General features: G+C 59.0%; 10 protein-coding genes and 1 long non-coding RNA gene across 20 annotated transcripts in view; 4 read left to right on the top strand and 7 right to left on the bottom strand.

The window, feature by feature from the left end:
* Positions 1 to 1,735: 1,735 nt before the first annotated feature.
* On the top strand, positions 1,736 to 12,558 carry ENG (endoglin). Its single transcript, XM_037399935.1, has 15 exons — positions 1,736 to 1,864; positions 5,707 to 5,864; positions 7,987 to 8,121; positions 8,681 to 8,843; positions 9,035 to 9,191; positions 9,374 to 9,506; positions 9,728 to 9,902; positions 9,987 to 10,126; positions 10,232 to 10,369; positions 10,683 to 10,727; positions 10,842 to 10,952; positions 11,042 to 11,287; positions 11,474 to 11,537; positions 11,624 to 11,725; positions 12,164 to 12,558. Exons 1-15 carry the CDS (start codon positions 1,807 to 1,809, stop codon positions 12,280 to 12,282), a joined length of 1,944 nt encoding a protein of 647 aa, XP_037255832.1. The 5' UTR covers positions 1,736 to 1,806; the 3' UTR covers positions 12,283 to 12,558.
* Positions 12,559 to 12,655: 97 nt separating this feature from the next.
* Positions 12,656 to 19,094, bottom strand: FPGS (folylpolyglutamate synthase). Of its 5 annotated transcripts, none has more exons than XM_037399929.1 (15): positions 17,509 to 17,837; positions 16,401 to 16,541; positions 16,230 to 16,283; positions 16,066 to 16,130; positions 15,866 to 15,980; positions 15,677 to 15,754; positions 15,330 to 15,391; positions 15,126 to 15,228; positions 14,933 to 15,010; positions 14,712 to 14,859; positions 14,535 to 14,633; positions 14,186 to 14,336; positions 14,024 to 14,099; positions 13,667 to 13,733; positions 12,656 to 13,566 (listed from the first exon to the last, which is right to left on the bottom strand). In XM_037399929.1, exons 1-15 carry the CDS (start codon positions 17,731 to 17,733, stop codon positions 13,157 to 13,159), a joined length of 1,872 nt encoding a protein of 623 aa, XP_037255826.1. In that variant the 5' UTR covers positions 17,734 to 17,837; the 3' UTR covers positions 12,656 to 13,156. The 5 variants fall into 5 exon arrangements, with proteins under 5 accessions (XP_037255826.1, XP_037255829.1, XP_037255830.1 ...); XM_037399933.1 differs by lacking the exon at positions 17,509 to 17,837 and adding an exon at positions 18,238 to 19,094 and having other exon boundaries at positions 13,157 to 13,566; XM_037399934.1 differs by lacking the exon at positions 17,509 to 17,837 and adding an exon at positions 18,238 to 19,094 and having other exon boundaries at positions 13,157 to 13,566; positions 16,401 to 16,529.
* Positions 19,095 to 19,225: 131 nt separating this feature from the next.
* CDK9 (cyclin dependent kinase 9) lies at positions 19,226 to 25,457 on the bottom strand. Of its 2 annotated transcripts, XM_037399942.1 has the most exons (7): positions 25,301 to 25,457; positions 24,755 to 24,836; positions 23,758 to 23,848; positions 21,678 to 21,844; positions 21,305 to 21,476; positions 21,080 to 21,228; positions 19,226 to 19,880 (listed from the first exon to the last, which is right to left on the bottom strand). In XM_037399942.1, the coding sequence occupies exons 1-7, from the start codon at positions 25,390 to 25,392 to the stop codon at positions 19,515 to 19,517; spliced, it is 1,119 nt and encodes a 372-aa protein (XP_037255839.1). In that variant the 5' UTR covers positions 25,393 to 25,457; the 3' UTR covers positions 19,226 to 19,514. The 2 variants fall into 2 exon arrangements, with proteins under 2 accessions (XP_037255839.1, XP_037255840.1); XM_037399943.1 differs by lacking the exons at positions 24,755 to 24,836; positions 25,301 to 25,457 and adding an exon at positions 24,040 to 24,280.
* Positions 25,458 to 26,574: 1,117 nt separating this feature from the next.
* On the top strand, positions 26,575 to 51,083 carry SH2D3C (SH2 domain containing 3C). 3 transcript variants are annotated; one of them, XM_037400870.1, is made up of 12 exons: positions 26,575 to 26,664; positions 28,784 to 29,426; positions 33,990 to 34,029; positions 44,259 to 44,387; positions 44,649 to 45,097; positions 46,750 to 46,874; positions 47,242 to 47,819; positions 48,069 to 48,184; positions 48,347 to 48,518; positions 49,265 to 49,376; positions 50,035 to 50,241; positions 50,378 to 51,083. In XM_037400870.1, exons 1-12 carry the CDS (start codon positions 26,625 to 26,627, stop codon positions 50,551 to 50,553), a joined length of 2,787 nt encoding a protein of 928 aa, XP_037256767.1. In that variant the 5' UTR covers positions 26,575 to 26,624; the 3' UTR covers positions 50,554 to 51,083. The 3 variants fall into 3 exon arrangements, with proteins under 3 accessions (XP_037256767.1, XP_037256768.1, XP_037256769.1); XM_037400871.1 differs by lacking the exons at positions 26,575 to 26,664; positions 28,784 to 29,426 and adding an exon at positions 30,463 to 30,581; XM_037400872.1 differs by lacking the exons at positions 26,575 to 26,664; positions 28,784 to 29,426; positions 33,990 to 34,029 and adding an exon at positions 37,805 to 37,991.
* A 288-nt stretch (positions 51,084 to 51,371) lies between these two features.
* Positions 51,372 to 55,860, top strand: TOR2A (torsin family 2 member A). Its single transcript, XM_037400738.1, has 5 exons — positions 51,372 to 51,526; positions 51,693 to 51,958; positions 53,077 to 53,252; positions 53,600 to 53,727; positions 54,313 to 55,860. Exons 1-5 carry the CDS (start codon positions 51,379 to 51,381, stop codon positions 54,555 to 54,557), a joined length of 963 nt encoding a protein of 320 aa, XP_037256635.1. The 5' UTR covers positions 51,372 to 51,378; the 3' UTR covers positions 54,558 to 55,860.
* Positions 54,958 to 58,987, bottom strand: LOC119153829. 2 transcript variants are annotated; one of them, XR_005106236.1, is made up of 4 exons: positions 58,718 to 58,987; positions 56,809 to 56,936; positions 56,566 to 56,620; positions 54,958 to 56,475 (listed from the first exon to the last, which is right to left on the bottom strand). It is a non-coding gene; the product is annotated as an uncharacterized LOC119153829 (long non-coding RNA). The 2 variants fall into 2 exon arrangements; XR_005106237.1 differs by having other exon boundaries at positions 56,809 to 56,932.
* A 1,338-nt stretch (positions 58,988 to 60,325) lies between these two features.
* PTRH1 (peptidyl-tRNA hydrolase 1 homolog) lies at positions 60,326 to 63,080 on the top strand. The gene is made up of 5 exons (XM_037401359.1): positions 60,326 to 60,448; positions 61,082 to 61,301; positions 61,447 to 61,546; positions 62,177 to 62,222; positions 62,661 to 63,080. The coding sequence occupies exons 1-5, from the start codon at positions 60,383 to 60,385 to the stop codon at positions 62,850 to 62,852; spliced, it is 624 nt and encodes a 207-aa protein (XP_037257256.1). The 5' UTR covers positions 60,326 to 60,382; the 3' UTR covers positions 62,853 to 63,080.
* Positions 63,081 to 64,793: 1,713 nt separating this feature from the next.
* CERCAM (cerebral endothelial cell adhesion molecule) lies at positions 64,794 to 71,221 on the bottom strand. The gene is made up of 13 exons (XM_037401449.1): positions 71,037 to 71,221; positions 69,347 to 69,457; positions 69,013 to 69,130; positions 68,800 to 68,934; positions 68,512 to 68,716; positions 68,327 to 68,446; positions 68,100 to 68,176; positions 67,811 to 67,917; positions 67,567 to 67,699; positions 67,281 to 67,408; positions 67,000 to 67,203; positions 65,775 to 66,011; positions 64,794 to 65,161 (listed from the first exon to the last, which is right to left on the bottom strand). The coding sequence occupies exons 1-12, from the start codon at positions 71,219 to 71,221 to the stop codon at positions 65,777 to 65,779; spliced, it is 1,758 nt and encodes a 585-aa protein (XP_037257346.1). The 3' UTR covers positions 64,794 to 65,161; positions 65,775 to 65,776.
* Positions 71,222 to 78,326: 7,105 nt separating this feature from the next.
* LOC119153537 (small proline-rich protein 2D-like) lies at positions 78,327 to 81,616 on the bottom strand. The gene is made up of 2 exons (XM_037400133.1): positions 81,517 to 81,616; positions 78,327 to 78,586 (listed from the first exon to the last, which is right to left on the bottom strand). Exons 1-2 carry the CDS (start codon positions 81,614 to 81,616, stop codon positions 78,327 to 78,329), a joined length of 360 nt encoding a protein of 119 aa, XP_037256030.1.
* Positions 81,617 to 84,076: 2,460 nt separating this feature from the next.
* Positions 84,077 to 101,186, bottom strand: URM1 (ubiquitin related modifier 1). The gene is made up of 5 exons (XM_037400356.1): positions 101,099 to 101,186; positions 98,339 to 98,409; positions 86,126 to 86,207; positions 85,054 to 85,102; positions 84,077 to 84,332 (listed from the first exon to the last, which is right to left on the bottom strand). The coding sequence occupies exons 1-5, from the start codon at positions 101,131 to 101,133 to the stop codon at positions 84,264 to 84,266; spliced, it is 306 nt and encodes a 101-aa protein (XP_037256253.1). The 5' UTR covers positions 101,134 to 101,186; the 3' UTR covers positions 84,077 to 84,263.
* Positions 101,187 to 108,541: 7,355 nt separating this feature from the next.
* Positions 108,542 to 113,819, bottom strand: part of SLC27A4 (solute carrier family 27 member 4) — a 10,183-nt gene continuing 4,905 nt past the window's right edge. For both annotated transcript variants that reach the window (XM_037401169.1, XM_037401171.1), the window contains 9 exons: positions 113,569 to 113,638; positions 113,368 to 113,459; positions 112,737 to 112,846; positions 112,104 to 112,313; positions 111,729 to 111,855; positions 111,413 to 111,550; positions 111,093 to 111,257; positions 110,485 to 110,631; positions 108,542 to 110,232 (listed from right to left, as the gene is read on the bottom strand). In XM_037401169.1, coding sequence (XP_037257066.1) covers positions 110,075 to 110,232; positions 110,485 to 110,631; positions 111,093 to 111,257; positions 111,413 to 111,550; positions 111,729 to 111,855; positions 112,104 to 112,313; positions 112,737 to 112,846; positions 113,368 to 113,459; positions 113,569 to 113,638 — 1,217 coding nt within the window. In that variant the 3' untranslated portion in view covers positions 108,542 to 110,074. The remainder of the gene's footprint in view (positions 110,233 to 110,484; positions 110,632 to 111,092; positions 111,258 to 111,412; positions 111,551 to 111,728; positions 111,856 to 112,103; positions 112,314 to 112,736; positions 112,847 to 113,367; positions 113,460 to 113,568; positions 113,639 to 113,819) is intronic.

Raw genomic sequence — 113,819 nt, 5'->3', positions numbered from 1 at the left:
CTCCCCCCCCCGGCTTCCAGACTGCTGGGAGCTGGGAACAGAGCCAGGGGACTGGGGGCAGGCAGCACTGGGGGCAGCCGAGGTCGCGGGGCCAGAGCAGAGGAAGGAAGCGAGTGGAGAAGAAAACAAAAATCCCTAAGAAGAAAACCCACACCCGTCAGCCCCGTGCCAGGGGGTAAAGGAGCCAGCGGCAGAGTACGGGGGGCAGGCGGCGGGGCAGGAAGGATGCGGCCAGGGTGCTGTCAGCACAGCTGAGCCGGGTCTGGGGCTGGTGGGTGTTTGCCTCGTGCCGGGGTTTTGGGATGCTATAGCCTAAAGCTGTGCAGCGGGGAGGGGGGCAACCTTTGTGTCTCCATCCCTCTTTGGGTGTGCTGTCAGTGTGCCTCAGTTTCCCCAGGTGGTGAGCAGGGCACGGGGTGGGGAGGGGGGACCCTGCAGCGCCCAGCAGGCCCAGGCACTCTGCCTTCCTCCCCAGCATGGCCCCTGGGTGCTTGCTGAGGGGGTTTTAGATGCTTTTGCTCTGGCTGGAAAGCCTGAGGCTACCCTGTAAGCTGCAGCAGGATGGGGGGAAGATGCTGTACTGGGGCTCAGTGGGGTGCATGGGGCTACCTGTGCGGCCACCCCCCATCCATAGCCACCCTCCTGATTGTCACCCTCCAGCCACCAGCATCCCAGGGTTTGAGGGCTTCTTGCTCATCGCCCTGCAGTGTCACCGGGGGGAGAGGGGTGTGGGAGGGCCAGGGGTGCCTGTGCCTCGTCCCGGTCCCCACCCCTGTCCCCATCCCCGGGTGAGCACCTGTCCCCGCGGTCCCCAGGAGATGGCAGTGCTCTGTCATGGGAGATGTCTGCTGCTCACCCCAGGTCACGGACATCTCCGGGGACATCCTGGCTGGTGGGGACAAGCCTCACAGGCTTCCCTGGCAGGACATAGTGCTGTCCCCCTACCGCCGCCATGGCTTGGAGTGGAGACCACCCCTTTGCCTCTCCCGGCACCGGGCTCCCAGCTGCACCATTAGCTGCGTGAGGGCTCTCACCTGGGGCAGCAGCTGCTGGCACTTGTGGGAGGGATGGGGCAGGGCTGCAGAAGGGGCTCCCTGGTGCCCCCGGCCACCCCCTGACTCCCACCTCGGTGGTGCTTCGCTGTGACCTCTTGCCCAGGCAGCCCTGTCTCAGGGGACCCCCAGAGACCTGCCAGGCAGAGATGTCCGGGCAGCCCCTGGCCAAGGGTACAGGCAGCAGTGCTGGGGACCCTCCCCCTGCCCCCTGGCCCCGGGTGGGCAGCCAGGGCCACGGGCAGTCACCGGCCAGGGACACCGTGACCCTGTTGGGGTGCGGGCTGAATATCGGGGCAGCCCCTGTCCCCACCGCCGGGAGCAGCCCCCCTCGCTGTGCGGGTCAGGCTGTGCTGCAGCAGTATGCAGGGGTGTATTTTGGTGGGGGGCTCACCCCACTTGAGTCCCTGTGTGTCCCACCCCTCCGCTCACCAGGGAGGGGTCCTTGGGATGCTAGTGCCCCCCCTCCGCTGCTTGGGGCTCTTCCAACGCACCCCTCCGGAGGCGATGCCCCGCTCCGCGATGCGGGGAAACTGAGGCATGGTGCCTGCCGCGGGGGGTCGCTCCTCTTCCCCCACCCCCCCGTGGCGGGAGGCTGCCCCCCCGCCGCCGGCACGGCCTCAGCGCCGCCAGCGGCATTTCCTCCCGGCGCGGAGCCGCGCCGCCCGCGGGCCCTCCCCCGGCGGGCTCGGTTTCCTGCCGCCGCCGCCGCCCGGCACTCGGCGCTGGCTCCCGGGGAGCGGCCGCAGCGGAGATGGGCCCCCGCGCCGCCCCGCTCCTGCCCCTGCTGCTGGCCCTGTTTGGCCGCCCAGGTGAGTGGGGCCGGGGGGCACCGGCGACACGCACCCCCTTCTTGGGATGGGACCCCTGGACGGGACCTCTGGGGTGGCAGCGGCGGTGGGACCCGCCGGTGGCTCCGGGCGGGGGGGGTTCCGCGTTCTGGGAGGCAGCGGGTCTGTGTCCGAAGGGGTCCCGGCGGTGGCGCCCCCGGGAGAGAAGGTTCTGGGGGAGGCAGCCGCGGCGGTGGGGAGGGACGAAGTCCCCAGCGCAGCCCCGCCGCTCCCGGGACCCCCGACAGCCCGGCTGCGCCACCGGGCGGGGGGTGGCCGGGCCGCCCTTGCTGTGCCCCGACCGAGGCAGCGGCACCGGTGCCCTGGCGTGGCCCCGGGCGTCCGGCCGGGGGCTCGGGCGGGAGAAGCCCCGTAAAGCCCATGGGGTCGGAGTGGGGGGCTCGTCCACTGCCGGAGCGGTGGGACAGGGGAGCACCAAACCACCCCAAGGTCCCTGCGAAGCCACAGGGAGCATTTCAAGCGGTGACATGCCCGGGGACACCCGGGCTGGGTGGAGGGCACAGAGCCGGGGGGGGGCGGGAACATGACCCCCCAGTGGGGGGAGAGGGAGCTGGGAAAGCGGCAGCAGTCTGTGGGGGCTGGGGCTGGCGGCGCTGCGTGTCCCTCCTGGCCTCCGCGAGGGCCATCGCCGGTGGGTGCTGCTGGGGTGTCCCCGCCGGAGGCTCAGCACCCACTCCCTGCGTGCCGTCCCCCCTGGCAGCACCCGGTGTCTGTGCCGGGCAGCCCCTGTCCCGTGAGGCTGTGCCGCGTGGGCCCCATCCTGCGCAGATGGGCAGTAAGCTCTGTGTGGCTGTGCGGTGCGGAGCCATCCTTTAGCTGTGCTGTAAGGTCCATGTCCCCTGTAGCTGTGCCGTACAGACCCTGTCCGATGGCTGTGCCATGCAGTCCCCATCCTTCATATATGTGCAGTAAGCTCTGTGTCCTATGTAGCTGCGTGAGATAGTCCCCATCCTATAGCTGTACCATATGGTCTGCATCTTATGTAGATGTGCCATAAGAGGCCCTGTCCTCCCTATCTGTGATGTATAGGCCCTATACCACATAGCTCTGCCATCTGGTCCCCATCCCACACAGCTGTGCAATGTCATTTCTGTCCTATGCAGCTGTGCCATACAGTCAGTGTCCTTTGTATTTGTCCTGGATGGTCTCCATCCTATATGGCTGTGCCATATAGTCCCTGCGCTAACATGGCTGTGCTCTATTTGCTGAGCACTGTGTAGCTATGCTGTATGGTCCCATCCTGAGTAGCTGTGTCATATGGTCCCTGTCCTGTTTAGCTGTGCTATATGGCCCCTATCCTACGTAGTTGTGCTATACAGTCCCCATACTGCATAGCTATAGCATACTGTCCCTGTGCTACGTAGCCGTTTGATGCAGTCCTTGTCTTAACTGTGCTATACAGTCCCTAGCCTACGTAGCCATGCCATACGGTCCCTGTCCTATGTAACTGAGCTGTACAGTCCCTGTCATATGTGGCTGTGCCTGTATGGTCCCTGTCCTGCGTAGCTCTGCTGTATAGACTGTGTCCTGTTTATCTCTGCCATACCATCCCATATCTATGCAGCTGTGCTATATGGTCACCCTCCTACCTAGCAGTGCCACACACACCGTTTCCTGTCTGATTGTCACCTCTCCTCAGCAGGGACCTGTAGGGCTGGGGGTGCCCACGGCAGGTCTGGTGTTGGGGGGCTCTCACAGCCACAGGAGGCTTCCAGAGGTGGGGGACTTTGTGCTCCCTCCAGCAGGGACTGGTGCTGTTCCCCACAGGGCAAGCACGCTGCTGGTCGTTCCTTCCTGTCCCTGAGCGAGCCTGCTCAGCACCTGGCTGACTTAGAGAGGGGCAGGAATGGCATGGCCTGGATCAGCCCCAAAACCTGGGTCCCATCCACCCTGTTATCTGAGCCTTGATGCCACCTCCGCATGGTCCAACAGCCAGCAGTGGCTTGGAGGGTGACAGTCCCCCCTGGGCTGCAGCGTGGGGTCCGTCCCCATTCCTGACCCAGGCTGAGACTGCCCAGCTCGTTACAAAAGTGCCGAGGCAGCACAGCCAGATGTCGGGATGCCAGAGTGGCACTGCCCGTCCCCCGGGGCATCCTGTGCTGCCACCCTGGCCCTGCATGCCCCAGCCCAGCACCCCTGGGCGTTGCTCTCTGCCCAGGGCCTTTGATCTGCTCCCAAAACCCTCAGGAATCACCCCTCCAGCCCCTGACCCAGGGGGGAGCTGCAGTGGAACTGTCCCCGCTCCCTGGTCTCAGCCATGCTGGAGCAAAGGAGAGGGCGGGCGGCTGGAAAAACATAAAGTGAATTTTCTTTCTTTCTTCCTTTTTATTTTTTTTTTCCCTTTCCTGGAGTACAAAAATAACAGCGCCCTTATCTGATCGCCCCGGCCCAGCTGAGCCCCCTTATCTGATCCTGACATAATACTGGAGCCCGCTGCCTTCCCCAGTGACCGATGGTGCCCAGCTGGCACTGCTGCCCCGTATCCCCTCACTGGCATCCCTGTCCCGTGCCGGGAGCGAGCCCGGCCATGGCTCCCTGGCCCTGCCTGACCCCGCAGGATGCTGCCAGAGGTGTGATGAGCTGCCCGGCCTCTGCCTGGCAATGGCAGGGGCCACACAGCCGTGCCCGGTGCCGTCCAGGCAGGAGCAGAGGGGAAGAGGGACGCAGCCTGTGGCGCCCAGATAAGCAGCTGTTTATCTTCCTCCTGATGCTGCCGGCCACGTGGCGGCCGCACCGGGGGGAGGAAGCGCTGGACAATAGGTGGGCCCATGGCAGCGTCACTGGGGGGGTCTGCACCATGCCACTGCAATGGTGAGACATGGGCCAGGGATGTCATGATGGACGTGACATGGTGTGAGTGACCCTTTGCCAGCTGCCGCATCCCAAAGCCTCATTGACCTGAGGCATCACGCCCTCCGGCCCCAGACCCCGCAGGGGCAGCTGGGTGGCCCTGGCACGGGGTCCAGTCACCTCCCAGCACAGCGGCTGGGGCCGCCAGGGATGAGAAAGTATGGGATGGGAAAGAACGAAGGGACGGAGCTCAGTGTCCACCTCCAGAGCAAACCCAGCACCCCAGGCACCAGCTCCCCATGGGAAGCCCCCAGCTGTGGCCATGGGGCTCCATCCTGCCCAGCCCCCTGCAAGGGAGCATCCACGGGTGCAAGCAAATCCCCAGGACACCTCCCGACACAGGAGCCAGCTTGACGGCAGCCCAGCCACAGCAGGGCTGCCTGGGGTGGAGGAAATGGCCGAGGCAAACGGGGATTTACAGGATCAGGCCTTCAAACGGCTGTTTGCACTCAGGATTTCCCTTGGCAGTTGCCCACCAGCCCTGTTCGCTCATGCACTGCACGGGGGGTTCAGGATGGGGCAAAGCTCACGCCTTGGCGCCCACGGAGGATGAGCTTTACAGCCATTTCCATACCTGAGCTTCCCGCTTTCCTGCGGGATGCTGGGGGGGGGGCTTCCGCCACCGCCTGAGCATTCGGGGCAGCCGGGTGCGAGTTTTGGCACGCAGCAGTGCCAAGCCGGGACAGTGGATTTTTCCAGCCCTGATCCAAGGGTCATTAACGTGATTGCAGCCGGGGGCTGACAGCAGCAGATGAGCCCTGAGCAAACACGTAGCAGATGGTCCCGCGGGTGCTGTGCCGGCAGCGGGGCTGTGGGGACGCCGTGCCGGGGGCGCGGGGGCAGTGCTGGGGCTGGTGTTGCAATGCAGCCTCCTCCCACGTCATGCACCTGCTATGTTGTGTCACCCCACATCCCTGCAGCGGGGACTGACAGTCTCTTTGTTTTCCACCCAGACCCTGGGAGAGCCGAGGGCTGTGACCTGCAGCCGGTGACACTCGAGCCGCCCATCACCCTCTTCTATGCCACCAGCACGGTTCCTTGGGGCTGTGTCAGCAGCAGCTCGCTGCATACCAGCCAAGAAGTCCATGTCCTCAGCGCTGAGTGGTCCAAGGTGAGTGAGCGGGGTCCCAGCACTGTCACCCCGGCACTGTTCCCACTGGGCAGGGTGTCCCAGAGCTCTTCCCTCTAACGAAGGAGACTGAGAGGACCTGGAGTAACCTTGTCCATGGCCCCTTCACCAAGCTTCCCCTCCCAGGGCAGCTGTGGGTGTCTCTGGCCCTGAAGAGGGTTTAAAGTCTTTAGAGGCAACTCCTCGAGCAGCCTGGGCTGCCGGGGCTGTCCCTGCCCTGGATGTCCCGGGAACCCGTATTTCCCTGGGGAGGTGTCCTGGTCCCGGCTCAGGAGTGGAACAGCCACGGGCATCCCATGGGGACTGCGCTGGGGAGGGATGGAGGGATAGAAGGATGAAGGGATGGAGGGAGGCACATCACTTGAAGGCGGCCAAGTGAGCAGAAGCCTGGCTGCCAGTGCTGGCACGCCCTGTCGAGGGGCGATAGGCGCATTGTGGGTGTCCCGGGCACCTTTTGGGCGAGGACGGGCACAGAGCCGCAGCGGGGCTGGCGCTGGTGCTGCTTGGCACCGTTGGGTGGGTTTGCACCAGCAGGTGGGTTTGCGCAGCCACTCTGCAGCGTGGTCCAGCTCCCCTTGTGCTAGCCAGGCCCCGGCAAACCTAGCACCCAATTCTGGTCCGGCGCCTGGCCGCCTGGCGCCACACTCCCCCCGCCACCTCCTCCCAGCTCTCCCAGTTCTGCTTTCCAGGAGGAGGTGGGACCTGGGCCAGAAGCCACTGTGGGAGGGTGGGTTTCACAAGGGCCCCTCTCCCCAGCCTGACATAGCGCTGGCACCCAGTGCATGGATAAGCGTCAAGGCCTGGGGTTGTCACTGGTGGTGGCAGGGGACACATTGATGTCACAGCTGCGGCATGGAGCCCTGTGGTGCACGGGGGGAGCTGGGCAGGGACGCGGCTCCACTTATAGAAGAATTACTGGAAGCCGCTTTCTATAAGCAGATCCCTATGATGCAAAAAAAAAAAAAAAAAAAAAAAAGAAGAAAAAGAAAAAAATAACCTGAAAGGCGGCAGCAGGGCAGCAGCGAGGCTCTTGCCACTCGTGTAGCCGAACAATGGAGCGCCACAAAACACGCGGCAGGAAAAACAGCCGCCAGCTCCTCCCTGACGCCCGGGGGCCACCCGGAGTCCCCGGCCACCCACGCTTGCCACGGGGCTGCGGCCAGGCTGGGATGCCCATGGCCCTGTCCCACCGGCCCTGTGCCCGGCACTGGCAGCTGCCTCCACCCACCCAGTCCCCGGCTGGTTCTCCCTGCCCGCTGCCTGGCTCAGCATTTTGCAAGTGGTGATTCAGATGGCAGTTGCCAAACTTAGTGCCCGATGATTTGGCTTCCCCATCTGGATTTCCAGCTGGAGGCTGCTAGGCAGTGCTGGCCGTGGAGGGTGGTGTGTGCCACTGCTGTGCCCCCAGCATCCAAGCGCACCAGTATGGCCAGTCTGGAGCCTGGAACAGCTGCACAGTGCTGAGGTGGGGCTGGGAAACCCACAGGGGGATGTCTCGGTGCCCTGGGTGGGGATGCCCCACTCTTCAGTGGGGGACACTCCGGTACCTACAGTGGAGATGCTCCAGTCCAGTTCTTGGTGTGGAGACACTCCAGCCCCAGTGCAAGGATGCCCTGGCTGCTGATGTAGGGATGCCCCAGTCCCCAGTCTGGGGACTGGCTGATCTCTGGTGTGGGGACACCCCAATACACAGTGGGGCGACATGCTGGTGCCCAGTGCTGAGGTTACCCAGTCCTTGACACAAGGATGCCCTGGTCCCCAAGGCGGGTGCCTAGACCCCAGTACAGGGATGCGCTGGACCTCAGTGTGGAGTTGCCACCATCTCTGGTGTGGGGATGCCCTGGCCCCTAGCTTGGGGGAGCCAGGGAGTGTTTGCCCCCCTGGTGTGGGTACACGTCCACATGGCATCTCTGCATTCCCCAGCCTGTCTCCTAAATGTGGCCACAGCTGCCTCCTGTGTGGTCTGTGCCCAGGGCCAGCCCGAGGGCAATCCATGCTGCCTCTGGCTCCAGGGGCAGGTAGCGTAGCCGGGGGGCAGCCAGGGAAGTGACAGCAAACAGGGCTTGGTGACCACGGTGGTGACACTCTTCCCTTTCACCTCCAGGCCCCTGCCTTCCCGCTGAAGGTGTCTGTCATGCCACAAGCTGGTGGCTGCAACCGGTCAGCAGTGCTCGTCCTCCTGTGCGCCCACTGCTCAGCCACTGTCACCTCCCTGTGCCCAGACCTGCGCATCCACACTGTGAGTGTTGTGGCCCTGCAGCCAGGAGCAACCCTGGGGGACAGCAGGGCTGGGGAGATCCCTGGAGATGTTATGGGAGGGTGTCCCTGGAAACAATGCTCATGGTGCCCTGGGGAGGAGGGGACGCGCCTGGCCGCTGCTGGCGGTGCTGAGCACGGGGCTGGCCAGGCAGGGAATGACGCACAGGGCTGGAAAAAGCTCCCGTTTCCTCCAGCCGGTGGGAGGAAGGTCAGGGATGGGGTTTGGCTCCAGCGAGCTGAGCCAGGGCCGGGAGCTTTGTTAGCAAAATAAACCTCCTGCTTTGTTTGTGGCTAATAATAAAGTGGGCCGAGCCCATGCTGCTGGCTGCCCACGCCGCTCCCAGCTTGTGGCCCCCAAAACCCCCATTCACCAGGGTGACCCTCAGCCATGGTGGGACTGGGGCTGCAGGGATGCCTGCCTGGCTTAGCTTTACACCCGCCATCCTTCGTGCTGGTGAAAGGCTTTCCCCATGGCAGCCTGCACTGGGGAGGGATGGGGTTGCCCCCCACCCTGGCTCAGGTTGTCACTCGCCCCACAGGATGCCCACCTCAGCCCAGGGACCACCACAGCACTGGGCGCAGAGCTGCCCATGGTCACCAGCGAGGAGCAGCTGCTGGCCTGGGCTCAGGACACCTATGGGGGCATCACAACTTACAGCAAGCTGCAGGACCCTCGCTGGGTCCAGCTCCGCCTGGGAGAAGGTGTGTGGGGCCAGGGGTTGGCACTGGGGGGCTGGGGTGGGCAGCAATACTCTTCCTGTTCCCAAAGGGTGACAACCTGCCAGGGCGAAGCATGGTCCAGGGGCAGATGCTTTGGGACCAATGTCCCTGGCCCCAAGCATCTCCCCACCTGCTGAGCCCGGTTTGGCTTTGGTGACCCCCTGCCTCCACAGATGCCAGAAGCCCCCCACACTGCATCCCCCAGGAGCACTTCAATGCCATGCTGTACCTCGAAACTGAGGTCTTCTTCCACAAGATGAAGGGCTGCTCACGTGGGGACACCCAAAGCACCAGGGCTGCCCACATCATCCACCTGCTGTCGGAGTCCAGGTACCGCACGGTGCTGGCAGCGGGTGCCCTGGGGTGTCAGTGGGGTGGCACAGGCAGTGGGGCATGCTTGGAGATGCTCAGGAAGGAGTTGGGGTGTCTCGTGGGACATCCCAAGGCAGGGCACAGGACCCACCGTTGCAGAATGCTGATGCTGGGGTGGGGGGAATCTCATGGTTTTGCAGCTCCCCCATCACTGAGGTGAACCTGACCCTGAGCTGTCCCGAGAGAGCCGTGAACAACCAGATCCTCATCCTGCAGAGCCGGACCAACCTCACCTGGTCACTCTCGGTCAACAACTGCTCCATCCAGTTCATAGTAGGGCTGAGCGTGATGTGTGTCCCCTTACCACCCCCACCAAGGGGGCTGCCAGATGCCAAAGAGATGCTGGTGGTATGGGGAGGGTGGCAGGAGGGCACCTGGGGACACTGGGTATGGGGAGATGGCAGCCCCCTTACTGCAAGCCACCCCTGCCCTGAGGATTCCCAACTGCCCCCATCCCTGCTCAGCCCCGCTGTGCTGACTCCCACCCCCTGTAGGTCTCTGGAAACTACAAGATCACATCCATGTCCCCGATGCTGCACCGCGGGGAGCACCTGCCCGACACGGAGCAGGGCCTTGTCACCAAAGCCTTTGAGAAGAACTACAGCGTCATCGCCTCCTTCTCCACCATCCCTCCCAGCGCCCGCATCAGTCTGGAGATCCAGGAGCACGGTGAGGCCCCCAGCACCTCAGGGATGGGTGTGATGGGGGTGTCCTGCTACCCCCACTCAGCCCCCCTGTCTCTCTATCCCACAGAGCCAGTCAAGAGGGTGCCCGAGACACCTGCCGCCCCGGCCCCCACTGCCTCACTGCCCTACTTGCTGCTGGTCATGCTTCGGCCTTGGAAGTGCACAGATGAAACCATGGAGATCATCATCGCCAGGTCCCACCTAGAGGTGAGGGTGTTCCCAGTGCCCACCAGCATCACCCATGGGGGTTCACATCCTGCTTGGGGTGGATGTCCCCAGCCAGTGGGTGACTGCCAGGTGCTCTTCTCCCAGCCCATCAAGGATGTGGTGAACATCACCCTGCGGGACATCAACTGCCAGGCAGAAAAAAACGCCACTCACTTCATGCTGAAAACCCCCCTCAGCCACTGCGGCACCCTGGTGGAGGACAGGGGCCTTGCCAACAATGAGGTGAGGCAGGAGGGGCTGGCTGGGGCACTGCCCCCAGCCCTGCTAGTGCCCTGTGGGGGCTTCAGTGATGCCCAGTGGGGCTTCTCTGCTAGAACCTCCTTGTTTTTGCATGGTTGGAAACATCCTGCTGCAGCCCAGGGCTGAGCCCTGCTGCTGCGCCTGGGTGCTGGTGGAGATGAGGGGGTGTGGGTGGGACCCCCATCCCATCCCATCCCATCCCATGGTAGGGGGGAACCCCGTGGTCCCAGTGGGGACAATAGACCCCCGCAGTGGGGACCACTTGGCTGACCCAACCTTCTCAACTTTCTTGCAGCTCATCCTCAACCTGGCCAAGGGCACAGTGCTCCAGAGCGTGCGGGTGAGAGCCGGGTTTCCCAGCGGGCCTGGGGTGGGACCATGGGTGCTGGTGTCACTGCCAGCTGGGTGCTGGGAGCTGGGGTGGTGGTGGCCTCAGTGCTGTGCCCACTTGCAGGTGGCCTTTGAGTGCATGATCCCACGGGAGCTCTTCCTGCGCCTCTTCCCCACCGCCGCCTTCGAGGCACCACAGACGGAGCTGGAGGTCAACAAGGAGGTCTTCGTGCAGGTACTGCCAACAGCTCGGTGCCTGGGCTGGGGCCATCCAGCTGTCCCTGGGCCAGAGACCCTAACCCTGTCCCCCTGCTCCCCCGGCAGGCGTCCATGCGGTGGGAGGACCACCCAGCTGACCTGCAGCTGAAGGAGTGCTGGCTGGTGGCACCAGGGCAGGAGCCGATGCTGCTGGTGCAGAGCGGGGAGGCACGCGGCACAGGGGTGGCCTTGCTGGAGGGCCCCCCCAGCAGCCACGGAAGGAAGGTCTGGCGCTTCCGCTTTACCTACGCCGTCCCCGAGGGTGGGCGCATCCCCTTCTCTGCCACCCTCAAGTGCAAGGCTGGCTTGCAGGTCAGTGTGACTAACTCCCCACCCCATGATGCCACCGTGCTGGTCCCCACCAGTGGCAGTGGCAGCCTGGCAGGTTTGTCCCAGCCCAACAGGGAGCAGCATCCCTGGTCCCCAGAGTGTTTGGGGGCTCCTAGCCCTGTCCCCCCACAGCTCTCCCTGCTCTCACCCCAACCTCCACCTCCACAGAACAACACCATCTTCGAGAAGGTACTGGAGGTGACAGTGAAGGATGGCTGGCGGCCGCCCAACAGTGAGTTTGGGGCAGGAGAGGAGGCTAGGGTGGGAAGGGGACCCCCGCTCCAGCAGGGCAGTGCTGACGGGCTCATCCTCCCACAGACCGTGGGCTAGGGCTGGCCACCGTCCTGGGCATCACCTTTGGCGCCTTCCTCATCGGGGCACTCCTCACTGCCGGGCTCTGGTACATCTACTCCCACACCCGTAAGTATCCACCACCCCTGCAGACCCCCACGGTGGGGTTGCGGGGGGGGGCACATGCATCTCCAGTACTGGGTTGCCCATGTCCGCACCTGGCTGAAGTCCCCAGGTGAGCCAGGGACCAGGCTGCTGCCATCTTCTGTATGGCCCTCCTGGAAATTCCACAGGGGAGTGACCCAACGGGGGGTGCCCATGGCTCCCCAGGGTCCCCCCTACTGCCCCGGGGTACCCCCTGCCCTCCCTCCTGCTCCTGGTACCACCATGGTCCCCTGTGCCCATGCCAACCAGGGGATGGTGGGGAGCGAGCCCAGAGGGCTTGTTCATGGGGGCTGCAAAGCCCAGCGGGCATGAGCCATGGCCACCACCAGCCACCCTGAGCTCGGTTCCCCTCGGTGTTTCTCCCTCCGGCGTTTCTCCCTCCGGCACCGCGACACGAGCCAGGTCCCACCTCCAAACTGCAGCCAGTTTCCAGCACGGTGCCGGCCTCGGAGAGCAGCAGCACCAACCACAGCATCGGCAGCACCCAGAGCACCCCCTGCTCCACCAGCAGCATGGCCTGACCCCCCCCAGCCCACCCGGTCCCCAACTGTCAGACTTGGGGACCCACCCCAGCCCCATTAAGCTGGTGTTTTGCCCCAAATCTCAGGCCGAGCCCGGAGGGGGCCTCCGTTACTCATTCAGTGAATGCTTTGGCCCCCCAAGGGCAGCCCACGCCGGGGGAGGGGGGCACCCAGCAACCCCCCTGGGGTCCCCTGCTGCTGGGCGCACCGGGGAGGCGGAGAGAGTACCTACCCCCAAAGCCTCCCCCAGGGCTCCCCCTCAAATGGGGGGGTGGGGGGTGGGCAAAAGTGGGTGCCCCCAGGACAAGACCCAGCACTTGGGGTGACCCCCTGCACCTCTCCTGGGTCCCCCCAAGAAGGCAGCGGGCACCACTAGGAGCAGCAAAATGTTTATTAAGGGGGGTGAGGCAGTGTGGGGCTGCTGGCTCCCCACGGGGTGATGGGCAGAAACCACACACACTCCCAGCTCCCCACCCAAGTTACAAACTATTAATAATAATAATAATAATAATAAAAATCTCCCCTATGTTAAATTAGTCCACACCTCGCTGTGGCTTGAGGCTCCCATCTACCGCCCCCTCAAAACTCCCTCTACGCCCCTGGGCGCCTGGACCCTGGCACAGCCTGGGGCAGCCCCCCCAGAGGCCAGGGCCCCCCCAGCCAGTCCCACCAACGTGGGCTGGGGGCAGGGAGCAGCTCCCCCATGGCCAGTGTCCCCCCTGCGGGGGGCACAGGCAAAAGGCACTGGGGTGAAAAGGGATGAGCCGGGAAGGGTCTGGGGGTCCCACGTGCCCCCCCCAGCCACCTCCGAGCACCATCTGGGGCAGAACCGGCGCTTCAAGTAAAAAGAGGTGCAAAGCCCTGCGCACCCCCGTTACTGGGAGAGCGCGGGGTCCAGCAGCCGAAGGACCCCCCCCACCAAGTGCAGGCTGCCGGTGACCAGGACGTGGATGGCGGCCGCCTCCCGCAGCAGCACAGCCCCTCTGCTGGCGGCGGGGTGGGGGTGAGCCCCCACGGCGGTGGGCGCTGCCAGCCAAGGGTCCCGGCCCTGTGCCACCCACCTCAGTGCCTGGGCCAGGCAGGGGAACACGAGGGCTGGGGAACTGAGGGGTCTCGGGGCTGGGGGGACCAGGAGCAGGGGTCCTCGGGCAGAGGCTGGCTGCAGGGGGGCTGGGAGCCAGGGGTCCTGCCCCTCCTTTTCCTCCAGCAGCCGGGTCCACGTCTGCTGGTTCTCCAGGCAGCGGGTCAGCGAGCTCTCCAGTGTCACGTTGAAGTTTTGCTGGTCTGGGAGAGATGGGGATGGGGGCCAGGGATTAGGGGGAGCCAGGGAGGGGTTGGGGATGAGGGGCGGGGCCGGGGGAGACCCCGGCTCCCCAGCACTCACCTGCATTGCTGGCCACGGGCACCTCCGTGAAGTTGGGGCAGAAGACAGCGTAGTCAAAGCAGCAGGGCTGTGGGGAGAGGAGGGGGGGTCAGCACTGGGGGAGCCCTCAGGACCCACCCACGGGATTGCCACCAGGACCAGTCCCACACTGGCAGGGTCACGGGGGGTTGGTCCAGGCAGGGGGTCATCCGATGTCCCCCCCTGCACCCAGAGCTGCAAGACCCTCGTGGGGGGCACAGAGGTGGGATACACCCAGGGACAGCAGGGTGGACAGACTGCACAGCATCAGCTCCTCCTCACGGCTCCCCCCACCTGCAGCGAAGCAGTGACCCCCTCCCATGACCTCCCAAACCTCACCAGAAGCAGTTTGAGCAGCGCTGCCATGTCCCGGTCCCCCGTGGCATTGAAGAGCAGCACACGCACCTCAGAGCCACTGCGGGGACAAAGGGTGGGTGGGCTGTGCCCCATGGGGAGCCCCAGCACCACCACTGTGCCCCCCCACTGTGTGTGTCCCCTTACTTGTGGGATTTGTCCTGGTTGAGGGCAGCCTGGTGGAACCAGCGGACACAAGCCTGGATGCTACTGGTGGTGTGGGCCCCGTCCAGGTACCATGTCACAGGGCCATGGGGCAGCACCTGGGTCCGGCCCAGCCACTCTGTGTCCCGCAGGCCTGGGGGGGCGGCACAGGGCATGGCTGGGATCCCCCTACACCCCCCCCCCAGCACCAGTACCTGCACAGGGCTCAAATGTGGGGCAGGCAGCCTGGCTGTGCCCCCCAACACAGGTGGCACCGGCTGGGGGATCAGCGTGGCCCCCCCTCCCCAAGCCCTGTGATGGGCTGGGGGGTCCCGGCAGGGCCATACCGCACCTTGGATCATGGCATCAGTGGGTCGAAAGGCAGGTGCCAGCGGCACCAGCCTCCCTGCCAGCTCGGCGCCTGGCAGCACCTCCTCCAGCTCCCCGAGACCTGGTGGGATGGGCACCCCACTGAGACCCCGAGGGCCATGGCGGGGTCCAGCCCTCCCACCCTCATCCACTTCCTTACCGTGGCAGCTGCGGCACTGCAGCCAGGTCCGTGCCAGCTGCAGGGCCAAGGCGGCATTGGAGCGCTGGTGGGCACCTGCCAGCCCCAGCTCCAGTGGCCGGTGGCCCACCTCGAAGTCATCCAGCTCCGGGCAGAGGTACAAGGGACACTGTGGGGAGAGGAGGCTGAGCCACCCGCTGTGGATACCCCCCATGCACATACCCCTGCGCCGCCCAACTCACCTCCCGCTCCTGGGCTCGGTCCCTCAGCACCTCCAGTGACCGCTCCGGCTGTGCCACAGTGAACGCCGGCACGCCGGGCTGCGAAGGACCATGGTGCTCAGGGCCATGGGGGCACCTGGGGCCACAGGGTGCTCAGGGCCATGGGCGAGCACACCCCCAAACCATAAGAAAAGGGAGGACCAGGTCTCCCTACCTTAAAAATGCCCCCCTTCTGCCAGGCAATCTTCTCCATGGTGTCCCCCAGGATGCTGGTGTGGTCGATGCCCAGGGAGGAGACCCCACACACTACCGGTGCCCTGAGGACACAGTATGGCAGTGGTCCCCCTGTTCCCCACCACGGGGACATTAGGCTGCCCTGGCAGTCCCAGGGGACAGGCTCAGTGCTGCTGGCTCCTACCTGATGATGTTAGTGCAGTCGTAGGCGCCGCCAATGCCAACCTCCACCAACGCCAGGTCCACCTGGGTACATGGGGACACTGGAGCCACCAAAAGAGCCACCAGCAGCATGTGTCCCCATGGGTTTGGAGAGGCAGGTGGGTCCCTGCCACTGCACCTCCAAGCCCATGCCTGCCTAAACACTCGCAGCAGGACCATCCCCTGGCACAGTATCCCCTGCTTATAGCCATGACAGCCCAGCCGATGCACGTTCAGCCCCGAGTGGGGGCTGGACCCCATGTCCCTCCCTCCCCGAGGTCCCCACCAACCTCACGTCCCCATCACAAGCTAGAAGCCACCACCACCCACCTTCTCCTGCAGGAAGGCATGGAAGGCCATGATGGTGAGGAAGCGGAAGTATGCCGGCATGTTGTCATGCGCTGGGTCCTGCCGGGCAGGGTGAGTGTCAGAGGGTGGCACTGGGCATTCCCAACCAGCACTGGGGCACATGGCCCAGGGGGGGTCCTCGAGGGAGGGAGCACCCCCCGCCAGCCCCACCTTGGTCTCCTCCAGGCGGTTGTAAACGAGCCAGAAGTACTTGCTGAACTGCTCCTTGCTGATGGGCTGCCCATTGATGCGGATCCGCTCACGCACCTGCACCAGGTGAGGGGAGCTGGGGGGGCAGAGCAGGAGAGGGGGGCACAGTCGGGCACAGTGCCACCAGCCCCCCCAAAGCCTCCTGACCCCCCCCCACTCACCTGTAAAAGCCCGTCTTCAGCCCGTAGTTGCGGAGGATGCACTCAGCGAAGGCGCACACTGAGCCCTGGGGAGACAGCAGCGTTAACCCCCCCATGCTGGGGCAAACAGAGCCAGAGAGGCTGGAGGCCCCCCCTTGCCCCCCAGCACTGCCCATCTGCCTCACCTTGCCCTTCGTCCCCGTGACATGGATGATGTTCAGTCGATCCAGGTCCTCGACCTGCCAGAGGTCACCCACCCTATAAGACCCCCAGGAGGCAGCCAGCACCGAGCATGGCGGCACCACTGCTGGGACGGGGTGGGGTGGGGTGTGGTGATGGGGGGACCCCCTCCTCACCTTCATCCCGGTCCGCTCCAAAAAGCCCTGCATGGCTTCCAGCTGGGCCTGGGGGTCGCCACGCTCCCGCTTCACCTGCTCCAGGTCGCTGGCATTGGTCTGCAGGGTGTTGAGGGTCCGGATGGTGTCCTGGAAAGATCCCTGGGGGCGGTCAGGATGGCGCCCATCACCACAGCCTCAGGGCTGGGCCCACAGCCCCAGGGGCCAGCCCAGCCCGATCCACCCCATAGGGTTTGGCTCCCGCAGCCGTGCCCGCTGGCTGCCGCCGTGGCCCCGCGGTGACACGCTGGCAGTGCCAGCACCTGTTTGGGGGACGCCGCGGGGACGGGCTCCTTCTGGGCAAGGGGAGCCACCCCTCCACCGGCGCCCCTTGGCCCCGCGGGGGGGCACAGGGCAGCCCAGCACCCGGCACCCACCCCTGCCCGGCGGGACAAGGCCACCCATGGGTGCGAGCGGGCGGCGCTCCAGTGCCAGCATGCCTGCCCGCCGGCTCTAACCGGGGCCGCAACCGCAGCAGCGGAGCTGCACCTGCACGGTGCATCTGGCACGGCCGCTGCCGGGGGCCACCGAGCCCCCCGGGCCCGCACGCTTGGCCCTACCGCAGTGGGACCTGGCGTGGGACAAGCCAGTGGCCCCGGTGCGGGGACCCCCCGAGCAGCCGGACCCCATCCAGGCAGCAGACCGGCACCGGTGGCGCATCCTGCCCTGGTGAGCGTGGGGCAGCTCCGGGGCTTCCGCACCGCCCCCGGCCCCGGGACCGCCGGCGCCCCCGCGGCGCCCGGCAGCCGCACGGGCTCGGGATGCCCGAGGCCCCGCCCGGGACGCGGCGCGGCTGCTGGCCGCGCTCCCGGGGCTGCCGCGGCGGACGGCGGTTCGCAGGGCGACCTTCGGGCACCGGCCGCCCCCGGCAGAAGGCACGGCGAGCGGCGGCCCCGGGACCCCCCCCCCCCACCCGGGAGCCCGCAGACCGCTGGCTCGGGAAGGGGCCGCCGCTGCCCTCCCACGCCCGGTACGGCGGGACACCCCCGGGTGACCCCAACCTCCCCGTGGCCCCCCCCGCGCCCCCGGCGCGAGGTCCCGCTCCCCGCCTGCTGCTGATCCGTGCTACCTGGTAATCCGTGGCGGGGGCGCGCGCAGGCCGCGTGCTGAACCGGCGCCCGGCAGCGGTCCGCACCGCTCCGCGCAACGCGCGCAGCCCCCGCGCCACCATCTCGCTGCCCCGTGCCGCGCCGCGCGCCTGCCGCCGGGAGCCCACGCCGGGACCGCCCCCGCCCCGCCCCCGCCGCCATCTTTGACACGGGCGGCTGGCCGCCACGTCGCGCGGGGACGCCATATTAGCGAGGGGCAGCAGCGGCCCGGGAGCCCCCTCACCGCCCGGGGCGGGCAGCCCCCGGCAGCCGGCGGGGCTCCCCGCAGCGCCAAGGCCGCCCCGGCCCCCCCCGCCGGGCGCAGCCCCCCCCCCCATCCCCAGCCGCCCCTGCTCAGCTACCGGCGCTGCCTCGTTCATCACCTGCTGCAGCGCTCATTGCACCGACCCACCCTCCGGTTACAGCGGGGGGGGGGCAGAGCCGGGACCCCGGGAGGGCAGCCCTGGAGAGCCGCGATGCCGCCCCCAGGCCCGGGCACCCGCCCTGGGCAGGCCGAAGGTGCCGTTTCACAGCTGCCCTCCGTGCTCAGGCAGAGGGACCGCAGCAGGTGCCAGCCCGCCCTTGGGGACAGCAGCGTGTTTATTCACAGCCGGCAGAAGTCATCTAGATTACTGCTTGCAACCAACTTCATTTTTCCCCAAGGAAACCAGGCTCCCCCCCAACCGGACGCTCTTACCAGAGAGATTTACCTCATACACGCCCTTGAACATGCTCCCTTCTTGTCCTGAGAACGGCCCTGCTCGCCACGGCTTCCTCACCCAGACCCTATGCTACTGACAGGGCTTTTGCCATTAACCCTGGTTAACAGACAACCTATCCAATGCCAAAGGTTATCACCCACCACATACTGTACACATCAGCTGTTTGAAAGTCCTGGGATCGATCCATGGGGCTCGCTGAGAAGACTGCCAGCTGCAGCAGACGGCCATGGAAGACAAAGAGTTCAGCCAACGGCCCGGGTGAAGGAGCGCAAGGATCACTCTGCTCCGCGTAACTCAGGCCTGGCGAGCTCTGGCAGGTGTGCGCACACCGTCCCAGTGCATCAGGCTGGTCGCTGCAGCCGGGGAAGGCGGCAGTCTTGCTCTAGGCTAGTGCAAAGAGCTCCAGGACAGAGGAGTGGACACGTGAGTGTTCGAAGAGTCACCCTGCTCCCACCACAGTGTTCCAAGCGCTGCCACGCCACTGTGAAATCCCTGCAGACAGCAGATCTCACCCCAGGCTAAGGCCAGCGCTCCCAGCTCCCTTCCCCATCCAAACTCCCGCCCCAGCCAGCGCCACGGGGAAAGCACACCGCAGCCTGGGTGTGTCTGACAAGACACCCAATTGCAGTTTGCCATGAAGAAAGCACGGACGCTGCAACCACGCGATTCCAACCATAAATCCTGGCTGTATGGAGCAACGGGCCTGGTGAGCACCTTTCGAGGCTCCAGCCCAAACGCCAGTGAGAGTCAGTCACACTGTCTAGAGAGACTCTGCCTTCCCCAGGACACTTCTGAGTCATCCTCCGCCAGTGCTTCAAAGGATACACTGTGCAGGAGCTACAACCACCCTGAAGAGCTGAAGGCAGCTCCCAGTAGGGCCGAGTTTGGTCCAGGGCAGCTACTCTCAGACCTCCCAGTCATGGCACTGTTTGCCAAGAGCCCCAGCACTAACAAAGCCACACTCTCCATCGCCAGGTCCATAACAATCGTTCTACAAGATTAACATAACCAGTACAGACTTCTGCTGGGGCGAGGCAGGGGGCAGGGGGAGGGTGTGGGAGTTCTGTAACAAAGCTGTAGGGAAACATCTGCAGGCTTGTAGGTGTCACCTTCTTGCCGCACGAGATGTCAGAGCCGAGTTAAAGCCAGCAGGCGCTTCGCCTTGAAGAAAGTCCTTTCCCAGACAGAAAGACCTTGCCAGGACATCCCCGCTGAACGCAGCCTGCGCACTAGCCCAGCTGGGACCCCGCTGGGGAAGCCCCCACTCAAAACACTCGGTCGAATTCAGTCTGGTTGGTGGCGGCCGGGTTCCTGCTCTGGTTAGCAGGCTGCTGGGGCATGTGCCCACCCCTCCTGCGTGGTGGGGCCAGGTACTCGAACATGGACTGGTTGTGGGTGGACAGCATGTTTTTGAGGTCTGAGGGCATGGGGTCGGACCAGAAGAAGTCGTGGTTCAGCGCATCATCGCTGTCGATCCGCTGGGCGGGATCCAGCACCAGCAGCTTGTCGATGAGGTCGAGTGCGTAGGGGTCTTTGACGTAGGCTTTCAGGCGATCCTTCACCTTGCGCTTCTGACCCTTGGGAAGATCCAGCTTCTGGTACAGCTCGTATTTATCCACATTTGGCCAAGCCTGGGAAGGGGCAGGAAAGCAGGGTTGGGAGGAAATAGTTACAGAGAGGACAAGCCATTTTTGATGCGAACACCCTCAGGCAAATTCGGGTGAGGTCTGCAGAGAGAACAGTGCTATTTTATAACCTCCAAACTGCCAGACCTTGTTCCCACAGCATGAGGGAGGCCCTAAAGGGTACGCTAAAGCCTGGAGACACGTGGACAAGTCGGGACGGAGTCCTGCTGGAATGGAAACAGCTTGCAGGATGCTCCAGGATTTCTGGTTCTCCCACGAAAGAGCTACAAGAGAGCAAGGCTCATGCCAGCTACAGCATCCAGAAAGGTAAAGCCACAAAACCGATTGCTAAGTAACAACCAGGATGTCTGTGGCTCCTTTTATCCTTAGGAAGCAAAGCCTGCTGCAGTCACCAGCACTTACCTCAACCCTGATCTGAGAGACCACCCCAGGTATTTACATACAAGAGAAAACACCTTCAATGTACGTACATAATGCATGCAGGACAGGCATCAGGCCTCTGCAGCTGCCTGCACAACACAACCCCTAGATCACAGCCCCGGCCAAGAGATCCCCCAGCTCAAGCCCCCACAAGAGGGCAGGACAAGCCGCCATTAAATAAGGAGCTGAGAAAGAGCTAACTGCTCCCACCAGAACTGAGCCGATGCCACGAGTGACAAGACAGAACTGAAGAGGCTTTTCAAGGTGACCAGTTCAAAGCACCAGAGGCAAACCTCTCAACACAAAACAAACAAACAAAAAAAAACCCCACCCTTCTTTAAGCAGAAATTCAAAGGGTGTTTATCTGTGAGACAACCCCCAAACACAGGCCAGAACAGATTCCTACATGCAATGTTCTGTTCTTTCACAGCTGGAGCAGCCAGCATCGTCTCTGTGCTCAAATACAAGGACACAACCCACCCCTGCCGAAGGGGGTCCGGGAGGCATGTTCACCCTTTTCTCCTCAGGAGGTTAACATGAGTCATGTGACAGCTGCAGTCTACACAGAGTAGCGAGGAAAGTGCAGTGCCCCACCGTGCACGCGGCTGCCGGGAGGCAAGCAGAGTTTGCCAGAGCTTCCCCAGCCTCCCTGCCAGCAGCGGGCATGGGAAGAGGCCCAGGAATGGCCGATCCCAGAACCTGCCCACACCACCGCCTCTCTCCTCCCTCCGCTCTCTGCAGCTCGCTCACGCTCACGCCCTCACCTCCGGTGTGATGGATCCGCAGAGCTGGCTGATGAGGGTGAGCTGGTGCTGCTCTGTGTTCCCTTGCATGATGGGGCTGCGGGTCCACATCTCTGCCATGATGCACCCTGCACCCCAGAGGTCAATGGGGGGACCATAGTCCCGCTCCCCTAAACAGAGATGTCGCGTTAGTCACCCAGGGGAACGAGAAGGACAGAGAAGCCGGCAGAGCCCATCACCTCCTACCTAGGAGCAGCTCTGGCGGCCGATACCACAGAGTCACCACCCGGTTGGTGTAGCGGTTTGGCTGGCTGTTCTTAGCCAGGCTGAAAGCTCGAGCCAGCCCAAAGTCTGCAAGCTTCAGCACTCCGTCCCGTGTGATCAGGACATTCGCAGCTTTCATGTCTCGATGCAAGATCTGTACAAGGACAGACGCCAAAAGGTTAAGCCGTTAAGGTACCCTCCCTGGGCGCCTGGTGCCAGCACCTCCTTGGTGCCAGCAGCTCCAGAGGTGGAGGACAAGCAAGGACTTCCCTCCAGCCTGTGCTAAGACACCCACTCCTTGGAAAGCCACAGAAAGCAGGGTGACCTCAGAGCACAGCACAGATCTGGCCGTTACCTTGTTCCTGTGGATGTAGTAAAGGCCGTTCAACAGCATCTGCATCACTTTCTTGATCTCTGAGAGCGTGAACTTGACATGGGCATTGCTGAGAAGGCCAGCCAGGTCGTGCTCGCAGAAGTCAAACACAAGGTAGATGCTGCCCTTGCAGCGGTTGTATGGAGAGGCTACGGGAGAAGCAAGGAGGGACCGTCAGTGAGGGACCCTTAACCCCAGCACAGCTCCTCCTGGCCTCCAGCCACCCTGCCGCTCATACATACAGCGCTCACTAGGCAAAACCTCAGGGCACAGGCACACAGAGAACCAGAAACAGCCTGCAGGCCCCAAGACCCACAACCAGCAACAGAAGAACAGAGGATGAGGAGCAGAGTCGTGAATGTGATCAGACAGGCAAGGCAAGGGCACGAAAATCTTTGAAAGCTTCGTTTTGTATTGCTCTGTGCGCATAACGGCTGTGGGGTTTCCTCCCTGCAAGCCACGGCTGGTAGGTGCACATACCACTAGCTGCCAGCCAAGCACTACCACCAATCGCGTCAGTGATAACGGAGACGCCCGCAAAGGCAGCCCCAGGAAAAATGCAGAAACGGAGAAAAATCTGTCTAACAGAGTATTAGAAAGCGGGGGTTTCTGCAGCCTCAAACATCATCTGTGAAAATGGGCTGCTCTGGATCAAAGGGATTTCAAACTCCAACTCCAATTGCAATTTAAAGTCACTAACAGGAAGCCTCAAATGAAGCAGTCTATTTCAATCTCGTTCCTAGAGCACACACGCAAAACATTGAAAAGAAAGCTGACTTTCATCAGCTGTAATCAGCAAAACTTGCCGATCAGCAGCTCCTACTGGACAATGACAGCTAAGCTCAGCCCTCACAGAAACGCACCACTCTGCCAGCCAGCAGGGTGCCGGCCATACGAGGTTTGCAATTCCTTACACACATATGGCCCCTACCACACCTTTCCCACCTAAAAAGAGAGGCGCTTAAAAGTTTGAGAACAGCACATGCAATATCTCTGCTTTACTGGAAACTGAGGTCAAAGTAGATCTGGGTGAAAACTGGAATTCAAACAAAACACAAACGACCGATATGGCTACAAAAATATTTACCTTGGGTACACCAGCCATGCAACCACCACAACTTGTTTCATCACACAGTGAATTCAAAACTAACTTGTCAGTGTTTCGACTCATACCTGTTCGGAGGACTATAATCTACATGCCGTAGAGGACTAGAGTAACTTCAAGTTCCTGGTCCTGGGCCAAACACTTCTACCAGTTCAGTGAACTTTTAAAAACACATCATCACCAGATACCTGCCACGTTCATTTTTATTTCATGGCAGTGACTGAATATAGAGAATGGCAGGCTTGAACATCAGCTGTCACTTTCAAAAGTATTTTTTACAATACAAATCCACAGAAGAGAAGGACGTATAAAAGCTACCAAGTGTTTTAAAACAACTTCACTGGAAACGGAGCCAGGCCAAGCGCACTGAGCGTGCCAGTCACGCAGCAGGGGCACACCACGTGAGGTAGAAGCGAGGAGGTGGAAGAGCAGCTCAGGGCCACCCCGAGTGGAGTCCCAGCTCTCACAGCACGAGCAGTCACTGCCATCCACAGCAAGCCAAGCAAGTCTCCAGCTGGAGCTGTTATCATCAGCACAGAGCTGCCACAAACCATCGCAAGCCAACCGAGAGGGACAGCTAGAGGTCCCGACAGGAGGGAACTGGCTGTGCACAGCTCCGGCCTCAAAACCCTCTGCTTCAAAGTCTCTCCAGCGTGGGTTTATCTCAAGCCTCTCAGGAGTTTTCCAATAGGGGCAGCATCCATTGCCACAGCACACCCATAGCCCAGCAGCACTGACCGCAGCTTTTTCCAGCCAAGGTGCAGCAACACCCTAACTCTGTAAGAAACTGTTTTCCAAGAGGAGCGTACCATCACCCCTCGCATCACAGGCGGGGACAGAGGCCTATGCTGAGCTAGAGGACCCCACTCCCAGCACAAAACACCAGCCCGCTCAGCAGAGAAGGAGGGCTGAAAAAAAAAGCTGGCAGCCAGCCCAAGAGAGAACCCCGCAAGCTACCTTTGGTCCTGCAGATTTCTATGAGGTTCACCACGTTCTCATGTTTGAGCAGCTGGAGGATTTTAATCTCTCGCAAGGCTGTGATGGGGAACTGGAAAGGAGAAAGAAAGGACGGGGATTAGGGCTGCGTGAGACCAGGCCACCCCTGCCTAGAGAACAGGAGACACGCGACCACGGCAGCTCGGCAGGGGACCTGCTTGAGCAGCACTGTCACAGGTCACTGAAGGCCGATCAGAGCTTTAAAATAAAACACCCACACCGGTACTGCGCACATTTCTTTACCATCAGGGCACCACTGCGGAGGGACATTCCTTCACAACAGAGTGGTTGTGTGGTGCTGAGGCAGGCATGCAGGCACCCCTCCCTCCTCTCCTCATCTTCCACATTTGTAATGGGACACGGTACGGCCTGGCTCAAGCTGCAGAGCAGCCTCCCCAGCTACTGCCTGCGCTGTTTAAGCTGTTACCTCGCTCCCCAGCTTCTCCCATCTCTTGCACACCCCTGAGCACATGCCCTTCACACACTACCCGGCTCCTCCACGAACAACAGCCAGCCAGCGGGGAGCCCTGCGCCTGGGGGGGGATGACAGGGTTTTGCACGGGAGGGAGGAGGAACGTGTGGGCAGCGCCACCTCCCAGCAGCTGTCCCATGCAGCCCGGGGACTGCACCACACTGCTGCCTTTGCAGCCAGAAAGGTGATAACAAGCCGTAGGCCCTGGCAAAGCCACAAGGCCCAACGTTATCATAGTATCAGCAGGAGAGGAAAAATGCCACAGGGCTGGGATCCTGTCCACACCCTTACAGGTTCAAGATACAGCATATTATAGCTGCAAATATTGTGAAACACATTTACTCTGTGAAAACACATCTATGCCGTCCCAAACATTAGCCTTCAACTACAAAGGGCCACCCCGCACCCCGCAGCCAGGCCTTGCCAAACACAGCCCAGCCACGTTCCGGCACTTACCCCCTATTTCTGCCATGCTGCTGCACTTACCCCCTCCTTCTCATTTTCCATCAACACTTTTTTCAGTGCTACTCTCTTGCCTGTCTGACGATGTTTGGCTTTGAAAACTTCCCTGTAAAACCAGAACGAAACCACTGAGCAGCGCAAGGCAGAAGGGACGCAGCCAGGTGCTCCTGACCGGGAACACCAGCAAACAAGACACAAAGACAAGACAACCGCTCTGTGCTGACCCGCCATCCGACCCAGCCACATCCCGTTCGCACCAAAGGCCCTCAGCAGCGGCCGAGCCAACCCAGCCCAGAAGCCCCACAAGGATTTTGGCCGAACCTGCACGTTTTGGGCGAAGGTGCAGGGCCCCGCCCCGCCCGTCTCCAGAGTGAACTCTGCTCTGCCAGAGCGGGGCGCCGGGCCGGGGAAAGGAGGGCTGAGGGGCCAGGCCGGCCCCCGCGGCCGGAGCGCTGGCCGAGGAAGGGAGACCCAAGCGGGGGGCGCCCGGGCCTGGGGCGGGCGGGCCGCGGGGCCGAGGGGGCCGGCCCCGGGCAGCAGGCCCGACGGCGGGGCGGGCCGGGCACTCACCCGAAGGTTCCCTGCCCGATCTTGGCGAGCTTCTCGTACTTAGAGACCTCATCGCAGAAGGGACACTCCACCATGTCGTACCGCTTGGCCATGGCTGCCGCGGCCGTCGCTACAGCACCGCGTTCCGCCCCTTCCGCGCGCGTCACAGCCCCTTCCGCAACAACGCGGCCCCGCGAGGCCTCCTGGGACTGGGCGGCGGCGGCTGCCTCGGGGCGCCTGGGCGGGCGGAGCTTGCCGCCGCCAGCCCCGCCCCCGCCGGCCCCGCCCCGCCGCAAGCCCCGCCCCGCCGCCAGCCCCGCCCCCGCCGGCCCCGCCCCGCCGCCAGCCCCGCCCCCGCCGCAGCAGCCCCCTGCCCCCCGCCGCACCGCCCGGGGCACCCACCGCCCCTGGTGCTGGTGGCCCTAAAGCACGTCACCGTGTCACCGTGTCTCCTGCGTGCTGAAACCCGCCAGGGATTCCACAGCCTTTCTGCTCCCTGGCTCCTGCACCCAGGGGCTGCGGCGAGGGGACCCCACAGCCAGGGCAGGACACGGGTCCCGGGGGGCACAGACGTGCCCGGTGGGGGCTGCCGTCCCCCCGGCGATGCCTGCGTCAGGGTGCAACGCGAGCATCTTGGCGTGGGGGTGTCTGAAACTGGTCCCCAAGGCGGGGGGCACGGGGGGGCCAAGGCCAGAGCAGCAGCGGAGATGGCTGCTGGCATCCCGGCCACGGCAGCCACCAGGTGCTGCCTGGGAATGGGGGACAGCACAGACACTGCAGCCTGCCAGGCCCAGGCCACCTGGTCCTGCGTGAAGACACTCCTTCCTCCAGGGCACCCCAAGGTCCCCCAGCACGAGGCAACAGCCAGCGGCAGGGGGCTCCTGCTGCCACTGATGCCGTCCGGCTGTCACCCCACGGGGCCGTGAGGGCAGCGGCTGAGCCCCAGATGTGCCTGGTGCTCCCCTGTCTGCAGGGCTGGCGCCGTCCTCTAAGGCTGGCACCCTGCTCTAGAGATGGCACCCTCACCCACAGGGCTGGCACCCACGTTCAGGGCTGGCACCCTCCTCTAGGGCTGGCACCCAGGGGGCTTTGGGTGTCAACATCTGCTGGCCATCCCCAGACAAGGTGGCCTCTAAGCCGCCAGGTGGGTGTGAGAGGACAAGCGGACTGGGAGGACTGGGGGACAGCGGGAGGGCGGGCTGGGGCAGATGACAGCGCTGAGGAGGAAATGCCAAGCGGGGCGATGAGTGGCTGGGGGGGGCAGGAAGGGAGGAGCAGGCAGGGAAGGGCTTCACAGTTATAAACTTGTCCCTCTTGGTCCCCACGGCCTCCGACCAGCACAACCATGGCCGAGGGCCAGAAACGAGGGGGCTTCAAGAAGTTCAGTAAGTGGCCGTGGGGTGGGATGGGGTGGGTTGACAATGGGGTGCTCACCTGGGCAGCCTAGCTGGGAGGGGGGATGCATGAGAGTGAGTGTGAGTGTGGGTGTGAGTGAGTGCTCACACGCTCCCCGGGTCACCCCCACTGGGGATGTCTGGAGCCAAAGCAGGCTCTGCTCTCATTAGGAAGCTCAATGCAGTGAGGGGCTTCGGAGTTTTCCATCCTCAGGGCTGGGGGTGAGCCCAGGTGCTGCTGCCTCGGGAGGTGAGTACCGGGACTGGGACCAGTCTGCTGCAGCCCAGCCCTGCACTGGGTTCCGGGATGCACCCAGGGGGAGGCACAATGGGGTTCAGGGGTCTTCAGTTCCCGAATCACATCCTTCAGGGTGCAAGGCTGAGGGTGAAAGTCAGTGCTGCAGACTGGGGGCTGCCAGTCCCCCCACCCCAGGGTGCTTTCGCAGCACAGCGGCCGGGTGGCACGGAGGAGCCGGGCTGCGAGCCTAGGAGCAGATTCCTGCCGGCTGCTCTTGGAGGAAGCACTCGGTACCCACAATGAGCGAGCTCTGCTCTTTCTCACAGACCTCAGGTTTCCCCCAGAGCCCCGGGAGGCGGCTGCAGTGGCCTTCACCCTGCTTCCCAGCACTGGGCTGCGGGAGCCAGCCTTTGCTGCTGCTCTCTGCATTCCTGCCGCGATGCTGGCGCCAGAGGGGGGCTGGTCCCTCCACTCCCCAGGGACCCCTCCATGGGCAAAACCCACGGCCTCATCTCAGCTGGGCTTTTCCTTTGTGGTGCAGAGTAGGAAGATGGGGAAAGTCCCCAGTATTGCCTTTCCCACCCTGCAGCAGCCCCAGCAGTGGCCGGCAGCAGCAGATGCTTGGACTCTGAGGGGATGTTTAACCCCAAGCAGTTTTGCCTTTAACTGCATCCAGGCCATGAGGTTTCTGCCACGCAGAAGGCCTTTCGGGCTGCTGCAGCCCCTTGCATGGTCCCTTTGCCCTGTCTGGCTGGGGGATGCCCAGCAGAGCCCATTATGGCAGCAGAAGGTGGGAGTCCAACGGTTGAGCAGCCCTCAGCCACCCAGTTCCTGATACAGCACGCTGCAGCGTGCGGCTTCCTGCCATGGCAAATTTGCTGTGCCTGGAGGGGAAGAACCTTTGCAATGCTCCAGGGCAGCAAAAACATTGCAAAACCCCCAGAGGCAGCTGGAGCACCAGGGCTTCCCTGCAGAGCTGCGGCCTCAACCTGCTGCACCCTGTGTGCTGTGCCAGCACCGACACGGGCCTGGAGCTGCACGGCATCCGCAGGCAGAGCTGAGCTGGGGCTGAGGTGTGAAATGCAAAGCCACCCGCCGGAGTTATAAATATGTCTCCGGTAAATGCTTTGCGCTCAGCACTCGCAGGTGGCAGCTGGGAGCCGCAGGGAGGCTGCGAGGTGCTGAGCACTCAGCTGAGGAAGTGGGGAGGTTGTCCCCTGCCCGCAGCCAGCACTGCCACGCCAGTGCTCTCAGGCTGCACACTGACAGTCGGTTCCTGCTCCACCGTGCCGGTGAGGGACATGCACATGTGAGCACATCACATGTGGCCGGGACCCCCGTCCCCTGGGCAGATGCGGTGTCCCCCCCATGCTCTCATCTGAGCAAGGGCAAGGGGTATGGCCTGTGGAGCAGCCCCAAGGCTATGGCGATGGGCACAACCACCAGCCCTGCCTGGAGTCCCCTGGGGGAAGCGGGGAGGCGGAGGATGGGAACAAGAGATATGAAATCTTTTCTGGCACTGCTTGCTCACCAGGGCTGGGCGTTTCTTCCTCCACCCCTACCACTGCAGTGGGGAAAGGCAACCGCTGGAGTTGCCAGGGCACAGGGGACGTTTGCTCCCTAAGGGACCGGGACAGACCTCCTGGGGTCCCAGCAGAGATGCCTCAAGCAGCATCACATACACCCCAGGCCACAGGGGTGTCATGCCGGGCTGGGACTGGAGATGCAGGGTGGAACTGGGCTGACACCAGGCTGCACTGCAGCACAGTGCCCTGTGCCCACCCCAAGCCTGGATCAGGGGCCCTGGGATCCCCCCATCATGACACTGTACCAGCAGTAACCCCACACTCCTCTCTCCTCTCTCTTTGCTAGAGTTTTTCAAGTTCAAAGGCTTCGGGAGCCTGAGCAGCATCCCCCGCTCCTTCACCCTCCGGCGCATGTCCGTGGCCCCCAGCTCTCCTGAGAGCCTGGGGCCAGGTCTCCCTCCTCCCCATGGCTTCCTGGAGGAGCCCTTTGACAGCACCCAGGATGATCTCAACACCATGCCCAAAAGCCCCGGCCCCTATGCCCGGTCATCGGACATGTACAGCCACATGGGCACCATGCCCAGGCTGAATGTGGGTAAGGCCGGGAAGAGCCTGGGAAAAGCCAAGAGCAGCCAGAGCTGCCGGGTGAAAGGGACCCCCAGCAATAAACCCCACCAGACAGCCCCGCTCCCCAACACCAAGATGTCCAGCGATGCTGACATGGGCACAGACTCACCCTCAGCCATGGGGCAAACAGAGCAGGAGGATGAAGAAGCTCAGCCTGTGGACACCCCAGGGGCAGCGGTGGCCAGGATGCACCAAGAGCCTGCAGGGAACGTCTCCTGCCCTGGGGCAGAGGCACCGAGCTCCAGCCTGGCTCCGAAGCCCAGCCAAACCCTGACCCCCAACACAGCAGTGGGAGCGGAGATCACATATAGGGATCTGCTGGAAAAGGGGCAAGACCATCCTGGCAAGAGCTCCCTGGACAGGTACAGCCCCACTGGGTTTACTCTGCCTTCCACTGGGACCCCCGTTCTACCCCTCTGGGGCAAGGGGAGGGGGTGGGACACACTGGGGGTCCCTGCAGTGCCCCCCACTCACCCGCAGTACCAGCGGGATGCACCTGGCTGGTGGGATGGCACAGACAGAGCGCTCTGTACCATGGCCAGGTCAGCTGCTCCATGGGAGCAAGGTTTCCTGTGGGATTTCTGCTCCCTCCCGTTTCCGGATCTCGCAGCCCTGCTCAGCTCCAGAATCCTTTTGTCCTGCCGGCGGCTCCATTCCTGCACTGGGATGCACTGCGGAGAGCTCAGATCTGCACCACTCCAGCCCCTTCCACCTCTCACTCTCCTCTTTTTCTCCCCCTCCCCGAGTGGCACTGCCTCTCTCAAGGCACAGGGGCAATCCCTGAAACCAGCCATCCCATCCCCATTTCCATCACCTGGCAGTAAACCCCTGAATCTGGGCACAACCACCCCACTTCGGGCATAAAACTCCTCCTTCAGGCCCCAGACCCACCCTCCGGGGGAACCTGGGGGCTCAGCCCTGTCAGATGAGGGGTTTGACCTCAGAATCAACAAGAGGGATTTTTACCCCCTGCCCATCACTTGGAGGTGTGGGCACGAGAGGCCAAATGCGCCCCAGCTCAGCAGCTGGGACTGGGGGCATGGGTGGAAGTGCTGACTCCAAGTTTCTCCCCAAAATAAGGTCCCACCGTCATCGCACCACTGCTTCCCTGGCCCGGTCCTCCTCTCTCGCCCTTGGGTAGCCCCTGACACACCAGTTCGCCCCGTGCCACCCTGGGGCCAAGGGGCTCCTTGTCCCGGCGCTGAGCACTCAGGAGGTCCGGGTGGCCCCGGCGGCCCCGGGAGCGGGCTGAGGAGGAGGAATTCGTGCCGGTGGTGGGAGCCGGGCTGTGCCGGCCACACATTCCTGCCGGCCTCAAAGGGGGGGCGGGAGGAGGGCTGGGACGGGAAGGAGGAGGGTCCGCCACCGCCTTGCGCGCCCCAAAGTCCCAACGCTCAGTGCGAGGCGGGAGAGCGCCTGGGAGAACTTCTCCCCATCCTGGAGCGAAGGCACTCACCCAGTCACGCAGGGCTGATGACAGCGGTGGGCAGGCGGTTTCCCACCCTGGGACAGGGCAGGTAAGAGGTCCCAGCCCCGTGGCCACCCCTCGTACCCTGGCACAGTGGGGGGGGACAGGAAGTGAGAGGCTGGGAAGGGGCTTTGCGTGGGGAGGGCACAAAGCTTCAACGCAGACGCTGCTGGAGCCGCCGCTCAGCCACCGAGGCCCCCGGCCCGTGGCAGCGTTTGCTCATGGAAAGACCGAGCGTGGCGGCAGCTGCCGAAACCGCAGTCAGAGCCGGCGCCAGGGCAGAGCGGCCAGGGGGCTGTGGCCGGCACTGGGGGCTGGAGGCTTGGGGGCTCAGGGGGCCGGTGGCACTGCCACATCCCTTGGTGAGCACAGAGCCTCAGCAGTGGCAGAGGGTCCCCACAGGGGGTGCCTGGGGCTCGCCCAGGCTCTCTGTTCCCCCAGAAATGACTTAGGTCCCAGGCCAGCACGGCTGGGAGCCAAGCAAACAGAGGAACTTGTGTGGGTTACCTGGGTGTCTGGGCTCTGGGGAGTGGGGACTTGGGGCCCCAAAAATCGAGGGCCAGATGCTCTTTTGCATCATTTGGGGCTGCCTTGATGATGGGTGTAGCCAGGGAAACTGAGGCACAGGAGTGACCAGAGCAGGACTTGGCACCAGGGGCATTTCTGCCCCTCCACGCTCCACTTAGAGCCCCTGCCACCACCCCTGGCTAGAGGAGCAGCCGTCACCACAGCCAGGCCCTGCTGTGGGGCGGACAGGCGGAAGCGGGACCGGGATAGTGCCGCGCCCCAGCCCTTCCTCCTGCACAGGCACATCCCTGGGGATGGGGACAGTGTGTTCCCGCCAGCCCATGGCAGAGGCCAGCACTGGCTGCCCAGTACAGGGGGCGCCTGTGCAGGGGGGTGCTGGGTGCCAGGAGGGACAAGCATGACCCTGGGGCACATTTTTGCTTGCCCCGCCTGGAGCATCCCTGGTAAGGACAGACTCCAAGGCAGGACGGACTAAGAACGCCCATCTAAAGGGGAGCTTTCCCAGGGATGCGCCCTGCAGGATCAGGCCCTCAAGGCAGGGGAACTGCGCTGCTGTGGGACAGGGAGCTGCGGAGATGCTCAGAGTGAGGCGGTGGCCGTGACTCCAGCAAGGACACGGTGACTAATGGGAGATGACCCGCAGGCAGGTCACAGAGCGGACGTGACTCGACTTCCTTCTGTGCGTGGCGTGCGCGCGGCACGGGAAATGCCGCTTCCCGCAGGTCGCGAGCAGGGCACTGCCCACAGCTGCCAGCACACACCTCTGCCAGCACTGCGAGCCAACACCTTGAAGGAGGAAGCTCTGCAGAGGGGGAAACTGAGGCACGAGGTGTCCAGACTTGGTTGCCCAGGGATACAGCCTGCACTGTTGTCTGAAGACAAGCAGACCCTGGGCTCCAAAGTGCGGCTGGACTCCCACAGCCACGCTGGCCTGTTCGCAGCAGCCAGCCTGGAGCCTGGCAGGTTTGTAAGTCACTGCGATGCCTTCCCAAGCACAAGAGGAGCAGCTACCCCACCGAAACCCCGCTCCCCGGTGCCACCGTGGTAGCGCCGGGTCCCAGCAGCTCAGCCGCAGCCGCGCTCCAAAGGCAGCCCTGGAATTTCTCCCAGGCACTCGGCTGCCCCCAGAAATGCCATTTCCTCCAGGAATGTGCAGAACCAGGGGGGCTGCGGCCCCAGCTGCAGCCTTCCCCGGCACGGGGGCCTCCCCTGCTCGGGCCCTCGCAGCATCTCCCAGCTGCTCCCATGCTCCCGGTTTCCTGCCCAGAGGCCCCCCGTCCTCCCGCCGGCTTTTCTCACGGCTCTGGCAGCACCAGGCAGCCCTCCGCGGCCGTGTGAAAGGCAAACAGGCTGCAGAGGCAGCGCCAGGGCGGGCAGGCAGCCCGCAGCCACCCAGGGGAGCCTGTGTCTGCCCCCCCTCCTCCACATGTTCCTCTCTTTTTTTCACCCCAAAAAAGTGTGGGCTTGATTTCCAGCCCCTTTTCCCCTTCCAAGGTGGACAGTGGGAGATGTGGTTTCAGCATTGTGGGCTTGGAGGAGTGTGCGTTGCCTGCTGCAGGTCTGGACACCCCGAGGGGCCCATACTGACCCTAGCAGGACCCACTGTAATGCCACGGGGGGGTGTCCGGCGGGACAAGGTCTGGCAGCAGTTGCCTCTGCTATCCCCACGTCCCTTTCAGCGACTGACTTCTGAGCTACCAGGCAGCATCCCCAACCTGGAGGGAGCCCACAGAGGAAGAATTTGGCTCTCCAGGGATGCCACCAGTGTGGCTTCCAGGAGGGGTTTGTGTGCAGGACCCGCAGCAGCTCCCAGTATGAGGCAGGGGTTTAGCTGTGGCTGTAGGAACTAGGTGGAGTGAGGTGGCTCCTAGCAGGGAAGGGACTTCCCAGGTCTGTGATGCCCTCGGATTTGGTAGTTCCGTAGTTGCCTGCCCTTGTGCTGGCAGCCTGCCACCCCAGGGCTCTCGCTGCCACCCCACGCTCAGGCAGGCAACCTCATCAAGCAGTGGGATGTCCGTGCTAAAGCTTGGCGCTGGGGAGGCAAGCAGCACTGGGTTCTGGTCAGAGAAGTCTGGACTATTGTACTTTATTCTGACAGGTGAGACCTCAGGGTTGCGCACCTCTGCTTGGGCTGTTACTCTCCCTTCGAATGCTCTGTTGTTCCCCTTGGACTCATCCATACAGACACATCTCTCGACCTACAAGAGCACAAAAAGCAGTAGCAGCATTGCTACATGCTCAGAAAAGAGCAGGGGCCGTCTGCATCCCCCATGAAACTATGGCAAAGAACCTTCCAGATCAGCTGTGTCTCAGGGTTGTTGGGCTGGTTGTCAGTAGGGCTAAGGGTGAACATGTCACTAAGGAGAATGGGAATTTCTATTGCCTGTATGCTGGGAGGACAAGTTTTGCAGTCTCACTCAGGATGTCGCCGTTCACCCCTGGCTTCACTGGGAGTTTGATTTCTGCAGGGTTGCACGAGGCCATAGAGAAACAGTCAGAAACACTTGTCTGGGCAACGTGTCCCAACAGCCACCTGCTGGGAATGCAGCTCTGCCAGGGAACAGGGCACGAGGCCACCCTCTTCAGCAGGCACCCTCCGGCACCGTGACCTGCGGGGACCCCAGCCTGGCCACGGGGTATCCGTGGCTCAGCTCACACGATCCCAAGGCGATCTGGGGAGAGATCCTCTAAAAAGGCCTCATTCTTCCCTGATCGCATTAGGGAGACTAAGCCCTGCACTGAGAGGGGGCAGGAACAGTGCTGGGGCCCTGGGAACCTCTCCCAAAACCATGGCCATGCTCTCAGCCCCATGGCAAGGAAAGGGGCACAGACTCTCGTTACCCACAGCTGTGTCTCCACTTCCTTTGACCTGACTGTCACGACTTACTGCCCTTTACTTACGTATTCTTATTTTTCCCCTTCCTTCTAGCCACCACGATGGCCTGGAGTCTGGCAGCGAATACGTGAAGGTAAGTCGCTGGGCACGATCACAGCCTGACCCGGCCAGGTGCCAGTGGCAGAGCGGGGCCTGGGGCTGGCCAGGTCCTACACCAGCGGGGTGCTCAGCTCTGCACTCCCCATCCCACCACCTCCTCCGGGCTCTCTCTTTAGCCCTGGAAGAAATTCCCTGCCAGAAATGGTGAGGCTGAGGGAGGCAGAGGAGACACAAACCCTACACAGTCCCCCTGATGCTGCTTCCACAGGAGCTCCTGCATTTCATGCTCCCTGTCACCTGTGAACGCTGCAGATGCAGGGGTAGCCTCTTCCCTCCACCCCCATGTAAAGAAACGGAAGGGTTTGAGCCACTTCTGTGGCTGTCACATGAAAGTCGGTGTAAATCTCTCCAAATCTCTTGCTTATCCTCCAGCAAACTATTAACATTCCTGAGGACTCTTCATGTCTGGCCAGAAATTCATTAGCCAGGCGCCTGGCTCCGGAGGAGAGCAGCCCTTTTGCAGGAGGCTGCTGGCATGATGGGAGCTGGGCAGGCGCAGGGGAACAGTGGCAGGGATGCTGTGTGGTTTGGGGATGGAGCACTGAAAACCTGCCTGGGTGGTCGCTGCCATGGGATGGACTTTGGGGAGTGTGTCTGAGAAGGCGCGGAGCCTCCCGAGTCCAGCCGCCCGATGGGGATGTGATGCTGCTGGGCAGATGGGATTGTTGAGTGACTTGAGGTGCCCAGCTTGGATGGTGTAAATAGCACAGAGCCCTGAACCTTCGTCTTTTGGACCTGGGGCTCTTGATGGTGGCTGTAGCCAGACATGGAAATGTGGGAACCCCCCGTGGTGGCACCAACCAGCAGGCTCGGGAGAGAGCTGGCTGGGCCCTGAACTCATCTGCTGCTCCTCACGGGGCTCACCCCTCTCAGGGTCCAGTCTTGGGGCTAATGAGGATCCTGCTTGCTGGGTTTGGCATCCAGGCGCTGGGGTCGGATGCAGCTTTATCACCTGTAGCAATCCCTGGAGTGGGATGTCTCTCCTCTCCTCTTCCTCTAGCCATGTGGGACTTGCTGAGCAGGAGCTCACCAGGCTGGAAGTGGGACATGTGCTGGGGCAACGAGGCCCTGATGGGAGTGTTAAGGCTCGAGCCGTGCTTCACAGGGTAGAGCCCTGGGGTGGGCTGCCTCGGGGTGCACAGGAAAGCTCCTGCTCATGCAGGCAAGTCCTGCGAAGGCAAGGAGGTGGTGAGGGGCAGAGCTGGATGGATGGGGGTGTTTTCCCTTGCACTGTCAGCACGTGCAGCCAGAGACGGGCACATGTTATGGCTCATGAGTTAATAGACTGAAACAACACAGGTGTGCAATAGATTTGGCTTTGCCTTTGGGGTTGAGTTCTTTTTGGTGAGCCAGAATTCCCTACTCTCCAGGCAGATCCCAGACATGAGTTATCTGGCCTTTATTTCTCACCTGTCCTTGTGGTGTCCAGGCACGGACCGTGGGCTGTGATTTATATGCCACTTCCCTTTGGTCACAGTAGCAACTGATGGCTGCAGTGACAGCAGCTATTTTAGTCAAATAAGTAATTATCTGCAGCGTGAGTGACCGGGATGATGGGGGCACTTTGGCTGATTGCAGGCACCGTGCCTGGTTGGAAGCCCGTGCAGCGTCTGGCCCCAGGGCCTGCAGGATTTCTGGTGGGTAGGTGACTGCTGGCTGCTGTGTCTGGGGGGGATATGAGCAGAGGGGAAACATCACTGAGGGGCAAGTGGAGGACAGATGGAAAGAAAAAGCCAGTGAAGAAGATTTGGGAGGAGGAAGAGGAGGCACTGCAAAGCCCTTGTGAGCAAAGGCTCATGGGCAGGTCTGCATCCAGATGTGCACCAAGGAACTGCCAAACATCAGTCCTTGAGCTCCAGCCACAAAGCAGCCAGGGCCAGCTCTCCCATCACTGAGCCTGCTGTGATTAGAGGTGCAACCAGGAGCTAGGGAGGGTCAGAAAGCCAGGATCAATAAGCACTTGGTAATTAACGTGCTTTAATAATAGCCTAAGGGTTGGTGTTTCCAAGCTGCCTGGGTGATCTGCACACCTGGCTCCATTCGTTAACGTCCCAGCCAGCCTAGCTTTGGCCCTTGTGCTGGTGAAGGAGCTGAGAGCAGTGTTATGCTTTGGGAAAGCTACAGCCCGTAAAGCTGTCGTGCATCCCTGCGAGAGCTCAGCTGGAGGTTTCCAGCTGTCCCCTGTGGAAAGACAGCACAGGCACAGCCGGGGACCATCACCCCGCAGCATCCGGTGGGGCTCCCGCGTGCTCCCTCGGCGAGAGCCTTGGAAGGAAACCCCGGAGCCCAGTGCAGAGGAGAAGCCTTGGCAGGAGGGCGATTCACTAACGGATGCTCTCCAAGCAGCACCTCCCTGCATGCTGCCACCTGGTCTGCCCCTCAGCCCCATGCAAGAGAGGAGGAGAGCCCGTGTGCCCATGGGACCCGTGAGCACCCACCACCCGTGTTCCCTGCCCGCCGGCTGCGTGCTGCCCCGCTGCATCCCGCACTCAGCCCCATCCTGCTGGAGAGCCGCACTGCTCCGCCATCCCTCCCTCCCCGGCAGACCAGGGCAGAGCAGGGCCTGGCGAGTGCCTCGAGCTCTCTTTGTTCTGCGCGGAGGAGCCGCTCAGGGGACCTGTATCTCATCGGCCCTGGCTGCTGCATCCCTGCCTGGGGATGCGAGGGGTTTGTTTGAATTAATTAGAGGGGAGGCTGCAGGGTTGGTGGCAGAAGGAATACCTCTGAGCTCATGGCATCATCCCCTCAGGCCGGGGCGCACCAGGAGGCGTGGGGGTCTTCGGGCCAGGGCTCACTTTGCGGGTGGGAGCGTAAAGCCCGCTGTTAGCAAAGCCCAGCCAGACGCAGGCTGTGCTGTGCAGGACAGACCCGGAGGGAGGCCGGTGTGGTGCGGGCAGGTGGGTGCAGAGCTCAGTGCTGGGGGACACCTGCCCGTCCCTGTGCGCAGGGCAGGTGCCAGCAGCGGGTTCGGGCAGGGATGTTGCGGTGGGTTTGTTGTGAGAGTCAGGGCTGGAGCAATGCTTTGAGTCATCGGCACTGCCTTGTGCATCCCATACGTGAAACCGTGGCCTTAATTAAACTGAAGGAGAGCCTTAATTAAACACAACTGAGAGACGGCCTACGCGGGAAGCAGGCAGCCGGCTCCCCGCTGTGTGAGGCAGGCACCGGCATGTCCCCCCCCAGAACGGCGTCACCGGGGTGGGTGAGAGGGGACGAGGCGGTCCCCATGTGCATCACTGGGGAGAGCAGGTGGATTTGGGGTGGGGAGATAAGGGGAGCTGGGTCCCCTCAGGGCTGCCTGATCCCCTCAGGGTGCCAGGCTCCCTCAGGGGTGCACACAGCCGGGGTGCTGGTTCTCCTCAGGGGTGTGGGGTCCCATCAGGGTGCGGGTCCCCTTGGGGCACGGGCAGCTGAGGTGCTGGTTCTCCTCAGGGGTGCCGGTTCCCCTTAGAGCAGCCGGGTCCTCTCAGAGTGCCGGGTGCCCTCAGGATGCCGGCTCCCCTCAGGGGTGCACAGTGCCGGGGTGCCGGGTCCCCTCAGAGGTGCCGGGTCCCCTCAGGGCACAGGCAGCCGGGGTGCGGGGTCCCCTCAGGGGTGCGGGTCCCCTCGGGGTGCCGGTCCCCCTGCCCAGGCGGGAGGCCGGCGCTGCCGGTTCCCCCGGGGCCACGGCGGCGGAGCGGGCGGCCCCGCGGGCCGGGCCGGGGCGGGCCGAGGCGGAGCTGCGGCGCCGGCGCCGCCCCCGCTGCCGACAAGGGATGAGGTAATTCGGGGAAGCGGCTGAAATTGAAGCCCGGCGGCGGCGGCGGTGCAGCCCGGGCCGGGCCGGGCCGGGGCAGCCCGGGGGCGCGCCGCGCCATGACGGAGCGGTGCAGCCTGTGGAGCGCCCTGTCAGCGGCCGCCTGCTGCTTCTACCGCGGCTCCTTCATGCAGGTGCAGGTGAGCGGGGGCGGCGGCGGGACGGAGCCGGCGGGTGCCGCCGGGCAGCGGCTCCGTGCGCCCGCACGCGTGGGGCAGGCGGCGGCAGCGCAGCGGGGAGGGGGAGCACCGGCGGCACGGCCCGGGCCCGGCCCCGCCGTCAGGGGGCTCCGGTCCCGGGCTGCAGCGCCGGGAAGCGGGGGCGAGCGGGGCTGCCTCCGCGGGGTCCCGCCAGGCAGCCCCGTGCCGCAGCGCTGCCCCGCTCCGCCGGGCCGGGGGGCGCCGTGCCCGCCTGGCCGGGGCGGCAGCGGGCGTGGGGTGAGCGGGGCAGAGCTCGGCCGGGGCCGCGACGGCAGTGCCGCTGGCTGCCCCCAGAGCAGCCCTGGACGGGCGGCGCAGGTCCCTGGAGGGGCCCTCACCGGCAGCAGAGCCCACGCAGGGCAGTTCCGCATCCCCCGGCAGACGGCATGTGCCTGGAGCATCACTGAGAGCACGGGAGGCAGCAAGCGGGGGGTGCAGAGCTGCTCGGCCGGGGGCTCTGCGTGAGCTGCGCCGCACCACACGGGTCTGACGGGTGGGAGAGAGCTGGGATCCATCTGTCACCTGTCCTGTGGTGCTTCCAGCACCGCCGCTGTCTGGGCAGGAGCCTAGGTGTCCTATTTTTGGACTCTGGCATTTGCGCAGGAGGAGCACAGTGCTAAGAATTGGTTCACTCGTTTACCAAGTTAGAGAGCAAAGGTGTTTCGGGTTGCAAGAGCCAAGCAGGCTCTGGTCTGAAGCAAGAGCTGTAGCATACCGCAAGTTGGAAGGCAGCTGGCAGCCAAGAGAGCTGGCAGTCTTATTCAGTACTCCTGCTGAGTGAGGTAGGTGCCGAGCTGTAGAGATTATGCTGGGTAAGACGGAGCCCAGAAGCAGCATTTCAAGTCTTGTCATGACTGCGGCTGATCTCAGTGCAAAGCCAGGGATTTTGATTGCTAGTGGAGGTGAAGAGGGAAAAGCAGAAGAGCTGCTCCCAGCTGTCCAGAGGCCACCGAGCAACACAGGGGGACGTGCCCTAGTGCAGCAGCCCTGGGGCTGCACATCACAGGGGCTGACTGGGTGCTGTCAGCAAGCTGCTGCCAGAACAAGGGAGAGACAGGTGGGCATCTGGCTCTCACGCAGGGATGTGAGAGGGGATGGAGGGCGCTCCATCCTGACCCAGAAAGAGTTAAAAGTGAAGCCTTAAGTGCTCACCTGGCTCCACCAGATCTTTCACCATCTATTTGTGTCCAAGTGTGCCCAGCAAACACACACTGAAGTCCCCATGAATGACTGGAGCGCTTCCAGCTGACAGCCGCATCCCTGCTCACCGCCAATGGCAGTGCACCCAGCCTGGGAAGCACTGACATCATTTCTGGCCAATAGCAGCTCTGAGAAGGGATGCAGCAGCAGCCGCTGCTGCCGTCTTGGAGTGAGATAAGTAATATATAGATGGATGGAAATGTGTGTATACACACACCCATCGCTGCACTGGATACCTGCTCCCCCAGGGCAGTGGTAGCAGTGCACTCCAGCACCCCACTGCAGAACCTGGGGCACTTGTCCCACCTTAGAGCACCCAGATGTTCCTGGCCGTCAACCCCAGCTGCACCCCACCCCTGCCAGCCAGACATAATTGCTCCAGAGCTGCCACAAAGGAGCACAGACAGGGGGAGATGAGACCCTGTGGGTAGCCAGGACTAGTCCTAGGAAGGGCTTTGAATGCCGAGACAAAGATCTTGAGCCAAGGTCTGCCTTCAGTGGGGACTCATGGAGATGCAGCATACCCGAGAGATGCCTTCGGTCACCCCTGGGCTGGACAGATGGGCTGGTGCCGTCTCAGAGGCCATTTAGATGCCCAGAGTCATTGCGAGACAGGACAGAGGAACAAATGATTTCCATGTGGAAAGATCAGTAGGATGGACTGGCTCACAGTGGGATACGCAAACTAAGAAGTCCATAACAACTTGAGGGTTGTCTGTGGTGGGATTTTCTTGGTGTGGTCACGTGGGATGGATGGACCATTGTTGGGTGGTACCTGGCAGCTGGCCTGGGGAGTGCAGCAGACCTGCACGAGGCAGGCCCGCAGACTGGTTCTTGGGTTCACTGTGATGCCGGCTGTCTCTCAGCCAGGATGTCTGCTCGGAAATACTTCACTGAAGTAGTCCATTGCCAGGTGCGGAGGAACCAGAGAAGACCCTTGCACGATTCTGGGGCTTTCCCCATACACCTGCTCCCAATGGCTTGTTACTCTGCTTCCTCCCACCTCTGCTTTCCAGCCCCGCAGCTGCTCTGGCAGCCAGAGCAGTGGTGGAAAACTCCAGGAGGGGCTGGGGTTTCCCTAGTGAGGGTCCCATGTCAGGGCGGGCAGCACAAGAGCAGGAGGGAGAGCACATGCGCTTGGTGCCCCGAGGTTAGTCAGATATTATCGGCAGAGGAGCCGGGTGGGGTGTGAGTACACCTTGCTCTCCAAGCTGACTTCATCCTCAGCTGTGACTCCTCCAGATCTGGGAGGGGAGAACAAGAAGGCAGACTGCAAATCGCTCCTGTTTCATAAGATTACCTTTGCAAGGAGAGAAAGCCAAATGCCAGCCTTTGAAGCTCTCCTTACAGCAGGCAGAGTGACAGTCACCATTTTACACGTACCACCCCAGCTGTCAGAAGCCTTCATCCCCCCCGCTCTTGCCCTTCCACTGCCAGTTCCAGCCCTTGCCCTTTGGCTGGGTCTGGAGGCGCTTCCTCCTCCAAGAAAGCAGCAGGGAGGATCAGGGAAGTGGGCAGGGATGGAGAGCCCCGGGAATTGCCTCCGCACGGGCGCTGCCTCCATCGCACAGCAGCACCAGAGGATTCCCCAGCCCCAGGACTTTGAAACAGCCCGTCAGGGAGCTGAATGTGATGGAGGAGCTCTCCTCTCTGCAGCCAAGCCAGCTTGGTTGCTTGGCTTGGCTGGTTGCTTGGCTGCTGGTTGGGATTCCTCAAGCAGAGCTTGGCATCATCTCTGGCAGCTCCTGAGCTGGTTTGTCTGGTGCGGCTGGTTCCGAGAACCACTCCAATCCCCATTTCTTCCTGCTCAGCTGGAAGAGGCCTTGGGGCTCTCTGTGCAGGAGGCCAGCACCACGTGCTTGAGCTAGGTGCTAGTGGAAGCCAAGGCTTTTCCTTGCACCCAGCCCACTAGTATGCAAGACCTCACGTTGGGCTGTACATCTTTTGATGTCCTCTTGGCGCAGCCAAGAGTGTCAAGCGGTGCCCTTTTCAGCGTGGTGCTCAGACATCCGCTTACATGCTCCTGACAGCGCTCGGCTGGCCTGCGCTGCCTTTCCATGCCGTGCCAGTGCCCGCGCCTCGGCGCTCGGCCAGCTGGCAGCCTGCGACCGGCTCCTCCGAGCCGTGCTGCTGAGCAGGGCAGAGGAAAGCCGGTTACTGCTGCAGGGCTCGGGGGCCACATGCATCCCCCGGGCACGTGGGTCCCTTGCACCCAGGGCTCGTGGTGCGCCCAGCTCCTGTGCAGAGAGGAGAGCAGCCAGGTGATCTTGGCAGCATCTAGCGTGTGTTGGAAGAGTGTGAGAGACACACAGCGAGGACCAGTCCTCAGAGCCACAGCACACCAAAGAAGAGGGCTCCCTGTGATCAGTCTGCTGCTGCCTCCCTGGCTATCGCAGCCACACAGTCACTCCAGGCAGTGGCATTTTGGTGGCCCTGCAAATTGGATGGGATCTCATTTCCCAGCCAAGGAGCTCAAGGGACAGTGCCCTCCGCATGGCTGGAGAAAGTGGCTCATGGCACCCTCTGCTCACAGCCAGCCTCCCTCCCTCATCTACAAGATGCAAAACCTCCCTTGCCTCTCCCAAACCGCCTGTTCTCTCCTGCTAGCTTAGCACCTGGCTCCTGGCACGGATGCCAGCCGGCTGCTGCCCAAATCCAGGCTTGGAGACACTGGGCACTGCTCAGCTGGGTTTGTGTTTGTTATTCTGCACATTTGCATGGGGAGGATTTGGGGGAAAACCCAGATGTACAACACTGAGCAGAACGGGCGCTAATCCCTGCTCCAGGGGTGGTGGCGGGAGCACCGGCTCTAAACTGCTCCCAGCTCGGCTCGGACAGCTTTAGCCTGCACAGACAGGAGAGGCTCCCAGGGGGTCCCTCCCTGCCCCAGAGTCTGGGGTACTAGCCATGCCGCGGGGTGGGTGCTGCAGCCAAGGGTCCCCTGCCACCGCTCCGGCTGAGCCAGGTCCGCTCGATGGCAGCGGATGGGTCGTCATGGAAACGGCATCTGCTCGGCCTCGGCCCCCCAGGAGGCAGCCAGACCTCAGCAGCACCCGTCGGCTACCATTTATTTTTAATAGGGTTCAGCGGTGCCGGGTGGCTTTGTCTCCACGAGGGCCCCAAATCAGCAGCCAGTACTCTGCTCCCCACAACCTTTGGTCAGGAGGGGGACAACCCACGTGCCTCCCAGTTCAGGTCCCCACTTGCTCCAGTGAGTGGGACCTTCTTCATGGGGAGAGTAAACCTGGTCAGATGAGCTCAAGTCTGAGTTCAGCCCGAAGTGTTTTCCAAGGATGCTTTCACTGCCCCAGCACCTTTTGACTCAATAGCAGTTGGGAAGGGAGGAACAGCGGCAGGTCCAGGCTGCTGAGGGCAAGCCCTGGAGGGCACAGTCCCTCACACGAGCCCTTTGCAGCCTCATTCCCCCTCCCCAGGCTGGAGCAGGGTCCCCAGGACAGCATCGCTGCCTGCTTTGGCTGCTGAATGCAGCCACCACGGGGGATGGAGCATCTCCCCCCAGGGAAGGGGGGGAACCTAGGGCTCAGGCTCCTGCTGAGGGACTCGGGGGGGTCCCAGGAGCACCCCAAGAGTGCTGGGTACAAGGCAGGAGAACAGCACAGTGCTCTACACCTCCCCTTGCCAGCAACTCCTAGAGGAGCAGAGGGAATCAGTAGGGCATGCAGAGGGTGAGGTGCTGGGCAAAGGGGTCAGCTCTGGGGCAGGTCCCCAGTGTGTCAATACGGAGCTGCAGCCCCCAGTGCTCTGGGGAACCAGCTGCTGTGCGAGGCCAGCCACGAGCACCAGCCTGCTCTGCCGGCAGTGCCGGAGCGCTGGCAGCAGCGGTTCAAGCCCGTGCCTGTCCTCCGACACGGCAGCAGCATCCTGCCCTAACAATGCCAAGGAGCTGGGCCAGCCTGCGGTGGCTCCCCATGCTGGCACTGCCACTGGTCATGGAGCCAGGCCACTGAGCCACCCCTGCTCATTGGAGCAGTGGAACAGGACACTGGTAGCCCTATCCAAGCTCCCTTATCCGTGGCAGTGGCACACACATCACCCTTGCAGGACAGCACATATCTGGGATGCAGGGGGAGCCGAGGATTCCTGGCTCCCAGGCCCTGCTCCACCAGGCAGCGCTGCCCAGGCAGCAGCGCTGGCACCACAGCAACCGACCGGAGGAACCGGCCTCGTGTGCACAGCGCACAGGAGCCTCGAGCCTGCGCTCACCTCCCCAAACAAGCACCGACTCCGCCATGCTGACAGCTTGGCATCCTCAGCTACCCTTTGGGAACGATGGGGCCAAGCAGCAGGCAGGGAGCACAGCAGGCTCAGCCAATGGGAGACATGACACCATCCCTTATCTCTCTGGGGGAAGGGAGGGGGCAAATTGCATCCTCCAGGCTCAGGTGCACCAGTGCTAGTAAAAGGGTAAAAGCTAATTTCAATGCAGAAGGTTCCCTTTACATTTGTCATTACTATTCATGCCACCATCAGGCTGAACACAGAGAGTTAACCCTTTGGAAGAGGGACCATGATGGCTGTTCCAAGGAGGAGTAATAATACAGGTTTCCTCCTGGAAGAGTGCTTCCCGCAGTGGTCCAGCCCAGGAGATGTGTGAGAGGCAGCTGGGGCAGGTTTTTCCTGCCCAACCACACTCAGCTCCGAGCTGAGGCAGAAAGGCAGCACGCTGGGGACAGGGTGGTCAGGTGTGATGGGGACATGCCACCAGGAGAGTCTCCAAGTGCTCCTGGTGGCAGGACCTGACTGTCAGCAGGCACGGCACGTTACCTCACCCACATCCTTTGCCACAAGCAGCAATCTTCATGCACAGCTTGAGTTACTTGTGCCTCAGGGACAGGTCTGCTGCTGGTGAGTGGCATCACCAGTGCCAATGACATGGAGGGTCCTGCAGTCCTCACATGAGGACCCTGACAGCCCACCCCAGGGTCAGGCCTCTGCTCCCAGGCCCTGCACCGCTACACCGGCTGATGCTCTCTTCTCCCCCTACAGTTCTCCAAGGAGAAATATATCCTTGACTCGTCACCAGAGAAGCTTCACAAGGAGCTGGAAGAGGAGCTGAAGCTGAGCAGCACTGACCTGCGCAGCCATGCTTGGTACCACGGCCGCATCCCTCGGGAGGTGAGGAGGGGAGGGTGGGTGGCTCTGGGCACCGTTTGCTTGGGCTGCTCAGGGAGAGCACCCCCAGCCTGTCCTCCTGACAAGTGCCTGGGAAAGGGCTTCATTAGCTCCAGTCTGCCTGGTTTTGCCATGGGAAATGCCCTTCTGCAGCTCAGAGCCAGAGGCAAGGGGAACAAGCCAGTGCCACTGTGGATCATCCACCCACGCCCCCCGGTCCATCCAGCATGGCTTTGCCTGAGCTGCTGCCCTGTCCCCTGTCAGGTGTCAGAGAGCCTTGTGCAGAGGAACGGCGACTTCCTCATCCGTGACTCGCTCACCAGCCTGGGCGACTATGTGCTGACATGCCGCTGGCGAAATGAGCCCCTCCACTTCAAGATCAACAAGGTGACAGTCAAGTCCAGCGAGGGCCATACACGTGTCCAGTACCTCTTTGAACAGGAGAGTTTTGACAATGTGCCTGCCCTGGTCCGCTTCTACGTGGGCAACCGCAAGGCCATCTCCGAGCAGAGCGGTGCCATTGTCTACTGCCCCATCAACCGCACCTTCCCCCTGCGCTACCTGGAAGCCAGCTACGGGCTGGCCAACGGGAAGCATGGGGGACCCCACAGCCCCACCACCCAGAAAGGGGGGCACATCAAGAGGAGGAGCATCACCATGACAGATGGCCTGACAGCAGACAAGATCACCAGGGCCGAGGGGTGCCCAACCAGGTGAGCACAGTGTCTGGTCCCAGCTCAGCCGGGCAGGGAGCCAGCCCCTGGGCAGGAGGCAGGGCCACACTCTGTCCCTGCTCCCTGGGGTGCAGGGTAGGTGTTTGGGATCAGGGATGGAAAGACAGAGCAGCAAAGGTATGGGGGGGAAAGAAGGTACCCAGCTGGAACTGGGGTTTTCTCCCAGGCTAGCTGCCAACCATGCTGAGCTACTGCAGCAGACACCCAGTGAGCAGACATGACTTTAGCATTGCAGGCCAGAAGCCAGAGAGTGTTTTACAATCACCCAGTCCAGGATTACCAACGTGTCGGGGCTTGTCAGAGGCAGGGATCCAAGCCTTCCCAAGCAGATGCAAGAGGAGAGCCAGTCCCAGCCACCAAGGGGGCATTTGTTGGTTTGCTTTTGAAGGGTCCTTTCAGTTTTAGAGCCCTTTCCATCCAGCTGGAGCATTTGCAAGGAGTAACAGAGCAGTGCTGAAAGCCTGATGGGCAGGAGACCAACAGCGCTGTACTGATGGGAGTCTGCACAGTCCCCAGATTACAGCCACCACATGGCTGAACTGCTCACATTAACCTTGGAGCAGTTGGGCTTCACCAGAGGTGGGGAAGATTTCCTTCACACAGCTTGCTTTCAGCAGCCCAATGCTGCCCAGAGCCCAGCAGGAAAGGCAGAGCCACATGTCCATCCTCACATGCAGCAGCTGAAGGGGGACCCATCTACTCCTGCCTCCCCAGCGGGACACAGCCTGTGATTGAACCACGCCACTTTCTCACCACCCCAACCTTCTCAGCCCAAGGGCAGGGTGAGAATGCACCAGCAGAAAACAGGCAACCAACTGTTATGGCAGGGAAAAGGAAAACACTCAGACTTCCAAACTGCAAGTTTTTAGAAGAAGAGCCCAGATCCATCAGTCTTTCCTCACCACTCACATTTTCCCCAAACCCCTGATCACTGCCACTGCTCTCCCAGCCTCCCCCCACCACAGAGGCACAGCACTTAAAACCAAACATGTCACAGCAGCCCAGAGCTCACCCGTGGCAGGGAGCACAGTGAGTTACCTGCCATGCCTCCTTGCAGCCCTCTCTGTGCTCAGGCCTCACCACAGCATCTTTTGCAACACCATTGACACATGGCACTTGCATCAGGCCACAGCCCCACCAGCCCAAGACCTCCTTCACTTGCTGCATAGCTCCTTGAGCCCACACGCTGCAGCTCACTGATGCAGCACCTGACTGCCCACTGGGCTCCAAGTCCAGCTTCCAGGCACTTTCCACCTCTCCCATGGAAATACAGTAACAACCCAGCATCAAATACCCCCTTGCAGCACAGCCCTAGAAAACTACCTCCCCCACAACTTCCTTGCCAGAGCACCATACCCAGCATCCCTCTACCACAACACCCAAACCCCCCACCCCAGGCAGGGCTGTCTCTGCTTTATATAGATGCTGACCCTTCTGCTCCCAGATGCCTGCAGGGACTGCCCACTCATTACTCCACCTGAGCTCATTACAGGTTCTGCTAATTATGGGTTGTTGTGGAAGGAGGCGTTGACCTGAGGGTGAAAGGGCAGAAAACTCTCATCCCAGCCCCTCTGCCCTTGCTGGGACCCTTGTCTGCAGGGACTAACCTGCCCTATCTTCCTCCTCCCCAGCGTGTCGTTGCCCCACCACAGAGACATCATTCGGAACTGTGCTGTCAGCGTGGACCAGATCCAAGACCTGCACTCCCCGATGTCCCCCATTTCTGAGAACCCAGCATCACCTGCCTACAGCACAGGTAGGCATCGCCCCTCCGTCCCACGGGGGGCAGTGGGGACATGGGTCAGGCTGGGCTTGGCATGGGTGTGATGCAGAGACCTGGGGAGGGGGATGGAGCTGGCTGTAAAGACAAGCTCCTGTGTTGCTCCCTGCTAATGAAACCCTGTCCAGCTCCTTGCATGGCAAAGAAAACTGTCCTGATGGAGGGCTTGAGCTGAGGACAGGACCTCAGCCACACCATCATGCAGCTGTCCTGGGACCGGCTGAGCCCATTCGGGCAGCTGGGCTTTCCCTGGGCTCTGCATCCCTGGGCTGCTGCATCTGTGGTCCCTACGCATGTACGTGTCTCCAGGCTCTGATAACAGGGTCTCCTTTGCTCCCTGCAGTTACACGGCTAAAGCCACATGCCTGCCAAGCAGCTGGGATTGCCCCAGCCTCTCCAGTCTTAAGAAGGTCCAGCGAGCCCCAGCTGTGTGCGGGGAACAACAGCAAACCTCTGCCAGACCCTGCCCACAGCACCCACTCAACTCCCTGCCACGGGTATGCCCGTGCCTCCCCCTCTCCCTCTGTGAACAGCTACAGCGACCCGGACACGGGGCATTACTGCCAGCTCCACCCCACCTCGCCCATCAGCAGGGACCGGCCAGCTCATGACACCAAGCAGCTGCCATCAAAGAGCTATGTGGAGAGACTAAAGGTGGAGGAAGGACAGAGAGGGACTGTGGAGAATGGTTCTGGGGAAGCAGAGGCAGGGCAGAGGCTGAAAGGAGAACTGGACTTCGTGGGCTTTGTGCCCCCCACCATGGAGACAACCTCCTGCTTCAACCCCACGGCCTTCCAGTCCCTGCTCATCCCCCTGGAGAACAAACCTCTGGAGATGGCTGTGCTCAAGAAGGTCAAAGAGCTGCTGGCAGAGGTGGATGTGAAGACGCTGGCCAAACACATCACCAAAGTGGACTGCCTGGTATGACCAGGGCCAGGCAGGAGGGATGGGTACCACTGCTCTCTGATTGCTCTGGGTTGGTGGGGGAGCGGAGCACCCCCGAGCATCAAGCATCGGGCACCCCTGAGCACTGAGGCATCCCTGCTGGGCTCTGCCACGCTGTGTCAGTGGGGGCAGGCAGAGACTGGGCTGGGGCAAGAGGCTGCCTGAGGACACTTCAGCCTCTCCTCAATTAACAAAGGTCTAATCAGCTCTTGCATTTCTTGCCAGGTTGCCCGGATATTAGGTGTGACGGTGGAGATGCAGCGGCTCATGGGGGTGAGCTCTGGCATGGAGCTGCTCACCCTGCCCCATGGCCACCAGCTCCGCCTTGACCTGCTGGAACGGTATGGCAAGGGGCAGTGGAGGCGAGCCCGGTGGGCCCCCTGCATGGCACAGGCTCCCCTGGTGTGTCCCCAGCTTGGCACGTGGGGGTCCACTGCACCTCCCGGGGTGGAGGAGCTTGGCCTCCCTGTGCTGACCCTGCCCTGCATCTCGCCCTGCGACAGGTTTCACACCATGTCCATCATGATCGCCGTGGACATCCTGGGCTGCACAGGCAGCACGGAGGAGCGGGCGGCCCTGCTCCACAAAACCATCCAGCTGGCCGCTGAGCTGAAGAGCACCATGGGGAACATGTTCAGTTTTGCAGCTGTGATGAACGCCCTGGAAATGACACAGGTACAGGGACGCTCCCTTCGTCCTTGTGGCCTAGGCTCATCCCCTTTGCCCAAAACACATCCCTCTCCCTGTGTCCTGCAGGCTCCCAACACCTGCTGTGGGGGGAGAAGGGGGAAAATGTCAAGGGCAGGAGTAGTGTGGCCACATCCGCTGGGGTGTAAGCAGGGAGGGGGAAGAGCCGTCCCCTCCACAGAGCAGACAGCCCAGTCCCGCTGGGATCCAATTGTTTTTCAGTGGTTGGGCTTTTTGTTTTGTGCTGGGCTGTGTTCCTGGGAGGAAATGAATCTGCCCTCCAGTACAATACAAATCAGTCTCAAGGCTGTGGCAGCAGCGTCTCCAGGCCACACTGCTCCCTTTGGAAGATGAAAGGAGATTAAAATTCAATTTTAAATCGAGCCCAGCTGGGAAGTCTTGCTTCCTGCCTGCACAAAGGAGGTGGAACGGCTGCCCCCTCCCTGTGTCTCATCTTCAAGGCTGCTGTAACACAGGGAAGCTGCTGTCCTGGGGCACAGGGAGGGGGGAAAAATCCTGAATCCAGCCTTGGTGCCAGGGATGTGCCGTCTCTGGCCGTGAGCATTGGTGGAGGACGCTGCTTTGGGGAGCCCCAGGCACTGCAGTGTGGGAGGCTGGGGGCCATGGCTGTGGGGCCAGGCTGTGCCCCTCTGGGAGCACCCTGCGAGCCTGGAGCTTGGTGCCCAGGGCCTGTGCTGCCCCTTGCACCCTCCATCTGCCCCGTCTACTTTCAGATCGCCCGGCTGGAGCAGACCTGGATGGTGCTGCGGCAGCGGCACACGGAGGGTGCGATTCTCTATGAGAAGAAGCTCAAACCGTTCCTGAAGGGACTGAATGAAGGGAAAGGTAACGGGACCAACTTCCCTTCTCTCTTGGCTGGTCCTTCCTGCTTCGTCTGGGCATGGCCTCGCGGGACAGGAATGCATTTGAGGGCTCCGACCCTCTCCCAGCCAGTGCCAAGAGCTTCCCCTCTGGCTGCTGAACAGCCCCAGCACCTGGCAGAGCCCGTTTGGCCTCAGCTGCCCCTTCCTTCCCAAAGAAGCATTTTATAACTAAATAAAACCAGTAGCTGAGCCAAACCCTCGCACTCGCATGGCGGTGTGTGCCAAGCTGAGGGGACAGGGCGGCCAGTTGGGGAGGATGGAAAGCCATGTCCCTCCGACATGCAACATTTGGAGCTCTGCAAACCTGCTCCCCATCGCAGCTCTGGGAAATGGGGACACAGCTCAGGCAGGGACGGCAGCATTCCCCTCCCAGAACAACCAGAAAACCCGGCTGGGAGGAGCTGGTGTTGAACAAGTCAGTGGCCCCGGGCACAGGGATCACAGAGCCAAGGCCACTGCTGTGCTACAGCTGAGCCTTAAAGCCTCTCCCAGGAGTTTGGTGGCAGCCTGGCTTCACGGGGCTGTGTGGCCATGTGAGCATTCTGTGGGGCTGGGGCAGGTGGGGAGGGGGATGCGAGGCCACAGGGACACATAGGATCCCATGTTGCCTCTCTCCGCAGAAGGGCCACCGCTGACGAACACTACCTTTCCCCACATCATGCCTCTTGTGACTCTTCTGGAGCGGGATGAGGCTCTGACTGACAGCCCTGAGCCCTGGGAGACCACCGACGATGGCGTGGAGGTGGTCATGGCCCACCTGGAGGCAGCACGGATGGTGGCCCACCACGGTGGGCTCTACCACACCAATGCTGAGGTGAAGCTGCAGGGTAAGCAGTGGGTATGGCAGGGCCCCTTTCCTTCTGCTGCATTCCCAGTGTGCTGCTCCAGCCCAGCACCAGACAGGGCAGCCCACGGGCACAGGGTCGCCCCCCATCCTGGGGAACTGACTCTCCCTCTCTGCAGGTTTCCAGGGCAGAGCAGAGCTGCTGGAGGTCTTCAGCACCGAGTTCCAGCTGCGGCTGCTCTGGGGCAGCCGTGGGGCCGAGAGCAGCCAGGCCGAGCGCTACGCAAAGTTTGACAAGGTCCTCACTGCCCTGTCCCACAAGCTGGAGCCGGCGGTGCGCTTCAGCGAGCTGTAACCCCCCTGGGTGCTTGGAGACCCCCCAGCTCCCACCACGCCCCCCACCAGTGGCTGTGGAGCAAGGGATGGGGCTGGCCACCCAGCACCAGGAGGAGAGATGGCCCCCAAGGGCGCTGGGGGACGGCTCAGAAACGTGGAGAGAAAGAGGAGGAAAAGCAGCCACCTCCCAGCTCCCCCCAACCTCCTCGGGGCACAGCAGGCCCAGGAGTCTGCACCACTGCCCTGAAGGATGGGGATGCTGCCTGGGCAGGCCAGCACCGGTGTCCGCCACCCAGCCCTGCCGAGGTCCGTGACTGCACTGTGCCCCTCGCCTCGCCCTTTGGTTTTGTTCCTTCTTCAGTTCTGTCCTGCCTGCGGCCGCTGGCTCCTGCTTGTAAATATGTTTTCAGGGTCACGTCTGGGTGTACAGACTTGCAGAGGACGGTTCTCGTTGTAAATAATTAGGCTCATTCGTTTCGTTTTGTAAATACATGTACATAAATCATGGGCTCGGTTCTTACATACAATAAAGTTTTATGCTGTCCCCCAGGGGCTGCCCTCGCTGTGGGTGTCATTTCAGGGGCTCCCGGTCCCCGGCAGAGCAGAGCCCGGGGAAGGGCTGGCGAGGGGAACCCCCGTGCTGGACCCCCGGCCCGCCGCGGTGGCGCAGTGACAGCAGGACACTGCCAGCCCTGCGCCGTGCGGCTGCCCTGCCCCCCCCGCCCGGGGGGACCGGGGTCACCGGGGTCCCCAAAGCGGTGGCGCCGGCACGGCCCCGCCCCCAGCCCATCGGCCCCGCCCTCCAGCGCGGGGCACGCCGGGAGCTGTAGTGCGGGCGGCTGCCATGGCCCCCGGAGCCGCGCTGGCCCCGGCCCCGGCCCTGGCGCTGCTGCTGGCGGCCGCCGCCCGCCTCGCCGCCGCCTCGGGCCTGTGGGCGCTGCGCTGCGGCTTCTCGGCGGACTGCGAGTGCGGCTTCGGGCCCGACTTGCGCGGTCAGCGGCGGCGGCGGGCCGGGGGGGGCGGCGGGCCGGGGGGCCGGGGGCGACGGGCCCGGGGGCGGCCCTGGGAAGGGGGGGTGGGCGGTAGGTGCGGGGGGCGGGCAGCGGGGCCGCAGCCCCCTGCCCGCCTTCTCCAAGCGCCGGCTTGGCTTTGCTGCAGGGCTGGAGTGTGACCTGGCCACGAACGTGGTGGGGCAGCCGCTGGTGAGGCAGCAGGTGGTGCCGGCGGTGCGGGAGTTCCTGCAGAACCCGCATCCAGCGAAACCGCTGGTGATGTCCTTCCACGGCTCGACGGGAACAGGCAAGACCTACGTGAGCTCCATGCTCGTCCGCTACCTCTTCCAGGGGGGGCTGCAGAGTCCCTACGTGCACCAGTTCTCGCCAATAGTGCACTTCCCCCACGCCGAGCGGCTGGAGCAGTACAAGGTAAGGGGCGCCTCACCTGCACTGCTTCACTGGGGTGGGGGTTTGGTCCCTTCCATCTCGATGGGACGTACACATCTCAACATCTCAGTACACATGCATTCAGGCTGCTCCCTGAAGTGCCGTAGGAATAAAAGCTCTTTGTTTTACCCTCAGACAGACGCGGCTGAACGAGTGGCTCCACGTGCTGGCTGAAAGATCCACTAGTAACTGTGATATACTCCTGCACTCAGTTATCACTTTCGTCTTCCCCACAGCAGTCCTTGCTCTCATTCCTTAAATATTTACACAGCCCTTTGAACACGCAAACAAAAGTGCTTTGCTTAGATGAAAGGCACTAAAATTTCCCATCGCTTTCCAAACAGCTTGATGGCTGTGAAAAATCTGTATATTACTAGACTGTAATCCCCTCCTCACAGAGCAAGGGGCTCCCGAACAGCAGCTCTAGACTCTTAACCATGCCACTCTGTCTTCTTAAAGCTGAGAAAGGGAAGAAATGAAATGCAAAGGTTAGCTGCCAAACCCTCAGCAGAGCCGGGAATCAGTGCACTGGACATTTGCTTTCTGCGTGTTTGGGGAGGGTATTTGTTGTGTCATTAGAAGAAATACTTCTGGGAAGGTATAAGAGTTAATATTTGCCCCCAGACAACATGAGTGGGTTTGTGTGGGTTGGCATCCGCGGTGAAGTAACTTCAGCCATAGTAAAGAACCAGAGCTCTCCTGGCTCGGCACAAGCATGTGATCTCGCACCCAGGACGGGGGCTGGCAAAAAGCACTCAGTAGCTGGGATCCGTGTAGATACACAGTGAAAGAGAAGAACATGGGGAACTCCAGGAGTGTGAATCCTGTTTCAGTTCGCCGCCTCCTTCTTTAAATCTGCAATAAAAGATCTACAGTGGGCTAATAAAGCCAGCAACAGCCACTGTGCAAGACCCAGAAGAAAGGAGGCCCCCCAGTGCTGGCTGTTCCTGCTCTGAGCGGGCAGTGCTGTGTGGGGACAAGCTGCTTTCAGCACCTTCAATGCTGAGCTGAGGCCTCTGCCTTTGCTCTGTGGCAGCTCAAACCTCCCTCGCCCCTCTTGGTATCTCGCTGCTTTACGGCTTGGTGGGTATTTTTCCTAGGAAAACCTGAAGCACTGGATCCAAGGGAACTTGACAAACTGTGGACGGTCAGCCTTTCTCTTTGAAGAGATGGACAAGATGCACCCGGGCCTGATCGATGTGATCATACCATTCCTAGGACCTTCATGGGTTGTGTACGGGACCAACTACCGCAAAGCAATCTTCATCTTCATAAGGTAAGACAGAGGCCCCTCTGTGGCATCATGGGGCCTTCCAGCACACTGCTTCTCATTTGAGTGGAGGTCATACAAGAGCACGCACTTGTTCTGCTTTTCCTTTGCTCAGCCTCTACAAACACCAAGAGATGCTATTTCATTGTGAATAGACAGACCTGTTAAATCTGAAAAAGTTCTCCCACCCCTTATTTGGGGTTATTTGGCTGCCTTTACAGGCATCATTTTAGGCCAGGCAGCTAGAGGTCCTGGCTTGCACTCGTGTGGGCTGGAGGGTGATAGGTGCCACGTCTGTCCTGCAACACCATTTTCCCAGATAGGTGCCAAATAAACATCTCATTCTTCTGCAGCAACGCAGGAGGGGAGCTGATCAACAAAATGACGCTGGATCTCTGGCACGCCCACAAGGACCGGGAAGAGATCAGCCTGCAGGACCTGGTACCGGCCATCTCCAAAGCTGTGTTTGAAAACCCTCAGAGTGAGTCCATGGAGCAGAGCCCGTCCTGCAGGGTCACAGCCCGGCAGAGGGAGCCAGGCCCGTTCCAGGCAGCCACCGACGCTGCCTGCCACCTCCCAGGCATCCAGAATGGGACAGGGGGTTTTGAGGGAAGGGAACTATGATCCCCTCAAGGTTTCCTGGCAAGGCGAAGAAATAGTCCAGCCTTCCCAGCCAGAAGACCTGTTGCCACATTTAGGAAAGTTCTTTGGAGATAAGGTGTATTCACAGCTGGGGGATGGCAAACAGCACAGCATGCTAACTGGAAAGGCACAGAGACATGCTGATCCCCGCTGCCTGTCTGGTTCTCCTTGCTTTGCCCTTGTCACAGGGAGCAGAGCTTAAATTCTGATTAGTCAAGCTAAATCCCCCCATTCCTAGAGAACAAATCTACCGGGAGCGAAGGGGGAGTGACAACTGATGGGTTCAGCTATCTCCTTATACAAAACTGGAACAAATCTGTCTTCAGCGAAGTATTTTGGCTTTGCACAAAGAAGCTCTTCTTGAATTCCAGGGACTGCAGAGATTCTCTGAAGGTAAAACCTGTCTCTTCCTTTGCTTTTGCAGGTGGATTCTGGAAATCTGGGATCATTAATGACAGTCTCATTGATTTTGTTGTGCCCTTCCTTCCACTGAAGCACCACCATGTAAAGCAGTGTGTCATCAGTGAACTTGTCCAGCAAGGCCTTGAAGTACGTCCAGGCATTGTCCAGGCAGTGGCTGACAGCATCCCCTACTTCCCAGAAGAGGAGAAAATATTCTCATCAACAGGCTGCAAAACAGTCACCTCTTGGATCAGTTTTTTCTTCTAGTCGCTGGCGAGGCCCTTGCTCAGATCCATAGGGGATGTACATGGAGCTGTAAAGCAGCAGAGCCCAGGGCTGGCAGGATGAGCACTGGGAGCTTTGTGTTCCCTCTCAGCAGCACCAGTGCTCTCCTGCTGAACTCGTCTCTCCAGCCCTGAGGAGGTGGCTGTGGGACCAAGTGCAAGTGATGTGATTTGAAGCACTTTACTGATTGACCCTTGGCCAGGTGAGGGTGGATATGGCCAGCCCAGCGCACCACCCGAACCATGACGACAGCTCTCCCCTCTCCAGGCAGCTGTCCAACTATGTGATATCCAACACATTAAGATTCTGAGCCCACAGAAGAATATTTCTTTCCTACAGCATTTTAACAGGGTTTTTTTAAGTCTTTTTAAGCGTGACTGTGCCCCAGCTCCTTGGTGCTGGCTTGTGAACACCTTCAACATTGCAGCAAAGTTATTTTCAAGGAAGTTTTAGGGCCAATTTCTTTCCAGCTTCCTTTCACTGCAAATAGGTGCTGGTAGGGACCAGCTTCACCATCAACAAGTGTAGGGGGGTGGGAGATGGCAATGGCTGATCTGCCAAAAACCCTTACCACCCCGGTCCATCTTTCCCCTAAGGTCCAAAAGATTTCCCTGGAGCAAACCAGGGAAACAACAACAAAAGACTTCTCACTTTGTTTACCAGCTACAAATCATTTCAGTCCTACCTCCAGGGGAGCCCATGGTGCCACTAACAGTTTTGAAAATTGCTTTTACTCAGTGACGATTTCTACAGCAGGCTGAGAACTTGGTGCTATGAGCTGTTGAGCCTCTTCTGCATCCTTCTGCTGGCCAGACCTTGCAGGCTTTGGCTGGACCAGTGTCTGTTGAGCTTCTGGGGAGTGTCATTTATGACAGGGGACCTGGGGACATTTTAGAGAAGATTAGTGCTCTACACCACCAGGCATAGGGTGCACAGCAACACTGGCCTTTGACCAGGTTTTAATCTCCTCTCTGCAGTCAGTTATGAGAGAACAGGTCAGAGGAACCTGAACTCTTAAGAACAAACTGCCTGAGGGATGGGTGCAGGGATTCTTCCCAGAGCTCCCAGTGCTCTGCTCAGGCCCTGTGCTGAAGTGAGCTTCCAGCACTTGGGACCGTTCCAGCACTGGGGCCAAAGCTTTGTGGACAGCAGTTTTAGATACCACTCAGATGCTGCCCAGGAGCTGGCCCACGGTTAGACCCAAAAATTCTGCCTCTTCCAAAAATGTTATGCATTTCTAATTGTGAAATAAATCTTTTATTAAATAAATGGTTGGGGAACCATCTTTACTTTGATTCCTGACTGCAGTTAGTATGGAAGGACTTGGAAGATTTGCAGTTGCATGCAGCTGCCTGATGCAATGGGACTTTGGGGATTTAGCATCATGGAGCCGATGTTCTCCAATGAGGTAACTGGAAACAAGACAGCGGCCTTTACCCAGGAAGGAGGCAAAACAGCAGTAGCTGGACCCAGCATCCTCTGCAGAGGAGCCAGCGTGGGTCCAGGAAGGCCACTGGGTCTCTCTGCCCTAGCAGCACTTTTCCCCCACTGCAGAGCACATCCCTGGGTCTCAAGGCCACGTGTCAGGGTGAGTGCAAGCACAGCAGGTGAGAGATGCATCACTTCCTTCCCAGGGACAGTCGCTCTGTGAACCTGCTTGGTGGCCCCACGCACATGGAGCTGAGAGCAGAGGCAAGGTGCCAGGTGGGTGCCATGGCAGACAAGCTGCTTCTGCAGCAGCTATTGCTGCCGCTCTGCATGTTGGCTGGGTGCGAGATGCAAGCCTGCAGACCCTGCCACGGCACCCCAGGATTGCTCACCCAAGTCGCTGTCCCTCATGTGCAGCGCTGCGCCCTCAGACACCTGTTCCTTCCAATGGTCCTCTAGTGCCATCGGCAGCCTGGGGACAAGTGCCAGTGCAAAGGCAATGCTACAGGCCTGCACCAACCCCCCAAAGCGATCCTTTATCTAGGAGGGCTGAGTGACATACCTGCTTGGAACAGGGTTCCAAGGCCAAGCACAGACATTCAGCAACCCACTGTCACCTTTTAGGAACAGAAAGGGCTAAAACCCAGTTTTGCCAGCATGAGCACTTCAGCAGTGAGCTCCAAAACATGCCACTGTGCTCCAGAGCAAATAAAACCCTCTCACTGAGTATCTGAGTAACCCCCACTCTTTGGGGCACGCAGCACTAGTGGGCTAACACCCAAGACAAACTACCCCCAGCACATACCTATTGCTGCTATCACAGCAGGCAACATCAGCTGAAATGGCGAGTTCTGGGTGGGCTCTGAAGCATTTTCTCCAAGGTGAAGGGCAAGGTGTCCTGTATCGCTCCTTGGGGCAGCACTGACAGTCTTTCTTGCAAAGCGGCAGCATACATGGGAAAGGATGTGCAGTGGTGACAAGGTGAGACCTGGATCTCCTCCATGGAAAAAACTGTTCCCCACAGTGAGCTCTGAGCACTGAGGCACAGAGTTTCCACCACCACAGCCAAATACCCACCTTGTGCTGCCAGCAAAGGCCCCGTCAGCCCCACCAGGACCTGTGCCAGCGGGGAGCCTGGGTTTCACCTCAAACCAAACCCAGATTAATCAAGCCATGCAGCTGCCCTGAGCGGTGCCATGCTGGGCGATGGCTGTGTGAAGATGTTCCCCTTACCACAGCCACACACAGGAGAGGGCTCCAGCCCTCAATTAGGGTCAAAGCAACAGGGAAATGAAAATAAGGAGGAAAGAGACCTGCCCAGTGGCTCTGGCACAAGGCTGTTTAAAGAGCCAGGCTATAACCCTCACTGCTTGGCTTGGACCCACACTCTGGCAGGACCCCTGACCCCAGTCCCTCATCCTTGATCAGCTGCTGGCCCCTGATGAAGAAATAAAACTCCAGGCTTGCCTCAAACTGCATGAGGGGTAGGCGCAGAGAGTGCAGTAGAGGCGACAAGCTGAGAACATCACCCATGGCCTGAGGAGGGCATCGGGGAGCAGCGCAGTACCTCGCTGTCCCTGGGGTCGAGCCACAGGCTTAGGGTGGGCACCCTCCCCAGGCACAGGCAGGCCCTGGCCCGGCACAGGTAGTACAGTGGTTTGTGGGGGCAGCCACGGAGAACTGAGCTTCTTCCTGCTGGTACTGCCTGCGAGGGGCCAGGAGCAAGCATGCTGGGCAGCCTGGGTCACCACCAGCCCTGGGGCAGCCTGCACCTTGCCACCAAATCCTGCTGTCCCTACTCACGCAGTGCTGCTGCAACCCATCTCTGCTCAGCACAGTCCCACGGGCTCAGCTCCAGCGCCTGCTGGTAATCTGCTAGTGCATAGGCCAGCTCCTGCAGGCGAAGGAACCCCTCTGCGCTGAGGCAGCGTCAGTGTCTCAGTTAAATGAGAGCGACTGGGGGCTGGCTGCCACCTCTGGGCTTTGTCTGGAGCTCTCCATGCCAGTAGGAAACATGCACCGCGCGTGTCCAGCCCACCCCTGCCACAAAGATTTCAGCATCATTAGCCAAAAGCTCTGAGCAATGCCGGGCAGGAGATACAGCCCAGTCTGGAAGAGAGCAGCCATTCCCAACCTCACAGGGAGGGAGCCAAACCACCAGTGGTAAATCCCAGCCCCTGGTGCCCTCCCCACTGCTGAAATACTCCAGGCAGGCACGACTGTGAACTGGGGTCAGGACCATGGGAGAACTCAGGGGCCCTATTGCCCATTTCAGTCGCTACTCCCCAAAGCACAGGGCCTTCCCCAGCACACACTCAATGCCTGAGTGCAGACACTGCTGTGTGACACCTCAGCCCTCACCCTGGGAACCCACTGTGATTCCCAGCCCAGCTGCTTGCCTCCTCTGTTGACACAGAGCCCCTTCTCCCTCCTCTCATCCTGCAGAACCTTGCCAAGGAGCAGCACAGCCTCATCAGATCAGCCCAGGCTGTAGCAGTGCACAGCACAGTTGTTGTAGGCAAGTGCCAGCTGCCACCAAGCCTCCAGGGCTGCTGGGCCCCCTGGAGCACCCAGCTCCCTTGCCCTGGCTAAGTCCTTGCAGGCTGCACTGAAGTTCTTGAGCCATTGGAGGAGAGTCCCCCGGGACACATGGACAGACACAGGAGAGCTCACAGGCCAATGGAGCCACCCAGCCACGGTGACCCTCTCACTACCTGAAGGTGAAGAATTTGGTGGCCAAGGGGTCACTCTCGACGGCAAAGCTTATCTTCTTGAGCAGGGTCCCACACGGGGCCTTGGCCTCCTGGACTTGTCTCAGCAGCCTCCACCTCAGGACCTGGGTGGCTCCATGCTGTGGCTCCAGCTCCAGAGCCTGTCAGATGTCCTGGTGACACAGGGCCAGATGCCTGGAGAAGCCAGGTAGCCTCAGAGCGTGGCCACTTCCCAGCACATCCCCAGTGCCAGGAGGGGCAGCAGGACCCCTCAGGGACGAAGCACACACAGATCAAGGTTCCTTGCATCCTCCTCCATGTCTCTGCTGAGCATCTGAGGGCACTCCGGGAACTTATTGAGAGCTGCAAGACACATAATGCTGTAAGAGGAGACGGGCAAGGCTGGAGGCAGCCCATGGCAGGGCCAGCCCAGCTGGACAGCCTAGCACTGCCCTGGCTTTATCTCCTGTGGCAAAACACCCTGTGGTGAGGCTGCAGCTCGGCTGCCTGTGTGAAGGCCTTCAGGGCCTTGCAGTAGAGCTCCTGGTCAAGCAGACATTGGTCCTGCAGGGAAGCCCTGTCTGCCTGGCCACAAGCTGGGTCTGCAGACAGGGGGAAGGGAGCAGTGGCTGACCTGCAGGTCAAGTACGAGCGCCAGATGAGCCAGGCTGGGCTGCTCCTGTGCAGGCACCAGTGTGAGCACCTTCCAGAAGTTCAGCAATGAAGTCACAGAGCTGGAGGAACACCTCTGCCCACTGCTCATACAGCTCTGCCTGCACCACCAAGATCCCTCAGCCCACCCTGGCCCAGCCCAGCCCTGGTCAAACTAACCCAGATCAGCCTGGCAAGAGACCAACAGCATCCTACAGCCATATGCCAGCACGAGAGGCAGACTTAAAGATGCTGCCTCCCTTCTCCGGCTCCCAGCCTGGTGTACCCCAGCCCTCTGGGGACCCTTCACCCTCTGTGAATCCAGGCTGATAGCTTTCAAAGAGCAGATGACGGCATCCTCCCACCAGCCATGGGAGAGGTCCAGCACCTTCTGCCAGCTGTGGAAAAGAGCTGCGAGTGAAGCCCGGTGCCATGCTACTGGACTGGGGGACTGTCACACAGCCCTGGAATGAAGCTCTGCTCTGCTGGCAGGGCCAGGAGCCACCCAGGGCTGGAGGGCAGCTGGGGGAAGGTGAGGGATCATGTATCCCCAAACCCAGCCATGCCTAAAGGCTAAGGATAGCGTTGAGCAGTAACATAACATAAAGCACGGGCCCGAAGACACTCTGCAGGGACCCCTCTCTCGGCCCTCCGCAGCGGTTCCCCCGGCACCGCCCGGCCAAGCGGCCGCCATCCCGTTCCGGCCTGAGGGGCCGCCCCCAGGCCGCGGCCCACAGTGCCCCCACAGGGGGCCCCCACAGCTCGCCCAGCTGCATGTCCCGCTCCCCGCCGCAGCCGCCCCTCCGCGCTGGCGCTGGGGGCTGGGCCGGCCGAGCCGCGGGCTTTTACCGCAGCGGCGGGTACGGCCCCGGCGAGGGCGGAGCGCGTTCAGCCCCACGCCACCGCCCCGGACCCGCCCGCTCGCAAGCAAGATGGCGGCGGGGGCGAGGCGAGGCGGCGCCGGGCCATTGGCGGCGCGCGGCCGTGACGTCCCGGGGGAAGGGAGCACGCGGCGCGATGCTGGCGGCGGAGCTGGCGGGGCGCGCGCGGCTGCTCGTCAGCCCGGGGGGGCCGCGCGTCATGGTGGGGCGGGGCCGGGGCCTCCGGGCGCAGAGGGGCGGGGGGAGGGGAGGGGATTGCGGGGCAGGGGGCGGGCGGGGGGATATGGGGCCTGAGGGGACCAGGCTGTGAGGGGGGCGGCGGGGAGAGCGGGGCCGGGGGGGACCGGGGCTGTGAGGGGGGCACCGGGGAGAGCGGGGCTGGGCCGGGGGGGGGGTCGGGGCGGCGAGGGGGGCACCGGGGAGATCGGGGCTGGGGGGGACCGCGGGTGTGGGGGGGGCACCGGGGAGAGCGGGGCTGGGGGGGAACCGGGGATGTGGGGGGGGCAGCGGGGAAATTGGGGCGAGTGGGGGCCAGGGTGGCGAGGGGGGCACTGGGGAGATTGGGGCTGGGGGGGTGTCGGGGCGGTGAGGGGGGCACCGGGGAGATTGGGGCTGGGGGGGACCAGGGGTGGGGGGGGGGCAGCGGGGAGATTGGGGCTGGGGGAGCCCAGCCAGCTGGGGGGAGCAGGGGGGATAGGATCCGAGGGAATGGAGGCTGAGGGGTCGAGTCAGTGAGGAGTGGGCCTGGGGGGTGCTGGGGGCACGGGTTAGGCCCGTGGAGGGGCTGGGGGCCTCATGGCAGCCCAGCAGAGCCCTGTTGACACCCGGCGGGCAGGTGGCCGGCCTGGGCAATTACGGGCTGTGGGGGACGCGGCACAGCACGGGCATGGCGGTGCTGGACCGGCTGGCCCGGCAGCTGGCGGTGGCCGAGGGCTGGCGGGTGGACAGGCGGTGCTGCTCCGACATCGCCCTGGCTGCAGCCCACGGCCTGGAGCTGGTGCTGCTCAAGCCACGGAGGCTCATGAACCTCAACGGGCTCAGTGTCGCCAGTGCTGGTGAGCAGCTCGGTCACCCCCAAAACCTGCCGTGCCACCAGGCCTGTGGCAGCCCTGCTTTCCCCCTGCAGCCCCGCTCCGCAGGGTCAGGGCCTGGTGAGTCTGCCTCCCCCTGCTTTCTTGGGTTGTATTTCTGTTTCCAAAGCTGAGATCTACAGCCTCCGCCCAGAAGACATTTACCTGGTTCATGATGACCTGGACAAGGCCCTGGGCAAGGTGGCCATCAAACTGGGAGGCAGTGCGAGGTACGGGGCGGCCCCAGCTCTGGTTGCACAAGCTGTTTTGAGGCTTTGTCATGCCCTTACAGGCACATGGGCCATTCCTGGCCCCATCCCACCATCCTGCTGGTGTTTTCAGCACCAGCACCAGCCCTGGGCTTGATCCCAGTTGCAGAGGCAACAGCTGGCTGTTTGGGCAGTCTCCCAGTTCCTGCACTGGCAGGAAGGGCAGGGAGCCTCCTGGAAGCGGCTGCGAGCTGGATCCAGCCCATCGGCTGCACCGCATGGGCTTTTTATAGCACTCTGCCTGCCCCAGTGCCAGCTCCTGTCAGCCTTGAGACATTTAACCTAGGAAATCTTCCACTGCGGGATGGGGCAGGGATGGTACTGGGCCATAGTGCTCAGTCACACATGCACCAGCAGCAGCAAGAGCTGAGTGCACAGAACGTGCTATCCCAGCCCTGCTTCCCTCGTCCCTCCACAGCTGCTTGCAGCCCCAGGGGCTAGATGTTCCTGCAGAGCCAGGGCACAGGGCCTGCAGTCCCTGGCTGGGACCACATTCCCAAGTCCCTGCAGTGAGAGACCCCGAGCCTATACCGTATGTGTAAGGGGGTGTCTCTTACAGACTAATGGTGGATTTTCTCCTTCTTTCCCAAGGGGACACAACGGGGTCCGATCCTGCATCAGTGCTTTGCACTCCAATGTGAGTGGGCCTCAGTGGAAGGGGATCAATCCTGCCCCTACCTCAATGCATGGCTTGTCAGCCCCCTGCTCCCATTCTTCTTACTCTCCTCGGACAAGCCCCTGCTCCCTTTCTTCTTCCCCCTTTTCTCCTTCCCCTCCTTCTCTCTGCTTCCCTGAGGGCTGATGTTGGTTTGGCCGCCATGGAGGACATGGAAACAATTAGCTCAAGCGTCTCTGCCAGGCCTGGCAGGAGCCTGGGATCTCAGCACAGCCCAGCAAAACTGTTTTCCAAAATCATGTTTCTTGGAGCAAGCACTCAAAACCACCTGGAAAACACGAGGGGCTGGCTCTCTCACCGCCCAGCCCCACTCACAGCACTGTCCCCTTGCCTCAGCTCTTATCTCAGCCCAGCCCTTGAGGTAAAGCTGCTCCAGCTCTCCTTCTTCTGCCTCCCCAGGAGATGACCCGGCTTAGGGTTGGCATTGGGCGGCCAGAAGGTGAAGTGACAGTGTCCAGCTATGTCCTGGCTCCATTCAGCGCTGAGGAGCAGGAGAGGCTGAAGCAGGTCCTGGCCCAGGCAGCCACCTGCCTGCTGGAGCACATCCAGCAGAGGAGAGCGCTTGCAGGGGAACGGGGGGACAGGGGCTGACGCGAACCCCTGGGGACCCACATGGCCAATGGACAGGGTGCTGCGGACTCTCCGGGATGACCATGGCATGGAGCACAGCTGGTCCTGCTGGGCAGCCTGGCTGGGTGCTGGGGCAGCCCCCATCTGTCCCCACACAGAAGCGAGCAGCTCCTGTCCCGCTCAAGCCCCTGCGGTGGCTTCATATGGCAGTTTGGCACTGAAATGAAATAAACCGTCACACTTGGCTCTGCCCTGCTTCTGCCCCTGTCACCCACACCGCTGGCTGAACTCAGGCAGTCCCTGGTTCTGTGGCTCACATCCATGTTCCATCCCTGTTCCACCAGCCCAGGCTGGAGGGAAGCTTCCAGCGGGAAGTGGGGAGTGATGGGAGTGACTTCCACAGGGTCCAAAACCACTTTGGCTTTGTCAACTGCGGCAAGCACAAGTCACCTCAACTCATAGCTCTGCAGCACACAAGGGCTGCTCCCACTGAGCTGCAGCAAGTTTCAGGGCTGGCCTCACCGGTTTTGAGTTGCGTGGGTTTTAAGCCAGAACCCTGGAGCTTCCAACAGCTGGAGGAGTTCTGGCTCCTCCTCACAGACCTGTTACGGGTCTCACAGTGGAGAAGGCAGCCCAAGAAGCGGTGTCTCCCACCACCACTGCCGCAGCTTCCCAAAGCACTGGGCTCTGTCGGCATGTCCTGCCCGGCTGCGTGCCCTGCACCGAGTGCCCCAGCACTGGCAGTTCCTCACCTATGTCCCAGCAGGCGCAGGCACAAGCACCGGGGCCCTGGCTCAGTCACACGTACTGCAGTGCTGCGGCTGCCTCCTTCCTCTGCTCCATCCCCAGCTCCTCCCATAGCACTGAGGCTACCTGCAACCAGGGAACAGGCAGGGAAGCAAAGTGTCCCCAGCTTGCCATCACCTCTTCACCCTGCTGTGCCACCTGTGCCTGTACTGGCTGGTGGTTGTGGTTGCAGACCATGCATTTGGCCATCTCCTTCTCCGTGTTCTCTAGTAGATCCACTCAGATCTTCAGGTCCTGCGTGATCTCCTGGAGCTGGTTGTTCTCCTTCAGGTCCCTGCTATAGCTGTTCAACCTGCAGCTCTCCTGGATCATTTGGTGGCCTTGGACATCCCACTGTGGGTCTCAGCTACCGAGGCTTCCACCCACTACTCCATCACCTTCATTAAGCTGTGGGGAGAAGAGGGGTGCAGCCCCTCAAACCCTGGGTGAAGGCAGCCACCCACCGCCCGGGCTAACCCCAGCACCTGCTCCACGGCCACAGGGGCTGGGCCACTGCCAGGCAGGGGTGCAGAGAGGTGGCAGCTCAGGGGGACCTGGCAGGGAGCTCACACCACCCCAGCTCACCCAGCCCAGGGATACTTGCAGAGTTTTTAAGGAAATTGCTCCTCCACCCCAGAAAACTCTCGGTTTCAACCAAATGTTGCTCTGCCGAGGAGCTGAGGTTTACACCAAACAAGCCTGGGCTCTTGGAAAGCAAACACCCTCCTCCAGAGCTGGCCGCAAAGGTGACAGATACCGGAGCCCAGCAGGACTGGGCTGCACATCTCCACGCTGAGGCTGGTGTTGGGTTTTCAGTCCCAAGGCCAAACCTAGCACCAATGACGGAAATCGTTCCCATCAGCATTCCCCGGGGGGGGGAGCTGAGCTCCGTGGAAATGCCACCCACCTTCTCACGCCTGGATCCCAAGGGAGAGCTTCAGTCTCACACTCCCAGCCCACCCTCCTCCCTCCCTTTCCCCATTACAGTTTGCATTCCCAAAGCAATCCTGGGCAGGGGGAACCGCCAGACCCTCACCGCTGCACCTCTGAGGCAACCCCAGCAAGGTATGCCCTGGGGACATTACGTGGGGCGATGCCACCCGGCAGAGCCAGCACCCGTCACGTCAGCTCAAACAGTCTGATTTAATCCTCACTGGGCTTCAGCCCAGACGTGGCACAGGCCAGGGACAAGCCCAGTTGGTGGCAGGAGGCCACGTGTGCCACCACAGGAGCCAGCCCCTGGCCTGAAAATCACTCCCTAAAGTCCAAGCCGGTGGGAGACGGCAGAGTTGGCATCGCTCAGGTTGGTCCTGGAGACATGTCCTCAGCAGAGGCAGAGCACAGCGCTCCCCTAGTCCCTCCACCTGGCAGGGAACAGGCTCTCCAGGAGCCCTGGGATGAATCCTGCCTTGGGTGGATTTGGCACATGCAAATTCGAAGAACCCTGGGGGATCTGTCCAGGGCAGCTGTGTCTCTCAAGCAGGAGCAGACAGGATCAGGCCACTGGCCCGCGGTGCTCCCAGCGGGGTCACAGTCCCTCATCCCTAGGAGGCAAGGATGCAAATGTTAGCTGTCCAGGCAGCAGCAGCCCCGACGACGACGTGTTCACGCCTGCAGCAGAGGCGGCGGGAGGGTTGTTTTCCAGCCTCCCCAGCCTGGCCGCAGGAGAGGCTCTGCTGCCAGCATAAGCAACCTCAGACAGGGAAAGTCTGACCCGGTGTTAACCCGTTAACCATGGCAGCGCTGCCTTGCATGCCTGCAGCCGCCACAGGGACACAGCCCAGGGAGCAAGCAGCAGCACCGGGGTGAAGCTTTCCCCCGTGAAATGCCCTCAGCTAACTCCAAACCTGGGTGACTTTTTCAGGAGGTGAAGGAGCATTGTCCCTTCCTCATTTGAGGGGCTGGGGAGTGGCAGGATCCGGTCCCTGGGTCCCCTCCAGCCCACTGCAGCCCCACATCCCTTTCCCCGCCTGGAAGAGAGGTCCTCATCTCTGTTTCCCAGTGCTTTGAGTCTGATGGGGAGAGCTGCTGACACATGGCAAAAAGGAACTAGGCACCCAGGACACATCCAAACACTGCGCTCGCAGGGAGATGCTTCCCAGCCACTCTGTCCCCTGTCCCCAGCACCACGTGCTCAGGTCCCACAGCCTCGCTCACCGTCACAGCTCGTCACGGGCGGTGGAGCGGAGGTGGCCAGCGCTGCCCCGTGAGTCCCTCAGGGTCTTCTGTGAGCCAGTCCAGTCGGTCTTCTTGCCATCGTCATCCCAGATGGTGGAGGTCTCGGTGTCACTCAGCCAGTTGCTGTCCCCAGCATAGTGGGTAGGATAAACCAGGAGCGGGTGAGCTGAAAACACCAGCAGGTCCCGAGGGGCAAAGTGCCGCTTGTAATCCTCGCTGGGGAAAGCAGAGGGGACCCGAGAGGAGAGACTGGCTTACAGAGCATGGTCCAGTGGAGAAAAAAAGGCTGGAAAAACTGTACTGATCACCTGGGGAAGGCACTGTGCAGGGCAGGTGATGGGGAGGGACACGGGGTACCGGGGAGGGGGTCCAGGGAAGGCAGCCAAGCTGGGGGTCTGCCTTGTACTGCTGCTGCCTGCAGAGCCTGGCTGGGGAGGGACCACAGAGGGACTGCAGAGGGGATGGCACCCACCTCTCCCCACCAGCCTCGGTGGCATGGGGCCGGCCCTGGAGCGGAGGGGGTCTCTGGCACAGCACCTCACTGGCCCGGCCCTGGCTGGCCCCAGGCCAGGCTGTCTGGGTTATCCGGGCAAGCATGGGACTCCCAGCTGCTCCTGGTTCACATCCAGAGCACTAACCCACCCCTCCATCCACCTCCAGCCTCCCTTTTACATGCCTAATCCCTCCATTTTGCCATTCTCCTCACTGGCTTTCCTACCCCCTCCTCCCCCAGGACACTCTGCTGCCAGCACTCACACACTCCCTAAATCGCCTCCCCCTCCCCAGACTCAACCTTGCTGCTGACCCCCACCTGGGAAGAGTGGCACAGAGGTGCCCCAAGGTGGGGCTAAGACCCACAACCAGGGGCAGAGGATGACATAGACCCCCAGCGCCAGGGTACAGGGGGTTGCTCCTCTCTTGCCAAGGGGCCAAGACTCGTGTGTGGGGCCAGCATCAAGCCCCAGTTCCATCCTCACCACCATCCCCCCACCCAGCACTGGCAGAGGGCCATTTTCCAGCGGCCGGCAGCCAGGCAGCGGCTGGGGTGGAATGAGCTCATGCTACAGATGTTTTCTTCCAGCATGAGTAACACTGGCAGGGGGGAGCCGGGTGGGATGGTGACAGCAGAGAAGAAACACATGCTCCCTCACCGGCACAGCCATGCTGCTCCACAAGCACCCCTCCTGCACCACTCGCTCCTTACTTGGGGTGCTTGTCATACATGATGGGCAGGAACTCGTCCACCGGCAGCATTTTGGAGAGGGGCTCAGCAGCCAGCAGCTTCTGCGCCCCACGGTGGGAGATGGCGTAGGCCAGCGTCCAGTACGAGTACCCGGCCACCACCAGGTTTCGCACGCCCTCCACAGGTGCCTCATCCTCTGCGTTCACCTGCTTCCTCCCCAGGTAGCTGCAGGGCGGGCATCGAGCCATGAAAGCCACCCCCAGGGACTCCCACCCCACGTCCCCCCAAGCCCCAGCACCTACATGAGGTCCCAGTCCTGCTGCGCTCCCTCCAGCTCCTCCATCAGCTGCCTCAGCCGTGCCGGGAAGGCAGCCTCGAAGCGCACATCATCCTCGAAGACCACTGACTGCTCCAGCCTCCGAGAAACGATCTGTGGGGAGGGGGCAGAGGTGCAAACCCATTCCAGCACCATGCTGGGCCATACGGGTCCACTCACCCTGACAAGACACCCCTTTCCCCACATCCTCCAGAGACCTGGTGATGCTCACGGGGTCCCAGCCCCATGCAGGTGGTCCCGCAGCCCCATACCTCCTTCCAGATGTTGTAGTGGCTGAGGAAGCAGCCGACCTCACCCTTAGTGAGCGTGCGGCCAGAGAAGGGGTCATAGTACCCGGGGAGCAGGTCCACCCCCAAGACCTTGATGTCACTGCTGTTGAGGGTGCTGCAAGGCAAGTGACAGCATTGGCGAGGTGTGTGTGTCCCCTGACCCCGTCACCTCCCCAAGGTGACGGCAGGATGCTGGCAAAGTAGAGATGTGTTCCCCCATGGTCACCTCCCATCCACGGCATCCATCACCCGCGGGGCAATCTCCAGCTCCTGCAAGGACTCCAGCATCCGCCGGCGCCGGTCCGGCCTCCGCACCAGGTTGATGAGGAAGATCTGAAGAGGAAGGGGAGAGCCCCTCCAAGGGGGCATGTTGTCGCAGGGTGGGGACACAGCCTGCCCGGCCACTGCAGGATGGGGGAAGGGGGCTTGGCCAAAGCCTGCGGCAGGCTTTGCCATAGATGGATGCAGATAGAGGGATGGACAGGGGGACGTGGGGGGGTCCACTTGGCACTTACTTCATCAAAGCCCATTTTTGTGAGTGGCTTGGGGAGGAAGGAAACGTGCCTGGAGCGCTGCATGGGGGGGCCATCCACTGCAGAGAGAGGGGACACCCGGTCAGTGAAGCCCACACCCCTGCGGTCAGGAACCAGGGCTGACAGCCCTGCCCCGGGGACCAGCACCAGCTCCCTTCACCCCTGGGGCAGGAGACACCTCCATGACCCCAGCACCCACAGGCACTCACCCATGGCCTCCAGCGTGAGATGCACAAAGTTGGCGTGTTCATCCTCCAGCGTCTGGTGGGCCTTCACGGGGACATTGATGTAGCCAAAGCGCTGCTGGTTGCACACATGGACCTCCACACCTGCCGGGTGGGACGAGTGAGCACTGCAGCCCCCCCAAACCTCCCCCCATCCCCTCAGCACTCACCGGCTGCCTGGCAGGAGTAGGCAAAGACAATGATATCATCGAAGGCCCAGGTGTAGTTGGGATGGGGCGGGTAGAAAGCCAACCGCAAAGTCTCTTCCTTCCGCAGGTCGATCAGGAAGGTGGCATAGACCATGGGGACGGAGAAGCAGCCCGTCCGCTGCCGGTTCTTGGTGGGGAAGTAGTCAGCCGTCCGGCGGTAGTAGCCCTGTGGCACACTGGCATGAAGCCTCTACAGTGGGGGACTCCTCTGCTGGGGGCGGGGTGGGGATCCCCTGCCCTGGGACGTACCTGGGGTGTGATGCCACACCAGAAGTTGGAGTAGAAGGTCTGTGAGTCCAGCATCGGGGCCACAACCGACTTGTTCTGCGCCATGAGAAACTTGAGGGTCTGGTTGTTGGTCAGGATGCTGTCAGTGTCCACAAACTGTGGGGACAGCACAGGTCCTGGAGGCGTGAGGACACCTGCCTCAGCCCCCTCCCCAGCAGTGCCCGTGTCCCTTACCAGGATGTAGTCCGCCTGCTGCTCCCGGGCGTAGGTGAGAGCCTCCTGCTTCAGCCTCATCAGGTTTTCATAGCGTTTGTCGCTCCAGTGCTTGGGCCCGAGCTCGTCGGGGTAGGAGCTGGGCAGGGGGGAGGCAGGGGTTAACCCCGCTCGCTGGGAACGCACAAACTTGGTGCATGCTGCTGCATGCTGGCAGGCTGAGTCAGCCCAGCTCTGTCTCCATGCGGCTCCTGGCAGTGTCCCCGGACAGGGACAGGGAGCAGAGCAGAGTGCTGCTTCAGGAGCCCCTGGCAGCCCGTGCCTGCTGCCCACCCCCGCACTCCCCCAGCCTCACCTGGGCTCCTCCTGCACCTTCCAGGCCACTGAGTGATAGTCCTTCCCCACTGCCCCCAGCCACTCCCGCAGCATTGCTGTGGTGTTGTCCGAGTTGTGGTCAGTCGCACACCTGGGGTGAGAAGACGTCAGCCCCTGGGGTCCCCCCAAGGGACAGCCGCAGCCCCCTCCCCACACTAGAAGCAATCCCAGGGCCAAGACGCTGAGCCAGCGACAGACTCGCTTGGGAGCACAACATGTAATTTGAAGGAACCGAGGCTGCACTGGCAGGAGGGGGAACGCGAATGGGTAATTTCTTTCCCGGTGCCACGGCCGGCCAGGCTGTCCCACAGCTCTCCTGCCATGTCCCTGCAGCCTGGCAGCAGCCCTGGCCATGCCGTCCCCGTCCCAACCCTGCAGCTGCCCACCACCCCCTTGCCCATGCATATCACAGCACCCCACACACCCCGCAGCACCCCACACACCCCGCAGCACCCCACAGCTCCAGCAGCCAGAGGAAAGGCCCTGACAAGCAGCTAAAATCCTCCTCCAAAACGTTCCTTTGCCATGCACGGCCACCGTCCCCAGCTTTTCCACCCCACCTCACAACAGCGTTTGTTGGGCACCCCAGCACAGACAGGGCTGAGCCCCACATTGCACTGGGGCAACTCCCCAGTCCCCACACTCTACACATCAGAGAGCCCTGAGCTTCTCCCCAGGACCCTCCGGGATGCAGGGGACAAGGCAGGACCCGTGCCCCCCACGGCTCCCAGCTCCGCAGGCAGCTCTTGAAACACCCCGCAGGGCCCTGCAGCTGGGGGCTCCCAGGGGCTGCAGCAGGCGAAGGGAGGACCCCTGCTCCTCTGCTGCTGGCAGCCGCCCCTTGCCCCAGCCCAGCTACCCCTGCCAGGACTCCCCTGCCAGCCCCCACCTCGGTCCCCCGCAAAAGCAGCTACAGAAAAGTTTCCAACAAGCTCAGGCGAGAGACAGCGGCGGAGTGTGAAAGAGAAGGAATGGGGGTCTTCTCCCAGCTGCCCCCCCAGCACGGCAAAAGGCGGTTTGGGGGTGTCTTTGGGGAAGGGGGGGCTGGGGCCGAGCCCTGCAGGGAGGGGGAAGGCAGCGCCTGCCCCTGGCGACGCAGAATCCCCCTGAGCCCAGGGCTCCCCTCCCTTGCCAGCCCCGCAGCTTCGGGGGGGGGAAGGTGGGGGTCCTGTCCCCTCACTGTGTCGCAGCACCCAGCCCCTCCCGGGTCCCTGCTGGGTCTCGCACCCGGGGCAGTGTCACCCCTCACCCTTTGGGGCGTGGGGGGGTGTTACCACCAGGGTCCCTGTCCCCCCGGGTCCCCACTCCCCCCCAAGCCACCATTCCCTCAGATCTCTGCTGCCTCCACCCAGGGCCCTGTTATTTCAAGATCCCTTCGAGCTCCCCCAACTCTCCCCAGCTTCCCCGTTCCCCTCTCGCCGTTGCCCTTTGGGTCCCCACTACCCCCGGCTTCCCATTCCCCCCCAGTCCCACCTATCCCCCAGGACCCCTCTTCCCCCCCCAGCATCCCCACTCCCCCGGGGCTCACCGCTACCCCCAGCGTCCCTGCGACCCCAGCATCCCGGCTCACCCCGGGGGTCCCCACTCCCCCCCAGCCCCCTCCGCCCGCCGGCTTCCTGCCGCCCCCGCACCCCGGGGTCCCGGCTTCCCCCAGGGTCCCCGTCCCTCACCACAGGGCGATGCTCCCCGCGGGATAGTCCATGCGCTCCAGGGCTCCCAGGCAGTGCGGCAGCGAGTGCTGCGCGTTACGGGCCAGGAGGGCGAGCACCACCCGGGGGGCGACCGGCCCGGGCCCGGTGCCGGTGCCGATGCCCAGCAGCAGGAGCAGGGCGCAGAGCGGCCCCGCGGCGCCCATGGCGGCGGCGGGCGGGGAAGGGGCGGGCTGAGACCCGCCGCGCTCAGCGCACCCCCGCCCCCGCCCCCGGCCCGGCCCCGCCGTGAGCCCCGGGGGCGGGGGGTCGGTGTGGGTGTTGGGTTTCTTTAAATAAACCCGATATCGGGAAACAGCCCCCGCAGCCCACGGCTGGGGGTGAGAGGCCGCGGAGGCACCCCCGGTACCCCCTCCCTGAGGATGCTCCTGGGCATTCCCGTGTGCCCCCTGCCAAGCTCGGGGTCGGGTCCTGCGGCGCCCAGCACCGCGTGGCTGGGTGATGGGCAAGCGGATGGGGGGCTCGTGGCTGGGGGGGCGGTAGCCAGGGGTGATCATGGCCGGGGGAGGCTCCTGGCCAGGCGGGCTGGTGGCCAGGGGGCCCTCGTGTCCTGAGTCGTGGCTGGGTGGCTCTCCCCCATCACGTGCCAAGGGAGCCCACCCCACCAAGTCATGTCTCACCCAGGCTGCCCGCCATGGCTGGCCACCTGCGGCCCCTCAAGCGTGCCTGCAACGTGTGGGGGCCACCGGCAGCCCCGAGGCCTTTGGGCCATTTGGCCAAAGCCACCCGTTAACCACCCGCCCCATGAACACGGCCTCCAGCTCCGCAGCAAGCTGGGAGAGGGCCACCTCCTGTGGAGCAGCAGCTGCAGCCCCCCACCAGCCGTGCCGCGCACCCCCTGCCGCTGTGGCCCCGCAGCCCAAGTGCGTGGCCGGTGCCGTGCGTGGGCCAACCCGCACCCACCCGTAGCAGGGCAGGGGCCTGGCCGGGTGGGCGCTCCAGCCGGCTGCCCCCGCTGCCAGGGGCCCCCGGGAGGGCTGCGGCAGGGGGGGGTCGGGGGGCGAACGCTCCAGCGGCACCTGGAAGAAGCAACGGAGAGAGTGGGGGGCCAGGGGGGCAGCGGGGGTCCCCGGCGATGCAGAGGAGCAGCGGGGCGGGGGGCGACCCCAGAAGCCGAGCACAGCCGGACCCCTAACCCGTGTCCAGACCGCGCCCGCCTGTGTGCCCCCACACACCCCGGGAGAGCTGGCCGGGGGCAGCCCCTCTCCCCCCGCAGCAGCCCCCGGGCGCGGCCCCGCGGCCCGAACAGGGGCGGGGGCGAAGGCAGGGCAGCGGGGATGCCCGCGGAGCCCACGGCCGGCCCGGTCCCGCGGGGACACGCACCCGGCTGCATCGCCCCCCCGCCGCCCGGCCCCGCGCTCGGCCGCTGCTGCCACCTCCAGGCCCCGCGGCGCAGCACGGCGCGGCACGGCCGGGGGCAGCCGGGTACCGGCACTCGGTGGGGAGTCAGGGGCTGCAGGGTCCACCAGAGCTGGATCTGATCCCCGTGTCCCTACATCCTTCCATCCCCACCCTTCCTCATCTCTGCATCCCTTCACCCCCACATCCCTGCATCCCCACATCCCTCCATTGCTGCATCCCTGCATCCCTTCCCTTCTTCATCCCTGTATCCCTTCACCCTTACATCCCTCCATCCCCACATCCTGCATCCCTCACCCCTATATCCCTGCATCCCCACATTCCTCCATCACTGCGTTCTTGCATCCTTTCCCTTCTTCATCCCTGCATCCCTTTGCCCCTATATCCCTGCATCCCATTGTCCCTACATCCCTGCATCCCCTTGTCCCTACATGCCTTCCCCTGTACATCCCTGCATCTCTTATGTCCCCACATCCCTCTATCCCTGTGTCCTCTCCTGGGGGTCACAGACAGCCCTCCCCTGCCTTCAGCACCTGGGAAGGGCAGAGAGGGATTGCAGTGCTGGATATAACAGGATTCTGGGAGGCCTGGATCCCAGGAGGCCAAGCAGGGTGGTTCCCAGCCTGCAGACTGGGATGAAGCCCACAGAGCCCTGACACCCTGCACCACACTGGGGCCAGGGGCTCCCGAGCCTGGACATGCCCTGGTCTGGGCTGGGGCCAGCCCTGGGATGCTGCTCGGTGAGCAAGAGCAACACACCTCATCGTTGCCTGGAGTTTTTTCCCAGGAAATCCCACTGTGTTCTCAGCCCTGTTGTGCCCTGCCCCAAGGATGCAGCATCCCTGGCCTGGTGCGGTTCCGCCACTGGTGCACAGCCACGGCCCTGCTGCCCTGGCACCGCACACACCAACGCCCCAGCCGTTGGCTTGGGGACTGGAGAGGGAAAGACCACTCTGTCCACAGCCCCACCACCCCTGCGGTGGGCGGAAGAAGGGGGTGCTGTCACTGCGCTCTGACATGGGGAAACTGAGGCATGGGGCGATGCAATGTGCAGCACACGGGTGGGCCAGGAGTGGCCAAGGGATGAAGTGTCCTGTGCCTGCCCTTGCAGGCTCGGCTGGGGTCAGGATTATCCCTGTCCCTGCAGCCAGGTCTGCAGCCTGCCTTCCCCCCGCAGCCCGGCTGCCACGGGGCTCGTGGCAGACCCTTGGAGGCCGCTGGGGGCTCGGCAACACCTTGCAAGCGGCTTTGCCCATGCAATGGAAGACACCCCCCCAAGTGAACCTGTGGAGAAGGGGGAAATGGTGGTTACCTGCCAGGGCACCCACTGCATGTCCTCAGGGTGACGACCACCCAGCTCTGCGCTGCAGCTCAGCATCTCCATCTCCACCACTCTGCTAGCACAGGGCTGTGACGGTCCCCGCACCCCAGGAGCAGGACTGGCAGGGAGGTGGCAGGTCCCCACAGGGCCCAGGGTGTCCCAACGGCTCCACGCACCCATGGTGATGCCTGTAACACAGAGCCAGCGTCAGGCCTGGAAGCATCTGCCCGGAAAAAGAGGCACTGCACATTTCCGACAGTATATTTTCTTTTTTGACAGGAAGAAGTTGCTTTTGGACCCAGGGCTGAGATTTTTGGCCACCTCTCACCTCTCTCTCTCCACCCCTTCCTTGGAATTTTCTGAGATTTTCAGCAAAGCCTTTGAAAAGCTCCGAGTTCCTCAAATGTCACATTTTTCTGCTTTAAAAGTCTCAGGTTTGGTTGCAAAACCCAAATATATAAAGATGTATATGTGTGTGTGTGGAAATGCAGAGATTCTGTGGGTATGTGCATGGCCGGGGGGTCGGTGCAAGTCCCCTGGCCGTGAACTGGTTTTATTGAACTTATTTCACAAGAAAAAACATCCCAGGGGCCCAGTTGGCTGCCAAGGTCCATGGTGCCCCTGGGTGCCCCCAGGGGTCCCCATTCCCGTGCCATGATGCTGCCCGAGTTACACTGACCCCTCCAGACCGCTGCCCTGACTCATCCAGCTCACAACCATGGCCCAGTTCACAGGTGGGGAAACTGAGGCACAGAGCCTGTACAGCCCCCCAGCATCTGCCCAGCCAGTGGGGATCCTGGACCCAAGGGAGTGTCTGAGACCCCACCATGCTCCCTGCTCTTCGAGGCCCTCAACCTGAGCATTCCAGCTGTTCCAGCTGTTTTCACCACCCTCCAGCTGTTGGGTAGCTCAGGAGGCCAGCACTCCCCTCCCAGCTGGGTTTTCCTTCCAGGTCTCTGCTAAATCCATCGCATCCACGGGCGCCACTCTGCTTTCCTCCTCGGCAGGCTGCTTCCGCAGCATGCAAAATCTACAGATCTTCCCACCCAGAAAAATCCAAGGAGATTTTGGCCATCTTGGGGGGATTTTGGCCATCCTGGGGGAGATCCTGGCCACCCAAGGGGGTTTTGGCCTACCCAATAGATGCTTTGCCAGAGGAGCTGGAGGCTGGCGGGAGCAGCATCCCCATCTCAGCCAGTGGGGAATCAGTGCCACCGTAAATGGGGCAGACACATGTCTCCGGTCCCAGCACCCACTGGGCTGCATCTCTCCCGCACCTCAGCCCATCGAGAGACAGCCTGGGGTGTCCCTGGTGGGCTGTGAACATCGGGGAGGGAGAAGCCTCCCCAGGGGTCCCTCTTGATGCCCCGCTGGGCGCAGGGAGCCAGGGACATGTTCGAGCCCTGCAGCGGCCAAATCCTGACCCCCCCTGGCTGGCGTAGCTGGCTCAGCCTCAGAACAGTCCCTTTTCTCCCCAGATTGGACCACACCTGTTGGCATCAGAGCCAGGGGTGCCCAGAGCCAGCATCCCCTGGCTGTGGGTGGCAAAGGGGACCCAGCACCCATCAGCCCTGGGAGTGGGCAGAGGGACGCCTCCCTCAGCGAGGGGAAACTGAGGTAGAAGGGTGACCCCAAACTGCCCCAGCCCCATGGGGCAGGGAAATGCCGCGCACCCTGCCAGGGCTTCACTCTGGGGGCGATAGGAAGCTGCTCCCTATCCCCTCACTGCACCCTCGTGGAGGGATGGCAACAGAGGAGTACCCTGATGGGATGGGTCCCCCCCAACATGCTGACCCGTGTGCTCCCACCCCCTCCCTCCTCTCCCCGCCCCAGCAGGGCTGACAGTCGGTCCCCGTCCCAAACCGGGACAGCTGTGACCGACAACAAAGCTGTCCCCTTCGGCACAATACCCTTCTGTCCCCCCCCAGATGCTGACCGCTGGGGTGGGCAGCGGCCGGGCTGGAGGCGTCGAGGGGCTGTGCCAGGCCCCCGCTGGCAGGGGACAATGTTGGCAGTGATGGAGAGTAGGTATTTCAAAAGGTTTTGTTTTCGAGTTGACCCGCCGAGCCGGCGTGACCCTGCAGCCCCCCACCCAGTCCTGCTCCTCCGTCCCAATAGAAACCGGCCACATTCCTGACCTCGGGGAGGCGGGGGGGGGGGAGTTTCAAACCTCCCTGGGAAGGAGACAATGGGGGTGTCAGGGCCGTGATTTAGGAGGGGGGGCTCTTTCCATCACAAAGGCGAGACAAAGGCACTCTACGCTGGGAAAGGGGCTTCGGCGGCGGCTCAGGAGTGGGGCCGTGGTATTGTGCCTGGCCAGCCGGCCTCGGCCTCGGCCTCGGCAGCAGGGTAGCCAGGGCCCACTGGGTGCCACCGGCTGCTACCAGGTCCCACCAGGTCCTCTTGGGTCCCACCAGGCTGGCCATCCCAGCCCCTACCACAGCCATCCCTGCAGCCACCCTGGGGACCAGGGTCTGGTGGCTTCACGGGTGTCACCATCTCCCATGGTGGGAGGGAGCGAGTCCTCCATTCCCACAAGGGACAGCTGGGGCAACCCCAGCTCCCCACAGCACCCCATGCTAGGGTGGCTGGCCAGGGACTAGCCCAGCACAGGGGCTGTGGGGACCCCATGGGTCAGCGCTGGGACCCCAGGGAGGGCCCATGCAGGTGGATGTGCAGCCCCAGCCCCCCAGCCCCCCCTCCCTGTCGGCCTTCCCTGGGTGCCCAGGGCCAGGGTCCCACTGTCCTCTCCCAGGGCCAGTCCCGGGGCTGAGGGATGAGCAGCTCCTCTGTGAGCTGGTCAAAGGGGCTTTGTGCACCCCGGGGCTGCCAGTGCCCAGCACCACACGCCACCGCCAGCACGGGCACCACACGGTGCCCACCCTGTCCCCATCCCACAGCCGGCACCCCCCCAACCCCCCTTTTCCCAACTGTCCCCTGCTCTGACCCTCCTCCTCCATCCCTGGGGGGGCTCAGCCCCAAACAGTAGCAAGCCCCCCAAAAAAGCCAAGAAACTGCTTAAGCAGATGCCCAACTTACAGTGTCCTCTGCCACCGCTGAGCCTGTGTCTCCGGCTGGCTTCCTGGTGCCGAAGGGCTCAGAGCCTGCACAGAGAGGGGATATTTTTACAGGAGAAATATTTTTCTCCCGGTGCTGGATGGTTGATCCAAAGGAAAAGCTGGAAACAAGTTCATTGGCTTTTCTCTCGCTCCCTCTCCTTGCCCTAATTTTTTTTTTTCCTGGCAGCTGGTGGGAGGAAGGGAGCTGGCAAGGTGATGCTTTTTTGGGAAGAGGGGAACTGCTGGTGAAAGAGGCATTCACCGCGCTGGGAGCCTGGGAAAGCCGAGAGCCAGGGGGCCGGCAGGAGGGCGGGAGCCTGATCACTGACCGTCGTGCTGAGGCTGACTGCTGTGCCGGGGCTGACCGCCGTGCCGGGGCTGACCGCCATGCCGGGGCTGACCACCCTGCTGGGGCTGACCGCTGTGCTGGGGCTGACTGCCATGCCAGGGCTGACCACTCTGCTGGGCCTGACCACCATGCCGGGGCTGACCGCCGTGCCGGGGCTCACGGCTGTGCCAGGGCTGACCACCGCACCGGGGCTGACCACCGTGCTGGGACTCCTGGCCACGCCGATGCTGGCCGAGCGGAGGCCGGTGGCAGGTGGAGGGGGGCTGGCAGGGTGCAGCAGGAAGCCAATGACATCATGTTGTGGGGGTTTTTCCAGGATGAAATGCAATTTGCAGACGACTTCCCCAGCTGGCCGCGAGCACTGGGCTCCGTGACAAGGCCAGGTCCCCCCAGGACATGCAGGCGCCTGCTGAGGGAGTGCAGAGCTGGGCCCGGGATTTATTTTTTCCCCTTTTTGGGTCAGAAAGAGTGCCTAATGCCCTGGTGCTGTGCGAGGGGCTCCCTGGCACGCAGCAAGCTGGCTGAGCAGACCACAGCCCGGCACAGTCGGCGCCAGCGCCCCGTCAGGGACCCCCCATCCCCGTGGCAGGGCAGGATCCGGCCCCAGCCGCCCAGCCCAGGATGGCTGCTTTCGCCTCTTCCCTCTTAATTTTGTTTAGAAACTTGTCAGGTTGGTACATAAAGGAGGTGGAAAGATCAATCCCGGCTTTTCATCAGTGTGGGAAAAAGTATTTCACTAATCCATATTTATTGGTGTAAGGAGCAGGGGGGGGGGAGGGGGGAGGGCAAGAGACCCTAATGGTCAGGAGCAAAGGACAGAAGGGACAGTTTAAGGCTGCCCTTTTCGGAGAGGTCACATGTCACCAAAATCTTTCGGTTGTCTCGGGATTGGTTACATTCTGTTCTCTTTTTTTCTATTGAGGTTGCCAAGCAACTGGGTAAGACCAGCCAAGATATTTTCTTTATTACAAGTGGAGCAGAAAGCAGCAAGGAGGAGAGAGATAAAAAAAAAAAAAAAAAAAAAAAAAAAAAGAGAGAGAGAGAAGAAGTTTAGACAATTAACATTTATAGGATCACATAACTTCATTAACTCGGCTGAGATTTGGGAAAGAGACTTCAAAAAAAAAAAAGGTGGTCAAGGGAGCATTAGGAATTACAGCGAGTTAAAAGGCCGGCAGGTCCGGGGCTAAAACAATGCCAGGGAGGTGTGGGCAGTAGTAGGGGCAGCAATAGGGGCAGCAATAGGGGCAGCGGTAGGGGCAGAGGTAGGGGCAGAGGTAGGGGCAGCGGTAGGGGCAGAGGTAGGGGCAGCGGTAGGGGCAGCGGTAGGGGCAGCAGTAGGGGCAGTGATAGGGGCAGCGGTAGGGGCAGCGGTAGGGGCAGAGGTAGGGGCAGCAATAGGGGCAGTTGTAGGGGCAGCGGCCTGGGGCAGCAGCAGAGGCAGCGGCAGGGGCTGCCCTGCAAGGGCTCCCACCACCCGGAGAGCTGCCTGGTCCTGGGCCATGGTGATGACCCAGGCAGGGGCCTTCAGCTGCTGCTGCTGCTGCTGCTGCTGCATTTCTTTAATGCCACCTTTCTTTTGATTTTCATCCTTCTAGGAAGCAAGTTCATTGCTAACAGCGCTGGCAGGGAGGGGTGGGTGCGTAGGGAGCCCCTTGCAGGGGCCATGGCAGGAGCTGGGCATCCCCCTGGCCCCCGCTGTGGCATGTGTCAGAGGCTGTGGGCACGTGGCTGTCCCCAGGCCCTGGGACACCCTCACACCTCTGCAGGGTGGGCAAAATCTCCCAGGGCTGAGAACGTGACTGTGGGAGCGCAGCCCCCAGCTGCAGATCCCTGACCCTGGGTCCCTGCTCAGGGCTCAGGCCTGGCACTGTCCCTGGGCTGTCCCCTGGCACAGACCTGGCCCCACCGCAGGCAGGGGACATTGCTGGGGGCAGGCGACAGGGACCGGGGTCACCCCACAGCTCCGTGGGGCTGGGCTGCTCCAAGCATCCTGGGGGCTGTGGGGGCTTCTCTCCCCACGTCAGCTGATGCTCTCTTGGTGATGATCACCTCTCCCCAAGCGGGCAGACCCTGGGCAAGGACACGGGGAGGAGGTGAGGAGGGGCAAGTACAGTCCCCTCCGGTGAATCCCCCCAGCCCCTGCACGCCCCTCCAGCATCCCCCCTCCCCCGGTTCTGCCCAGGGACCCCAGTGGCACCCAGGGCATGGCGGGGTGCAGGCGGGAGCCGGCCCCACACTCTTCCCCGCGGTTACGGGGACCCCCAGTGGGCCTGGGCTGGGGGGGTCCCCGGACGGGGAGAGGCAGGCGATGCCCCCGCTCCCCTGGCCAGAGCCCGCAGCTGCCGGCCTGGCAAGTCGGTAATATTCATTAGGGGAAAACAATGAGAATTATTTATCCCCGGCACTTTCCCTGCCGTGGGGGGCCGGGGTAGGGTGCAGGTGACCCCGTACCCCACTGGGGACCCGGGCAGTGCCACTCTCGTGGCAGCAGAACCGGGGCGAGGGGTCCTCGAGGGGAACCGAAGGGGCGGGAGGCGACCCCAGCCCCAGCCCTGCACGGCGGCTTAGGGGGGACCCCCGTACCCCCGAGAGGGGCTCACCCCGGCCGTCCCCGGGGCCGGGCGCCAGGACCCCGCGGCAGGGCGCACCCCGGGCCCCGAGCGCCGGGCCCGGGCGGGTGCGGGGGCTCCGGGCCGTGCCGTGCCGAGCCGAGGCGGGCCAGGGGCTGGGGTTTGGGAGCTGTGTCTTTAAGAGATGGCTGGCTCCAGGTTGCAGCTGCTGTTTCTGTGCTATAGAGACAGTGGAGATTCATTACTCCTAAAACACAATGGGCATTTATCACCCCGTGGTGTTATTCAAATCCAGTACCAATTGAAGGTCATCCCCATTCTTTTCTCGCCGGCTCTGCAACACATTTATTGTTGTGCCGTTCAACTAAAAGCCCTGCCCGGCCCCGGCGCAGCCCGCAGAGCCCCGGTGTGCGCATCCCTCCCGGGCGGATTTGGGACCCTCCCGGGTGGATACGGCGTGGAGGACGCGGGGCAGCGCCGGGGCGGCTCGGCGCGGCTCGGGGCCGGCGGCAGGTGCACCGGAGCCCGCCGCTGTGCCCCGCCGAGCCGCGGGGGCCGCCCGCTCCGCCCCCGCCGGACGCACTTTCCGCGCCCCGTGGAAACTCGGAGCCCCGCGGGCCGGAGGGCGGCTCGGGCGGCCGGGGGTCCGCCGCTCGGCCGGCCCCAGCCCGCCCCCGGGGGGACCTGCCCGGCCCCGCCGCGGAGCGGCCGCGGCCGCCGGCACCGGCGGGGGAAGCGCCGGCAGCGGGCCGGGATTTTCCCTGCCTGGAGAGGGGGGATTTGTTCCCAACTTCGTGGGAGCCGGTCGGTGAGGAGGGGCTGGGGGAGAAGCCTGGATTTTTCCTCTTTTTCCTTTATTTTTTTTTTAATTATTACTAGCAATATGCCCCCCCACCCCACTCCAGCTGGGCATTTATACATTTCGGCGGTTTTTCAAAGTGCCCGAATTTCGAGGACGATCCGCTTGAAACTGGTGAATTCTGCGAGGCGGGAGCGGCGGCGGCCGCGGCAGAGCCGGGGGTCTGTGCCCGCAGCCCCGCGGCATCACCCCGCCAAGCCCCGGGAGCCACCGAGCCCCGCCGGCGGCAGCCGGCCCCGGCGCACCCATCCTCGCTCACCGGGGCTGCTCTGCCGGGGCCCAATCGCTGGTTTTCGTTTTCTGGCTTTTTTTTTCTTCTTTCTTTTTTCTTTTTTTTTTCTTGATGATGGTTTAATTTTTTTTATAAGGGCTTAATTTTTTTTTTTTTTTTCGGGCGGGGGTAAGAAAGGAGTTGATAAAACCGAGCCTCTCGCCGTGCCGTTGAATGGACAGCGGCTGCGGAGCGCCGCGGCTGCGCTGGAAACTTGTTGGGGCCGGAGCAGCGGCTCCGCAGGGCCGGGGAGCGGGGAGCGGGGAGCGGCGGCGGGCAGCCGCCCGGTGCCCGTGTGTCCTTGTTTTCCAGGCTCCAGCCGGATTCCCCCTGGAAGACCCCGCGAGCCCAGGATGGGAATCTCCGCTCCTGATTGTCCAAACGCAATTCTTGTGCGATGGAGCCGTACGAACCAAGAATTGTGTCTGGACATCTGTAGCAGAGGTTCCAACTCCAGCGGCCGGGCTGCGGGACGGCGCTCGGGGCGGCGGAGGAGGGACGGCCCCTGCCCGGGCCGGGGGCCCGCAGGTAACGGCTCCCGCCCCGGCCGAGCCCCGCCAGGCCGGCACCGAAGCACCGGCGGCGGCTCCGCGCCGCTCCGCGCGGCCGGGGCTCGGCCCTGATGCGTCAAACAGCGGCGGAGTCCTCACCGGGCCGGGCAGGCACCGGGCAGGGCCGGCGGGGCCGAGCCGGGGCCGCTGGGGCCGGAGCCGAGCACGGAGGGCGAGCGCCCCGGCCCTGCGGCTCCATCTCGGCATATCCTTCCGGGATTTATTGATTTATTTATATTTTTAATCGCGTTTTAATTTCATGGAATTTATTTCGGCGTGCGGCCGGCCCTGGGGCGCGGCGGGGACCTCTCAGCAGCGGGGGCCGAGGTCCCCGCCGGCCGGGACACCCCTCGCCTCCTGCCGCCGTAGCGGCCGCCCCGGGTCCCCGCCGAGCCGGGCACCGTCCCCGCGGCTCGGGCACCGGGCGGGCTGGGCGGCGATCGGCCCGGCCGCGGCTGTCCCCCGGAGCTCCCGGAGCCGCGGCCGGGGGAAGGCTGGGAACAGAGAGGCTTTATGGCTCCGCAAGCCAGGCGGCTCGGCCGGGGCTGCCAAGGAAACCCAGGAGGAGGAGGAAAGCATTACAAGACCCGAGCAAAATTTCACCAAGAGCCTACCTAGGACAAAGCTAGAGGCAGAGAATGTTTTAAAAGGCTTTTATTTCAGAAACTTTTTTTTTTTTCTGTGTGCATTTCAAGATTTTGCTGTACCCCTCTTTTCCCCTCCCTCCCCTGGCTACCCTCATCTTCCCATTTCTAGCTTTTCTTTTTTTTTTAGCAATGATTGGCAGCTTTTACTACAGCAGAAGCTAAGCCATCTGGGTCTACCTGCGCTAGCAAGGGGAATAACACCTCCGGGGGAAGGAACTCATCCTATCGTGAGCAAACAGCTGGGGGGATAAGAACAGACAAGCCCAGCCTAAGGCAAAAATGCAGTGTAGAGGCAGGGCAGGCAGCAGCGCTGAAGACAAACCTGCCTTTTCCCACTTGGGTTTAAGCCCGTTTCAAGCTGCACGCCACACAGGTTCCTTGTTTTTCAGCCAGCTCCCACCATCACCTGGAATCCCTGCTCCACTCCCCCAGCCCACCAAAGCTAATGGCCATCAACTCAGGACAAGAGAAGAGCCTGTGGCCCGTCTGTATCACTTACAAACAGTGCAAGTGGGATCAAGTCGCTGCAACTGGATTTGGAAAAGGCTGAATATTGGTTCGTTCCCAGCAGTGGGCTTGAAGTTAGGGTTTCTCAGATGCAGCAGCATCGTAGCCTGTGGGTGCTTTTAGTTACACAGGTTGTGGTGGGGTGAACGTAAACGTGAGAGGAATCACCGCAGAAGTCAGATGGGGGAACTACTCTTTGGCACTCCCTCTGCATCAGACAGAGTAACTCCTCTGTCAGGCACGGGACGGGAAAGGCTCCTTGTACGGAGCGCTCGGGGCATCAGGCCCAGCTGCCCGAGCAGGGGCTGGTGCACTGCACTGCTCAGAGCCTCTCGGCTCCTCCCTGGCAGCTCCCAGAGATTGAGGACAGGGCGAGCAGTGTGTGGTGCAGATCAGCTCTGACACGCACCGATGGAGCTTACTGTACTGGCGAACCCTCTGCCCCAGGAGAGCCGCTGCTGAGGCAGGAGCGCTGCTGCCGGCGACCACCGTGTGCTGCCGCAGCCACGCTGAAATGCAGGTGAGCAGGGCAGGGGGGAGCACAGGAAGGACAACCCTGGTCGGATACTCCTAGAAGCTTGTGCAGCACATTTCAGACCTGTTGGCGCCAATGCTATCTTCTCTGACCCCTTCCCTCTGCTCTCGCCGCGGCCTCCTGGCTAGCAGGCCAGCCAGCCCATTTCTCTGAGGAAACTTCTGGAAAGCAACAGCATCCATGCCCTAGCAGAGCTGTGCACACCCACTTCCGCTGCACTCACAGGACTTCCTCAGGGCACGCAGTAAGAAGCCTCCCGCTCCCACTGATGGAAAGGGTTAAAAGCCACTGACTTTCTTTCCAGGGTGTCCAGCCCCAGCCCTTCCCTGGACAGGCTGCAGCAACACAGCTCCCCACCTGCACAGAACGCAATGCAGGCTGATCAATTCTGTCCATCACAGTGACAGAAAGATAATTTGCTGCCCTTATCACTCTGTGCTGTCTCAGGCCAGGCATGGGTTTGTTTCCCCTCCAACCAAATGGTTATAAATTGACATTGTTCGTGGGCTAGTACTTCAACCTGCCTCAGCTCAGGTATGGAAGATTTATAAGGCACCAGAAAAACAAAACCAAAAAAGCCTATTTCCTCTCCTACTTCCCATAAATAAACATCACAACAAGTGGAAAGTCACTGCAGAGGGTTCTGAAACTGTAATGTCCGCTACTTTGCAGAAAAGCTAGTAAAGTAACCTTTTGTTTCCTTGCACTTCATATCTTGCCGTTCCCATGGCTGGTGAACAGACTGCACCAACACTAAGTATTGTATCAAAAGAATACCAGCTCCCAGCACCACAGCTCCTCCAGAATGCCTCACTACCAGCAAAGACAGATCATCCTACTCCAGGTTCAGCACCCCTCTTCCTCCCATCACAACAAAACAAAGTCCCACATGCTGCAGGTGCTCTCTGCTTGTTTAGGGTACCTGAAAGTGCAGTCAGGAGAGGTGAAATGAGGACCAAAAGATGGATGCTGTTGTGGTGGACAGCAGGCCGCGTGCTGACAGGGCTTTATTTGCATGTCTAGTAACAAGTGAACGTGGTGGGAAGATGCAGAAACTGGCACAGGCAGTTCAAGAGAGGTTTGGGTGGGTTTAGGTTTTTGTTTGGTTTTTTTTTGCCCAGGGACGTGGATTTACATCCTCTTGTTTTTCCAGGAGTTCACCCACCATGCAATGTTGAGATGAAAAGCACATTGTCCTGGTCCTGGAGTTTATAATCCAGCTCACCCTGCAGGCCAAGGGAAAAAAAAAAAGGTTTAAATGTAATTTCCAAATACTAGCTGCAAAGAGAAAACAGCTCATAGAAAAGATGGTGAGTGTTAGGGAGAGCAGAAGGGGATAGACCGATGTTTTCATCATAACGGAAGCAAGGGTGAGAGATCAGACAAGGAGCTGATGTTCACTATCCCACACTGCTTTCTGGGCAGGGTTTTGACAGAACAGGTGGTTGCCTGAGGCAGGAAAATAGTTAGGGTCTGTCTGTTGTCTGAGCACAACAGTGGGCTGAAAGGGGACAATATTTACCAGTTGCCTGTTGGGGCAGAAATCTCCCCAGGGGTGCCCTCCCCTGCTATGGCACCACCTCATGCCAGTGAAGGCGGTCTGCTGGGGGCTGGGAAGCTGCCTAGTACCCACTGAGCTCTTACCCCACGTGTGGGGGAGACCTGCTAGCAGCCAGAGGTGTGAAGCCTGTTGCCAGAGGCCGGGGGAAACGGGTGATCTCCCTTCAGACACTGGCTGGCTGATGAGACTCAGCAGGTTAGAGAAAAGGCTCTGAGCTTCTGAACAGCCCTGTACAACACAGGGAGGGAGATCCCAGCCTGCCCCTTCCCCTCAAATATGAGATGCTTTGCTTAGGGCAAGAATCAGAAATAGCTTCTCTGAGAGCAACCACAGTACAGACAGAGCAATATTTTCATCAAAGAAAGTCAAACTGAAGGAGTACAGACCATTAGTTCCCAGTCTGCGTCGTTGATCAGCACCAAAATTCCTGGTCTCCTGCAGAACAGAAAGAAATAATAAGAATACAGGGCTGCTAAAAAGCTTCACAAATAGTTAAGAACAAGGGATGTTACAGCACAGATCACAAGCTGACTGCCTATAAAGCCAAAGAGAAAAAGGAGTCCTAGCACGGAGGTGGAAACAGGTACAGTCTGTGCCCTTTCTAGAGCAAATACAGGGGAGGCAGGAGCAATCCCAAAGCTCATTTGAATCAAAATGTACCATTCCTGAGGATGCTCTAAGATGACTACATTTCCGTATGATGTAGAAAAGCCAGGTAATTAAAACCCACGCACTACAGTCGAGCGCAGAAAGCTCGATGTGAAGGTAGGGAAAGCTATTCTGGTGCCCCTACCAAAGGCACTCGACACCCGGGGATCCACTCCGAGCCCCTGATTACAGGCAAAGGGATTCCCTCTCTTTGATCTTCAGTGTCCTGCAATTGTCTCTCCTGTTACCAGGGGACCTGGCACACGCTTCAGCTCACAAAGATCCGTGACGAATGTTAAACACCCCCAGCGCCACCCCGTAGTCAGGGATGGCTTGCACAGCTCACTCTGCTCCATTTCTCTTGGCTTCCCCCCCACCCCCCCCGCCCCCCGCCACTCCCTCCACGAGGTTGGCCCCATTTTGACAATAAAAATACATTTCCCAGAAGAAATATTTGTTGGCATTTCTCCGACTGACTGCTTCAGCCCCAGTGATGTCAGCAGGGAACAGACAGACCTGCTAAAAACTCCTGGAACTGAGGATACACACTACACGGCTCCAAGTAACAAACAACACAGAGGTAGTATATATACATGGCCCTGCTTCACATTTCAGGTTTATAGATTTGGGGTGAGGGCTGCAAAAGGCACTCTCCTTGGAACGGTGCAAAGCGTAATGTGGGACTCCTCCCATTGTCACTTTAGCAAAGCCCATATTTTCATGGTCGTTACTTTGCATCTCGCAACCAACAGGAAAAACCGTGGGGTTCAACAGAGAGACACAAGGAGGATTCATAACAGCTCTACTTACACAGATTCCCCTTGCATAAATAATTCTGGTCGTTCTTTCAGCAGATTCTGTCTGATCCACTTTAGCAGGTTTCTGATATCCCCTGAAAGGAGAAAGGACAGCAGTTTACAAACTAGCTGACGGCTCCTAGCTGATGCCAGAACAAAGTGCTTGTTTATCCACAAAAGAGTAGATCAGGAACACACAGGACGAATGGGGAGAGCTGCAAACCTCCAGTCAAAGAAACCACCTAACAGGATTGCCCCTTCCAGCATCTAACAGGCAGCCCTGCCTCCAGGGAGCTCAGAGCTCTGCCCCAAACCCCATGGCTTGGCAGAAGAGGTTTCCTGCAGAAAATGCATCCCAAAAGAATGAATGTAGTTCATGTTGAAGCGCCAGTCCAGCGGGAGACTGCTGATGTTAAGGTTTCTTTAACACATCCCATATCCTGTGCATTCCGTTATTGCCTAACAAATTGTTGTTTAGCTCTCTATGTGTTTAATTAGATTTTAAAAGTCCAAACAAGCAAGCCTAAGAACCTGAAAGAAATAAAGACAGACATTACCAGTACCAAAATCAGTGAGAACTCTTGGAAACATGAGTTCTGGGGCACAAATGTGTAGGTAACCATGCATTAAACACGCATGTAGGCACCAGCCACAGTAGTTGTATTTTGGACACTTGCAACATCCCTCGGCGTCACACCTGCTGCTATGGCATGTTCCCCATGCTGTGCCTGCTCCCTCCCTCTACACTTTGTGCTTATAGCTTCTTTATTAAAGCTCAGCCTTTATCTTTCCATTTCAGTAGGTGACAGGAAGGATTTGTCTTCATGTAAAAGGAGGAGGAGACACTGCTGGCGGGTTTTTATAGTATCAATTTTACTTTGTGAGGCAAAAACAATTTCTTTAGTGATAGCATCAGTTAATTTCCTATTGGAGAGGTGAGAAGCGACAGAGGGGGGGAATAATCCGTTACAGGGTTTAGAGAAGCTGACAAATTGCAATGTGGAGTTCTTCTGCATTTGCCTCTATATTTCACCGTTCCACAAACCACTTCATCATTCTGAATCCACAATCAGTTATTCTCCTGGGGCTCCTTTAAACAGCCTTTTGAAAGCCCCAAAAGAGTTTTGTTTGTTTTCAAGGCGCGAGGAAGCTTTTCGAAGGCACAAATGCACCAGTGAGGGCTGGAGCCCTGCTTGCAGGATGAACGGGGACGGCAGAAGAGGTTTCCGTGTCTGTGTGGTAAGCACATCATAGTCAGGGGGAAAATTTCCACACACACTTCTGAGCTAAAACCAAACCCTGTGTACGGTTCCCTGTGTATTTACTTCACAACCAGCAAAAATAAATGCACATGTAGTGGCTTGACTCCAAGTCCTTGCCTTACCCCAGGATTTTATGGGATCACCGATACCACCCAGAGCAGAGCTGCGGTTCTTCTGAATAGCATTATCCCCATCACTTCTGTCACACCAAGGCTGAACAACCCTGGTGTAGGCAGGTGCACATCAACTAGGCAATGGGGACATATCCATCTGCAGCAGATGGGGAAAGGGGGAGGGGGACGCTCTGAGATTCCCTATGTTGCCTCCCCCTAAAACGCTTTCCAGAGCGTCAGTGCCTCAGGATGGCAGCCTCCCCCCCCAGCACACCAGTTCCACCACACGGCTGCCCAGAGCACAACAGGTATTGCTGCTTCCAAGCACTGGATCACTCTGATCAGGGCAAAAAGAGCTGCTTTGTGCCTTAAAACTGCCCCGTGAGCCAGAGTAATCTGCCTGGAGCCAACCCATGACTCCCTTGTAATGACACATAGTTAAGAGCACAAAATAGATTATTTTCTACCAAAATAGATTATTTTCTACCACCTTCCTAGCAACGTGCACCCGGGACAGCACGTGCCACTCAGAAGGTGTATATATATACCATGCCGGTCGGTCAGCCACCAGAACAAGAGTTAACTATATTCACCATCCCGTGAAAAATGCTGCTGCAACGTAAAGCCCTCAGGATCTCACACCCAAACGGCTCCTGCTCTCCATCACCAAGAAATGAAAGCCGGCGAGGAAGAAAGATGGAGAGAAGCCTTCAGGAGAAGGAGGGGGGGCACAAAGGGGACACCAGCCCCACCACAGCAACGCCCGCGAGCTGTTTCATATTTATGCACTTGCGGCAGGGCACACAACAATGAGCTGTGTGATATACCATTCTCCTTGCGTGGAATAAGCAGCCCTTTCCTCTGGGACCTTTCAGGAGAGACCATTTAAACAGAAACACGCTGCACCAGCTGGATAAAAGACAGCCACCTAGAAGCAGCCTGGACGAAGGGGTGAGAGGACTGATTTATTCGAGGCTGAGCTGGAAGACTCCCTCACCCCTACTCCTTCCATAATAAGATGTTATTTTCATCCCCATCTGAGCCAACATTCATTTACTCCTCCCCAGAAGTCACACATGCACATACTGAAGAATTTAGACAGCAGGAAAAAAACCTGATACCCCTGTGCATGCCTGGAGCTTCCCCGCACCAAATTGCAATGAAAATTAAGACCCCTTCTCCACAGCCAACCTTAAGACACAATACTTTTGGTTGCTTTCTCAGCATTGAATTTTTTTCTCCCCACCTTCACATCTCTACATGCTGTACACCAATATTACTAGAACAAATCAATTATAAAGGATGAAAAATGACCAGAGCCACAACCAAACCATCTCCCACAAGTAAGATATTGAAAAGGAACAAGATTACTTCCATTGCAAGGGGTCTGGGGAGAAGCCATCTTGCAGCTCAGTGCCTCGAATAGCAGTTTTGATCAACAGCTCAGGACTCTGTATGTTATCATTTTTTTTTTTTTTACTAAGAGGTAAATTATAGCACAACCACTTATCTCTTACAGTTGCACACATAACGTTCCTAAGACATTTTCTTTCTGATACTATGCTATGGGTCTAACAGGTTTCCAGCTCCCTGGGCTGAGGATTTGCTATGTAAACAGCAGGTCCTCTACAAATGACATATAAGAAAGGAAAAAAATCTCAGCCTGGTCAGGCACCCCATCCGCTGACAAGTTAAACCATCACTATGACGCAGCAGTTCTACACTCAGGCCGGTTCTGAAGCTGGCCCCCATCACAGAACACAGGCATTTGCTATTTGCAGGAACACAGTTGTACTGTGTGTACTGCCATTTGGCTGCAAAAGCAACCATGCATTTTGGCCCAGGAGTGAGGTTCAGGTGAGAGCTGAGATGATACAGCATTTCACTCCTGCATTAGCAGCTCAAGTCCAGCTCATCCCAGTAATGAAGTATTTTTATCATTGCTGCACAGCCTCGATGAAATTGAAATCCTTTTGGTAGCCTACTCCATTTCATTCACAGCAAACAAACATGCACACTAAAAAACCCACTCTAATTATCATTAACTGTCCTTGCCATTGGCAGCATCAGTAGAGAAGCAAGAGTGAACCGGCCAAGAAAGCTGAAATATTCTCAAACTGCAAAGGAGGGACTGAAACACATGGTAGGAAAACCCTGTCTTATTTGTATACAGACACAGCTTCTGTTGCCTGTGCTAACAGTACATCAAACCTCTCCAAATTCTCAGGAAAAATAATCTAAAGTTAATTAAAAAAAGAAAAACAAAAAAACATTTGAGAAAACTGCTTAGTTCAAGTGCACAGATGGGAGCTCAAACCCACAATACATGCATAAAACAAATCACCCAGCGAAACACACAGCTCAGGAAAACGAAATGTGTGCTCGCAGTGACACAAAGTCATTGGCTTGTCACGCAAGCGGACAGGATGCAAAAACTGCAGCAAGTGTGCATACAAAAACCCAACAGCGTCGGCTCATTTTCAGCCCAGCTGCATCACAAACACTCCTGGTTGTGGCAGACAGAACTGCACAGTCTGCTTGGTCCTCTTGCGTATCCTCCAAGGCCTGATCTTCTGCGTAACCCCAACTGTTCCTTGGTGAAGAATCTGCTGAGCTTCCTCTGCAAGAAAAATGCAACTAAGAATCCATTTTAGCACTGCCTGGAACAAGTGTCTGCATTCATTTCCACCCTCAAAACCAGGGCTGAAATCCATAGATCTCTCCTTGCTCAATAAAACCTCCTGGGCCTGACAGATTCATCAGTGATAGCTCAGCAAAGAGAACCCTCACTGTGTGCAGAGAGAGACCAGGTGCCTTGAGTAAGAAACACCAAGCTGCGTGTTGCACTAGAAGGATCTCATGCTGAACCGATAAATGTGCAGAAACGCAGAAGGATTTTGTGCAACTGTAATACCAGTTGACACGGGCATGCTGTTCTTGGCTCCCAGGGAGCTGCTCAGGTTGCTGACAGATTCAAGAGCAGGCACATGCAACGACCAGACACCCTCCTGTCCCCTGCCTTAAAATCTGCATACAAACCCACATGAAGCACACAGTGCCTCAAAGGGCACCCAGAGGGTGTGATTACACCCATATTCTTGCACTGGCTGCAGAACTGGGAGCTTATTTCAGGGAAACAGGGGAACGCTATAAAGGCCGAATCATGAAAAATTCCCGTCTGGTCTGTAATAAATAAGATATATGCAGCACTGGTCACTAAGGGGTCAGTGCTGCAAGAGCACAGCGCTTTCCCTAGCCGCCTTGTGGATACCTCCCTGTGGGGTACCACTTCTTTGACCCAGAATAAGATCATTTATCATACTGACCATGGCTGAGCTCCAATTTACTGAGGTCACTAACTCTGGACGAGCGCTGCTCCACCCACATTCTCAGCCACCGGCCTGTAACCATGACAAAGCCCCTTCCCTGCCGCTCCTCTGCCATTATTCCCCCTGCCTGCATGGAAATGTATGGAAAGACAATTTGTATGCCCCTTTCCCTGCTTAAGCATCTTGTTTTTAAAATAGATGAACCAGCTCCCAGTACCTGCTGCCCCTCCAGGTGCATGCCTTCTCTGCTTTTGAATCTGATGTCCCTCCAGGAATCTGGTTGTTACAAAACCTGACCTAAGGGATCCTTCAGACTCCTCCAGCCTCCCATCTGATATGCATTTGCTGAAGCAGACGATGGTTTGCCACAAACTGCAGAAGACGCTGATATAAATGGGAGTCACAGGCAAATGGGTTCAGTACTATGCAGAGTGAGCAGCAAGGCAAAATTTTGCAGCAAGAGCAAAATCCTTTTTCTCTGACAAGTGCACCAGCCAATCCTGCCACACATTGGAGTGGGCAGTGATTTAAGTAATAGGGGAAAAATAAGGGGGTAACTACAGCCAGACATAAAAGAATCCCAATCGTTGCTCTCATCTGTTCTTGTCTGCTACAAACACCAAGGTCTTAGCTTCCGTAATTTTTAATTGCATTATGACATCTTTTTCTTGCTTCTCTGCTAGAAGAGCAATGCTCTGCTCCATTTTCTTGTGTCTGCAAAATGGGAAGGGATCACAGGGGTCTTTCATAGCCCTCCTGTTAGCAGTGAAGATTCAGATCCCAGCCACCACCCAGCAGTTCTCAACCCTGAGATTTTAATCACAACACTCATGAACTGGAGAGGCGCTGCTTGAGATCTTCCACTCCCCGCAGATTGCTGGTAGGAGAACACAAGTTCAAGGGATCTCCAATCCCACTCGCAAGCCAGCAGCAAGCCTCCAGATCCATCAGCTCCTGTGACAAACAAAGCACTCCAAGCTTATTCTCAGGGTAAACCTAATCCCTACTCATTTCCAAAGTCAGAGCATCTAATCCTGTAACACCCAACGCTATTGTCATTTCAGGCTCCCAAATAAATGCTAGTGTACCAAACTGTCTCTTTTAATTAGGATCACAAAGCACTAGTGCTGGCCCAGGGTCTTGCCTCTTGTTCAAAATTGTGAAAGGAAGGAACTGGGCGAGCCTCAAAGACTACTGCACCAGCAGCGAAGTGCCAGATTGGGAATCCCAGGCATTAAAAATAACATCTCCTTAACAGGTCCTGTGATTTTATCCCACTGCCAGTGCAGACTTATTCTCAACAAAAGACCAACCCAAGCCTTGACCGCTCTGATTTCAAGATGCTTGAGCAATGTAGACCTGCTACCAAACTCCAAGGAGACCGTGACATGGTCTAATAGTTTTTGCAGTCAGGAATCTTCTGCTAATGCACCAAACTCCCATTTCTTCATTCCTCCCTATCAATCTATGCTAGATGATATTGCATCACCCTGGCTATAATCTGTCCTTCCCAATGATGAAGGAGATATCCCACCTCATCACTTTCCCATTCATTTATCCTGCTTAACCTTGAATGTTGGTGGTTAATTTTATTTTTTTTTTAAACTGCTCAGGAAGACAATTCAGAGAATGCATTACTAGCTGCAGACATAAAGCTCAGCTGAAACCCATCTAACTGATTATTTCCCCTCTCTCCTGTTTTCCCAGCTTCTGGGTTTTGTGTGTATGCACGCACACCGAGGGTTAAAAAGGAAAACCTTATCACCATTACAAACCACTGCAGTGAGCTGTGAGAGCCGAGACCCCAGAGGAAGGTGGCTGCTCCTGCCAGTGCAGAGGGCTTCCCCAGCAGCCTGGCACTGCCCTGCACGAAGCCAGCCTGGCAGAGGGAATCCCCTGGGCTGGGCTCTCCCTGGCACTGCCAGCTGGATCAGAAAGCGCCTTGAAGTCAACTCCTTGCCCCCCTCCTAGCTTGGCTGGTGTACCCTCTGGCTGCTGGACTTGTCGGTGTCTCAGCTCGGCTCAGGAACTGCCATGATTTTATTCCTCTAAACACAGAAATCACACAGCATCCAGCCCTCGCCTCTCACTTTCAGGCTCAGATCTGCTTTGCTATAATTAGACTTTCATATAGGGGAAGCATCATTAAACCGATTCCTGTCCACCCAACCCAGCCACCCCCACAGATACTCCAAGCTCCTCAGTCTTACTTGAAAGGGGAAAAGAAAGGGCCAGTGAGATGATCAGGGTGGAGGAGAGGGGGGGTAAGATTTACAAGTGAATGGAGGTAAGAATGGAGCAGTTTGTGGGATAAAGGGGCTGCAGAGGGAGCTTTACAGATGTGCAGAGGGACGGCGGCTCATTGTTTAATTAAGCAGAAAGTGGCTCTTTTGAAAAGCAATTTTGCACAGGAGCTCTGAGCTCAGCAAACAACTCCTGCGAGTGAGGGCAGGAGGAGAAAGGAACAGCTGGCCCGGAGCCGTGTGAACCGCATGCTAAGCGGTTTAAAGGGCCCGGATCCTCCTCCCCAGCCCTGCTCCGCTGCCACCCTCTGAACAGTGCTGTCAGCACAGCAAATCCCACCAAGAGAAAAGGGAGAGCAGGGAGGGGGGGCTGGCACAGAAAGGTTATCCTGCTAGGTGTCCGCACTGCAATACAGCGGCTGGGAAGGAGGGTGGAACAGCCAGGCTTTGTTATCCCAGGGATTTGGTCACACACAAGAGCTGGTTTCTCGGTGCCTGGGAAGCTCCTTCCACAATGAGTTGGGATGAGCTGAGCTGAGAACGCAGCTCCGCGGCCTCGCGCTGGGACTGCTCCTGCCAGGGCGGCCGTTGTGTCCCCGCTCCCTCTGAAGGGCTCGTTCCTTGCGCAGAGGTCGCGTGGCCTCGCTGGGACGGCGACCCGAAGCCATGCACCCAGCCACTTAGCCCCACGCCAAGGCTGCAAACGCGGCAGGGACCGCTCGATCGCCCGCTCGATCGCAGCAGCAGCAGCAGCCCTGCAGCATCACACCAGGCTCCTGGTGCTGCAAACACGGCTGCTCGCACCGATTGCTGGAAAGAGCAGCCGGGATCCAGGGCTGAGCTAGTCCAGCCTGAGGTCCCACCCCGCATAACCCACCGAGTCCCCTTTCCTGGCCAGCAAAGGTATAATGACCCGCCTAAGAGAGACGCACAAGCAGGGGAATAACCGGAGTCCTCCAAGACCTGCGAGCACTATACACCGTGGTTAAAAAGATTTGACTGCATGAATTTCACAAAGCTATGGGTTTTTTTATGATTTTTCTAATAAGCCTCTGAATTACCAAATGTATTTTTATTCTTTCTTTAGAGCAAGTTTTAAAATGTTAGGAATAATAAACAGAGCAATAAATATAAAAGAAAATATTCCAGATTATTAGTAACTTGACCACGATGTACTACCTACCAACAGCACCAGGCACTTACAGATAATGGATGCCAACTGTCACTCTTGGTTTTGCACATTGTTTTGGCATAGCACCCCAGTCAACTCTGAACACACGCCACGCTGAATTTTTTAAGCCATTCTGCCTGTAACACAGGTCTGATCTCTTGAGATCCCCAGTCTCTTTTCCGAGGAGATGAATGCTCCCAACTCCCCAGCAGTCCTCCATGCTGCGCAGAACAAGCCCCCTGGAAAGCAAAGCTCTCGAGGAGCAGACCATGCTCTTCTTCTCTATGGGGATTTACCATAAGCAGCACTTGGCAGATTATTTTAATTTTCCCTCTAAAACCCCCCTGATTAGCAACAGGCTTTTTCCCTGGGGTTTTGGTAAAGGGAAACCACAAACAATTACCAAAACACACTAATTAAAAATTTATCCTTCCAGATTTGTAAGTGCCAAAACATGCAGTGAATTCTTGATTACCCCAGAAGGTCCAAGCGATCACTGCTGAAACTGGTCACTGCTGCTCCAAAAACACAAGTCCCATCACTGAAACCACAGGAGAAGCTGGAATTTGGAGGCCTGCGACCAGCAGCTGAGCAGCCTGCAGCACAACAGCCAGAGACTTTACAAACAGCCCCAACCTCCACATACAACATCCAGTAGACAGCACAGAAGAGAGGTTTTGTAAACACTCTTCATCAGCATGATACCGCTGAGCTAAACCTGAAATGACTACAAGGGTTAAACAATGCCAGTGACTTCCTACCCTTCCAACAGCATCCCACAACTTGCATGGCCATAGACAAATCCACCACTGTGAGGCCCAGAGAGATGGAGGAAGGAGCTCCGGCATCACTTGCAGAGCAGTCATACAATGATCTATTTGATTACTGAAGCACTTGGTTAAATTACTGTGGCTTGTTTCAGGAGGAGGCTGCCAAATACATTTTCAGTTTTTAATTTAGGGTTTCTCTCTTTTATGCTCCATTGTCTCTAATAGCCTCTTAGATGCTTGGAAATAAAGTTGATTTCCCTGCCAATTTAATCCTCTCTCCATGTGACAAAGATCGTTATTCCCCCAGCTGCTTTCTCCCACACACACTGTTTTTACACAGAATAAGCTAACAGGGCATAATGCCTTTAGATCCTCTAACAGCATTATCAATGATATCATCAAAATAGCCAGCAATTTGGGACAAGATTCTTGTTTAACTTGAGGTCTTCTTTCCACAGCAGCTCCTGTACAAGTGTGGCTTATGTAAATCTCTCTGCCTTGGCAGATAAAGCACACCTTTTTAAGTTCCTACTTGGCAGCAACTTCAACATGCAGTCTAATACAGCTCCGCTTGGGAAATAAAGAACCGCTGTTTTACTGATGTTAGGACACAAAAAAACTCTTGGATAATAAAAACAGGTCCCACCACACGGCTGTACCCCTCATGACTTGCTCTTGTCCCATTTGCAGCTTCCTTCCTCCTGCCTTTCCTACTCCCTCCAGGAGCCCATCTCCAGGCATCACAAAAGGACAGAAAATCAAATCTTGAAAAAGTTAACTGGATCTGGAACCCACCTACTTTCCACCTAGTGCCTGTTACCAGGAAAAAGGAAATGACCACAGAAGAAACAAACAACATTATTATCACTCAGAGAACATTGCCCCCATCAACTATGAAGCACAGCTTGTTTTATTCACATCGATATTTGTAGGTATTTCTTTATATAATTTTCCACCTCCCCTCATCTCTGGGATATGTAAAAAATGCCTAAACAATTAAAATATAGCTGGGCCCAATGTCCCAGAGAGAAGCAGCTGCTCTGCAAAAAGGAGGACAATGACAAAAGTAGAAAGGAAGAGTAGGTAAGAGAGGCCAAATGGCCAAAAATAAGCTTGACGGCTAATGAAATCAGTTAAAATGGGGTTAGAAGTGCAGGTCTTCAAGCAGCGTTCATACTACGGATCTCTCCCCAGAGTATTAAGTAATAAACGTACAGGGTAAGGTAAGCAACAGGATGCACTGAGTAGAACTGAGCCGTTTTACTTTACTTCTCTAATCGTTGTCATTCTGGGTGCATGAGGGCAGCAGGGAACATACTATGTACATCTTTATTTACCCAGAAATAGGCGAATTAAACTTTCTTAGTGTGAATGAGGAAAATATGTGGTGTTAGGAACAACATAAAAGTGCAAGAATTTACCAAATCTCTTATTTATCTGTTTCTGATATGATTCTACTGATTCCTCACCACTACAACATAATTCTCATCTTGAAATACTGTGAGGGGTGTCTCCAGCAACCCCTTACTGTCAGACATTAACCCCACCTCTGCCTACCCCATCCCTGTGCTGGGTGTAAACATCACTATAGTAGAAGCTTCGCGATTCAGCGTCTGCTCTTCAGCCACTGCAATCCACAACCAACCCAAAACCGGAAACCTCCCTGTCACTCAACGCACATGAAAACAGCGGGCTGCAAACCAGGGGAGCTGGCAAGTGGGCACACTGTCCATTCTGCCACTCTTGTTACAGGGGTAGCAGCATCTGAAAAAACAAGGCAGCGTGAAAAGCTGGGAGCAATAATGTGTTAGATGAATCTAGAATGAATCACCGGAGATCATGAGTTTGAACCTTGAGTCTGAGTCAGATCTTCAGGGAAAGATTTATTCTTTAGGATAAATCCAGCTCCTAGTGAAGTCTATAGAAGTCTTCCCAGCAGCTTCAAGTGGAAATGGATTAGGCCACATACAACTGCACCGCTGACAACCATCGGGCTAGAAGAATCATGCTTTGATATTAATCCCCCACCTCCTTCCCCTGACAGAAATAAACATCTCATGTAATAACCCCTTCTTCTTGAGCATCTGATCATGGTTTGAACACCATCAATGAAGCACATATAAGTGGGTATTTTAAGTTTACAGAATGCTGAGGAAAATTATGCTCCAGCCTCCAAGTTTATAAAACAACTAAATGAGTGTTTTGGAATTTTTTTACTACCTTCCATTTATGGATCTTAAGTGCTTTAAGAGTGCTGGAATTTAATGCTGAACTCTCTTGTGATACGTGAAAATATCGCTACTACTTCACTAGCAACAGGGGAAAGTTAAGCAACAGAACTAAATTCACAAAGCAAATCAGCATCAGGTCACGTTTCTGGATCCCTAGTTCCTGTCCTTAACCACAACATAACACACTATTCCAGTGCTCCTATTATATTTGAATTATACATACTAATGTCCAAGCATCAAAAGCGCTTCTACCAATCTCTAATTACTTCCAGGCACGGCAAGGAGATTTCAGGCCTGAACGTTCACAGTACATAGATTATGGTATTAGTCATTCATGAGATATTAGTTGTTAACATTCCCTGATGCTTTGTATTATTTCAGTTTATAATCCCACTCTCAAGCATTAGCATTGCTATCTAACTTGAAGAATTCAAAACATACCTGCAGCAAAATTACATTGTAACTGAAGTATGCACACACATAAGGAGAAACGAGAGTTAGTGTACAGCACTTCTCAGTATTGATACTCCAAATCACAAACCAGAGAAAGGCAGGATGACCAGCACACATTTGAGCATTAGGCTTTGCCATTTTCAGCTGCACGGTTAATACAAAATGATTACATATACTTGAAAGTCAGATGAGTAGATAAAATACATTTATGTTACATTGCTATACACACACCCACATATCTGTACAATACATATATATGCACACACATACATATACGCCTCTTGGAAACCTCAGAACAGGCAAGAAAAAACAAAGGGGAAAGGAGGTTATCAGCGGTTTCAAGTATCAAGCAAGACAAATGCAGACTGGATGGAAACATTCAGAGGCTGCTGTCTATCCAGAAGGGAGGCAAAAGTCTTAAGGAAGGACTTGATTCACAAGTGTTTAGAGGACAGGAAAGATGCTCAGACTGTTTCTTCTTGGTATTTACTCTGAGGACTAACCATCATCTGCTGAGCTCTCTGATCCATGGCGTGTCTAAAGTGCTTTTAAAATACATTGATCCTTGTTGCCAACTAATGAAACTACTGTACAACCAGCTTTGTTTCATTTGTTGTCATTCTTTCAAGTTAACTAACAGGTTCTGATACTCACAAGGTTCTGGTTGACAGGGCAAAGTCACCTGATGCTTTTTGACACCATCGAACAAGAGTTCTGCACCACCTCTGAAATAAAAACAATGAACCACTGAGATTTTGCTTTATTGTCAAAAAGAAGACAGTACAAAAGAGGCGATTTACATAGATGCCACAACAGAGAAAACAAATGACACAGACTATATTTATCACAGGATTCTCTTTGTCTTTTTTTCCTCTCTCAAACCACAAGTTCATAGGGGAAGCTGCCAGCTCCCATCGCCAACACATACAGGAGGCTCCAACGCGGGCCAGAACCCCACGGTGCCAGGCATCATCCCAGAGGAACAGGAAGATGGCTCCCATCTCAATGCACTTACAAACTGCCATGCAGTGTCTAACCTAACGCTTTCCCTCTCCCTTCAGCTATCGGCACTGCTTCCATTCAAACAACATCACAGCCACCGCCCTACATCCAACACTGCTCATCCCTAACACCTTTTAGCCAGAAGTCTCAAGGTATTTCACAAAACATGAAAAATCATACCATCCTTCTGGAATAAACATTCCTCCGGTTCCCACTTATGAACAGAGAGAAGAAATGACTCACGTGAGGTTACACAGCAAGTCAGCTGCAGAGCCAGCAGTCCTTGAGTCCTGGCAACCCTTTCTTCATCTACTTACTACAAAGCATTCCCTCTTGGGAAGGACTTGACTGGGAGAAGCAAGCAGAGTAAGCAACAATGACAAGTTCAAGTGAAAATAAATAAATACCCAGTCTTCCTCCACTGAACAACCTGATGAACATCCCTCTTCCAATATTCAGAACGTACTGGGGAACTAGCCTCAGATAACTAAGTGATGGCCTCTGCAAGCACAAGAGATAAAGCATGAGCAAAATATGCAGAGGCTGGCAAGTACAGGAGCTGGTCCTAAAAAAATGGGATTTAAATTGAGTCCAGGTACCTAATCTCCTTAGGCTCTTAGAAAAAATAATTAACTTTTGTAACTGCAACTTACAACCCTCAGCAAGCTCCTCCCCTATATTCCTTTTCTGGAAAGAGAACAATTGTGAAAATCTTGAACTTCACAAACACAAATTAGTTTTCCTGATGCTGTGAGGCAACAGGCCAAACTCAGAAGATTATAAAACTTTATCACGTGAGCAGGAACAACACTAATTAACATGAACGCTACCTCAAGGTAAGCATCACAGAAGCAGACAGTGTGAGCTCTCGACTCTAGACTGAACAAGGTGGCCAAAGTTTTAATCCTTAGGAAACACCTGAAAAACTCAACTCACTTGATACTCAACCGAGGCAGAAAAATGACCAACCCATTTTCAAAGGGCATATAATTGTGGCAAAATGTTCTTCCAACTGAAACGTGGATTACTTCAGAAAGATGTTCTTATTAAGCTACTTTCTGGAAACTTATTAGTGCCTCGCATCCCTTGGAAACCAACATGATAGAGAAGTATTTAAACTAAATAATCTCCACCTAAATATCAACAAAGATACATCCAGACATTTCTAAGTTCCTTTAAATTCAATATCTAAAAATGTCACACTAGGTTTTCTTGGCTTTGCAATGGAAGAGCACAACAGGACCCTTGTTATGCCCTCAGCAGCGTTACTTATATGCAGCAACTCTCCTAAAGAGCACTCTGTTGGTGTTCTTCCACCAGCTCACAAAAAATAGTTATCTGAAAATTGAAGCAGCGATTATTAACATGAGCTGAGATTCATGTGAGAGAACAAGTCACAACAATTATATGAAAAACATTTTTTTATGTAATGAAAACAAGGTCACGCTTTGTTACAGCGGGAAATGTAGATTGCAAGATAAGGTCCTTCTGTGATGTGCTAGCTGTGAGGAACTCAGCTGTGATTTGTACATAGAGAGCTCATTTATGCATTTCCAAGGGAAGCAAAAATGCATCTCACTCTTCTGGGAAAATTAGAGTTACTGCAGCTGGAAGTGGGAAAGACTGAGGAAAGGATTCTTAAGGAGAAGGGTATTTAAAGGGTTATGGCATTTCTGTGTTTATGAAAGGGTGGGAAAAAGCGAATAAATAGCACCCTTTTAGCTTCTGCTAAAAGGAGGCTTTAACAAAATGACACAAGTATTTCCACAAATATGCACAGACTTCCACTGCAAGCACTTTAGCGTCCCAGCGCCAAAGCGTTAGCAATGCAGATGCTACAGCCACGACGACCTGAAAACTAAAACAGTACAGAGCGAGAACCGGCCGTTTCACACCCAACGAACTGAATGGAACACAAAGCAAAGTGAGAGCACGTGTCCGCACACACGAAAACACACAGAGTTACAAATACATAATGTAGAGAGAAAAAAAGCTGAAAGACGAGTGGAAGGATTTTATAAATAATTTTAATATTTAAAAAAAAAAAGGTTAGAAGGGGAGCCAGGGAAGGACTCGCAGGGAGCGCACAGCGCCGCCAGCGAGGCCAGGCCGGGGCGCAGGGCAGGGCCGGCTGCCGGCCCAGCACGGCGGATCCGGGGCCGCCCCGCAACGCCGCGGGAAGCCGCCCCGGCGGTGCTCGGCCCCCCCCGGCGGTGCTTGACGCGCCGGCCCGGTGCCCCGGGGGCGGCTGCACTCGCCGCCCCGGGCCCTGCCACACTCGCCGCCGCCCCCCAGGCCGCGCAGAGCAGCCTCTCCGCCTCAGGGCCGCGGCCGCCCCGCCGAGGAGCCCAGCCCGGCCCCACTCTCCGCCCGGGCCCCGGGCCCCCGGTCCCCGCTGCCGCCCGCGCTCACCCGAACTCCACCTGCAACGACACGGGCGCCGCCATCTTGGCGGCGGGCGGGCGGGAAAGGAAGGCGCGTGCGGGCGGCGCCGGAAGTACCGCACCGGCTTCCGGCCGCGCCGCGTTGCCCGGCAACGGCGAGAGTGGGGGTGGCCCTGGGCGCGGCGGCCGCGGCCTCGCCGGGCCCCGCCGGGCTTCCCGGGCCCCGCTGCGGCCTTGGGGCAGGCGGGCGGCGGACCGAGCGGGCTGGTCCTGGGGAGACCTCTCCGCGGAGGCCTCCTCCGTGCCGGGGCCCAGCGGCCAGGTGCAGGCTCTCCTCAGGGCTGATGCCCGGGAGGCCCGCATCTCCAGGGGTGCGCACTGGCCTCTTGCGCCAGGCGATGTCATTTTAGAACACCTATTTCTGCATTAAATCCACATCTTGTTACACACAGAGCCCCTTTTCATATGTGGAGAATGCTTCAGCCTTGCAAAAGTGAGGAGCTGAAGCAGGCGCTCCCCAGCGGCGAAGCCAACCGGCTGCTTCGCACTTAATGCAGATTTTTAGTGGGGAGGCAGCAACAGCCAGGCTGGGCACTAACGGCCACTCCGTCACCGCCAGCACCGTGGAAGGCATGCTCCTGCCGCCAGGCTGGGCGCTAACGGCTGCTCCATCACCACCAGCACCGTGGAAGGCGTGCTCCTGCGCACTGGAGCGGGCGGCAGCGTGCAGCCCCTTCTGCTCGGGCAGCCTCCCTAGTGAGTGCATCCCTGTGGCACCGGGCACCTTCCAGCACGGCGTTAAACAGCGCGGCTCACATCTGTCGCCTGTTTTGTTTTCCACATCCGTCCCCAGAGGGAGAAGTGTGTACACTGGCATGACGCAGCCATGGCGGTGACAGCTGGGCTGTGCAATGGCACAGGCTTTTCTCCCCCACAACATGGACCGGTACTGGGGAGTCTGGGTGGAAAAACCGCAGCCCCTTAACCCTCCCTCTGCTCAGTGGAGGGTTTGGATGTAAAAAATACATGTGTGCGTGCACACATGCACATAGAAATGTAATATATACACACATACGTGGTGCATTATGCGTAAGGGACATAAATTTACGCAGACAGATTGCTCTTCGTTTATGCTAACGGGGGTCAGAATATGCCTAACCCCGAGAGCAGAAGGTGGTGGTGTTTGTAATGGCCTTTTGTTCTCAGAGGAGATCATTCTCCAGGCTGGGCCCCAGGAAAGGCCAGTCCCCAGCGCAGATGAATGCTGCCGTCGCTGCCAGGGTTACGTGATGGCAGAGACGTGAAGCTGTTGACCGTGGTCTTCATCCAAAAATTCCAGCTGGATTTTAAATATCTCTAAATCGCAAGGCTTTTGAGTATCTCAGAGATACAGCCCAGGATGTTGATTGTATCGGAAATCAGCTGAGGAAAGAAGCCTTAGACAAAAATCTTACAGCTGTACACTTCAGAAATGGCTGAAGCACTCTATATACAGAGGATCTGGTAATCTGGACTCCAGATCAGTGTTTGCAGTTATGGTTTTATATGAGCTATTCTGCTTGCTTCCAGAAACGATTTATGAGGCCAAACAATAGGAGAACTGGCTCCTAAAAGGATCTTGATTCTCGAGTTGTAGAAATACAACAAAATATTACAGATTTAGTGTTAGTACTTCCCCGGAAATGCAAAAAGAAATTAAAAAGAAAGAGAACAGTTATCATAAATACCAGTTTGGTTTATTCAAGCATTCAAAGCTGGCTGCTGTTAACAATTGCCCTGGAATACAGTCAGTGATCACATGAGATATGGGGGACATTTTTATGGGCATCATGTGCTTGGGAGAGGAGCAAGTCCTGTCTCTGTGCTGGGTGCTGAAATCAGAGCATCACAGACTCTCCAGCTCACACTTGGGGATGGGGAAAGCAAGCACATAATCTCCTTGAGAAAGTGTAACACTGAGACTGTTATTTCTAAAGTGCTGTAAACATCAATGGTGTTTGATAAATGGGTACATAAAGCAAAACTAGATAAAGGCAAGGCTCCTACCTTGAATGTGTACTCTGGGTTCAGTTCACTGTAACACACTCACTTCTCATTCAAACACAGGGATGCATCCCTGTGCTTTACTCAAGCCAAACTTCACTTTTTATACCCCATTCTCCATGGCAGATGCCTCGCTTGGTCCCCAGCATGGAATGGCACTGGGCAGGACCAGGGTCCCCAGGTAGCTGTGCTGCCCACCCCAGCCCTGCAGGGCCAGAGGCAGCTGACCAGGGCGCTCCGGCTGCGCCCGCCTTGCGCTAAACAAAAGAACAGGTTGGAAATGGAGCCTGGCAATAAAGAGGGTTTAATTTCCTTTGTCTCAGTCTTGGCTTTATTCCTGTCCCCCCCATTTGCACACTTTTTCTTTCCCCTTGAGTACAGAAGGGGCATGCCCCCATCCCTCCGCCAAGGGTTTATTCTGGAGGAAGCAGTTTAGGTTGCCATCATGTTTTACAGGGAAACGTAGTTTATAAATACAGCGGTGCCCAGTGCTACGAGGAAACATTTTATCAGAGAGCCTCGAACTGATGATTCAATTATTTTTCAATAAAACATCAGGGGAATGCACAAACAGCTGCTCGCATCCTTCCACACAGCAAGTCAAACTTCAAGGGGAACAATAGCTGGCGAAAGGGGAGCCATCGTGGAGGCGGTGACAATGGGTTTCCTTACTCGGGGCTTTGTTTGATTTCCCCGTCTCAGTTTTGAACTCCCTCCGCCGGAGAAAGGCGAGGGGGTAGGATGGGGAGAGGGGGAAGCAGGCAGAGGGGAAGGAGGGTCAGTGGGAGTTAAAGCCTTTTGCAGCCTTTCTCTCCCATTCATGTGGTAATTGGGTGTCAAGCAGAGATCAGTAAGATGGAGCCCGGCCTCTGTGCCCGGGTTAAACTGCAGCAGAAAGAAAGCGGGAGCTGAACCGATGGAGGCCTGAATGTCATTAGGGCGGGAGGAAGCCCCTCTCCCCTAGGAGCCCTTCTGCCGGGGTGCTGGGCTGGGGGGGCCGCTTCCCATTCAGGGCATCCCTGAAAGCAACCAGACAAAGCGGGAGGGCGCCTGAACAATGCCGAACCCCCAGCTCTACCTTCAATAGGGAGCTCTAAACAGGCGTTTAACCTTCAGAATAGCTGAAAGTGATACTCAAAGCTGAGGAGGTGGCTGGCCCGCGCTGTTAGCCTCTTCCTGCGGCCGAACCGGAGGCCACTTGGATGGCCAGAGGTGAGGAGGGAGGCTCTGGCCGCCCTTGCTTCCTCAGCCCCTTTGGCACCGTGCTGGTGATGTGCTGGGCTCCGTGCGGGTCATGGGAGCTGTCACCTCCAGGGCAGGATTAGGCCCCAACCCCCACTTGGTCTGGCAAGATGCTGGTGTCCCTGGGAAGGGCTGCTCAGCACCCCCAAGGACAGGGCTAGAGGAAGGCAGGGCCATACCGAGTAGGGGGATGTGGCATAGCAGGGGCCGTACCCCACTTCACAAGCCTGGGATCATTTGGCAAGGGGCCTGGGGAGGTCTGGGAAATGACCCTTTCCTGAGCCGGGGGATGTCCTGGCCTCAGGCGGTCACCATTGCCTGCGGCTCCTGGGTTGCCAGCCTGTACTGCATGACCCCAACTGCCCAAAACTCTCCCAGAGCCTGGCCTGGCATCACTTGTGCCTATAGGTGTGTTTTTTAATTAACCAGGAGAACAGAGGATCAAATCCAGGGTTATTTTGGAAGGTGGGATTTGCCACTGAAATGAGCCAAGTGCAAAAAGAGCAGAGCAGGACCCGACCCCTGCTCCCTGAGCCTCACGCCACTGCACAGCCCAGCCATCCCATGCTGTTCAGAAGCTAAGCAGCAAACAGCCCTAAAGACATTCAATTCCCTAGTGAAACCTCTCTGCTTTAAGGAAGAAAGCTGCTGTCCCTTCCCTCTACACGCAGGATGAGGAGAGGCGGCGCTCCCCGCAGACCATCATTTTGGAGGAATCCCCTGCAACACTGCCCCTTCAAACTGGAGGGGGAGAAGCCATCCCTGGCCCTGCTGCCGGTTACACAGGAACCGCTCAGGGGAATCGCATATTTCCATTTCTAAAGAGCGCACCAAAGGATAGCCCCTTCTTTAGTCCAGAATATTTCCTTGTCGCTGCTTAAAGGCAAAGGTAGCTCGCCAGCCTGCGGAGGAGTGGGTGGCTGTCATTGTTTGGGAAGACTCCAGCATGCCAAGAGTGACAGGAGGAGGCTGGAGCGATGCAGCATTAAGATTGTCACAGACTTTCTCAGCAGCAGTAATTTCACTCAGAAAGGTCCTGAGCAGCTTGCAAAGCCCCAGCCTGCATTTAGGCTAAAATACGGTCTGGTTTTACACACCAAGCATGGCCTGGCTGAGCCAGACCTAGACCTGGAAAGAGATGCTGAGTGGAAAGCAAGCTGCAGCATTATTTTTCTTGATATTGTCACCGTCCAGGATGCAAGGTCTGGGAGAAGCAGTCATCTCCGTAGTGAAAAGTACATTTGTTTTGTAAAGCTCTTTGGCTTTGCTTAAATTAATAGGCTAATAATAACCCAGGAAAGGATTTTAATGTTTTCTTAACCTTATGCAAACAGCTTTTAAAGTATTTTAATTAAAAAAGAATAATACCTTGTACTTTATATATAGTACTTTTATCTATATGCAGCTGTTGAGCCAGACTAGCGTATTGATCAAAGGAGAGAGATGTCTTGCAAGGTGTCTCTAATTACAGAAAGAGGATTCAATTAGCTTCTTTCTTAAAGTCAACAAATAAAAAGAAATTGAAAAAAAATCAGACTATGCTTAAGCACTGGCTACTTCTAGCCAAACACCTTTCTGCTGGAAGCATTTTGTCCCAGCATTGATCCCAGGCTCGGTACCGCACTTGCACTTGTATTCCTGGTCCAAGAGCTTGAGGGATGCTTGCACCTAGGCTTTGTTCTTCCAGAGGAGCCAGGACTTTAAAAAGGCCCTGGGATTTCAACCCAGAGCTGACAGCCAGCGGAAAAACTCTTAATTGGTGTAGCTGAGTTTTGCGGGGAGTCTCAAAGCATCGCCAAGTGCGACACAATCCTCCTCAGTAAGGACAAACAGCGCAAACAGTGAGTTGTCCCGGGCCACCGGATCTCCAGTGGGGACCAGAGCCGCTACTTTTAACCCTCCCAGTGCTGCAGCGCTGCCAGCATCATCACCAGGCAGGGTGGCTCCTTGCAGCATAACTCACAGCTGTGAGCACTCCTTCACGGGGGTCCCCTCTCCCTGGGAAATCTGGCACGGAGCCAAGTCTGTGTGGCACGTGCATGCCCCAGCCCTCTGGCACAGCACCATGCTCCATCGGTACCACTGAGCTCTGCAGGTCTCCTCCATTGAAGGCCTGCAGATCAGAGCCCTCCATGCGGTTTGCTGAGCTGTTTCCCAGCCATTCAGCATCCCCCATCCTGCCAGAAGAGGAGCTCTCCCCTCGGGGCAGGGGCGGGGGCCATCCTGCTCCTCTTGCCTGCACCCTGTAACTACAACCTTCTTCCTCCTCACAGCCGGCTGGGAATGCAGGGCTTGGGGTGAGCTCCCAGCCATGCTCCGGCCATGTCCCAGCCCCTCGGCTGTGTCAGCACCAGCAAGGGCTAAATCCTGCTCCTTGCATGGGCCTCAGCTGTGCTGGTAATACCCATCCATCTCCAAAACCCAACAATACAAGCTGGTATCCACTTGCTTGGGCTTACTTGCAAATAAATAACAGCCATACTTCCACAAGCTTCCAAAGCTATTTGCATCTGGTGCCCTGAATGCAGAATTTGCCTGGCTTTTTGAACCTGACCTGCTGTCAGACAGATGGAAACACAGCGCTGGGCCTTGCCCCGCAGCCCCTCTCCCTCCAGAGCAGCTTTGCGTGCAGGGCAGCACAGCCAGCTCCAGGAAGGGAGCGCACCTGTATCCTCCTGTCATCACTTCAGACCATTCATCTCCAGATGGCAACTCCCAGGGCTAGCATCGGGGAGCCCAAGCTTCCACCTGTTCCCTTCAGCAGAGGGCTGGGGGAGGCCAGGCGTTCAGGATGCTGCCCACCACCTACCTGGCACAACGAGGTGACCTCAGTGCCGCCAAAGGTCCACCAGGCACAGGCTGTGGTCAGGAACCTGAGTGAATGGGAATGCCAGTGCCTGGGATCGCCCCTGGCCTCACACCCAGCACAAGCATCTGTACCTGAAACCTCCTCTCCACCCCAGGCAGGGTCTGACCTATCCCCTGCATGGGTAACCCCCAGCTCCCAGCACCCTATGCTGCCCCTCCCCGCTTCCCAGGGCTCCGAACCCCCTGGGGGGCTGTGAGACCCCAGGGGAGCCCCTGAAGACGTCCTCCCTGAGGCAAGACGTTTGCCGAGCTCAGCCTGCCCTCCACCGGCAGCTGCGAGCGGAACAGTGTCCGAAAGTGGGACTGGAGCATCTGCAGGGGTGGCATCCATCACTGTACACCCTGCACCAGCCCCTGAGGCCAGGGACACCCCCAGGCCCCCACATATGACCCCCACACCGGCAAAGCCACCTCATTTGCAGGCTGAGCCCCACGGGCACTGTAGGGCTGTGGGGACGAGGCCTGTTTTCCACTGAGCTGGGGGCTGCTTTAGGACAGGGGCTGTCCCAGGAGCTGTGCCCTTCCAGGAGCAGTGGTGGAGCACACTGCTCCCATCCTCACCTGGAGCTGGCTGCAGAGCCCTGACACAGATCCGAGCTGGGGCATGCCCAGAGTCACTGCGTCCAAGAGACTGAAAAACTAAAATTGAAGCTTTTAGCTTAGAGATGCTGGAGAAGCCAGCAGTTTGAAGGTGTCCAGAGGTGCATTTGGTATAGATGTGGATTTCCAGCACTTTGCCCACAGTGTGTCCCACCAGGCAACACACTTCACCCTGGCTCATGCAAGACATTTCTCCCTGGTACACATGTGCCACGCAGGAGCTGGTTTCTCCTGTCCCCAGGGTTGGATGCAGTGGGTCTAAAAGACGGTTGTAGGAGTGAGCGAACGGCAATGACTACCAAAAAATTTGTCTGCGAGGGTAGAAATGAAGTGGGAGCTTAAGCGTGGCCAAACAGAGAGAAGCAGCAGGAAAAGGAAATTGGGAACAGGAGGGGCAAAAGAGCCAGATGTGCCAGGACAAACAGGGAGAACTGAGACAGGACAAACTGCGATGGCAACACTTGAGTACAGGACCAGGAGAAGGGGTGAGCGGGGAGTTGGTGGAGGGGTCTGGGAAGGGTCTCATCAGTAGGTTGTTTTCACACAGTCATCAAACCCAGCAGTAAGGGGCTTGGCTTTCCCCTGCTCCAAGACAAGCTAAAGTCTGCCCAGGGAGGTCACACTTTGGAGTGGCAGTTCCCACTTCCCAAACTGGCAGAGTCCCTCACCTCCCCGCACAGAACAGGACTGCACAAGGAAAAGGTAGCAAACTCCAGCATAGCCCATACTCGCATTTAATAGTGAGGACAGGACAGACTGGGGCAGGCAGGTACGTTGGTGCAGAAGCACAGCTAGAAGAGCAGACACACCCTGCCCTCACGAAAGACAGACGTCATTTTAGGGATTAACCCTGCTAAAAGCATAAACCCAAATAATTAAAAAAAAAAAAAAAGAGAGAGAGAATAATAAATCCCAACCCATAGTTTTGTCTGGAACAGAGGTTTCTGCACGGTCTCCGAGGAATGGAATCAGACATTGCTGCTAAGGCTGTTTCACGTCAGACAATGTGGGGAATTCACATAGCGAAGTCAGGTGTTCAACATGGACATTTCAGTTCAGGACCCGTATCCTGCAGTGGAGATGGGAAGGGATGCGGAGCACATGAAGTCAGGCTTTCACAGAGACCACCCTCTGGAGGACTTTCTCTCCCCTAGGCAAGTTGCCTCCCATGTTCAGGGCACAGATATCACAGCAGGAAGTCCCCAAGAGCTGCTCCATGGTGCTGAGTACGTCTAAGCAAAGGCAAACCAGGCCCTTCATCCCCACTCTCCCACCTGCTTTCTGCAAGGAAGAAGGTGCACAAAACAAGGCTGCATCCACAAAAGGTGGAAGTAAGAGACCCAGAGAAGTGTCTACAAGATAGTGGGGTTCACTCATGTCCTTCACTAGGAAGCAAGGCCACAAGGACATACGTGGTTGCATCCACACTGGAAGAGGAGAATCAGTCCCAGATGAGTGTCCTGTCTCCCTGTGAGAGAAAAGGGCTCCCCAAGAGAGGACAGGTCTGGGCTATCCCTCCACCTACTGCACAAACCCGGGACACATTCAAAAGTACAGACAATAAATTAAGATTGAAAAAAAAAAAAAAAGTCAGCGTGTATAATATATATATATATATAATGTAACGTGCGTGTGATTGTGAAAAATAGAAATGTCATCCCCAGGAGAGAGCAAGGCACAACAGAAACACATCCCTGTCCCTCTCCTGAGCCCAGCACTACCCTGCTCCCGATTCACAGCAGAACCACACCAACGGGGCCATGCAGGGGGACAGGGGTTGCGCCTGGCACCCAGCTTCCCTCTGCCAAATGGGGCCTTGTGCCAAGGAGGAACTGGCTTCTTGATGGAGGAGTGGGGAAAAAGCCTAGCACTGGTCCCTTCATGACCTTCACGAGGAAGGGTTGCTGCAGGCAGGAAAAGGGAGGGAAAGACAGGAAAAGCAAAATGGAATAGCAGGGGCACCCCACACCTCCTCAACTGGCCAGAGCCCTGCCCCTCCCATGGCACAGACCACCACCGCTGTACCAAGTGGAAAGAAAATAAAGCCATAATAAGTCTATGCTTTGGTATGTAACCATCCCCCTCCCCTTGGTCCCCCCTGTGTTCCCCCCAACCATTATCTGTAAAACTTGTCAAATAAAATCTCTAGCGTGCCTTTATATTGCTTCCTGAACCTTTTCTTCCTCAGCGCCTGCCTTGCCCCCCTCTCCCCAGCAGGATTCAGGGAGGTGCCTTGCTTGAGCCCCACCGGTTACAGCTTCTGCTCTCCCGACTGGATCCTGCTGAACGCTGCCTGGTCCAGCGGCAGGTAGCAGCCCTGCCTGGAGTCCAGGAAGTACAGCCTGTCCTTCACCAGCGCGGGGTCGAAGCCCTGCTTCCGCAGCTCCATCTTCTGGAACTTGTAAGTGCCTGGAGTGGGGGGTCAAGAAGGAATGAGGGTTCACTGGCTGCACACACTCCCATGCCCACTGCACTTGTGCTGCCCCAGACCCAGCCTCACACCTGCCCACCTGCACAGCACCAGAGGACCTGGGTACAGGCTCCATGGGGCAGAGGGGCTCCATCCTGACCCTACCACAGACTGGGCTCCATCACCGTGTTTCCCCCCCAGGGGCTCCCACCAGTTCCGTGCCCAGTGCGAGCACACATGCCATGGCTCACTTGTCTTGGAGACTTCGTGCAAGAACCGTAGGAAGATGGGACGTGCGTACAACGGCAGGGCCTTTTTCAGCTTGCTGGCAAAGTCTTCTAGGTCACAGGAGTTCTCTGGGTCAGCGATGGCTGCCATTCCTGCCTTCCCTTCAATTCCTAAAAGGCAGAGAAGAAGGGAGAGCACTCAAGACAGACTGTTCCTGTAGCATCATCTCCCCCTTCCCCATACCAGCAAGGCCTCTGGTGCAGACCCGGCTTTGTACAGAAGTGCTGGCACATCCAGCTGTCAGCGGCTGTGTCACCGCCCTGCGGCTAAGGCTACTAGCGACACCCTGCGGTCATGGTCACCTCCTCCCAGAGGAGGCACTTGTAGCTGGTCCAGAAAAGACACAGGGCCCTTCCAAACCAGCCAGAATCAGACCAAAGCTTGAGAGAAGGGGGAACCCTCTGGATTCTGCTAGGCACATCCCCAGCAGCCTCTTCCCAGCTTGCCCACGGGGCGCCTCGGTCCAGCCTCTTGCAAAAGGACACGTCGATCCGGATGTGCAGGACACACTCACATTCAAGTGCCAGAGCCCTGCCTGCCTCCCCTGATTGTCCTCTTCCCTCTCAGCTACCTGGGATCTCCACCCCATAAACCACCACGTCCGTCAGGTTGAGGATGCGGCTCAGTGTCCCCTCCACCTCTGTGGTGGAGACGTTCTCCCCCTTCCAGCGGAACGTGTCCCCAGTGCGGTCCCGGAAGTACATGTAGCCGTATTTGTCCATCACCAGGACATCCCCTATAGGAAAGTCAGGAACAGGCGAAAAATGAGATGTCAGAGGAGCCAGGAGCAACCAAGCATCTCAGGGCAGTGCCATGAGCCTGGGACAGCCCCCACACCCAGGCACCCTTCTCCTCTGCTCTCAGCAGATGGAGGGGCCCTGCTTGCTTCACCTGTGAGATAGGCAGTGTCCCCTTTTGTAAACACGTCCCTGGCGATTTTCTTGTTGGTGGCCGACTGATTCAGGTAGCCGTCAAAGTGCTGCAAGGGGTTGCTCTTGACAATGCGTCCCACCAGCTGGCCCGGCTCCCCTGCAAGGAGAAAATAGGGGATGAAGGGGGGAAGCAATCACCCACACCCAAGCAAAAAGGGTGTCTAATGGGGGTGGCAGGGTTTAACTGAGCAGACTCAAACCTAGGAAAATTATCTAGAAGTATCAGGAAAGACTTGCACAGAGCTGAGGAGACTTCTACCTGTGGCTGCCCTCACCTGGTTTGCAGGAGATACAGACACCATCTGGCCCCCGGATCAGCTCCATGGTGTCTTCATCCACCCTCACCAAGCCGATGGGGTACACACCTGGTAGGATCCTGCTGTTGAAGCCACACGACCCAACCTAGGACAGGAAGAGCTCAGAGCTGTGGGAAGCAGGGACATCTCTCCTGCCCTGAGCCCACTGTGCACGCGCATCCAGGATACCACATAGCCACCAATGCACAACAGCCAAAACCCCTCCAGGCTGATGGCAACCCACGACAAGCCTCTTGGGACAAGAAACCAGGAGCAAACAGCCCATCTGGGTTTCCAACCCTGCTCAAGCCAGCAGGCACTCTGTGGGACATGGGAGGTTGGTTGGAGCCTTACGTTGTTATCAAAATTTCCCAGGCTGCAGTTGCACTCTGTAGCCCCATAGAACTCAGCCACCTGGGTGATACCAAAGCGGGCCATGAACTCCCGCCAGATGGAGGCACGCAGCCCGTTGCCCAATGCCATGCGCACCCGGTGCTGCCGCTCCACCTCCTGGTATGGCTGGTTCAGCAGGTAGCGGCAGATCTCCCCGATGTACTGCACAATCTGTGAGGGACGGAGAGGAAAGATTCACTAGGACCTGTCTGACAGGCCCCCAGTTGTTTGCGGTTCAGGGCAGGTAGGAATGGCACAACATGCCCCAAGTCCCCTAAAGAGGCCATGGTAAAACCCAGGAATCCTGCCAGCTCATTCAGTGCCTGCCCTCCCCTGGTTAACCCACTCCTCCAGGCCATGAAACTTATCCAAGATCTCCTGGCTAATGCTGGAGCCCGGGAAGGGCTTGGACACATGGAGTTACCACCCCAGGTGGGAAGGACACACCCCACCACCTTGGAAGGTGGTTTGGGATGGATGGGCAGAACCAGTCTGGGCCTCCCGCTCTTCCAGCAGCTGGGCTCTCCCCAGCACCACATAGATGCCCAGGCTCCGTTCCCCACTCCCAGATGGCCCCTTGCCTCATGACCTCACCGTGCAGTTGTATTTCACGCAGTCCTCCCAAAAGTGTGAGGCTGAGAACTTCTTGCGGATGACAACTGTCATGCCCTGCAGCAGGCACTGCCCGATCCCCACGATGTTCCCTGCGGGGAGGCAGGCAGGGGAGCCCTCAGTCCCCAGGCACCGCCAGCCCAGCCTGCCTGGGGAGAGGCCTGCCAGGGCAAGGTGGACACCACATGCTGGCTCACACCAGATGGGTGTTCAAAGCCCCCAGGACAACAGGCACCGGTGATGAGACATGTGGCAGTGAGATCTGGGGTGCTGCTTTGCACCTAGACATCCCATCACATCTCAGCCAGGCAGGCAGGCACCACTTCCCCTTCCCCCCTTGACTTTCCATGGGGACGCAGTAAGGAGCAGCTATACCAAAGCCAGGCTAGGAGCTGGGATAATGCCCCCCCGCCCACCTCCCAACTCCAAAGATCAGCCAGATCGATTCTTGGCTCGCAGGGGAAAAGTGGAAAGCCTCAGTCAGACACTGCCAGCAGCAGTTAGCTCCTCTTTGGCATGGAGACTGCTGCTACACCAGCCTTCAGCCTTCCCTGGGCTGGGCAGAGGGGAAGAGATGGCTCCAGCATGCAGGGCTCTGTACGGCACACATTACCTGCAGCGTGGTAGAGCGGGAGGCAGTCATACATCACATCGTCGGGCCTCATGCGAAAACCATAAAAAACCAAGCTGCACATGCGGAAGTACCTGGGGTGGGAGGGTGAAGAGGCACATCAGCAGCAGGGCCAGCGGCGCTGTGCTAGGACAGGGCAGAGCTCAGCCCCATCCTCCCCCAAGCCCATGTCCACGGCCTTACCGGCAATTCACCACAATGGCAGCCTTGGGCAGCCCTGTTGTCCCAGAGGTGTAGATGTAGAAGAGTTTATCTGGAAAGCAATGAGGAGACAACGTCATATACCCAACCTAGGAGCTGGCTGAACCTGGAGAGGGGGACAAGTGACATTTACACACTCTGCTTGTGCCAGTTGAGTCAAAACTTTGTTATGTGACAGCACCAAGAACATGCTGGGTTTACCCTGGGCAGATCAGGTGGTCTGTTGGACACAT

Source organism: Falco rusticolus, chromosome 9, assembly GCF_015220075.1.
Source record: "Falco rusticolus isolate bFalRus1 chromosome 9, bFalRus1.pri, whole genome shotgun sequence".
Lineage (NCBI taxonomy): Eukaryota > Metazoa > Chordata > Aves > Falconiformes > Falconidae > Falco > Falco rusticolus.
The sequence above is the reverse complement of the archived record's forward strand: the minus strand, read 5'-3'. Positions and strand labels throughout refer to the sequence as shown.

What these genes read in the sequence shown, in the direction of transcription:
- ENG (XM_037399935.1), top strand. Translation starts at nt 1,807, where the DNA reads ATGGGCCCCCGCGCCGCCCCGCTCCTGCCCCTGCTGCTGGCCCTGTTT. An exon ending in CAGTGCTCCAGAGCGTGCGG is followed by an intron (nt 10,728 to 10,841) that starts GTGAGAGCCGGG and finishes GCCCACTTGCAG; the next exon opens with GTGGCCTTTGAGTGCATGAT. An exon ending in TGGCTGGCGGCCGCCCAACA is followed by an intron (nt 11,538 to 11,623) that starts GTGAGTTTGGGG and finishes ATCCTCCCACAG; the next exon opens with ACCGTGGGCTAGGGCTGGCC.
- FPGS (XM_037399929.1), bottom strand. Translation starts at nt 17,733, where the DNA reads ATGGCGTCCCCGCGCGACGTGGCGGCCAGCCGCCCGTGTCAAAGATGG. An exon ending in CGCTGCTCAAACTGCTTCTG is followed by an intron (nt 13,734 to 14,023) that starts GTGAGGTTTGGG and finishes CTCTCCCCACAG; the next exon opens with CCCTGCTGCTTTGACTACGC. An exon ending in GCCCGTGGCCAGCAATGCAG is followed by an intron (nt 13,567 to 13,666) that starts GTGAGTGCTGGG and finishes CATCTCTCCCAG; the next exon opens with ACCAGCAAAACTTCAACGTG.
- CDK9 (XM_037399942.1), bottom strand. Translation starts at nt 25,392, where the DNA reads ATGGCCAAGCGGTACGACATGGTGGAGTGTCCCTTCTGCGATGAGGTC. An exon ending in AGAAATCTGCAGGACCAAAG is followed by an intron (nt 21,845 to 23,757) that starts GTAGCTTGCGGG and finishes CTTCTCCCGTAG; the next exon opens with CCTCTCCATACAACCGCTGC. An exon ending in ACTACATCCACAGGAACAAG is followed by an intron (nt 21,477 to 21,677) that starts GTAACGGCCAGA and finishes GTCCTTGTACAG; the next exon opens with ATCTTGCATCGAGACATGAA.
- SH2D3C (XM_037400870.1), top strand. Translation starts at nt 26,625, where the DNA reads ATGGCCGAGGGCCAGAAACGAGGGGGCTTCAAGAAGTTCA. An exon ending in GCCGAGGGGTGCCCAACCAG is followed by an intron (nt 45,098 to 46,749) that starts GTGAGCACAGTG and finishes CCTCCTCCCCAG; the next exon opens with CGTGTCGTTGCCCCACCACA. An exon ending in ATCACCTGCCTACAGCACAG is followed by an intron (nt 46,875 to 47,241) that starts GTAGGCATCGCC and finishes TGCTCCCTGCAG; the next exon opens with TTACACGGCTAAAGCCACAT.
- TOR2A (XM_037400738.1), top strand. Translation starts at nt 51,379, where the DNA reads ATGGCCCCCGGAGCCGCGCTGGCCCCGGCCCCGGCCCTGGCGCTGCTG. An exon ending in CTTCGGGCCCGACTTGCGCG is followed by an intron (nt 51,527 to 51,692) that starts GTCAGCGGCGGC and finishes GCTTTGCTGCAG; the next exon opens with GGCTGGAGTGTGACCTGGCC. An exon ending in TGTGTTTGAAAACCCTCAGA is followed by an intron (nt 53,728 to 54,312) that starts GTGAGTCCATGG and finishes TTGCTTTTGCAG; the next exon opens with GTGGATTCTGGAAATCTGGG.
- PTRH1 (XM_037401359.1), top strand. Translation starts at nt 60,383, where the DNA reads ATGCTGGCGGCGGAGCTGGCGGGGCGCGCGCGGCTGCTCGTCAGCCCG. An exon ending in GCTCAGTGTCGCCAGTGCTG is followed by an intron (nt 61,302 to 61,446) that starts GTGAGCAGCTCG and finishes CTGTTTCCAAAG; the next exon opens with CTGAGATCTACAGCCTCCGC. An exon ending in TCAGTGCTTTGCACTCCAAT is followed by an intron (nt 62,223 to 62,660) that starts GTGAGTGGGCCT and finishes CTGCCTCCCCAG; the next exon opens with GAGATGACCCGGCTTAGGGT.
- CERCAM (XM_037401449.1), bottom strand. Translation starts at nt 71,221, where the DNA reads ATGGGCGCCGCGGGGCCGCTCTGCGCCCTGCTCCTGCTGCTGGGCATC. An exon ending in AAGGTGCAGGAGGAGCCCAG is followed by an intron (nt 69,131 to 69,346) that starts GTGAGGCTGGGG and finishes CCCCCTGCCCAG; the next exon opens with CTCCTACCCCGACGAGCTCG. An exon ending in CTACTCCTGCCAGGCAGCCG is followed by an intron (nt 68,447 to 68,511) that starts GTGAGTGCTGAG and finishes CCCACCCGGCAG; the next exon opens with GTGTGGAGGTCCATGTGTGC.
- LOC119153537 (XM_037400133.1), bottom strand. Translation starts at nt 81,616, where the DNA reads ATGGAGCCGCAGGGCCGGGGCGCTCGCCCTCCGTGCTCGGCTCCGGCC. An exon ending in CCCGGTGCCTGCCCGGCCCG is followed by an intron (nt 78,587 to 81,516) that starts GTGAGGACTCCG and finishes CTGCTGCCCCAG; the next exon opens with GCCGCTGCCCCTACAACTGC.
- URM1 (XM_037400356.1), bottom strand. Translation starts at nt 101,133, where the DNA reads ATGGCGGCGCCCGTGTCGTTGCAGGTGGAGTTCGG. An exon ending in TCGTTGCAGGTGGAGTTCGG is followed by an intron (nt 98,410 to 101,098) that starts GTGAGCGCGGGC and finishes TTTTTATTTCAG; the next exon opens with AGGTGGTGCAGAACTCTTGT. An exon ending in ACGCAGACTGGGAACTAATG is followed by an intron (nt 84,333 to 85,053) that starts GTCTGTACTCCT and finishes CTTGGCCTGCAG; the next exon opens with GGTGAGCTGGATTATAAACT.